This window comes from Vulpes lagopus, chromosome 12 (assembly GCF_018345385.1).
Source record: "Vulpes lagopus strain Blue_001 chromosome 12, ASM1834538v1, whole genome shotgun sequence".
Classification (NCBI taxonomy): Eukaryota; Metazoa; Chordata; class Mammalia; order Carnivora; family Canidae; genus Vulpes; species Vulpes lagopus.
The window spans coordinates 12,823,930-12,954,064 of NC_054835.1; the positions used below are offsets into that span (position 1 = coordinate 12,823,930).

General features: G+C 59.7%; 18 protein-coding genes and 1 pseudogene across 39 annotated transcripts; 12 read left to right on the forward strand and 7 right to left on the reverse strand.

The window, feature by feature from the left end:
• Positions 1-9,614: 9,614 nt before the first annotated feature.
• On the forward strand, positions 9,615-9,998 carry LOC121472770 (annotated as a pseudogene).
• Positions 9,999-13,798: 3,800 nt separating this feature from the next.
• On the forward strand, positions 13,799-38,672 carry GRIN1 (glutamate ionotropic receptor NMDA type subunit 1). 9 transcript variants are annotated; one of them, XM_041725337.1, is made up of 21 exons: positions 13,799-14,431; positions 16,865-16,999; positions 19,604-19,780; positions 21,721-21,783; positions 22,548-22,648; positions 27,361-27,482; positions 27,557-27,731; positions 28,952-29,096; positions 29,194-29,277; positions 31,402-31,543; positions 31,627-31,754; positions 32,092-32,256; positions 32,331-32,449; positions 32,564-32,676; positions 32,751-32,899; positions 33,000-33,157; positions 33,435-33,596; positions 33,763-33,872; positions 33,980-34,125; positions 35,369-35,479; positions 37,399-38,672. In XM_041725337.1, exons 1-21 carry the CDS (start codon positions 14,174-14,176, stop codon positions 37,513-37,515), a joined length of 2,880 nt encoding a protein of 959 aa, XP_041581271.1. In that variant the 5' UTR covers positions 13,799-14,173; the 3' UTR covers positions 37,516-38,672. The 9 variants fall into 9 exon arrangements, with proteins under 9 accessions (XP_041581271.1, XP_041581273.1, XP_041581263.1 ...); XM_041725329.1 differs by having other exon boundaries at positions 14,072-14,431; positions 37,767-38,672; XM_041725339.1 differs by lacking the exon at positions 21,721-21,783.
• Positions 38,644-39,822, reverse strand: LRRC26 (leucine rich repeat containing 26). Its single transcript, XM_041725340.1, has 2 exons — positions 39,136-39,822; positions 38,644-39,049 (listed from the first exon to the last, which is right to left on the reverse strand). Exons 1-2 carry the CDS (start codon positions 39,806-39,808, stop codon positions 38,772-38,774), a joined length of 951 nt encoding a protein of 316 aa, XP_041581274.1. The 5' UTR covers positions 39,809-39,822; the 3' UTR covers positions 38,644-38,771.
• A 952-nt stretch (positions 39,823-40,774) lies between these two features.
• Positions 40,775-41,997, reverse strand: TMEM210 (transmembrane protein 210). Its single transcript, XM_041725341.1, has 4 exons — positions 41,848-41,997; positions 41,568-41,703; positions 41,239-41,268; positions 40,775-40,991 (listed from the first exon to the last, which is right to left on the reverse strand). Exons 1-4 carry the CDS (start codon positions 41,933-41,935, stop codon positions 40,775-40,777), a joined length of 471 nt encoding a protein of 156 aa, XP_041581275.1. The 5' UTR covers positions 41,936-41,997.
• A 2,150-nt stretch (positions 41,998-44,147) lies between these two features.
• Positions 44,148-55,662, reverse strand: ANAPC2 (anaphase promoting complex subunit 2). Of its 2 annotated transcripts, none has more exons than XM_041725328.1 (13): positions 54,942-55,658; positions 54,120-54,742; positions 52,826-52,958; positions 51,510-51,684; positions 50,970-51,089; positions 50,459-50,576; positions 49,206-49,387; positions 48,750-48,891; positions 48,367-48,442; positions 48,070-48,273; positions 44,919-45,048; positions 44,538-44,773; positions 44,148-44,437 (listed from the first exon to the last, which is right to left on the reverse strand). In XM_041725328.1, exons 1-13 carry the CDS (start codon positions 55,533-55,535, stop codon positions 44,225-44,227), a joined length of 2,946 nt encoding a protein of 981 aa, XP_041581262.1. In that variant the 5' UTR covers positions 55,536-55,658; the 3' UTR covers positions 44,148-44,224. The 2 variants fall into 2 exon arrangements, 1 of the variants encoding a protein (XP_041581262.1); XR_005983123.1 differs by having other exon boundaries at positions 44,296-44,437; positions 44,538-44,795; positions 54,942-55,662.
• Positions 55,534-56,327, forward strand: SSNA1 (SS nuclear autoantigen 1). Its single transcript, XM_041725236.1, has 3 exons — positions 55,534-55,542; positions 55,659-55,946; positions 56,220-56,327. Exons 1-3 carry the CDS (start codon positions 55,534-55,536, stop codon positions 56,325-56,327), a joined length of 405 nt encoding a protein of 134 aa, XP_041581170.1.
• A 1,936-nt stretch (positions 56,328-58,263) lies between these two features.
• On the reverse strand, positions 58,264-66,722 carry TPRN (taperin). 2 transcript variants are annotated; one of them, XM_041725080.1, is made up of 4 exons: positions 64,594-66,555; positions 59,070-59,328; positions 58,883-58,989; positions 58,264-58,755 (listed from the first exon to the last, which is right to left on the reverse strand). In XM_041725080.1, exons 1-4 carry the CDS (start codon positions 66,412-66,414, stop codon positions 58,693-58,695), a joined length of 2,250 nt encoding a protein of 749 aa, XP_041581014.1. In that variant the 5' UTR covers positions 66,415-66,555; the 3' UTR covers positions 58,264-58,692. The 2 variants fall into 2 exon arrangements, with proteins under 2 accessions (XP_041581014.1, XP_041581015.1); XM_041725081.1 differs by lacking the exon at positions 58,883-58,989 and having other exon boundaries at positions 64,594-66,722.
• A 2,132-nt stretch (positions 66,723-68,854) lies between these two features.
• On the reverse strand, positions 68,855-70,427 carry TMEM203 (transmembrane protein 203). The gene has a single exon (XM_041725088.1). It carries the CDS (start codon positions 70,180-70,182, stop codon positions 69,772-69,774), a length of 411 nt encoding a protein of 136 aa, XP_041581022.1. The 5' UTR covers positions 70,183-70,427; the 3' UTR covers positions 68,855-69,771.
• Positions 70,428-70,442: 15 nt separating this feature from the next.
• On the forward strand, positions 70,443-79,400 carry NDOR1 (NADPH dependent diflavin oxidoreductase 1). Of its 3 annotated transcripts, none has more exons than XM_041725082.1 (14): positions 70,443-70,689; positions 70,961-71,038; positions 75,137-75,234; positions 76,146-76,244; positions 76,330-76,431; positions 76,509-76,718; positions 76,958-77,079; positions 77,224-77,444; positions 77,547-77,654; positions 77,874-77,988; positions 78,123-78,269; positions 78,349-78,467; positions 78,542-78,636; positions 78,721-79,400. In XM_041725082.1, exons 1-14 carry the CDS (start codon positions 70,555-70,557, stop codon positions 78,863-78,865), a joined length of 1,794 nt encoding a protein of 597 aa, XP_041581016.1. In that variant the 5' UTR covers positions 70,443-70,554; the 3' UTR covers positions 78,866-79,400. The 3 variants fall into 3 exon arrangements, with proteins under 3 accessions (XP_041581016.1, XP_041581017.1, XP_041581018.1); XM_041725083.1 differs by having other exon boundaries at positions 78,823-79,400; XM_041725084.1 differs by having other exon boundaries at positions 70,547-74,055.
• Positions 79,401-79,812: 412 nt separating this feature from the next.
• On the forward strand, positions 79,813-81,956 carry LOC121473095 (RING finger protein 224-like). Its single transcript, XM_041725087.1, has one exon. It carries the CDS (start codon positions 80,275-80,277, stop codon positions 80,881-80,883), a length of 609 nt encoding a protein of 202 aa, XP_041581021.1. The 5' UTR covers positions 79,813-80,274; the 3' UTR covers positions 80,884-81,956.
• A 130-nt stretch (positions 81,957-82,086) lies between these two features.
• Positions 82,087-83,960, reverse strand: RNF208 (ring finger protein 208). 2 transcript variants are annotated; one of them, XM_041725086.1, is made up of 2 exons: positions 83,791-83,960; positions 82,087-83,571 (listed from the first exon to the last, which is right to left on the reverse strand). In XM_041725086.1, exon 2 carries the CDS (start codon positions 83,047-83,049, stop codon positions 82,252-82,254), a length of 798 nt encoding a protein of 265 aa, XP_041581020.1. In that variant the 5' UTR covers positions 83,050-83,571; positions 83,791-83,960; the 3' UTR covers positions 82,087-82,251. The 2 variants fall into 2 exon arrangements, with proteins under 2 accessions (XP_041581020.1, XP_041581019.1); XM_041725085.1 differs by having other exon boundaries at positions 82,087-83,587.
• A 2,126-nt stretch (positions 83,961-86,086) lies between these two features.
• On the forward strand, positions 86,087-87,803 carry CYSRT1 (cysteine rich tail 1). Of its 2 annotated transcripts, XM_041723841.1 has the most exons (3): positions 86,087-86,432; positions 86,521-86,803; positions 87,142-87,803. In XM_041723841.1, exon 3 carries the CDS (start codon positions 87,150-87,152, stop codon positions 87,573-87,575), a length of 426 nt encoding a protein of 141 aa, XP_041579775.1. In that variant the 5' UTR covers positions 86,087-86,432; positions 86,521-86,803; positions 87,142-87,149; the 3' UTR covers positions 87,576-87,803. The 2 variants fall into 2 exon arrangements, with proteins under 2 accessions (XP_041579775.1, XP_041579774.1); XM_041723840.1 differs by having other exon boundaries at positions 86,521-87,803.
• Positions 87,804-87,897: 94 nt separating this feature from the next.
• RNF224 (ring finger protein 224) lies at positions 87,898-90,445 on the forward strand. Its single transcript, XM_041725238.1, has one exon. It carries the CDS (start codon positions 89,981-89,983, stop codon positions 90,443-90,445), a length of 465 nt encoding a protein of 154 aa, XP_041581172.1. The 5' UTR covers positions 87,898-89,980.
• Positions 90,446-91,458: 1,013 nt separating this feature from the next.
• On the forward strand, positions 91,459-97,660 carry SLC34A3 (solute carrier family 34 member 3). Of its 6 annotated transcripts, XM_041723774.1 has the most exons (14): positions 92,197-92,255; positions 92,681-92,767; positions 92,921-93,044; positions 93,318-93,407; positions 93,852-93,980; positions 94,056-94,199; positions 94,278-94,389; positions 94,470-94,665; positions 94,852-94,941; positions 95,032-95,119; positions 95,211-95,378; positions 95,461-95,577; positions 95,657-95,781; positions 97,084-97,660. In XM_041723774.1, the coding sequence occupies exons 3-14, from the start codon at positions 92,960-92,962 to the stop codon at positions 97,546-97,548; spliced, it is 1,809 nt and encodes a 602-aa protein (XP_041579708.1). In that variant the 5' UTR covers positions 92,197-92,255; positions 92,681-92,767; positions 92,921-92,959; the 3' UTR covers positions 97,549-97,660. The 6 variants fall into 6 exon arrangements, with proteins under 6 accessions (XP_041579705.1, XP_041579710.1, XP_041579707.1 ...); XM_041723771.1 differs by lacking the exons at positions 92,197-92,255; positions 92,681-92,767 and adding an exon at positions 91,459-91,576; XM_041723773.1 differs by lacking the exon at positions 92,681-92,767 and having other exon boundaries at positions 92,147-92,255.
• A 3,267-nt stretch (positions 97,661-100,927) lies between these two features.
• TUBB4B (tubulin beta 4B class IVb) lies at positions 100,928-103,416 on the forward strand. 2 transcript variants are annotated; one of them, XM_041726676.1, is made up of 4 exons: positions 100,928-101,084; positions 101,369-101,477; positions 101,559-101,669; positions 102,202-103,416. In XM_041726676.1, the coding sequence occupies exons 1-4, from the start codon at positions 101,028-101,030 to the stop codon at positions 103,260-103,262; spliced, it is 1,338 nt and encodes a 445-aa protein (XP_041582610.1). In that variant the 5' UTR covers positions 100,928-101,027; the 3' UTR covers positions 103,263-103,416. The 2 variants fall into 2 exon arrangements, with proteins under 2 accessions (XP_041582610.1, XP_041582609.1); XM_041726675.1 differs by having other exon boundaries at positions 101,369-101,669.
• FAM166A (family with sequence similarity 166 member A) lies at positions 103,289-105,364 on the reverse strand. Its single transcript, XM_041726677.1, has 6 exons — positions 105,001-105,364; positions 104,681-104,919; positions 104,466-104,592; positions 104,179-104,273; positions 103,759-103,876; positions 103,289-103,497 (listed from the first exon to the last, which is right to left on the reverse strand). The coding sequence occupies exons 1-6, from the start codon at positions 105,281-105,283 to the stop codon at positions 103,409-103,411; spliced, it is 951 nt and encodes a 316-aa protein (XP_041582611.1). The 5' UTR covers positions 105,284-105,364; the 3' UTR covers positions 103,289-103,408.
• Positions 105,365-108,626: 3,262 nt separating this feature from the next.
• On the forward strand, positions 108,627-112,376 carry STPG3 (sperm-tail PG-rich repeat containing 3). 2 transcript variants are annotated; one of them, XM_041725874.1, is made up of 7 exons: positions 108,627-108,803; positions 108,897-109,060; positions 109,136-109,270; positions 109,385-109,484; positions 109,661-109,678; positions 109,892-110,001; positions 110,109-112,376. In XM_041725874.1, the coding sequence occupies exons 1-7, from the start codon at positions 108,697-108,699 to the stop codon at positions 110,240-110,242; spliced, it is 768 nt and encodes a 255-aa protein (XP_041581808.1). In that variant the 5' UTR covers positions 108,627-108,696; the 3' UTR covers positions 110,243-112,376. The 2 variants fall into 2 exon arrangements, with proteins under 2 accessions (XP_041581808.1, XP_041581807.1); XM_041725873.1 differs by lacking the exon at positions 109,661-109,678 and having other exon boundaries at positions 109,385-109,473; positions 109,710-110,001.
• A 365-nt stretch (positions 112,377-112,741) lies between these two features.
• On the forward strand, positions 112,742-123,359 carry NELFB (negative elongation factor complex member B). The gene is made up of 13 exons (XM_041725810.1): positions 112,742-113,051; positions 113,499-113,662; positions 113,836-113,935; positions 114,335-114,565; positions 116,845-117,030; positions 117,480-117,592; positions 118,320-118,422; positions 118,642-118,737; positions 118,939-119,081; positions 119,186-119,292; positions 121,890-122,031; positions 122,147-122,255; positions 122,418-123,359. Exons 1-13 carry the CDS (start codon positions 112,950-112,952, stop codon positions 122,562-122,564), a joined length of 1,743 nt encoding a protein of 580 aa, XP_041581744.1. The 5' UTR covers positions 112,742-112,949; the 3' UTR covers positions 122,565-123,359.
• Positions 123,360-123,489: 130 nt separating this feature from the next.
• On the forward strand, positions 123,490-130,054 carry TOR4A (torsin family 4 member A). Its single transcript, XM_041725811.1, has 2 exons — positions 123,490-125,134; positions 125,819-130,054. Exon 2 carries the CDS (start codon positions 125,856-125,858, stop codon positions 127,128-127,130), a length of 1,275 nt encoding a protein of 424 aa, XP_041581745.1. The 5' UTR covers positions 123,490-125,134; positions 125,819-125,855; the 3' UTR covers positions 127,131-130,054.
• Positions 130,055-130,135: the final 81 nt, after the last annotated feature.

The following is a 130,135-nucleotide window of genomic DNA, read 5'->3' on the forward strand; positions in this document are numbered from 1 at the left end:
GCAGTACAGCCCCCCATTGCCATCTGCAGAGGGAGAAGGACCGCCCTTTCGAGGACTCCAGCTGGGCTTCAGCCATCTAGTCCAGGGCGTGCTGGAGGCAGGGGAGGCCCCTTGGGGCTGGACCTTGTACCTGAGGCAGCTCTGCATCACTATCCAAGTAGCCCTATGGTTGTCTCATGTGACAGATGGGAATCAAGGTCCAGAGTGGGGAGGCCACTGGCCGGGACCACAGAGCCTGGGGACAGTCTAGGGGTGGGGATGGGTGACTCTCCTTCCTTGTGCAGCTGGGGCAAGGGTGGCTCAGCTGCTCTAGCCCCTCACCAGAACCCCAGCCTGGAATGCTGGGGAAAAGGTAGGTCCTCCTGGGGCGCATATGATGGAGCAGCAGTGATGGTAGTAGGCAGAGGGGGTTGCAGAGGAGGGTCCCTGCTCCCAGCAGGGCCTCTGGCTCCCATTTTCCCCTCTGTCCACAGTTGGAAGCAGGAACTCATGGTCCTCCCAGAAGCTCTAAGAATGTGGGAGTTTCCTGACCATACTGCCATGAGTCCTGGGAGGCCATTCCTCTGCCCGGATGCTCCTGTGTGTCCCTGCCAGTCCCCAGTGCTGTTTCTCAAAGGACACTGGCCCTGGTGCTATGCAGCAGCCTTCCTCACTTACAGCCTGCTTGACTCTCCCCCTGGTGCCTCAACCTTCACACTCCTGATGGTTCGTATGCTGTCAGGTCAGCTGGTCTCGCGTCCCACCCAGAGCTGGTAGCCCTGACATCTTGAGTCCATGTGGGTCTGTGTCAGCCTTGCAGCCCATCCAGCCTTTCTGCTCCCCAGGTCCCCATCCTGTCCTTGCTCTCTTCCATGGTGACAGTGGCCTCTGCACCGCACATCTCCTGGAGACTTCCAGCCTGGACCTCAGGGTTCTTGTGACGTTTCGAATCCAGCATCTAGAACAAAACTCCCAAATTCAGGACCTTCCATGTCTAGTAATCTGCTAGCCACTCCTCAGATGCCCCAGGCCTCCACGCCCACAGCCCGGCCCCCACCCCGCTCACATCCACTGGCTGGATCCTGAAGCTCCTCAGGTGGGGTCCCTGGTCCCCCAGGTGCCAACCTGACTGGCTGGTTGCTGCTGGATTCTGCCCAGCAAAGGCCTTGTGAAAGGAGGGTAACCGGTTCCTAAGATGCAGTCTCAGGGGAGGAAACTGAATGTCTGCATCATTCCCCTCAGGGTGGGTGGCACCACGTCTGTAGGTTCAGAAGCTTTAGAAAAGTCCAAGTGTCAGGCTGTAAGTGTGCAGCCCCAGGCTTCCCAACTGGGCCTCCAACCCTTGCTCAGCAGGCCTGCCTTGGCTGCATGTAACTGTCCTTGGGGGCCAGCGGTCCTGAGCATTAGGGGTTTCCCACCACCCCTGAGGGAGTGAGAACTGTGTAAGTGAACGAGGGCCCCACCTGGCCTGATCCTGACCCCACGTGTTCATTATCTTGCTGTCAAACACTTAGCACTCAGTTGGTCCATCCCTGTGCAACTTCAAAGGCTGCACAGATGCCTGGGGCACAGGGCCATCAGCTCCACTGTACCTGTGCCAGCGGTGTGGTCCCCACCCAGGCTCCAAGCCCCATGTTACTTCCCACTTTCTCAGGCCAGTCCAAGGGTCTGCCATCCCAGCTGGAGTTCTCTGGAAGAAGATGATGAAGTAGAGTTTGGGATACAGGAAAGCAGTTGGGGTACCACACTGGACAGGATGGGAGCGAGCAATCAGCTGCAATGGCAGTCTGCCACGCCTTGGTCAGGCTTTTTGTACCTTCACCTGAGTCACTGGGAATTGGGGAGGGTGTGCCGGTGTGTGACAGTTCCTATAGGTGAGGCTGATCCCGAAAGAGCCGATGGCTGGGGTTGTCTGCCGGCCACACTGTACTCAATGGGTAGCAAGCCTTTCCTGGCAGCACACGTCCATGTCCACCACACCCCTTCACCCCAGCACCTAGGGATTGCCCAGCCTCAGGCAGCTCCCACCTGCTGCCCGAAAGCCCCTGCAGCCTTCACAATCAAGGGGGGACAAGCAGACAAGCTGCATGGCAGCCACAGAGGAGCCTGGCCCACTCTTTCTGGACCAGGAGGGTTCAACCAAGGCTGACTCAGAGGTGAAGGAAACCAGTGTCTGGAAGAGACCTACAGAAGCAAGGAGAGTAGTGCCCCTGAAACAGGATCCAGGATCACTAGGGTTAAAATGCTCTGAGAGATTCAAGGAGGTATCACATATATTGAATGGGAATAAATTGCTATAAAAGAAAAGGAACAAGAGAGGCTCTTGGTAATTAAAAATATTGCTGCTGATAAAATTCCACAAAATAGTGGAATACTGGCATATGGAGCGAAAAACAAAAAGGGTGATGGTGGCAAAAACATACCATGAAAGAAAAAACATGGAGGCCTACCCTAGCGCTTCTCAGATCTTTTCATGCAGACAAGCCACCTGCAGATCTTAAAAATGCATATTCTGACCCTGGGATTCTGGGGTGAAGCCTGAGTTTCTCCAGTTCCCACATCTTCCAAGGGAGCTGCTGCTGCCACTACTGGTCCAACAGGCTGTCCTTGGAATCCTTGAGGGTCAATCAGGTGAGAAGGAGAATAGGGAAGTAGAAGGGAGCCTAACAGAAGACATTTGGCAGCTGAAAATCTTCTGGTTTCAGGCCATGGAGGACAGATGAACAAAACCCACTTCTGAATACATCTTGTGACATTTCAGAGTTCCAACGATCAGTGAAGGTCTCAAAATAATTCAGAAAGGAAAAGCAGGTCAGCCACAGCCACCATAACCCTGATACCAGAAAGCAAAGGCACACCTTCCAAATCCTGACAGGCAATGGAACTCTGCTTCCAGTAACAGTTTTGTTTTGTTTTGTTTTAAAGATTTTATTTATTCATAAGAGACAGAAAGAGAGAGAGGCAGAGACACAGACAGAGGGAGAAGCAGGCTCCATGCAGGGAGCCCGACATGGGACTTGATCCCGGGACTCCAGGATCACGCCCTGGGCCAAAGGCAGATGCTCAACCACTGAGCCACCCAGGCATCCCAACACTGTTTTGAAGGAAAGCCAATTTCATCTGATATTAGCATAAACATGCCAGTTCATTCATGCTTGTTGTTCCCATAGCATTTTCCAACGTAACAATAAGACAAATAAGCACCTAAAAACAGACTCTCCAAAATACATGAAGCAAAAACTTCCAGAACTAGGAGCACCTAGATGTCTCAGTAGGCTAAGCATCTGACTCCTGGTTTTGGTCAGGTCGTGATCTCAGGGCTGTGAGATGGACACCCAGGCCAGGCCCTGAGCTGTGTGCAGACTCTGCTTGAGATCCTCCCTTTCCCTCTGGCCCTCCCCCAACCTCACTCATGCTCAGTGCTCTCTCTTTCTCAAATAAATAGATAAATAAATAAAATCTTTTTTAAAAAAAACTTACAGAAATGAAGAAATAGACAATTGACAAATAATATTTAATACCTAACTCTCAATATGGGTAGAACAAGTAAGCAGAGTGTCAGCAAGGGTTAAGAAGACTTGAACGATGCTAGCAGCCAATCTGACCTCACTGGCATCTATACAACACTCTACCCAACCGCAGCAAGTGATACATTTTTCTCACGTGTATATGGGACGTTCTCCAGTGTAGAACATATGCTAGTCCATGAAACAGGTCTATATAAATTTAAAATATATGAAGTCATTCAATATACTTTAATCATAATGGAATAAAACTAGAAATAAAAAAGAAGAAAAGGAACGCCTGGGTGGTTGGGTCAGTTGAGTGTCCGGCTCTCATTTTCCACTGGAGTAAATTGATGTCACGGGTCCTGGGATCAAGCCCTGTTGGGGGTCTGGGATCAAGCCCTGTTGGAGGTCTGAGCTCGGCAGGGAGTTGCATAAGACCCCTCCCCTTACCCCTCCCACCCCTCCCCTCCACACTCTCCCCCTCCCCCTCAAATAAATGAATAAATATTTTTTAAAAAGTACCAAATTAAAAAGAAGAAAGATTTTGGAAATCCATAATTTTTTTTATTTATGATAGTCACACACACACACACACACACACACACATACACAGAGGCAGAAACAGAGGCAGAGGGAGAATCAGGCTCCATGCACCAGGAGCCCCACGTGGGACTCGATCCTGGGTCTCCAGGATCGCGCCCTGGGCCAAAGGCAGGCGCCAAACCGCTGCGCCACCCAGGGATCCCGGAAATCCATAAATTAAAATTAAATTAAATTAATCCATAAATTAAAACAACATACTTTTAGAGGAACCAGGGATCAAGAAAGAAATCACAGAGAAATTAGAAAATACTTTCAATTGAATGAAAACAAACCAACAAAAATGTTGAAATGTATAAAGTGCAGCTAAAAGCAGAGCTTAGAGGGAAATGTTTAAGTATAAATATATCAGAGGAGATGAGAGCTCTCAAAATTTATGACCCAAGTGCCTACCTTAAGAAGCTGGGGGAAAAGAGCCAACTAAACCCAAAGCAAGAAGAAAAGAATAAAGGCTAAAGAGATCAGTGAAACAAATCAGAAAAAAATGACCGAGAAAATGAAACAGAAAGTTATATCTTTGGGATGGCCAACAAAATTAATAAAGGTTTATCTAGACTGATCAAGAAAAAATAAAATCGGGATCCCTGGGTGGCGCAGCGGTTTGGCGCCTGCCTTTGGCCCAGGGCGCGATCCTGGAGACCCGGGATCGAGTCCCACATTGGGCTCCCGGTGCATGGAGCCTGCTTCTCCCTCTACCTGTGTCTCTGCCTCTCTCTCTCTCTCTCTATCATAAAAAAAAAGAAAAGAAAATCAAGAATAGGTGATGGGGGGATCCCTGGGTGGCTCCGCAGTTTAATGCCTGCCTTTGGCCCAGGACGTGATCCTGGAGTCCCGGGATCGAATCCCACATTAGGCTCCCCGCATGGAGACTGCTTCTCCCTCTGCTTGTGCCTCTGCTTCTCTGTGTGTGTGTGTGTGTCTCATGAATAAATAAATAAAATCTTAAAACAAACAAACAAACAAAAAGAATGGGTGATGGAAGGGGTGCCCGGCCTGCTTGGTCGGTGGAGCCCGCAACTCTTGTTCTCAGGGGTATGAGCTCGAGCCCCAAATGGGTGTAGAAATGACTTAAAAAATAAAATCTTTTAAAAAGATTAAAAAATAAAAAAGATTTAAAGATTTAAAGATTTTCTTCTTTAAAATCTTTAAAAAAGAAAGGAAAAAAGGAATAGAAGAGGAGACATCAGTACCAACCTTACAGAAATCCAAAGGATCATAAGGGAATATTTTCAACAACTTTATGTCAATAAATCAAACAGTTTAGGTGAAATGGACAAATTCCTAAAAAAGGTACAAATTCCCAAAACTGATGCAAGAAGAAACAGAAAATATGAATATGCATGTAAGGAAATTAGAATAGTGACTTGAAAACCTTCCTCTGTTCTTCCCCCTAAAAAACCCCAGGCTTTTACTGGTGAATTTCACCAAAATTTCAAAGAAGAATTAACACCAACTCTTCATGAACTCTTCTAGAAAATAGAAAAGGAGGAAACACTCTCCAACTCATTCTACGAGGCCAGCATTATTAACCTGACACCAAAACCAGACAGCAGCATCACAAGAAACTACAGACAAATGTCCCCTACTAATGCAAAAATTCTCTATCAAACAATAGCAAACAATTCAGCAACATATAAAAAGGATTGTATATCCTGACCCAGTAGGATCTATTCCAGGAATGTAAGGTTGGTTTAACATCCATAACATCCATTATGTTGGTTTGGATCCAACATAATCCAAAAATTAATGTTATTGGGGATCCCTGGGTGGCTCAGCTGTTTAGCACCTGCCTTCAGCCCAGGGCATGATCCTGGAGTCCCGGAATTGAGTTCCACATCAGGCTCCCTGCATGGAGCCTGCTTCTCCATCTGCCTGTGTCTCTGCCTCTCTACCTCTCTCTCTCTCAATCTCTCTCTCTCTCTCTCTCTCTCTCTCTCTCTCTCTGTCTCTCATGAATAAATAAATAAAATATTTTAAAATTTTAATGTTATAAACCATATTAATATAATAAAGTACAAAAACTACACAACATTCTCAGTAGAGGGATGCCTGGGTGGCTCAGGGATTGAGTGTCTGCCTTGGGCTCAGGTCGTGTTCCCAGGTCCTAGGGTTGAGTCCCGCATCAGATTCCGCATCAGGTTCCCCTCAGGGACCCTGCTTCTCCCTCTGCCTGTGTCTCTGCTTCTCTGTGTGTGTGTGTCTCTCATAAATAAATAAATAAATAAAATCTTTAAAATAAATAAATAAAATACTTTTTTAAAAAACCAAACATTCTCAATAGATCCAGAGAAAGCATTTTACAAAACCCAACACCCATTCGTAATAAATATCCTCAAATTAGGGATAGAAGAGCACTTCCTCAACCTGGTAAGGGCACTTGCCAAATCCTACAGCTAACACTGTACGACATAATGGTGAAAGACCAAATAATACTTCTCTTGTAAAACTGGGAACAAGGCAAGGAGGTTCCATCTAGTTCACTCAGGAAAAAAAAAGGAAGAAAAGAAGAGAAGAGAAGAGAAAGAAGAGAAGAGAAAGAAGAGAAGAGAAGAGAAAAAAAAAAAAGAAAAGAAAAAAGGCATTTGGACTGGAAAGGAAGAAGGAAAACGATCTGCTGATAAACAGCATGACCCTATAGAAAATGCTAAGGACAACAACAAAACTGGCTGAACAAATAAAAGAGTTTGGAAAGACCCATACTCAAAAGTCAATTTATTTCTACAAATTAGCAATGAATTAGGTCAGAAATAAAAGTAAGAAAACATTGCATCAGAGAGAATAAAAGACTTAGGAATAAATTTAACAAGAGAACAGCAAGATCTGTGCATTACAATCTACAAAGCATTGCTGAGAGTTAGACACATGCACCAAAGGACTCAGCATTGGGAAGCTAGCAGTTTTCCACAAATTGATCTCTAAATTCAGTGTGATCTCTATCAGATCTTACAAGAAATGGACACATTCATCTTAAAATTTTTATATGAATACAAAGGACCCAGAAGGGCCAAAACAACTTTGAGGAGATTGAGGTTGGAAGCCTCACTCTAGTTGATTACAAAATATAGTACAAGGCTTACAAAGCTCACAGTGTGATCCTGGCACAATAATGAACACATGGATCAATGGACCAGAACTGAGGTTCTAGAAGTAATCTTTTCACTTAAGCCAATTGGTTTTCTTTTCTTTTCTTTTTTCTTTTCTTTTCTTTTCTTCCTTTCTTCCTTTCTTCCTTTCTGATTCATTTATTGGGCAGCCCGGGTGGCTCAGCGGTTTAGTGCTGCCTTCAGCCAAGGGTGTGATCCTGGAGGCCTGGGGTCTAGTCCCACGTCGGGCTCCCTGCATGGCGCCTGCTTCTCCCTCTGCCTCTGCCTCTGCCTCTCCCTCTCTCTCTCTCTGTGTCTCTCATGAATAAATCAATTAAATATTTTTAAAAATCTATTTATTTGAAAGAGAGAGCACATGAGTGAGGAAGCAGGGGACAGAGGGAGAGAATCTTGAGCAGACTCCCCACTAAGCATGGAGCTCATTGTGGAGCTCGATCCCATAATCCTGAGATTATGACCTGAGCTGAAACCATGAGCCAGATGTTCAACTGACTGAACCACCCTGGTGCCCCAGGCCAACTGATTTTCTACAAAGGCAGATAGACAATTCAATGGGAAAGTATCTTTTCAATAAATGGTGCTGGGCCAATTGGATATTCACATAAAAATGGATACGTTTAGATTTTGCCTCATACCATACAAAAAAAAATTGTAAGACTCAAGATATATCAGAGACCTAAACGTAAGAGCTAAAATTTTTATAATTGGACTTCATCAAAACTTTTATTTAAGACCTTATTTATTCAGAACGCCTGGGTGACTCAGCAGTTGAGCATCTGCCTTTGACTCAGATCGTGATTCCAGAGTCCTGGGATGGAGTCCAACATCGGGCTCCCTACAGGGAGGCTGCTTCTTCTGCCTGTGTCTCTGCCTTTCTCTCTGTGTCTCTCATGAATAAATAAATAAAATCTTTTTTTTTTTTAAGACCTTATTTATGAGAGAGAGAGAGAGAGAGAGTGAGAGAGAACGAGGAGGCATGCTCATGAGTTAGGGAGAGGAACAGAAGGAGAAGCAGACTCCTTGCTGAGCAGGGCGCCTGATGCAGGCTCCATCCCAGGACCTGAGCCAAAGGCAGATGCTTAATGACTGAGCCACCCAAGTGCCCTTGGAATTCATCGAAACTTTTAAAACTCCTGCACTTTGGAGACAATGCTAAGAAAATGAAAACACAAGAAGCTTGGAGAAAATATTTGTAAAACATGTACCTAATGCAAAAATTTTATCCAGAATGTATGAAGAGCCCCTCCAGCCCAATATTAAGAAGATAATCAACCCAATTCAGATGGGCAACAGACCCAAACCGATGCTTCTCTAAAGAAAATATATGTAAGGGCAGCAAGCATGTGAGAAGACTCAGCATCGTGAGTTAGCAGGGAGATGCCAATCAGAACTGCAGTGAGACACCTTCACATTTATTAGAACTCTTGCCCTGTGACAAAAGAACACACACTGTCCTTTAGTCTGTATAGAACATTCACCAAAAAAACTATATTATGGACAAGAGAACAAGTCTCAATGTATTCAAAATCATCCAATGTGTGTTCTCTGACCATACTGAAACTATAGTAAACATTGATAGCAGAAATATATCTGGAAAAGATCCAAATATCTGAAAATTAAATAATGGACTCCTACATAACCAATAAATCAAGGAAGAAATCACGAGGGAAATTAGAATGGAAAAATATGTCTAGCTGAATGAAAATAAAAACATAGGCTTATCAAAATTTGCAGGATCTTAGTGGAACCTTGATTAAAATGTTAAAATCTTGTTTCCTACTTCAAAAACCCTATGGACCTGTATCATTCACCATTCTCTCAGTTGCTGGGGAGGGGGAGAAACTTAAATTTAATATTTATGGCTCCTCCCCCTCCTCATTCCATGTCTGTCACCTGATGGCTCCCACCTGGCATGTGGCTGATCCCATTTACTTACTAGTTGGTCACTGGTTTGCCATGTAGCAGCCAGGTGGTCTTTTCTAAAAAGTAAATTGGACTGTGTTACTCTCCCTATCTAATCTCTCCAATGGCTTCTCATCTCACTTCAAATAAGGCCGAAGGCTTGCTCACAGCCTACTCAGTCCCACAGGACGTGGCCGATGACCTCTCTGGCTTCCTCTCTAATTGTCCTCCCCCGACTCACTCTGCTCCATGCCACATTTCCACCCCAGGGCTTTTGCATTTGCCTTCGCCTCTTCCAGGAATACTCTTTCCTCAGAAATTTGCCTGGCCTGCTTTCTCCTAGCATTCAGATATTTCTCAGACATCTTTTAGGGGAAGAATACCCTAAAATAGCAACATGTATTGACTAGTCAGTCATCTGTTGCTGAGTAATGAATTACCCCCCAAAACTCAGCATTTAAAACTACAATAGAGTTGCGAGCAAGCAAGCAGAAGGCAGTTCAGCAGCAAGAGTGGAGCAATGCCTAAATCAAAGGACCTTGTTTCTTCAAGCTCTTCTGGCAGTGATTCTGATGGTGAGGTTGACAAAAAGGTTAAAGAGGAAAAAGCAAGTTACTCCAGAAAAACCTGTGAAGAAGCAAAAGACTGGCGAAACTTCAAGAGCCCTGTCATCCTCTAAGCAGAGCAGCAGCAGCAGAGATGTAACATGTTTCAGACTGGAAAAATGAGGTACATCAGTGTTCAGGACTTTAAAGGGAAAGTCTTAATTGATATTAGAGAATATTGGATGGATCCAGAAGGCGAAATTAAACCTGGAAGGAAAGGTACTTCTTTAAATCCTGAGCAATGGACCTAGCTGAAGGGACAGATTTCTGACATAGATGATGCAGTAAGAAAACTGTAAAATCAGAGCCACATAAAACCTGTACTGTTCTAGTTGTTTAAATCTGTCTTTTTACATTGGCTTTTGTTTTTCTATACATTGTTTTCCAAGCTATTGTATATTTGGATTGCGGAACAATCTGTAAGATAAATACTTTTTTCATGTGCATTATTAAAAGTGTTCTGAGTGAAATAATAAAAATAAAAATAAAACTACAATAAACATTCATTGTCCCCTCACAGTTTCTGTGGTTTGGAATCCTTTTTTTTTTTTTTTAAGATTTATTTATTTATTTATGATAGACAGAGAGAGAAAGAAAGAGAGAGAGGCAGAGACACAGGAGGAGGGAGAAGCAGGCTCCATGCTGGGAACCCGGCATGGGACTCGATCCTGGAACTCCAGGATCGCGCCCTGGGCCAAAGGCAAGCGCCAAACTGCTGAGCCACCCAGGGATCCCCATGTGGTTGGGAATCCTTGAGCAGAGTGGTTCAGGCTCAAGGTATCTCATGATGTGACAATCAAGATGGTAGCCAGGACTGCGGTCATCTGCAGGCTTGGCTGGGGCTGGAGGGCCTCTGGAGTTTCCAAGTGGGTGCTGGTTAGTAGGAGGCTCCTGGCATGGGGTTAATCTCCACGCTGGCATCTCCCACCACAAGTGAATGCTCTCAGAGCATGGCAGTCAGATGGCTCCCCAAAGCAGAGCAGATGGCCTGGGATTGACCGATAGTGCCAGAGAGAAGCTGTCCTTTCAGAACCTCACCCCGGATTTCACACACTGTCACTTTTGCCACCTTCCACTCAGCAGAAAAGTGGCCAAGTCCAGTCCATATTCAAGGGGCAAGGCAGCAGGCCCCCCCTTTGAAGAGATGCATGTCAAAGAAATCACGTTAAAACTGCAACACATCGCCATTACTCCCTACCTCCCACTCTAATCTCTCAGAGGTACTTGTTCGTTTGCTGTAGCTTTGAGTCAGGGGTCTGAGTTTCCCCCTGCGGTACCCCTAGCACTCAGAGCAGCACCTAGAGCATGGCAGGGCTCAGCAAATGTCTGTTGAGGGAAGTAAATGCTCAGTCTTGTCCATAGTAGGATCCACTGGGGGACTTTGTGATGCCGGGAAGATGGCTTTTGGGAAAAGTGGGACTTGGCCAGTCAGAGAGGATGGGAACAGGGATAGGAGGATCTCGTGGTGGAGGCAGGCAGTAGAACCATGTGGACAAGATCAGGATGAGAGAGCAAGCCAGCACTGTTGGTGTCTGCAGCAGGACCCTGGGCATCCTTGGGCCTCCCCGGATCAAAGGACAGAGAGCCTGACTCCAACCAGTCCACGTCTACCAGCCCGTTTCCCCCATCCAAATTTGGAGGCAGGCCTTCACAGCAGGTAAGCACTGGAGGCTACCCCACCATCTGCTCACTGGACTGGCCATGGGCAAGGTTTCTGCAAAGCTTCTGCACATTCCTCCCTCCCCATCAGTTTCCTCCTCCCATACTGGTCTCCTCTTGGCTGAATGTGTCCATAAGGGGCTCTCAAGCCCAGGGATTTTCCTCCAGAGAGGATGTAGAAATGGGTTCTTGTCCTAGTTTCTGATCCAGCCAAAATCCCAGGGATGAACCTGGAGTGGGCTGCTAGGATTTTGTAATGACCCCTCGGCCAGTCTCCCAATCCACTGAGCCAAAGAGGGCTGCACCTGTGACTCACAGCCCCTCCTGAAGCATGGGGGAGGGGGAGGAGCTGTGGCCCCCACAGGAGCACCTCCTCAAGGGAGGCCTGGGGCAGACTGGGCCTTCTTCTCCACCCAGGCCCCTGAGTCCTCTCCACATAATTTGACTGAAGAGGATTGAGAGGGGTCCAAGTCCAGGCAGGTTCACCTCTAGTAGCAGGTCAAGCAAGGCCCAGGCCTTCAGTGGCTGCATCACCCCCCACCCCTTTGAAAAAGCAAGAGGCTCACAGAATAAAATGGACAACAGAGCCCAGGAGGGGCTCACCCACGGGAGAGGGCTGAGGTCTGGTGGTCAGTCACAGCCTCCGCTCCATCCCTGAACATTTGGAATCTGTGCCAGAGACTCAAGACAAAAGCATGGGAGACATGGTGGTATGCTGGCAAACTCATTCAAAGGGGAAAAATAAGTGCTGATTTGCAGAGTTTGATGATTTCCCTGATGTAACTGCTTCCACTGTACCCAACTTCAAACTCCCAGCTGTGCAAAACCTAGCTCACAGATTTCTGAATATTTAGAAACTGCCTCTCATGCACCCAACTGGCGGATGGGGGTAGATGGCGGGAGCCAGGCTTTCTGGCTGCAGCCCCTTGCTGAATTCTTTCCTCCCTGAAGGGTCCTTGAGCTGTCTGGGCCATACCAGAGCTGGCTACCCTGCTGGCTGCTCTCATGAACCACAAGCCTCCAAGCTCTGACCACCACAGGACACAGGCCACAGGCCACATAAGTTTGGAGACCTGCCAAAGACCCTGTGGAAGTGGGGCTGACTCTGGCCTCCCAAGAGCCCCCAATATATCCTTCTGTGAGGACCCAGGGATGTAAGTGTGCCTAGGCCTAGTGTTCCCTTTACTGTGGGCCTCAGTCCCGGAACAGAGGGAGATGTGGACCTGCAGCTGGCTGCGGATAAACTAACCCCCCAGCAATGATTCCTTCTCATTGAGAGAGAAGGGGTGAAGAAAGGGAACATGCCAAGAGCTGGGCCCCTACCTCTCAGAGCCAGGGACATCTTTTGGTGTCTGTGTTTGGCTCTAGGGAGTGGGGGTGGGGCGTGGGGTCTGCGTAGTGTTGAGAAGTGCAGGGAGACCCTGAGGGGAGGGGCATGGCTTCTCCCGACTCGACTCCGTTGCTCAGAATGTCACTTAGGTGTGGGGATAGGCCTGCTTTATCCCTACTGGGGGGGGCTTTTGCAGTTGGGTTTGCAGAATCCTCAGTTGCTATTGGAAACAATGATGTCACTGGCAGGGGGTGGAGCTTCAGCCATCCTTTGAGTTAGGGAAGCCAAGCACTTTCCGGGGTGTAGGGACAAAGAATTAGGATCCTGAAGGTGAGAGGGGCAAGGAGGCTCTGGAAAGGGGCAGGAGGAGTGGGGGCTGCAAGTAAATTAGGAAAGGGGAGGGGGAAGAGTGGAAGCAGAAGATATGGGGTGTTGGTCTTGGCACACACCTCACCAGAGCAAGTGCTTTCTGATGTATAACCTTGGTTCCATCTGCTACAAACAGAACTCCCTTTGGCCTTGGCTTCTCCATAACTGATTCGGGTCCAGACCCTGGGACGCTCCTGGAAGATCCAGCTCAACATGGAGGCAGCCACTGTCACCCTTTTTATTCTTCTCTTTCTATTCCCCCCAAGAGGGGGGGATCCAAGTCACATGGCCCGGCAGATGGGGTCTCTCCCCCGTTTTTGAGCCTTTCGGAGAAGGGAACCCCCCTGTTCCTCCCCCAGAGGTATGGCTTAGAGCCTTTCCACACCCCTAGGTCTCCAGCCAGCAGAGTCAGGCCCCGAAATATCGTTCACTAGGGGTGAGGACTCGTGCCCGTGCACACGCGCGCACACACAGACTGCTAGGACACATTCGGTCATATTAAAGACACACAAGGCTGCCGCAGTGATACGACCTCCCAAACCCCTCTCAACCCACCTCCCTGCGGGTCACTATGCCAGCAACCCCTCCAAACACACCCGCGCGCACACGCACACTCGCGCACGGGCTCCCCCCATCGCGGACTCTGATACATGGTCGCACCAACGCAGGCGCACACTCCGGCGCGGGAGGCGCCCCTCCGTGTTGGGAAGCGGGGGCGGCGGGAGGGGCAGGAGACGCCAGCCCCACTCGCGGCTCCGCAGCTGCCGCGGTCGCCGCAGCGTCGCAGCGTCGGGACCAGGACCAGGGAAGGCGGCGCAGAAGCCGCGTCCGCCGCGTCCGGTAGGTACGCGGCGCCTGGAGCAGCGCCGGGACCCGCTTCAGCACCGCGGACAGCGCCAGCCGAGCGAGGGATCCACGCGCGCCCGCCCGCCCGCCGCCTGGGGCTCGGTGCCCTCCTCCCTCCCGCGCAGCGTCCCGCACTACGGCTCCAGGGGAAGACGTGGCGTCCCCAGCCCGCGGGAGCGGGGACGCGCAGGACGGCCGGGACACCCCGCTGGGGATGCACCGAGGGCCTGGCATTCGAGCTGCCCAGAGCTAGGGCTCTGCCTGGAGCCCATGAGCACCATGCGCCTGCTGACACTCGCCCTGCTTTTCTCCTGCTCTTTTGCCCGCGCCGCCTGCGACCCCAAGATTGTCAACATCGGAGCTGTGCTGAGCACGCGGAAGCACGAGCAGATGTTCCGTGAGGCCGTGAACCAGGCCAACAAGCGGCACGGCTCCTGGAAGATCCAACTCAATGCCACGTCCGTCACCCACAAGCCCAACGCCATCCAGATGGCTCTGTCGGTGTGCGAAGACCTCATCTCCAGCCAGGTGCCCACCACACCCCACCAGGGCTCCCACTGTGCAGCAGCTCTTGCCCCTCCCCCTGCTACCTCCCCACCATCCTCCCTCCTCCACCCTCCATCCCTCCTAGTGTCCCAGTTTCATCTCATCCTTTCCTAGCCCTCCTAAGAGAGGACCCCTAAGTGAGCTAGCTCATTCTGGAAAATTCTGGTCTCACTAGCAGCCAAACCCCAGTTCTTGCCACATCTTGCTCCCCACCCCCATCTGCTACCCTGGTCAGTCCTCACAAGGCTCCAGGGCTTCAGGTCCCTACCAATGTGCGCAGATGTGGGGCAAGCATGTCGTGGTTTGTTTCATGTCGTGTTTTGTTTCATATCATGGTGAGAGGTGGGTAGCCAAGGCGTACAGGCAGAGGTACTGTCCCAGCTGCACGCGTGCACTCTGTGCAGGCCTTTAAACAGGATGGGACCTGGGGCCATCTTTGTCTCTGCTTCCCCCCTCCCCTTCCCCCATCCACTGGTTCCTCTGAGATGGGAATGCCTCAGGTGTTGAAGCAGGGTGTTCTGTGGGGTAGGAATGGGGACTGTGCCGTGGGAGGTGTCAGGGCGCAGCGTGGGAGTCACTGAAAGCCAGCGCTGCGGGGGAACACATGACTCCGGGGATTTTGCCTGTCAGAGCTGTCCGCCCCGGGCCGTGCTGCCTGCGGAATTCCAATGAACCCACGGGATCACTGCAATGCAGCCTTTTATGTAAGAATCAGGGCCAACGCTGGGCCAAATGATGCTCATCCTCGCTCACCTGACAGACACTCCATGCCTGAGGACATGCACACTCACAGGGGCATGCATTCACATCTGTGTTTATGCACAGAGAGGCCTGGACTTATATCAGGACACACTCATGCATCACCATTACACAATCAGTTGCACATGCTCACTCACACACACCTGCCTGACACACATGCCTACCCATGGACACACATGTTCATGTGCCACACACTGCTTGGCATACCCAGGTGCACATGCAAACACAGGTGCTGTCACATACAGACTCAATCACACACACACATGCACATGTACATGTGGACATGTCGGGACATACATTCATACCCATGCACATTCCAGCACCCACTTGTGAACACCTGTATGGTCAGACACTCGTGCATACACAGACTGGGCACTTTTGGGTGCAGACTGGAGGGGACGGCGAGTGCAAACAGCTCCAACAGCAGAGGCTGGACCTCTGGGACTCTCGGCCTCACAAGCCACCTCCATGCTCCCAGCCCTGAGCACTATAGACAGGACAACATGGGTCATGTGTCCTATCTGGGATGAGGGAGAGACATAAAAAAGTGGAGTTAGAGAGTCCAGGTAGGGTGCTTTCTGGGGACCCCTGCTCCAACTCACAGTTATGCTGTCCGTGAGCATTGTTCCTTCAGAGAAGAGCCAATGCCAGGAGCAAAGATGACATCAGCAGCTGCCACTCACCGAGCACATCCTATGGGCAAATGTGGTGCTAGCATGGCAGCCGTCATCCCTACAGTGTGGGGCTGGAGCATGCCACCCCTGTGCCATTTCCAGGAGATGGTTGTTCAGAGAATGGAAAGCAGAGTTGGGACAGACGCACGTCCTTCTAACGTGAGGGTGGCAGGGAATTGCCAAGCCATTTGCTCCCTGCCACCACCATTCCCCTGCCTTGGAAGACTGAGCTACTGGCTTCAGACCTGCCCACAGGGGCCGTGGTAGGGCAGGAAGGCTAGGCTGCCCCCTCCCAGCACTTCCCTTCCCGTCCTTGAGGATGTGATTGGAGCTTCTAGTCAGGACTGGGTCTTGTTCAAACTGGGCTGAGCTCAGCCAGCCCCTGGAAGACACGTGCAAAAGGACAGGGCTCCAGGGCTCCCGGCCTGGCTCCTCCTGTAAAGCTCAACCTGTGGGGTTACATGCAGACCTCTCCGAGTGCCTTGCAGTCCCTGGAGCACTGGCCTCCACACCCTGGAGGGATGGTGGGTGGCGTGGGTGTGCTCGTCAGCATGACGCAGGACCCACCACTCCACTAGCCCATGCTAGGGGTGGTGTGTACCTCCTGGGACATCACAAGAACAGTCCTTGGTCCTCCCTTTTGGGGTCTCAGTACACACTCAGGATAGTCCCTCCAGGACCAGGGGGTGAAGGGAGTGCCAAGGCAGGGAAAGTGCGGGGAGGCGTCTGTCATCCCCCATGTGTCCTGTCTGCCTCCTGGAGTCTTGCTCTGCCTCTGACTCACTCTTATATATATTTTTAATACTCTGAGGGTGGTTTTAGGGTCTCGTCCCCTTGACTGGGGGTGTGTAACCCTTGGGCTGCATCCCCACCCCTGGCCTGCTGAGTTCAGTCTCCGCTGCTTCTGGGCAGCCAGCTCCAGTGCAGTGCCCACCCCACCTTCACTCCCCACTTGAGCTGACCCTGTCCCCTGTGTCCACAGGTCTACGCCATCCTAGTTAGCCACCCACCTACCCCCAACGACCACTTCACTCCCACCCCCGTCTCCTACACAGCTGGCTTCTACCGCATCCCCGTCCTGGGGCTCACCACCCGTATGTCCATCTACTCAGACAAGGTAAGCCTGACCACTCAATGGGGGCCCAGCTGGCTCTGTTCCTGTGTTCAGACCCAGCAGCTGAGTCCTACAGCCCAGGGCCACTGGCAGCTGCCCTGGGGAAAGGGAGGAGGGCAGGGGCACAGAGATGCTCAGACCACAGGCTCTGGGCTCAAGGAGCAGCAGGGTAAGACGTGAGCTCACGCATCCATGCATGTTTGCACACTCATACCCACACACAAACTCACTGATATGCATGCCCGTGCACACCAATACAGTCTCCTGGCATGCAAACTCAGACTCACAGACTCACAAGTACCAACTCAAACATTCACACCAAATTCGTGTGCACACGCTCAAACACATTCCCAGGAAAACTCATGTGCTCTTTTATTTATTTTTTTTAGGATGTTATTTATTTATTCATGAGAGACACAGAGAAAGGCAGAGACACAGGCAGAGGGAGAAGCAGGCTGCATGCAGGCAGCCCAATGCGGGGCTCAATCCCAGGACCCCAGGGTCACACCCTGAGCTGAAGGCATATGTTCAACCACTGAGCCACCCAAGCATCCCCACTCATGCACTTTTATGCACACTCACACCAAGCACAGTGTTGCATTCACAGACACAGACATGTTCACCCCCCCACACACACACACACACTCAGTCTGGCAGATGTCCCACTAGCAGGTGACAGGTACCAAAACAAGCCCTTGGAAATAGCAAAGGTCCCCATGGGCCCGGAGAAGAGACAGGCAGGTGGATTTGGAGAGCCGGAGGGGGGCTACCAGGGAAGGAAAAACCTGGAAGGGATGCAGCCGGCAGCCATGAGGTTGTGGCTCCCAGCCCTTCCTACTGCGGGGCACAGGTGAAAGCAACGTGTGCATGCACACAGGGTAACAGAGGCAGCAGCTCGTGGCAGGAGGGACTGGCCTGGGGTCTGCAGGCCCCGGGGCTGTAAGCAGCACCACTCAGCAGCATGTAGAGCCCCTGTGGCCCCTGGGTGGGAAGCAGGGTCCAGCTGAGCCATCCAGTCCTGGAGCAGCAGCTGGATGAGCCAAGAGATCTCCAAGTTGGCATCTCATGAGGTGGGGAACTCACTCTAGGCCACAGCTCTCCCAGGGCGTATGCCCACAATTCTGGGAGGACTCCTCAGCTGGGGATGCAGTGAGCCGCCTAGAGACTGGGAGACTCCCGTGGCCTGCTCCCCACCTTCCTCCAGACCTTGGGCTACCTGCAGACAAATCAGGAGGGGTCAGAGGGGGGCTTCCCAGGCCCCACCTCCTCTCCTGGCCAGGAGCCTACAGGTCCACATAAAGCTGCCTAAGGCACAGAGGTCATCCCAGCCAGGGCCAGGCTGTCTTGGGGAGGTTAGCGGTGGGTCTGTTCAGGGCGAGGGGAAAGTGAGACCAGAGCCAGTTTCTCCAGGAGGCCCCACGGGAGGAAGGCACTTGGAGGCTGGAGCAGCAACCCCTTTCTGTGGCTCTGACGGCCCAGCCTGCAGCTGAAGCACCCAAACTGTTCAGATGCGCTCAGCCCTCAGCGGTTGGGGGGAGGGGGGGCGGGGGCAGGAGCAAGGAGGTTGGGGATCTTTTCCTGAGCCCTCCAACCTCCTTAGCTCTCTGGCACTCAGATGCAAATGGAAGGCGTGGGCGCCAGGCTTGGGTGCCAGGTGTGGGCTATCCAGGGCAGTGCCGGGAGGAGGTGTCCAAACCCCAGCCCACACCCAGGTTGTGGTCCGGCTCCCTGGTCTAACGTGAGGCCAAACCTAATGGCCAAACCTTGTGACTCCACCCTAGCCCCCCTCATGGTCCCAGGCCACTGTCAACCTGTGCCCAACACCGGACCAGGAAGGCCTGGGTCAGAGCCGATCTAAGACCCCAACCACCACCCCCTTGCAGCCCCAGTGGCAGGTGGATGAGGGACAGAGGAGCATTCTTGCCCTTAGCCTCCAAGGCGCCGCCCCTCAGGCCACAAAGAGGGAGCAGGTAAAAACATAACGTGGGCATCCTGGGGGACCGTGACAGCAGCATGGCTGTGCAGGGACACCAACCACCAAAGGGACTAGTGCTCCCCGGTGGACACGGAGAAGCTGGACTGAGGAGCCTGCTCCACGCGTGTTCTGCCATGCCCTTCCCAGGCCCTTCATGCTTACATGTGGGAAGGGAGGCAGGGCCAGCAAGCAACGACCTCTGGACTTGGGGGCTAGGTAGCCCCAAATAAAAACTTCTGACAAACACTACACTTATATAGATTGGGGAAGGAGCCTGCATGAAGCCCGGGTGGGGATCCTTGAGATGCTGCATGTCAAGAGAACCTTCCAGAGCCCAAGCTGTCCAGCAGCAGGGAGTGGCTACGGCAGGGGGTGGTGCAGGGAGCACACCCTAGGACCTGGCGTGGTCAGAGTGCTGCTGGGCAGACCCCCAGCTTCTGTTTCTGAGATCAGAGGACGTGGCCCGCAGTGGGATGGGGTCCCCAGGTCTGGCAAGTGTGCCCCGCAGTGAGAGAGTGCGCCGTCCTCCGCCCTGGGGTCTGCCCTTGTCTCGGGGGTGCCGGCCAACCGGCCAACCGGGGCCGGGCCTCTGTCCAGCGACGCCCCTCAGCCCCGCCGCCGTGTTCCCGCAGAGCATACACCTGAGCTTCCTGCGCACGGTGCCGCCCTACTCCCACCAGTCGAGCGTCTGGTTCGAGATGATGCGCGTGTACAGCTGGAACCACATCATCCTCCTGGTCAGCGACGACCACGAGGGCAGGGCCGCGCAGAAGCGCCTGGAGACGCTGCTGGAGGAGCGGGAATCCAAGGTGAGGCCCGGGCCGCAGGCGGGAGGAGCAGGAGGCGCCGCGCAGCCGAGGAGCCGAGCGGGAGCCGGCGCTGCCGCCGCTGTGTCTGTGGCCCGTGTGTGAACACCCTTTCTTTCCATCGTGCATGGTCAGCACCTCTCCGTCTGGCGAGCGCCCGCCCCGGCCTGTTCTCGGCTCATTTCACTCGCTTTGCCATTAGTCGAAATCTCCTTCGTGTCAGTCCCTGCGGGGCGAGGGCAGGACCACCTGGAGCTCCGCAAACACCCCTCCCCTCCCCTCCCCTCCCCTCTCCCTTCCCCTCCCCTCACAGTCCCGCCCCCAGCCAATCCCCGCGCCCCCTACCCAGGGCCTGCCCCCCTACAGAGAACCCGCACCCTCCCAGCTGGGACCACACCCTCCCCAGGCCAAGCCCCGCCTCGCCTGCCGCCCCTCCCCCCTCTTCCCACCCCCTTCCCACCTTGGCTGCCGGTTGTCGGGTTGTCCTTCCAGGAGCCCACGCCCACCCAGTGGGCCACCCCTCCCACTCCCCCGTGGTGAGCCCCAGTGGCCGCGCCCTCACCCTCTCCCTGGGGCTGGGCTCTGGACTCCCCCAAGAGACCCAGGACTTGCCTGGCTCTAGATACACAGAGCCACGGCCCCAGCGCGGCCCGGTGACGGTCGCAGCAGAGAGAACACAGTGGCAATGTCTGGGGGTCCAGGGGACCCCCATCTCCTTCCTTGTCCACCCCAACTGCCAGCTGGAGGAGGCCCAGGCTCCCATCATCACCCAGCCTGGGGCCCTGGGTGCTCAACACCTGAGCCACCACCCCTGAGTCAGGGTGGAGGCCAAACTGCGCAGACAGTGGGGGAGGCCTAGGCTGGGGCGGCCGGGAGGCCAGACCGGAGGGGTGGCAGGGAGCATGTTCTGTCCGGGAAGTCAGAGCCGGCTTCAACAAACCTAGTGCCACCCCCAGGCCCCTCACAGGCCCCTGAAGGGATAGAGGGCATGGCTGGGGTGGGTGAAGCCAGAGGGCAGACTCAGAGTGTCCTGGGGGGGCCTGCTGTGGGAGATCGGCTGGGTCTGAGAGGGAGGGCTGACCACCAGCGCCGTGGGCCCCACTACTCCCCAGACAGCAGCCCCCAGTGCCTAGCAGGCTGGTTACCCCCTGGTATGCCCACCAGTGGCTGCACACACCTGCTCACACGCTTGCCAGCCATGTCCCTGCACACCCAGCCACGGGCACCCACGTTCACAGTGACATGCAGTCATTCCTAAGACAGTTCCCTCACACATCACATGTCCCGCCACAGACAAAGATCATACCTGGACATGTGGCCCCTGGGCACACTCACCATGTGCACTCACACACACACACACGCAGACGCCCCACAGCTGCATACCACCCCTGTGCACGCACACACATAGTCCTTACACTCGCTCTCCAGTGCACATGTGAGTCGATGGTTGTGCACACACCCGTCAGTGAGAACAGGCACTCAGGCCTCTAAGGGAGGCAAAGGGGAGGATGCCAGGAGGGGAGGGACAGAGGGGACAGGGCTCGAGGGAGGGGCTGCTCACCCTCCCCACGCAGGACTGCCTGGGGTGGGGTGGCCCTTGCTGGGACCACAGAGCAGGTGCATGGCAGGGGTGGGGGAGGCAGATGGGACCCAAAAGGGACACATTTGGCATGGACACAGACAGGGCCACCCTTTGTCCCATGTGTGACCATTTCCAAGAGCACAGCTCCATGGCTGGGAGCCCCGGTGGCCCCCATGCCCCCTCGTCCCCAGCACCGCCCCGGCCCCCAGCCCCGCTCGGGCTTGGTGTTTGCGAGCTCCAGGTATGTGCCCGTCTGCAGACGTGCCGAGGAGGTGGTGTGGTTGCTTTAGCGCCGTCATTTTCAACCGTTTATAATCTTCTTCTGTGTCTGCATATTTTCTCTGTGCACATTATTCATCAGAGTAAAAAAAGGAACTATGAAAACCTCGACCAACTGTCCTATGACCACAAGCGCGGACCCAAGGTATATATGCATGGACGTGCACGCCACCCACCGACTAGGGAGCCCTGGCCTCCGGCGCCTCGGCCACTAGGGCCGCTGTGGCCCAGCCGGGCTGCGCCGCAGGCCTGAGCCTTGAGGAGAGTGAGGTTGTGAGGCAGGCAACCGCAGGCAGGAGAGGGCAGGACGGGCCTCGGGGGTGTCCGCGGCCCGCCCAGCGGCCTCAGCCTCGGCCTGCACCCCAGAAGCAGGCACGGCCGCAGGAGGAGCTGCTCTCCGGGAAGTGCATGCGAACCTCTGGGACCCTCAGGGTTTCCTCGTGGAACCCAGGAGGGAGCCTGCCCGCCCCGGCTGGCCGCCTGCCTTGTCCGACTGCTCCTGCAGGGGCCTGCAGGGTCAGGCTTGAGAGGATCTCCCGTGGTTTTGGAAAGGTCGGCCCCATCTCTGCTCCCGGTTGCATTCCAAAACTCTTCTGTTTCCTGTCCGCTGCACGCATCCTTCTGAGTCTCAGCCCACTTCAGCTTGCATGCTCAGTGCAAAAGTGAGGGCAGGAGAGAGATGGAGCGAGCACAGGAGAGCAAGGAGGCCGAAGAGAGGACAGCGAGTGAGGCCAGGCCAGGCCAGGCAGGAACCAGCCAGGCAGGTGCACAGTGCAGGTGGCAGGTGCAGGCTGAGGCAGCCCTAGCTAAGCTGCCTCTGGGTTCCTAGCAGCTGCAGCCCAACTCTCGCCCCCGAGGCGCTGTGTCCTCTACCCTGGCCCCCTGCTGACACCTCTGCTCACACCGCAGGCTGAGAAGGTGCTGCAGTTTGACCCGGGAACCAAGAATGTGACGGCCCTGCTGATGGAGGCACGAGAGCTGGAGGCCCGGGTCATCATCCTCTCTGCCAGGTGAGGCTGGGCTCGACCCCTCCCCCTACTTCCCCAGGGTTGCACCTGGGCAGGGGCGCCATTAGTCTGAATCAGACTTGAGGCTTCCCAAATGTGCTATTGCCGAGGAGAGCCCCCCGCCCCTCCCATGACAGTACACCTGGCCACTGGCCGATGCAACCCCCTTTACCTGTCTATCCCTCCCCCTTCCAGTCACCTGTTGCTGCTTGCTCTGAGGTGGGAGGTGGAGAGGTCCCTGCCCTAAGGAGGGCAAACATGGCCCGAGGTGATAGATATGACACAGGACTCTGGGAGCCAGGCTCAGAGGAAAAGCCCAGGGAAGTGATGTGTGGGTGTGCAGGTGAGCCCAGTGAGAAGGCCACAGCAGGCAGAGAGCCGGAGTCTGAGGACAGAAGAGGGATTGCAGCAGCTGCAGTGGGCAGCTCGAGAAGGGAGCCAGTTAGGGACCTGTGGACACCAGGCTGCCGCTGGCCAGGGCCTGACCCACCCTGACCTTGGCGATGAGGCCACAGTAACAGCCTCCCTACCTGAGGTCCCCCAGGAAGGGAAAGTGCAGGCCTCCTGGGCTCTAGGGAAAGGAAGAGCCCTGTCCCATGGAGTAGCCCGGAGGGCCCACGTGGACACAGCCCCTTTCTGCCCTTCCCTGGAAGCACTGTGGGCCCCAGCAGAGTGGACAGAGGCACGAGCGGTCGTCCTGCCCACAGGAGGCTTCCCCAAAGGCTGCTGTCCAGCGGGCCACACAGAGGAAGCCATACTCTGAGTCACAGGGCAGGCATCTGTTTTTTCAGTCAGCAAACCTCAGATACAGAGCCAGATGCCCCCTGTCTTGGGGCTGGGGAGGGCAGGGCCCAGCAAGGCTCCTTGGACTGGGAGGCAGGGAGCCCTGCTCTCCCCACAGAGGGTGGGTGCTGCAGGGAGGAACTAGAAGGAGGAGGCCCAGGGTCCAGCCTATTTTACAGCAGGTGACCTGGCTCAGGGTCTCCGGTCACTGGCCCAGGCCAACCAGCCAGCCCTAGGCACTTTGGGGAGGCGACCAGGAGAAAGGGCTAAGGCCCGGGTGAGGTCAAGGGGCCGCCTGGTCCCTCCCAGAGCAAGCCTCCTCCAGAGAGTCCCACCAGACCCTCCTGTCTGATTTCCCAACTGGCTTACCTGCCCCTCATTCGTCATAGGGCTTGAAGAGGCTCAGGGGATGTGATGGTATTAAAGGATGGGTGGGTGGCTGGACCAACAGACAGATGGGCAAATGGACAGTCAGCTAGCAAGCAGAAGGTCCCTTCAACCAGGACAGAAGAGGTCAAGGAACTCCTTATGCTGAAGCATAGATGTCCAACGGCAGGCACTGTTTCCAGTAGGGCCTGAGGTCATGGCAAACCAGTCCTGCTCAGCCTGTGTGTGGCCATCATGGTGGCCCCAGGACACAGGCCAAGAAGTGAAGCACAGATAGATCAGGTCCACGGAGCCCCAACACACCCAGCACACCCAGCACACCCAGCACAGCCCGGGCCCACAGACAGGGCTACTCTCTGGCCACCAAGGTCCCAGGCACGGGCTGGGTGCAGCTCAGTATCCAGGACAAGAGGGGCACACATGGCTCCATGGAAGAGGTGAGCTCAGGGCAGGGCATGTGCATCCAACAGCTGCACACACGCCGTGTCACAGCACATGTATGCACACATGTGCACACCACACACACGCATGCACACACACCTAAACCTGTGCACACATGCCCACAGGCGCACAGCATGCTCACACCACTCATACACACCACGTGTTCACACAAACACATACAAACACTGTGTACACACCATGCACAACATATGCCAAGGGTGCACACACCACCACGTGTACACACACATGAACATGCATTGCACACCTGTTATATAGACATGCACATGTGTTCATGCACAGCCATATGCATACACCCACATGCATGTGTGCACACCATATACATGCCACACAGCACATTCATGCACATGTTGTACCACACATGCATGCACACGAAACATTCACACATACATGGTACATGCACATAGAGGCACGATACAGCATATACCACACATACTTATATATACGAACATCTGCATGGCATACACACCACACATAATGTCCTCCACACCAGCATGCACAGGGCATGTGTATACCCACATATATGTACACACACCATAGCATGGCACACACTATATGCATGCATCTACCCCCACCCGTGTTTATACACACTGCCAGGAAGGTCTAGCACTCACAGGGCCACACAGCCATCAGGTCCACATAAGGCCCCTCCCTGGACTGTAAGACTGGGGACCCCCTCCCCTCACATGCAGGGCTTGGAGCAGAGACGCCAGAGTCCTGCCACAGAGGCCACCGGCTGCCCCTCACGCCCAAGTCCCAGGGACCTGTATACATGACCAACAAGGGACCAGTATACATGTTGTCCAGACCCTGCTACTTCCACCCAACACCCTGGCTCCTCCTTCACGAGGGCTGTTAAGAACATTTTTTTTAATGATTTTATTTATTTAGGGACACCTGGGAGGCTCAGTGGTTGAGCGTCTGCCTTTGGCCCAGGGCGTGATCGCGGGGTCCTGGATTGAGTCCCACATTGGGCTCCCCGCATGGAGCCTGCTTCTCTCTCTGCCTGTGTCTCTGCCTCTGTGTCTCTCATGAATAAATAAATAAAATATTTTTTTATTTTTATTTTTTTTTAAATTTTTATTTGAGAGACTGCACATGAGTGGACAGAGGCAGAGGGAAAAGTAGACTCCCCCACTGAGCAGGTGGCCTGATGTGAGGCTCAATCCCAGGACCCCGAGATCATGACCTGAGCTGAATGCAGATGCTCAACTGACTGAGCCCCCCCAGGTGTCCCTGTTGAGAGCATTTTGTGGAGAGACCTCATTAAGCCAGTCTTAATTTTTGAGCAATTTTCTACAGAGTGCAGAGAGGTTATTTCTCAAATGTCTTTTTTTTTTTTTAAGATTTTATTTATTTATTCATGAGAGAGAGAGAGAAGCAGGGGCAGAGGCAGAAGCAGGTTCCATGCAGGGAGCCCGATGTGGGACTCGATCCCGGGACTCCAGGATCACGCCCTGGGCTGAAAGCAGGTGCCAAACCCCTGAACCACCCAGGGAACCCCTCAAATGTCATTCTTATTTTCTGGAGATGGTCTTTTCTAGAACCGCTTACTTTCCTAAAACAGTTTGATGGATCGATCAGGGTTTTGCCCCCAACTTTTTACTAGTGATTCTGATTTACATAGAGACAAGCACAGTGTGTACCTCCCACTTAGCCAAACGTCACAGACCTGAACTAGGTCACGCAGACAGGCTTCTCCACCAGGTTCAGTGGGGACCTTGGTCCCCTAGAGACACAGTGCTGGCTCTGCTGGCGGTCCTGGATGGACCCTTTCTTTTGGTCAAGGGTGTGGTGCTGCCCGGATCACCTCTCTGTGTATTGCTTACACCTGACAGTAGCATGTGATGTAGAGCAAACACTGAAGGTTTGCATTTCCTCATTGGCTAATCCTTGAGAAAACTGGGGGCAGACCACTTAGGGACCTAGAGCCACCTCAGTTTCCAGAGTCAGTCATTGTGAAAATAACACTCAGACAATGTGTCCAACCCCTCTATACCATGCTGCCCATGCGTTAGAGAAGCAAAATGCCAGCTATGGTCTAGGCCTACCTGGGGCCAGGTCAGGCTGGCAGAGAAGGGAATGTGGGAGCAGGGGGAGGCTCCCCAGTGGCGTCCATAGCCCCACAGGCCCAGGGTCCTTGTCTCAATGAGAAGCCCTAGAGGACCAGGTACGCAGGGGCTCACTGGTAAGGACACCCCAAGAGCTCTGGATCATATGCCCCTCCAAGGCAAAGCCTACACTGTGCCCTGTCGTGGCCCCAGCCCTGGGTGGCAAGATGCTCACAGCTGCTGGGAAGACTCCAGAGTGGGAGCAGCAACCCTCGTCTCTCTCCAGTGGTCTTGGCTGTGATGCTGAGGGCAGTTCCCAGGTGCGGGGTCCCACCAACATCTGACCAACCAGGACAGTCCCTGGACCTTTGTCTTGCATGTGTGGGTATGGAGAACCAGAGCATGTGAGGGTTACCAGGAGGTCACGGGAGCACAGGCTCTGGGGTACTGTCCAGACACAGACCCAACTCTGCAGATTACCATCCCCTCTGTGTTCTGGCTTTCCTCCTGCCACAGGGATGGTACCGATATGGGCTGCGTAGGGATACTGTTATAGTTAAATGAGAGAGTCCGTGGGAAGTACTCAGAGCAGTTCTGAGCACCTGTGAGCAAGCCAGCAATCAACAGTGATCTGTCACCATCTGGGGCACCTTGACCCTGCTCACCAAGGCAGGGGGCCAGCAAGAGAGGCCTGAAAGCTCTGGGGATCTGGGCCCCTTTACCCCATACCCTCCAGCCCCTCACCTCTGTTGGGGGAAGGGGTGTCTCCTGGCCCAGGTGGGGGGCTCACGATGCCAGCTGGTACCCATCCCTCTGCACCATCACTGGACCTAGGAAGGGCTGAAGGTAGCAGTGGTGCTGGACCTGTCACCTCTGCAGTGTCCCTAGGCCTCTTTCCAGCCGAGGGAGGGGCTGGGGGAGAGGCCAGGGGAGGGCAGGCCCACACGCCAGAGGAGAATCTGTGAACTGGGAGCAGCCGTAGGTCCGGTGGGGCAAGGCTAGAGTCCTGGCCTGTCACCCCCCTCTGCCCTACAGCGAGGACGATGCTGCCACCGTGTACCGTGCAGCTGCGATGCTGAATATGACGGGCTCTGGGTACGTTTGGCTGGTGGGGGAGCGAGAGATCTCCGGGAACGCTCTGCGCTACGCCCCGGATGGTGAGTGCTGGGCCTCTTCAGGTCCCTTGGGCAGAGGGTCCCTGCAGACTCTAAGCCCACCACACTTGCCCCAGGCATCATCGGACTACAGCTCATCAATGGCAAGAACGAATCAGCCCACATCAGCGACGCCGTGGGCGTGGTGGCCCAGGCCGTGCATGAACTCCTGGAGAAGGAGAACATCACCGACCCGCCCCGGGGCTGCGTGGGCAACACCAACATCTGGAAGACAGGGCCACTCTTCAAGAGGTGGGCAGGTCTCTTCTAGAGGTGGGCGGGGCTCTCTTCTAGAGATGGGCGGGGCTCTTCTAGGGTGGGCGGGCTCTCTTCTAGGGAGAGCAGGGCGGTCTTCTAGGATGGGCAGGTCTCTCTTCTGGAGCTAGGTGGGTCTCTTCTAGAGGCGGGCAGGCTCTCTTGCAGAGGTAGGCGGGGCCTCTCAGGAGATGGGCATACTCCTCTTGAGCAGGTGGTCCAGGACAGCCTGCGGCCTATGCCCTACAGATGCAGTCATCTGCCTGACTTCCTTCCTCTTCCCCCATCTCTCTTCTGCTATCACTTCCACCCCCCTGTGCTAATCACCCACTTCCAACACTGACATTAACGCCTTAAATGTCAGTGAAGCTGTGGCTGCTTCCACTGCTCCTGAGCTCACCTTTTAACACTATGGCCAATGCTGAGACCCACCCGCCCCCCCCCCCGGTAGCTGACCACCCTTTGGAGGAGACTCTTGCTGCAGATGGGGACGGGGGCATCCAGGCATCCAGCAGATCAGACAAAGAAGCCCTCAAGGATGGAACCCAAGCCTGTAAAGAGCCAGGGTTGGCCAGATGCCCATGTGGATAGCCACAGTGGCACTAACTTACAGCACTCTGGACACTCTGCCACTCAGCACATCACCAAGACCCCCCTCCGCCCCTGAGTAGCATGTGCAGAACACAGTTATGGTGCCCACAACAAGAGTACACACGCAATTATAGATCTATGCAGAGTATGTGCTCAGACTCAGACAAGCATGTACCACACACATGTGCCACAAGTACGTGCAAGGAGGTACAGCCACACAAAGATCACATGTACTTACACATATAGCCCCATGGACACACTACATGTGCACACACACAAGATAGGACTTAACTCTCCTTCCACCTCTTACTGGTGAAGAGGCAACTGTACCCCACCTGGGCTTATTCCTCCTCATTTGTAAAGCAAGGATGGCTACTGGGAGGTTATACTGTCTCAACCCACAGAGAGCCCCCAATAGGGTCTGGTGCTCAGGAGTTTCTGAGCTACCATAGCTGTGCTCTCCATCTGGCGCTGGCAGGCAGTCACACCGTCCATCAGATTCCCAGCATGAGGGTGTGATGTCTGCTAATCTTTCCTTTCTGCGACTGAGGCAGAAGAAGGCGCTTGGGCTCAGAACCAGGGAGAGGGAGCATCTCTGATAAGTCTGCCCACACTGCCCTCTCCAGAGTGCTGATGTCTTCCAAGTATGCAGACGGGGTGACAGGCCGCGTGGAGTTCAACGAGGATGGGGACCGGAAGTTTGCTAACTACAGCATCATGAACCTGCAGAACCGCAAGCTGGTGCAAGTGGGCATCTACAATGGCACCCATGTAGGTGGGGGTCATGAGGGGGTGGGGGCTGGGGCCTTAGGGTCCTGGGGCCAAGACCCCTGCGTGGCCACCCTCCATCTCATACTCCCACCCCCAGGTGATCCCTAACGACAGGAAGATCATCTGGCCGGGTGGAGAGACAGAGAAGCCCCGAGGGTACCAGATGTCCACCAGGCTGAAGGTGGGGAGCCTACCCCCTGGGCCAGCACTGACACCCCAGACACTCCATCCAGCTCTTCAGACCCAGAGGAGGGGACAGTGAGGCCAATGAGAGTGACCAAAGGAAGTGGGGAATGGACCAGCACCTGGGTGCTGTAGCCCACACCTGGCACCACAGAGGAAGCAGGGAGAGCAGGTGGAGAGATGAGAGGAAGCTGCCGGCCCTCCATCCCATGGGCTCTCTCTAGTGCCTCTTCTGACCCAACTCCACTGAGACCTAGGGATGGGACTCACCTAGGGATGAGCTGATAGGGGACAGAGGGACTGCTAGGTGGCTATTCTATGGACTTTAGCCTCAGCACTCTCTGCCTTGAGTCCTGGTTCTTGAGATGCCACATCCACACTCATCATCACTCCTCTGGGTGGTCCTAGCCACCCCCATCCCGTCTTCACAGCCTCCTGCTGTGTCCTGTCTCCTACTGCCTGGGCATTCCCCATTGCAGGCTGTTCCCTGCTCAGGTCTCTCCCTAGGCCCCTGGGAGCCCCTCCTTTGCTGGCTATTCCCCTCACAACTTCCCTTCCTGCTCCTTTGTGCTCATCCCTGTCCCCTCCCAGGCTCCTCTCGTGAGAGTCCCTCCATATGCTGACCCATACTAGCACTGGGCTAGGATCTTAGATCACCAAAGGCAAGGACCCTAAATGCAATGTGCCCAACAAACCTTCTCCCAGCATTTCCAGGTTCTTACATGTCTCTTGAGCCTGTTTGCTTTCTGAGGCCACCTCCATGGCCTCTCACCCCAACTCCTGTGTTAGCAACAGCCCATGAGTCATCATCCTTCACGACAGGCAGAGTGGGCTTTCCCAAAGCAGTTTGATACCTCGTGTTAAAAATGTCTGAAAGTAAAAGCCCTAACAGCGATGGCTAGATGGTCCCATTAGGGTTGCCAGATGCTGATGGCTTTGTACACTCATTTTGTTGTTTTGTTTTTTGTCTTAGCAATTCTTTAAATACAGGAACATAGATTTCTTGTATAATAGAAAAGCATTTTTTTTTATTTTTTAATTTATTTATTTATGATAGTCACAGAGAGAGAGAGAGAGAGAGAGAGAGGCAGAGACACAGGCAGAGGGAGAAGCAGGCTCCATGCACCGGGAGCCCGATGTGGGATTCGATCCCGGGTCTCCAGGATCGCGCCCTGGGCCAAAGGCAGGCGCTAAACCGCTGCGCCACCCAGGGATCCCCGAAAAGCATTTTTAAAAAGAAAAACATGATGAAAGTTTGAAAAGCAATAATCTCCTGCCAATGCTCCACTGCTCCAGGGAGAAGAGGTCAAAATGCTGTCCTTGCAGAGGAGACTGGCCAGCCAGCCCCTGCAGAGTCACCCTCTCCCTGCAGAGCCACCCACCCTGGTGGGCCAGCAGACAGTACCTCTCAAACTGACCCCTGGCCTACTCCGCAGCCCCAACTCCACCACCACCTCCTCTGGGGCCCCTGGTCGGTACTTTGCGTTTGGTTCAGCCCCCCCCCCCCCCCCGCCGGTCCCATATCTGTCCTCCTCATCCCCAGGCTCTGGGCTCCTGAAGGACAGGGAGAGGAGAGAACCGCAGCATAAGCCTGGGTTGAGAGGCTCACTTTGGGAGAGAACAGCGCCCGTGGAGGAGAGAGGAAGGGAGCACAGCTAGGCAGTCCAGTGCCCACTACCAAGGAAACTGCGGGCCAGGAGATGAGACCAGGGTGATCCCTTTGGTCCCAGGTCCTGTGCAGACTTGGAGTGGATGTCACACATGCCGCTGTCCTCATGGTGGGCAGCGGGGGGTGGAGGGGAAGGAGGGGAGGCAAGGTGTGCTCTGCGCAGGACAGGGGGTTTTTCATCCCTGAGCAATCAGAGAAGATGCTGGGCAGACTGGACATTCCAGCCGGCTCCTACGAAGCAAGTGATGCCTAAGCCAAGTCCCCAAAGACACGTGGCCAAGAGGAGCACCGCCCAGTGTTTCAGGAGGCCACAGCTTCCGAGCAGTCTGGGGACCCTCCTGAGGACGGTGGCCAGGGAGTACGTGGAGCTGAGCAGAGGGACAGCAGCTGGATTTGGAGGGCATCCAGGGGGTCTGGGCGCTGAGGCTGGGTCTTCTCCCCGGCGCCCCCCAGATTGTGACCATCCACCAAGAGCCTTTTGTGTACGTCAAGCCCACGCTGAGCGATGGTACGTGCAAGGAGGAGTTCACCGTCAATGGGGACCCGGTCAAGAAAGTGATCTGCACCGGGCCCAACGACACGTCTCCGGGCAGCCGTGAGTGTGGGTCGCGGGCGGGAGTGGGTGCGGCGGGGCCCAGCAGCCAGAGCTCGGTGGTCAGGGCCCATCTGCCTCCCTAGCACGCCACACAGTGCCACAGTGCTGCTACGGCTTCTGCATCGACCTGCTCATCAAGCTGGCGCGGACCATGAACTTCACCTACGAGGTGCACCTGGTGGCTGACGGCAAGTTTGGCACTCAGGAACGGGTACGCGTGGATGGCGGCGAGCCGCGAGGAACGGTCCCGTGGGCGGGGCCGCGGGCTGGGGGGTGAGGGGTAGGGCCACGGTGGGCGGTTTCTGTGGGTGGGGCCTGGGTGGGCGGGTCCGCGGGCTGGGGTGGGACCAGGGTGGGCGGGTCTGCGGACTGGGGCGGCATCTGATGTGGACAGGTCAGTGGGCTGCGGCAAGGCCTGATGTGGGTGGGGCCCGCGGGCCTGGACAGGGTCTGGGTGGGCGGGAACCCAAGAGCGGAGCTAGGGTAGGAGCCTAACGCGGGCGCGGTGCTGACGGTGTTGGCGCCCCTCCGGCTGTCTCACTCCACAGGTGAACAACAGCAATAAGAAGGAGTGGAATGGGATGATGGGCGAGCTGCTCAGCGGGCAGGCGGACATGATCGTGGCGCCGCTGACCATCAACAATGAGCGGGCACAGTACATCGAGTTCTCCAAGCCTTTCAAGTACCAGGGCCTGACCATTCTGGTCAAGAAGGTGGGCAGGGCCTGGCGGGGGTGGAGCGGGTCCTAGGTGAACTCGAGAGGCACTGACCGCCTGTCCCTCTCCAGGAGATCCCCCGTAGCACACTGGACTCGTTCATGCAGCCTTTCCAGAGCACGCTGTGGCTGCTGGTGGGGCTGTCAGTGCACGTGGTGGCTGTGATGCTGTACCTGCTGGACCGTTTCAGGTGAGCGTGGCCCCGGGGGCCTGACACCTCCACCCGCAGGCTGGGCAGAGCAGGTAACAGGCGAGGCAGGGCTGCCCCTGCCGCCCTCTCCCGCCAGTCCTCTGCTCTCCGCAGCCCCTTTGGCCGATTCAAGGTGAACAGTGAAGAAGAGGAGGAAGATGCGCTGACCCTGTCTTCAGCCATGTGGTTCTCCTGGGGCGTCTTGCTCAACTCAGGCATTGGGGAAGGTGAGGCCACACCCAGGCCACAGCTCACTCAGCTCCTTCCTGCCTGCCAGGAGCTGACCGTCCTCTGCCCGCAGGCGCCCCCCGAAGCTTCTCAGCGCGCATCCTGGGCATGGTGTGGGCCGGGTTTGCCATGATCATTGTGGCCTCCTACACTGCCAACCTGGCGGCCTTCCTGGTGCTGGACCGGCCTGAGGAGCGCATCACAGGCATCAACGACCCACGGGTGAGGCCTGGCTGGCTGGAGGCAGGGAGCATGAGGTCAGCGGAGCTCTGCCTTGGGTGGGCCTGGGAGCAGCTGTGAGCCCTGCCCTCTGACCCTGCAGCTGAGGAATCCCTCCGACAAGTTCATCTATGCAACTGTGAAGCAGAGCTCAGTGGACATCTACTTCCGGCGGCAGGTGGAGCTGAGCACCATGTACCGACACATGGAGAAGCATAACTATGAGAGTGCAGCCGAAGCTATCCAAGCCGTGCGGGACAAGTGAGGGGGACAGGTCACGCTGGACAGGTTGGGGGGGCACACCCCAGAGAGGCTGAAGCCATCCAAGCCATGCGGGATGAGGGAGGGAGGACTGCGGTAGGGTGGGGGAAGGAGCATGCACCCCTACCAGAAAAGTGAGAGTGTTCAGGCTGGATGGGAATCAGGGGATGGAGACAGAGGTGAGATTTCCAGGTGGGCAGGACAAAGGTGTGCAAGGTGCAGAGGCAAGGGCTGCCTGATTGTGCTGGGCGCCTATAACCCCTGCTCCTGCCCGCAGCAAGCTTCATGCCTTCATTTGGGACTCGGCGGTGCTGGAGTTTGAGGCCTCACAGAAGTGTGATCTAGTGACCACCGGCGAGCTGTTCTTCCGCTCAGGCTTTGGCATTGGCATGCGCAAGGACAGCCCCTGGAAACAGAACGTCTCCCTGTCCATCCTCAAGTGAGTGCCTCACCCACGGCCTACTGCCCTTCACTTTTCCCCGAGAGGCTCCCACCAAGCCAGACCCTTCCCCAGAGCTAGACCCTACCACCTAGGCACACAGCTGTTGCCCCTGAGGGCCAGGCCCCCCACCCCGGCCCCCACCCACCCTACCACTCCCTCCTAGGTCTCACGAGAATGGCTTCATGGAAGACCTGGACAAGACATGGGTGCGGTACCAGGAGTGCGACTCTCGCAGCAACGCCCCTGCCACCCTCACCTTTGAGAACATGGCAGGTCGGTCTCCCCATTTCCCTCAATGACCCTGCTGACACTGGGGGGACTCCCCAAGGGTCCTGCAGACCGGCCAGCTGCTAGCTGAGGTGCTGACTGCTGGCCCACAGGGGTCTTCATGCTGGTGGCCGGGGGTATTGTGGCTGGGATCTTCCTCATCTTCATCGAGATCGCCTACAAGCGGCACAAGGACGCTCGCCGGAAGCAGATGCAGCTAGCCTTTGCAGCAGTGAACGTGTGGAGAAAGAATCTGCAGGTAGGACAGGCCACCCTCCGAGGCCTGGTGCCCATGGCCCGGCCTGGCCCCGGCCCTCCTCCATCCCGCAGGCCGAAGCACTGGCTCCGGCTCCCAGGAGCCCATGTGGGCAGGACTGGAGCTAGGAGCCACGGCCAGGGGCAGCATTGCTGGGGGCCCACCTGCAGGTGGCTGCCTCCTGCAAAGCCTGGCTCCAAGCCTCTGCCTGGCCCCTCTGTCTCCAGAGTCGCCCGCCGGCGCCCATTCCATAGGAAGGCAAACTGAGGCAGGGTAAGACAGGGACCCATCTGGGTGTAGCACGTGAGTCCAAGACATACTCTGCCCTCGCCGCCCCCTGCCTCTCCTCGGCACCCTCCAGGGCCCCCCTCCTGCTGCCCTACTGTGTCCTGTGCTCCCTAACTCCAGCCTGAATTGGGCCAGCTGGCCCTGCTTGGCACCCCAGGTCGTGTCTGTGGGAACGTGCTGCCAGCAGGAGATAGGCTGCACGTCGGGTAGCCACAGCCCACCCGGGATAGGCAGGCAGTGGGGCCTGTGCGGGCCTGTGGGCTCACGCCCCGTGGTCCAGTTCTGGCTTCCGTCTTCTCTTCTCTTTCTCTGGGCACCTCCCCAGAGTCTGTGTCCGGGGATGAGGCTGATGTTCAGAGAGGGAGGGCCACAGGGGGATGGGTTACTGGAGTGCCCACACCTCTCATCTGCCTACTCTTGCTCTTGGGACCTGGTCACTGCTCTCACTGGCTGGCACAGGGCCATCCTGGCCATCAGACCCCAGGCCAGGGTCTGGAAGCCACCTCCATCTATCTATCTCTCCAGTTCATCTTGCCACCTGCCTTTGGCCCCTCAGCCCCTTCCTGAATCTTGGTGCGTCCCCTCCGGGGACAGAATGGCTGGCCGGACCCGAGGGGCGACTCCTCCAGTGCTCGGGGGACCCTCCTCCTTGGGACCCCTGTAATCCAGGGTCACCCAGGAGCCAGGGAGCCAGGCCGACCCCCCAGGAAGTGAGCCAGATGGGACCCTCGCCCCCACAAGCCCAGCCCCAGCAAAGCAAGGTCAGGCCCAAGACCAGGCAGGCATAGAGGCCGCCTGCACATGTTCGGCTGCTGGTCTGTCTGTCCAGCACAGGGAAGCAGGCAGGAGCGAGGGCCTGAGTGGCCGGCCAGGCTGGGCAGCAGCCCCTGAGGAGCAGGCGAGGGCAGGTGTGGCCGCCACCCTTAGCTGTCTAATCACTTATACATATTCATTTTAGGATAGAAAGAGTGGTAGAGCAGAGCCCGACCCTAAAAAGAAAGCCACATTTAGGGCTATCACCTCCACCTTGGCTTCCAGCTTCAAGAGACGTAGGTCCTCCAAAGACACGGTAAGGGGAAGAACGCCCAGTCCCACGTCTCCGACTCTTATCTCGCCCCGCCCCCGTGTCTGTGTCCCGTGCATCAGGCGTGCCCTCCCTCTCTCCCTCACCATCCCATCCACCCCACCTCTGACCGCTGTGGTCCTTCTGCCTTCATCTCTATTTGCCCAGCACATGAGGTCTTCACTCTCTCTCTAGACCTTTCTTGGTCCTTTCTCCCACTGGCTCTCACTGGGTCCTCTTTCCCCATGTGTCTCTGCGTTGGTCTGCCCCCCATGCCATGACGCCATGCGCCATCTTGAAGCTGTGTCATGTTGTTGGTCAGCCAGTCAGCCTCTGAGCCCAGGGCCGCTGGGAGCCCAGACCAATCTGTCCTGGACTCCTCACCTGTCAGGAGGCCACACCACCTCTCTGTTACATCCGTTTCTCCAGCCTCTCCCAGAGGAGCCCACTGCTCTCTCTCCCCCCTTGCGACATCCATGGAGGGGTGGCTGTGATGTCCCATCCGCCCATCTGTCTGGCCGCCAGCCCCGCCACCCAGACACCTGTCTCACGTGTCTCACCAGAGCCATGCCTGTTGCATCCCTTCCATGTGGTCTCTGTGTGGGCCGGGGCTGGGGGCCGGGCCTGGCTCCATCTGGGTGGACGGCTGGGGCCTGAAACTGGGACAGGCCCCCAGCCACAGGGGACTGTCAGGCGGGGACTGGGTGGCAGCAGAAGGGGTGGAGCCCACCCCAGGCCGAGCTATGGCCTGCAGAGCTGGAGTCACTGAGGCTCCCACACAGAGGCCCAGGAAGGAGAGGCGTCCAGGGAGGGGACCAACGCCTCAGGTCCTGACCCTCCAGCCCCTCCCTACAGGACGTCAGAACAGGTCTCCTGCCTTGGGCAGCTTGTCACCGCACCAGATATGCACACTCGGACTAAAAGCCCTTAAGATGGACCCAGCCTTACTAGGGGCACCTGGTCCAAGGTGGGGAGGGGGCCACCCAGCATTAGCACTGCCCTTGGCCTCCCTGCAGCCCAAAGGCCAGCTTGGCTTCCATCCTACAAGAGCTTATGCTCCAAGTTGGAAATGGGATTTGCACCCCCTCCCTACCCACACACACTACTCAGTACACTGGGGGGGGGGGGCGGATCTCCTGGACACAGACAGGGTGTGGCACAGGACAACCCAAGTCCAGAGTGAAGCCATCCTTGTGCCCCAAGGAGGGCCTGTGCGGCCTGGCCGCTTCCCAGGAGGGGCGTGGCCCTGGGGGTGGGTGAAGAGCGAGGGCCTGGGAGCGGGGAGCATGGCCTGGGGCCTCACAGGCCAGAGACAGTGGGCAGGGGACCCTCCCAGGGGTTCTAGGGGAGATCTAAGACCAGAGAGGAGGGGTGGTGCAGCAGGCCTGGGGAGAGGGGACCCTCAGAGATTTAGAGAGGAGGCCAGAAGTTCCACAAGTGATAAATTGCTCTGTGAGGGCCTCCTGATCCCCCCACAATCCACCCACCCAGAGAAAACCCTCATGCCCCTTAGCTGGTCCAGGGGCAACTCAGAGACCTTTGAGGTGCCTTTCTGGGGACACATTCCCAAAAGACTCTTTGCCCGAGCCTCTGTGGGCACCAGGGACCATCTCCCAGGCCAGCCCTGACACCGTGTGGCATCTGGGGCTGTCCCTGCCCTGTAGGGGTGACTGGGGGTACTGCCAGCTGGAGGGGCTGGGTGGGGGAGGGCAGCCCAGTTCCCATCCTGTTCCGGGCTGGGCGCCTGCTTGGAGGGAGGCCTGGGAGGGGGGCTCTGTTGGGAGGGGTGGGTTCGATCTGGCTGCTAAGATCCTCTGCCCCTGTCCTGTGGCCGGTCTGGGCCAGGGCAGCACTGGGCGCTCAGGGCTGGGGTCCCTGGCGGCCAGCGGGGCCAGCGGGTATTGATTGTTGGTTCTTATTTATAGAGCACCGGGGGTGGACGCGGCGCTTTGCAAAACCAAAAAGACACAGTGCTGCCGCGACGCGCTATTGAGAGGGAGGAGGGCCAGCTGCAGATGTGTGCCCGTCATAGGGAGAGCTGAGACGCCCTGCCCGCCCTCCTCTGCCCCCCTCCCCCGCAGACAGACAGACAGATGGACGGGACAGCGGCCCGGCCCACGCAGAGTCCCGGAGCACGACGGGGTCAGGGGGAGGAGTGCCCCCCAGCCTCCCCCAGGCCGTGCCCGCCCGCCCGCCGGTCGGCCGGCTGGCCGGTCCACCCGTCCCGGCCCTGCGCGTGCCCCCGAGCATGGGGGCTAACGGGCTGCCTTGTCTGTGTATTTCTATTTTGCAGCAGTACCATCCCACTGATATCACGGGCACGCTCAACCTCTCAGATCCCTCGGTCAGCACCGTGGTGTGAGGCCCCCGGAGGCGCCCACCTGCCCAGTTAGCCCGGCCAAGGACACTGATGGGTCCTGCTGCTCGGGAAGGCCTGAGGGAAGCCCGCCCACCCAAGACTGCCCACCCTGGGCCTCCTGTCTGTCTGTCCGCCCTGCTGCCTGGCAGGCAGCCCCTGCTGGACCGAGGCTCGGACCAGAGCAGCTGAGGACAGGCCAGAGCTGAGCTGGCTGGGCAGGGCCACAGGGCACTCCGGCAGAGGCAGGGCCCTGGGGTCTCTAAGCAGTGGGGGAGGGGGCTGACCTGGCCCCAGGGCGGAGGGGCTTGGAGCAGAGTGAAGCCCCATCCTTCCCCAGCCACCAGTTGCGCCCCAGTGGGGGTGCAAGGCCCCAACTGGCGGGGTCAGCCCTTCTCCAGTGCCTGCTTCTGGCAGCCTCGGCTCCATCCCTCTCCTTTTCTTACCCTCCACGTCCCTTCTCCGCTTGACCTCATCCGTCCAGCCAGCCCTGCACCTCCAGGAGGGCAGCCTCGGACCCTCAGCCGGCAGCTGCCGCCCAGGAGCCCGCCGGGGCCCCTCCCCCCTCCGCCCCCAACCTTCTCCTGCGATCTCCACGAGGGCTGAGCCAGCTGTTCGTCTTCTCCAGCCTGCAGCCCATGATAGGCCTCCCCACACGCTGGCTCAGGACTGTCCTCAGCCCTGCCCGCCAATTTGTACAGGCCCAGCCCTTCCCGTGTCGAGCGCGTGCCTTCCCCATGCGGCCCGTGCGCAGCTGCGCACTGCCCCTCCGCCGGGGGCCGGCGCGCACTGCCCCCTGACCCGGTGTGTGCAGTGGTGATGTCTAAAGGAATGTCGCGAAAATTTCTGTGTCGTTGTTGACGCCTGCAGGGGCTGTGAAGAAGGGCGGGGGACAGAGGAGGGGAGGCCTGGACAGCAGCCCAGGGCCGCTCAGGGCTGAGCCTAGGCGTTGGGGCTCCCAGGGCCGGGTTCCCGCGGGCCCTTCAGCCAGCCCAGGGCAGTAGCGCAGTGGCGCCGCGTGCGGCAGGCGGTGAGCATGGAGCCCAGCGCCAGGCAGGCGGCCAGGCTGGCGAGGAAGGAGACGGGCCCGAGCGCGTAGACCACGGCCAGGTCCCGCGGAGAGAGCGGCTGCGCGCAGTGGCTGAAGGCGGCGTCCGGGAAGGCAGTCAAGGGGCTGAGCGTCAGGCGCCCTGGCAACACGCAGAGCAGCGTCTCGGCCTCTGTGGGACACGGTTGCAGGGTCAGGTGGCGGCCGCGGGGCGGCGGTGGTGGGGCCCAGCCCGCCCACCCTGCCCGGAGGGCTCACCTGGCGCCGGCCTCGGGTGCCTGCGCAGCCAGGAGCAGAGCGGGCGCAACGCGCAGCCGCAGGCCCAGGGGTTGCCGCGCAGGTGCAGCGCGTGCAGGGCGGGCAGGCCGGCCAGGAGGCCTGGTGCCAGCGCCGCCAGCTCGTTGTCCCGCAGGTCAAGCGCGTTCAGCAGGGGGAGCACGCCCAGCGCCCCTGACTCTAGGCGCGCCAGCCGATTGCCGGCCAGCGAGAGGGAGCGCAGTGCGCTCAGGGGCGAGAAGGTGCCGGGCGCCAGTGCTTCCAGCTGGTTGGCGCTGAGGTCGAGCTGCTGCAAGGCGCCCAAGCTCCAGAAGGCCCGCGCGTGCACCCAGCGCAGCCCATTCTCGCGCAGGTCCAGGCGCAGCAGCGTGTCAGCGCCCGCGAAGGCGCCGGGCGGCAGCGCGCGCACACGGTTATGGTCTAACAACAGCGCGCGCAAGCCCCGGCTCAGGCCCGCGGGCACGGCAGGCAGAGCGCGCCCCGAGCAGTTGGCCTGGCCGCCAGGCGCGCACGCGCACGCCTCGGGGCAGTGCGGGACGCCCGGGGTTCCCGAGGAGGTGGCTGTGGCGGATGACTGGGACCAGACTGGCCACGGCGACAGCAGCAGGAGCAGCATTGGTGGCGGCCACCGCGAGACAAAGCAGGGGCTCCGCATGGGGCAGCGATAGGGGCCCACTGCCCGTGCGTCCGTGGAGCCTGTGCGTCCCTGCCGCGCCTGCAAATATTAAATCTCCGGCCCAAGTGCCAGCAGTTCCTGTTCCACCGCCAGTCCCGCGCCTAGGGCGGGGGCTAGGCAAACAGCCAGCGCCCTGCACTGCCAGCCACCAGTCCCAGAGCTGGGCTTCTCTGACTCGGTGCCAAAGGCAGTGCTGACAAGACGGCCTGTGCCTCCTCCCCTGCGGCACCCACCACCCTGGCCCCCTGAGGCCTGAGCAACTAGACAGCGCTCACCCCCACCTAACCCATCGATGGCACGCATGCAACTGGACTCCGTGAGCCCTGCGGCTTTCCCGTCTCCTGCCCGGCAAAGAGACCTGAGCACACACACAGTGGCTCCCCCATGTAGGATGGTCTCATCAGTACAGTAGCTAATTGGGGGGTCAGGAGCACATGACCAGGGCCTGAGCCCAGGGGGGAGGCTGGGAGGTGGAGGGGTACCGCACACCTGAGGCAGGAGACTCAGTCCTGCCTGCCCTACCTGGCCCTCCAAGGACTGTCCTTGAACCTCAAGGAGACAGCGTGGGTAGGGCACAGGCACCAACCCAAGTCTCCTGTCAAATGCTGCTCCCTCTGGAGTCATCAGAGTTGCACATCCTGTCCTGGGGTTTTCCAGGGTGGGGGCAGGGTGGACAGGAGCCCCAAAACCATGCCAACTTTATGGGACAAGGCAGCAGGAGAATGCAGGGAGGAGGTAGGCTGAGGCCACAGCAGGAAGAGGTGGAAATACCAGGGCTGTGGTTCCTGGCAGTGGGTGCTGTGTGCAGGTACTGGGCATCCTCCCCCTACAAGATAAAGGGGATGACCTAGGTGTACATGAACCCCTTCCCACCCTGTGATGCAGCTGCAGAGCGACTCAGGGAGGAGCCCACAGGGAGGACAGGGCAGAAGCACTAAATACTGTTTAATTCCCCTCCCCCAGACTGCCTGTGGCCCTGCTCAGGGACGGGTCCTCTATAGTCACGGATTGGGCCATCGAGTCCGCAGGAATGCTCATGAGGCCTTGATCCTCCAGGGGCGTCATCATGGAGACCTCCAGCTCAGGGTCCATGAGTTGGGACTCCACCTGCACTGAGTGCAGGTCCATGTGATCTTCCTGGACCCCAAAGTGCCCCACCAACCTGCATGACACGGGCGGGGTCAGGCAGGCTGCAGGGAGGCCTGACCAGCCCCCAGTACAGGTCTCACGAGGCGCTGAACCCCCTCCCAGGGCAGGCCTGGCCCTAAAGTTAGACCTGCACCTCCTGGGGGGTCAGGACCTTGGGGGCAGGGAGGGGGCAGGACCACCCGGGGGGTCAGGACCTCCCAGGGGCCAAGACCTCCCCAGGACACGGCTCACCCCTGAGGTCCTCTCATGAGGTCACTTACCTGCTGTCCCTGTGTCTGGGGCATGGCTCACTGGGATGGGGGGCGGGGAGAACAACAAAAGGAGGTGTGAATCCTGGAACAATCCTTTCCCACAGGGTGGGAAGGGGTTCATGTACACCTAGGTCATCCCCTTTATCTTGTAGGGGGAGGATGCCCAGTACCTGCAATGTCAGCTCAGCTGACCTCCAGAAGCCCACAAGTGCCCCCCAGCCCAACCTGGGAAATGGTGTCCCTCAGCTACCCATGATACCCCACCCAGGGGCAGAGGCCCCTCCCCCAGCACAGTCCCGTGGCCCTCAGCCACCCTCCCCACCCTGGGGCTCACATACCTCTTGGCTCGCATGACACCGACTGCCACGATGACAAGGGCACAGAAGCAGCTGGCACTGATGCCCGCCAGCACCACGAGCAGGGCGATGAGGGCCTCGCGGCTGAGGCCAAGGCTGCACTCGCAGTACGTCCCAGCTGCAGAGACAGGGCCCGTGCGGCCGAGGGGCCCTCGTCACCCGCCAGTGGAGGACCCCTAGGGCCGCCCCTCACCCGGGCGGCCACCAGAAGGACACGGGAGGGGCCCTGGCAGGGGCGGGGTTCAGGGACAGGAGGAGGCACCTGCAGTAGGGATAAGCAAAAGGGACAAACATATCAGGCCAAGGGGGCTGCCAACCAGGCAGGAGTCAGGCTGGGGACAGGGGGCCATGTCCAGCCCCCAGCCCCACCACACACCTCTGGACGGAACCCATCGGAAGGTGCTGACCTCACAGTAGGGCTCTGGAGTGGAGCAGGTGGGGGCAGGGCTTCAGCTGGAGCTTCACTGGCGCTCAGGGGCTGGGGCGGAGGAGCCCTGGGCAGGTGGCCCTGGGCTGGGGCAGGTAGAGGGACAGGCGCCTGGCAGCCCCTTCTGAGTGCGCTGTTGGACCCAAGGCAAAGGCAAGGATGGGGCTGCCCTGGCCTCGGGGGATGGTGCTTCATGGGGAAGGGGATGGAGCCCATGCTGAGGCCCCTGGGACAGTGGGAACAGTGGCCTGAAAACCCTGGGGGGCCCACAGCAAGGCTACTGTTTCTCGGCTGGGACGGCGGGGGCTGCAACAGCTCAGCTGACCAATGTCATTGCCCTTCCCCCAGAGGCTGGGACAAGCAGGGGCCAAGGAGGGGTGAGCCCTGGACCTGTGCTCACCAGCCCCCCACACTGGCCATCCTGGGGAGGGTCCCACCGGCACCCCAGCTGTGCCCAGGTCCATCAACCTCCCCAGGATAGGTGGGGAGCACTGCCCACAGGTCATCCCAGAACCATATCCTCAGTGCAGCTGCCTCAGAAGTGGCCACAGGCAGCACCTAAGGCTCCAGTTACATGTGCCATCCCAACTTAGAGCCCTCCTGTCCCTCTGAGGACTTCATCCCTGTGCACCTGCCTGCCACCCAGATAAGCGCTGCCTGAGGGACTCACCTGCAGGCTGGTACCTTCAGAGTTAACCTCGGAGTGCCTCCTGCACTGCCTCTCCACCCTGAGGTCTCCACCCTCCTCCCCTAACACCCTAGCCAAGTAAACCACCCAGGCAGCAAGAGATGCCCCACCCACGGTGGACCCCACGGGGCACCAGGGGCAAGGGTGCGGAGGGCCCCCCACCCCCCGCACCAGAGCCCTCAGGGATTGGCCAACAGTTTCAGGCACAGCTCTGTGCTTGTCAATGAATGCCATGACCCAAGACACAGCTTTTTTACCAGGTTCGTCCCCAAAACAAGTCCAAAGGGACATGAAGCAGGTGTGCCTGTGGCCAGAAGCAGAAGCCGCCACCCTGCTGGGCCAGTCTGGCAGGTTTGCATCCTGGTAGGATGACAAAGGTACACTCAGCCCAGTGCCAGGTGCCCTTCTACCTAGAGGGAATGGAGGGTGTCAGAGCCTCCTGGGCCTCCACCAGAACGCAGAGGAAGGCGGGAAGCCCTCTTCCAGTGACTGCCAGCACAGTAGCCCTGGTGCTGGGCACAGCTCACAGGAGGGAGACACTGGCTGATAAGACTACATGCCTAGTTTCCACTTCGTCCTCCAAACCTGTAGTGAACCGCATACTCTGGGTAGGAAGGGGGAAGTCCCAGGAGAAGGCTAATGTCAGGGCCCTCCGCAGCAAAGTGGATGGGGGGAACCCAAAGGCGTGGGGGCTCCAGGCCTGGAAAGACACCCCGGGCAGGTGGGAGCAGACCGGTGGAGGTTCATTCCAGAGCCCCTGCTGCCTGGGGGAACATCACCACCCAGCACTGGAGACTGTAGCCCTGGTGTGCAGGTCTGAAGGCCTCCAGCCTGGGTGGAGCCAACATCCCTGCCCCCCACCCACTTCCTGGGACCTCAGGGGCTGAGGCAGTGCCAGGCCCCCCAACCCTGTAGACAGGACCCTTTGTGCTACATTGGGAAAGCCTGGCTCCCAGGATTCTGCACCTGAGCTCCTGACCATGTCTGAGAGCATGGAACCACCTTCTCTGTGAGCCACAGAGTCAGCCCCTCCATCCAGCAGGGGATGTTCAGCTGCCCACACATCTCATGCATTCCAATGATGTTGGTCCCAGCAACAGCCCCGGACCCTCAGGTCAGGAAGAGGGCAAGTGACCCATAGGCTCCTTCCCAAGGGCAGAGTGAGGCCTGGAGCAGGAGGGCCCTGGTGTCCTCCTGCCTGAGCTGCAATCTCCCAGGTGGGCCTTCACCAGCTGCTGTAGCCTAGCAACACCCTTGTGCCAGGACTCCAGGGTTAGAGCCCAAGCACAGGTATGTAAGCCAGGACCAGACCTGGCCACTTGGGTTTCCCCTCACCTGCTCCCAGGAAGCAGGTCTGGCTAAGTTGGGGTAAGGAGTCAGGTCTGGAGGGAGAACCCGGACCACAGGCCCATGATGAGCCCACAAAGCCACCAGGACAGGGAACGGATAGAGAACCATTTGCTTTACTCTGCACTCTGGGGGTTGGGCAGGGGCACCCACCCACCCATCTTCCTGGTGGGCACATCAGCTGCAGCTCTTGGGCAGGCGGTAGACGCCGGCTGAGTAGACGAGCTGCTGGTCTCGCACCTTCTTCTGCAGGAAGCCCTGAAGCTCCTGCAGATCGATCTCAGCCAGTGCAGGGCCGGTCACCACGAACATGCGCAGCATGCTGTAGATGCGCTCCAGCGACAGGCTCTCCAGATTAGTCAGCATGGCCTGGATGTATGTCCAAAAAAGCTGGGGAGACAGAGGCCAGGCCAGCTGTTAGGCCAGCACCCGCAGGGATGCCACCTGGCCAGGGGCCAACCCAGGCCACCATCCCCCACCGCAGCCACACCAGCAGCTCCTCCTCCTTCTGGTCGGCCTGGGAAGCCATGCCGGAGTCACTCTCCTCGTCGCTGTCGATGAGCACCATGCTGTCTCGGTCCTGGGGCCGCTCCTCTTCAACGACAGAGAAGGTCCCAGAAGGCTCCTCCCTCAGCACGCCCTGCTGCAACCACACAGACATCCGCCGCCGCAGCAGTGCCACAGGCATCTTCACCACCTTGCTCAGCTCCTCCAAGGTCCAGGTAGCTGTGTAGAGCAGCCAGGAGCACTGGACACACAGGGCAAGGCCAAGCTTCCCCCTGCCCCGTCAACACCCTCCCCCACAGCCTCCCGGCATCAGCCTGCTGGGAGGCATGGCTGGGACAGGCCAACTAAGGGTCAGCAGGCTCACCTTGGTCCTGGAAGTATAGCAAGACCACCGCCTGCACGGGAGTCACCGCTACAGACAGGGTGCGGTCAGCCAGCTCCACATCCATGGTCACCAAGCCCAGAGTATGCTTCCAACTGAGGGTCCGCATCGCCTGGGGAGGGCTGGCGTCAGCACAGGCGGCCCTGCAGGTCTGACTGAGTCCAGCTCAACAGAGCCCCTTGACTTGCCCCTACCAGGCAGGTGGCAGCAGTGGGCAGAGTGGAGGACGGGGCTCCTGCCCTCTCAACCACCCCGGTCTAACAATGAGCACTGACCACCCAGGGAGGGCTACTGATAGAATCATGTGGTCTCCACAAAAGACATCCACATCTGAACCCCCAGGACCCCAAAGCATGACCTGAGCTGGAGATGGGGTTGTTGCAGATGGGCCCAGTTAAGACGGGGTCAGCTGGAGTGCAATGGGCCCTGATGGAACATGGTCAGTGTGCTCACAGGGCAGAGGGAGACAGAGTGAGGACAGACGCAGAGACTGCAGGGATGTAGCCACAAGTCAAGAGACACCAAGCAAGGCCTGCAATCCCCTCCCCTCCTTGCTGGGGGGACAGGAAGGACCGTCCCACAGCCCTACTGACACCCTGGTCTCTGCACTAGCCTGCAGAATGGAGGACAAGCTTGTTTTAAGGACTCCTGTTGTAGCACTGTGATAGCCCACACTTTGATCCTGGGAAGGGGGTGCTGTAGCAAATACCCAGGATGTGGGAGACTATGGAGTGGGGCGACGGGCAGAGACTGGAAGAGCAGCAAGCACATGCTCACTGAAGAGACTGTTGGCAGGATCGCAGCCAGGAACATGGTGAGGTGTCCACGTGAGGAGGTGGCTGCAGCAATGGAGGAATCGTGACCCTGCCAGCTGGTGGCAGAGCCCTATGTGAGCATGACGGATGGAGGAAAGTGTAGGAGCAGCCTCCCAGCAGCACACAAGAGGCTGGACTGTGCAAGGGAGCTAGCAGGCGGGCCCAGACGCTGCCCCTACTCTGTGCGCGCTGGAGACGGAGCCCAGAGTGCACCAGAGACCTGGACTCTGACGCTAGAGCTGACTAGTGGCTCCAGAAGAGCCAGGACAGAGACAGGCTGTCCAGAGAGGGGGTGTGTGAGGGCCCGTGGCCTGGAGGCCGTCTGTTTTAAGAGGCCCGGTGGGCAGGCTGAGGCAAGAAGAATCCTCCCCTGGAGCCTCCAGAGACTGCAGCCTTACAATCCTGGGATTGGGACTCGATATGGGACTCGATTTTGCCAGAACTAAGACAATAAATCTGCACTGTGTTTAAGCCCCTCGTGGTACCTCGTTCTGGCAGCCCCAGGACCCTGACACAGTCAAGTGCTAAGAGTCTGTCTGCAACCCCTGAGCTCTAAAGGTGGAGAAAATAGTGAACCCAACTTTGCAGAGAGAAAATGGGAGCAGAGCACAGCTTGCCCAGGTCACAACCCACAGAGCCATGGACAGGCTCTCTGGTTCCAAGGCCACCACTCCAGCCTGCAGCGGGGAAAACAGGAGGCTCAGCAACAGAAAGCATAGCAGTAAGCACAGGTGAAGACACTCTGGCTGCACGGCCACCCACACATGTCCAGCATGACCATCAGGCCAAGATTCAGCTGGTGGGAGGCAGAGGTATGTGGTCACAGCCCTGACACAGCCATGTGGCCTGCCTCTGCCCCACCAGCATCCAGTTGGAGTTAAGACAAAGCACGCGGCAACATGGCCATCACATTAGGCCCATCAGGCCTAAGCAGAAAGACGTGGCTGAGCCACTCCTGGGACTCATGGCAAGGCCCCAGTGGGAGGTCTCAGGGCCTCTCCTGGCAGTGGCTACAAGCCATCAAGGCAGCCAGAAGGCAGGGAGCACAAAGATGCCCTACCCAGGGAGGAGTGGGTGTAGTGCCAGGAGGCTCCAGAGCGAGCACCCACCGTGGTCAGGCGCAGAAGCCACAGGGTGGTCCAGTGGCCCAGCAGAAGCCAACAGAAGCTGCACAGACCCTTGCAGTCTTGTGCAGTGCTACCCTAATTATGGTCCCCGCTCTAGCCTCCTCCCTGCAGAGTGCCTAGCCTTACCCCTGCCCTTGCCTGTCTCTGAAAGGAAGCCCTCCTCCCTCCACAACTAGTTCCCCTGGCCTAGAACAACAGATTTGGAGAACCCATTGTCCCTCCCATGATCTGGCTCTGCTGCTCCCCAACCTCTCCCCACCCCAGCCCACTGTCTCCCTCCCAGGGCTCTGTCCTGAGGGCTCCTCATGCCCTAGCTGCTGGCCCATCTCTGGAGGTGTTCCAGATGCTCCCAGGGCTCAGGCTCTGCTGCCCAGACACCTTCCACACGCATCCTCTGCTGTGGAACCCAGTGGCCCCTCAGGCCCCACAATCCCAGAACCTGCTTCACCAGTCCCCAGAAACCCAGGATGGGCACCCGAGCTCCCCACTCTCCCCAGACATGTCCCCACTGAGCCACCCCTACAAAGAAGGGCTCTTTGTGCCGTCACTCTCTGCCCACACTAGGCTCCACCTGCATACACCTGCCACCTGCACTCCCAACCCAGGACTGCTGGGCCCAGCCCCATCCTTGACCACCCCACACATCTTGCAGTGTCCTCCTCCTGTGCTGAGACCCATGCCCTCAGGGCCCCAACAGCAGACAGCACAGCCCTGGTCCTCTAGCGTCCTGGGACCTGGGGAAGCAGCTTCTAGGGAAGCAAGCTGGGCAGTGGCAGAGACAGAGCAGGGTCACAGAAGTCAAATAGCTCATGGGCAATGTGAAGACCTCCTGGAGGCAGACACAGCTCCCTAACTCTCCCCAGGACAAGCCGAGCATGCCAGCTCCTGGTTCTGAGATGGCAGAGGGTAGGCAGTAGAAGAGGAAGCCCAGAAGGGGGGCGGGGAGAGCGTGAGCAATGTGGCCCTTTGGCTAGCATGGTACAGGGAAGCACATACGCACACGTGGACAAGCTCCTGAGAGACAAGGGGAGCAGAATGTGGGCCCACCCTCTCGCCTACCCCCGACACAGAGGCACATGAGGTGTCCGGAAACGACTGCAGGGATGGGTCACACCCTGCTTCTGCTGCACAGCATGGTTGGCAGGGTCCACCTGCCCCAGGGTTCCCACCACAGGGAGATGTGGACAGTACCTTCAGCTTCTCATACTTCTTGCAGTAGACCTCGAGGGCCTCCCTGATGTCCTCAGGGACTTCCAGCTTCTCATCCTTGAAGGGGGGCCAAAACTCACTGGATAGGATGACAGCATAGACCCCAAAAGGTGGCTGCTCCTCTGCGGGCCGCTTCTCATCCTCTTCACGAATGTTGGCATTGATGCGACGGGAATCTGCCATGTCCTGGAGAAGAGAAAGGAGGTAGGTGTCCCAAAGGCCCAGGATGGGGCTGGGGGTGAGGCTGGGCCACATGGGCGGGGAGCCCTGGGGGCCCACCTTCAGCATGACCTCGCAGAAGTGCATCGGAGCCTCGCCAAAGCGCAGCTTCAGCAGTTCCACGTTGCGGATCTCCCTAGAAAGACGTATCTCTGAGGGGATGTGGCGTACAAGCAGCAGCCACGGCAGAGTGCCAAATGCCTCCCAGAGAGGCTGCATGGGCGCCCTCCCCACCAGGGCAGGGCCACTCCCAGGCCAGGAGGAGGGGTAGGAAGTGCAGCTCCAGCCATGGAGACCTGGGGCCTGCTCTATCCCAGCCGAGCGCCACCCCCTCACCGCCCCTGGCCTCCCCAAACCCCTGGCTGAGCGCAGGCCGGTCCTTGCTTGGCATCCCTGATGCCCCTCCCTCAGAAGCAGGGCAGGCAGCAGCCTGCAGGCCTCACCGCTCAGGACTGAAGCTGAACTGGTGCAGGAGGCGGTCAGCCAGCAGTGAGCGGTACTCGTTGATAAAGAGATCCTTGCTGCCGTAGATGCTGACCAAGAGACTGATGATGTCCGAGGAGCGCCGCTTGGAGCTGGACTTCCCTGCACAGCAGAAAGGGAGTGCCATCTGTGTTCAAGCAGGGCCCACCCTGCCCAGCCTGTGAGGCCCAGGCTCAGATCCCAGCTTGGGGGCAGGTTGGGCAGTGTATAGGCTGCCTGGGAACCCGCTCTTCCAGCAACCGGGCTGGAGACAGGCCACCGTGGGCCCACTCAAGCTGGCTGAAGCATTCGGGGGAACAGGCAGGGTAGGATGAGGCCAGATGACCCCCCGCAAGCCTCAGGGCATGGTGAAAACCAACTAGAGGCCTGAACCCTCCCCCACAGTCCAGGGCCTGGCAGGGCTGGTGGGCACTGACCTGGATCGGCATCCACGGGGTCAGGGACCCAGTCCTCAGGCTCGCCAGAGTCATCCTCGCTGTCCTGACCAGTCTCCAGGCTCGCCGGATCTGTCTTGGACAGCTCAACAGCCAAGTCCCCTGTCCCGTCCGAGTCCCCTGTCAGCCCAGCCACAATCTGCCGCACAGTATCCTCCCGTGTCCTGCCAAATATGAGCATTGCTGGCCCTCACGGCACCTCTCCCTGCTCTCCACACTAGCCCACACCACCCTATCTCCCCGCCCAGCAACCAGTGCCTGTTGGCCACGTGCTTAAGCTGAGTTTACCAAATTTTGTCTCAAAGGATAATAACGATAGTGAAAATAATTAAAAACCCACCATCTTCCAGGAGCACCAAGAATTGAAATAAGACACAACCAGGGTGCGTGGGGGGCTCAGGAGGTGAAGCACCTGCCTTCAGCTCAGATCGTGATCCCGAGGTCCTGGGATCAAGTCCTACATCAGGCTCCCTGCTCAGCAGGGAGTCGGTTTCTCCCTCTGCCCTCCCCTGCTGCTGTGCGTGCGTTCTCTCTCACTCAAAGTAAATAAAATCTTTTATTTACTAATGAGAGACAGAGACAGAGACACAGGGAGAGGCACAAGCAGGCTCGATATGGGACTTGATTCCAGGACCCTGGGGTCACACCCTGAGCTAAGGACCCTGGGGTCACACCCTGAGCTAAAGGCAGACCCTCAACCACTGAGCCATACAGATGCTCCCATAGAAATAAAATCTTAAAAAAAAAAAGGAAAAGTAAGAAAACCAGGCCCTTCACAACCAAGAGATGGTAAACGTGAGTCAGGGCAGCTCCGGATGCCTCCCAGCCCTAGCCCTGAGCTTCCACTGCCCCAGGCGTTTCTGGGCAGCTGTACCACAGTACCTACTCAACACAATCTTTGACAGACCACCCAACAGTCTCTGCTCCTTGTCAACCTGGGGGCCTGTCCAGCAAGGCAAAGCTGAGCGGGGGCCTCTCTGTGCTGGGAGAAGGGGAAGAGGATGGAGAGCAGGGATGCAAGGGGGGCCCCCCCAGTGTATGCACACAGGTGGTGGCACTGGGCAATAGGTACAGGAGGGAGCCCTGGCCAGGCCATGTGGCCCTACAGGAAGGACAGAGTGTCCCTGGTGTTTCAAGGCCACAGGGACCCAGGAGGAGAATGGCTGCACAAATGGGTCCAGGAGACAAATGCTCCAGGTTGGAGCAGCTCCCTGGGGCTCACCTGCGGTACTCACCTCAGGTAGCGGCGAATGGGCTCACAAGCCACCTCCAGGATGACCATGGAAGGGTCCAGCACACGCAGGGCCTTGATGGCAGATATGTAGAGGGTGATGATGTCACATGTGTTGACACCTGCAGCCAGGACGGAGGACGGCAGTCACCACAGTACCCAGGACTTGTGGTTCCACGAGCAAGCAGCTGCGCCCTGGCTGGGCAGGCTTCAGGTTGTCTGTGTGACCTCCCTCCTCAGGACACCAGTGTGACACACAGCAAGTAGCCTCCTCCCCGCCAACTCTCAGGTGCTCTCCCCAGAATTTTCCGAGATCCAAGCCCCCCCTCACTGGTGGTCTGTTCTGAAGAGATCACATACCCCACCTGCCCTGAGGTCACACCCATCATTTCCTGTGACTCCCTCCAAGGGAAGAAAAACTGGAGTGCCCTGACCCTCCTAAGGGCTGCGTAAACCTGCTCCCTACACAGGCCCTGGGCTGGGGAGGCTGGACTCTCAGCCAGCAGCTTCAGCACCTGGATGGAGAAGCCGTGTCTCCAGGGCAGCCTTAAGGGACAGGAGCAGCTGCTGCCTCTGATCGGTCCTCTCCAGGCAGTATTTAAGGTCCTCAATGGCTGGCCGGGAGTCTGGGAAGTCTGTAGGAAGAGCACCAGCCTTTGTACATGCATGCAAATACCCAAACACACAGATGCCAGCACCCACATGCTGTGTACACAAGACACAAGGTCAGCAGAGCCCAGAGGATAAGCAGCTGAACCTCCACTCTGGAACACCGAGAGACATCTGTTCGGTGCTTCAGGTCATCCTTGTGCCTATGCGTGCCCATCGTCCACCCCCACCCCCAACCCCGTGGTGCAGAAGGACAGAGCAGACATGAGGCTGAGAGGATGAGAGTGGACATTTCTGATGTCCCACCACACCACCCTGACCCAGACACTGAGCTGAGGCAGCCCATGCTGGTGGACGCCACAGTCCCCAGTGCCCCTCACTGCCTGCAAGATCTGAAGGGCAAAGGCCCAGGAAAGGTGGGCTACTGCAGTGGGCAGGGGGCCAACCTCGGATGATGCTGAAGAGCTCCTCGATGCGTAGGCTGGCATAGATACGGTAGAAGAACCTTTGCACGTGGCAGCGCCAGCGACGGAGTGTGTTGCCAGCCTCAGGGGATGCAGGCCTGGCTGGGCCATCCTGCAGGAATACCTTGCCCAGCCAGCCGACCACCCTCTCGATCCACTGTTGGAAGGTATGGGGAGGTAAGGAGCTGAGCCCCAGCCTGACGTGGACCAGAGGCCAGGAGAAGCCACACAGCGGCCCACCCTGCGGCCAGCCCTGGGGAGCCCCCAAGCCTCCTGCTCTGGAGTAGGATAGTAAGCCCAAAGGAGGCCTCCCAGGCCTCCCCTCAATGTGCCCCCACACCCTAAGCCCTCAATGCCCAGGCTTATCTCTGGCAACGGTGGGACTGATGCAGGGCACGGAGAGAGTGCTCACCTCTGACTCGGTAGACAGACTCCCGGGGGCCACACATCTGACTGGCCCCATCGTGTGCAGACAACGTGAGGACCATTCTGAACGCATGTGCATTTATAGGCAACATGGTCACGTGGACCCCAGGATGCGTACATTAGCCCATAAACTATACAGCCACAGAAAAATGTCTGGGTGCTCTGTTACATGGGAGCAACACAGGTACCCCAGCCAGGCCTCTGGGCTCACACCCACGTGAGACCACTGCCACAGAAGTACTTGCTTTGAATCCCCATCACAGCTAGGCAGCATTCTCAGAAGAAAACAGGCAAGAAATAAGAGCAGGCTGGACAGTCCCCTGTGGTTGGGCCTATCACCTCCACAACCTGGGGAGTCCAGAACAGAGCCCCAGACCATGCCCCAACCACATGGGTGCCAAGACCCTCACTGGGACACCCCAAACCTTGGCACAGCCTCCAGCAAAGTGACTCTGCACAGACTGTGCTGAGCATGGCACGGGGTGTCTCTTGCTGTCAGTAGGGCCAGCCTCCACTCAGCACTAAGACAGCTTCCACCACCCGCCAGGTCTTGGTTCACCCATCTCCATACACTCTCGCCGCTTCTAAAACCAGGGGGTGAGACACCTGGGTGGCTCGGTGGTTGAGTGTCTGCCTTCAGCCCAGGGCATGATCCTGCAGTCCCGGGATCGAGTCCCACATCAGGGTCCCTGCATGGAGCCTGCTTCTCCCTCTGCCCATGTCTCTGCCTATCTCTCTGTGTCTCTCATGAATAAATGAATAAAATCTTAAAAAAAAAAAAGTAAAAAATAAAAAAATAAAACCAGGGATCAGGTTTGCTAGAAACCTATTCTACAGTCCGCAGGGGATAGGGCCTAAGAGGCTGTCCTTACCTTGTGGAACTCACGCAGGAAGGAGCGCTCATACTCGCCCCGGCAGCGGTCCTCCATCCTCTCCCTGGTCACCTGGTGCAGGGTGGTGGTCACAGCCTCGGCACTGACCCGCTCCAACAGACTGAGCCTGTGTCTGGAGGAGAGCCCTGCCCGTGGAGCACACAAAACATAATCCTTTCCCCCACCTCCCATGCCCTCTATAACAAAGGCTTCAAATAAGCTGCTGGGAGGACACAGCCCTGCCCTCCCCAGCTGACATCCCTGACGGGGCTGACACCCTGGCCTTCCCTGTGGGTGTGGCTCTCAGGGCCAAAGCCTCATCTCCCAAATGTGACTCTGAAACAACAGCTAAACACATCCCTGTCCTGGTCATGTGTATAGAAGTCCTCAGTTATGCCTTTTGGTGCAAACCCTGGTCAGCAATGGCAAAGGGAGTCAAGAGACGAGGAGAAAGCATGTTTCTGTGTCTGAGATGAACCCAGTGAAAGCCATTCAGGGCTCCCTGACCCCTGCCAGCAACAGGACCACTCTCTAACAGCTGCACTGCTGTTGCTTCACTCAATGGGACAAAATTGTTATAAGCAACCACAAAGGACAAAAGGTCAACAGGTCAGAACCTGGCTTTAATAACAACAAAACCCTTTCCTCTTTAAAAGACTGGAAAGGGCAGCCCTGGTGGCTCAGTGGTTTAGTGCCGCCCTCACCCCAGGGCCTGATCCTGGAGACCTGGGATCGAGTCCCACGTCAGGGTCCCTGCATGGAGCCTGCTTCTCCCTCTGCTGCTCTCTCTCTATCTCTCATGAACTAATAAAATATTAAAAAAAAAAAAAAAAAAAAAAAAAGACTGGAAAGACAATCTGCTTGCCCAGCATGAAGGCCTAATCCCCAGCTCGTCCTGGAAAGAAAAAAAAAATCTCATTTTTTTTTTTTTTATTTTTGCAATTATAGGAGAGGATAACTATCTTCCCTTCCCTGGAGAGCCTACAGAAGGCACAGCACACTTGTATGTGACCGGAAATCTGGAATCACATAGGGTCTTGGTGTGCATGCAGTGTGAAACCTGAGATTAGCGTGAGTGGCAGAGATACTTGTTCTTTTTATCCAGGACAGAGAGTATACATTCACAGCACAGAGACCCTGGAGACTGTCCCTTTGTAATGTCCAGGACTGTCAGGGCAGAGATGCCCCTCTCCCCAGAGCCAGCTCACCAGCTCTCTGAAGAGGCCGGCTGGACCCAGGAAAGTAATCTAGAGTCAAGAAGAACAGGGAAATGGCCACAGCCACAAGTACTCACAGGACCTGGCTGAGCTGGTGAAACTGCTCCAGGGCCTGGCGGCACCAGCATTGCTGTTTGTCACTGCCACACCCCGCACACAGGGGGCTCTGCAGAAGTCTGTAGTACCGCCGGCGGGCGTACCTGCTGTCCAACTCCCCCTCTAGTTCCGGGTCTGTGCCCCCTTCCCCCTTCCTCTTACTCTGCATGTAGACTCTCAAAAACCGCCCGTAGAGGCGCTGAATCATCTCCTGAAACATTCTGGGAGTGGAAAAGAACAGGACGCCCCGCAAGGTGGTATGGACTTTCTCCCGAAGCCCCTGAGCGCCTGCGCCCATCAGCAAGCCCAGGCGAGTCCACTTCTCCAGCAGCTCCAGGCTACGCAGGTAGGGGTCCAGGCGACTCTCCAGCAGGCCGAAGGCGTCAAGGAGCAGCAGAAGGCACTGGGGCTCATCCGCACAGTTCTCACGCTGGGAGATGGTATTCCAGAACTCGAGCGAGATGTGGGCCTGCAGGTCGTTCTGCAGCACCTCCACAAACCACTCCTCCAGCACCGAGTGCAAGCCGTGGCCCCTCAACACCTCCACCGCCGCCCGGAGCTCCTCCTCCTTCGGCGGCACTGCACCGCTGGTCCGGGAGGACGCCTGCGGTGCAGAAAACCGTGAGAAGGGAACGCGGAGGGACGCGGAAAGCGCGGGGACGGACGGGGAGAAGTGGGGAAGGGACGCAGCAGAGGGGAGGCTGCGGCCGACGCCAGGTAGGGTCTGTCCGGGAGCACAACGCCCACCCGGCGGACGTCCCAGGGACCCCGCGTGGGCCCGCTGCCCTCTCCCGGGGCCTCACCAGTCCGAGCGCGGCCGGCGGCACTAGCCCGGTGCTCACGGTGTTCCAGGCCAGCAACAGCTCCTGTGCGGGTCCGGGGTCGCCGTCGCGCCCCGCCGCCGCCATCTGTGTGGCCCCCTCCAGGTCCCCCGAGCTCCGGGTGCGGCGCGCGGCGATGACGCACACGAGCGGCGCGCGGCGGTGACGTTTCGGAGGGCGCGCCGTCGGACGCACCGCGCAGGCGGGAGCGGCGATGCAGTAGCGGCGGTTGGGGTGGTCGCGGCCTGGGCGGTCACCATGACCCAGCAGGGCGCAGCGCTGCAGAATTATAACAACGAACTGGTCAAGTGTGAGCGGCCTCGCGGCGGGGTCCGCCTGGTGGGCTGGGAGGGCGCGGGGCTCGCCGGCCTGCGGGTCCAGGCGGTGGCGGGCCCGCCGTGCGTGGCCCAACGGGCTGCACCGTCCGTGCGTGGGGCCTCGGCCCGGACGGCGCCGGGGGCCTTGCGGGCGAGCCAGGTGGACAGCCGCTGTGCCGCACGCCCCGGGCGCCGGGTATCTGCGCAGTGAGGGGCAGAGCGGAAGGGGAGAGCGTGCACCGCCTCCCGCCCCCCGCATGGTCCAGGTTGGGAGGGGTGCGCACCGCGGGGAGGTGGGACCCTAGGCTGCTCGCCGTCCCGTGCACCGGGCACGCTCCAGTGTGGGAGGGGTGCTGTGCTCCCTCCTGCCCTGGGTCCACAGCGTGTGCCCTCCCGCTCGCCCATCCCAGGCATCGAGGAGTTGTGCCAGAAGCGGGAGGAGTTGTGCCGGCAGATCCAGCAGGAGGAAGATGAGAAGCAGCGGCTGCAGAATGAAGTGAGGCAGCTGACGGAGAAACTGGCCCGCGTCAACGAGAACCTGGCCCGAAAGATTGCCTCTCGAAACGAGTTTGACCGGACCATCGCGGAGACAGAAGCCGCCTACCTCAAGGTGGGGCTGGGGCCCCCGGGGAATCTAGGGCCGTCCAAACGCAGGGGCGACAAGATCCCGGTTAGGTGTCAGTGAGGCTGTCGGGGGCCTGGCAGGTCAGGAGTCCTGTTTTCTGCACCATTGTTCTCCCAGACCATGAGCAAAGAGCAGCCCCGGGCTAAGCTAACCTAGACTGGCTTCCCTGGAGTGCGAGGAAGGGGCTTTGGGCTAGACTTAGGGGGAACGGGCCCTGCTGACCCTGTCTGACCTGCCCTTCAGGGGCTTCATTGCACTGCTGCCCCACAGCTCGGCGCTGGCGAGGAGTGGTGGTGACCATCCTACGTCTGTTTCCAGATCCTGGAGAGCTCGCAGACTCTGCTTAGTGTCCTGAAGAGGGAAGCTGGGAACTTGACCAAGGCCACAGCCTCAGAGCAGAAGAGCAGCGGGGCTAAGGACAGCTGATGGGGCCGTTCTGGGGAGGGGCCTGCCTCTACCGAGCCCGGCAGCGGCTGGGCCTCCGACTATCATCAGCGTCTTTACTCTTCTTGGCACCAGCTGGCCCCCTTTCAGTGTCTCAGGTACCAAGAGGCTGTTGCCAAGCTCCACCTGCCCCAGGTGACAAGGAAACCCCTGAGCACAGCCCAGCAGGTGGGGGTCCCAGCCTTGTACTCATGCAGGACTTGGGGAGTGCAGGCTCTGGGTCAGTTCTGTTCAGGGCCTGAGGTCGCCACTGCCCCCCATCCCGGTGCTGCCAGAAAGGCCCTGTTCCCTTGTCTCAGCACCATGGGAGTGGCCTCACCTTGCTGTCCCAGCCAGGGAAGTGGACAAAGGGCAGGGGCCCTGCACCTCAGAGCTTGTCCTGGTGGCCTGTGACTGTCAATAAAGCTTGGGTTTGTAAAGATGCCCTGTGGCCTGTGCCTGGAGTGCAGAACTGCTGGACACCTCCGGAATGAATGAATATGAGCCCCTGCCCAGCTGGGTATGGCTCATCCTTGGATGAGGGAAGCCTGGACTGGCTTTCCCTGTGGTTTTGAAAAGAGTTGAGGGTATCCTTGAGCATCTCCCGAGACCTTGTCTCCCACCCTTTCTTTCCACCAGGGCTGCTGGCCTCTGGCCCCCAACTGCACTTAACCTACTGCCCTGGAGGTATTCTGCCCATAGCTCCCAGTCCGTGCTGTGCCCTATTACCCAGCACGAGGTCTGGACCAGAAGGATGCCCTCTTTTCACCCATCCTCCAGGCAGGCCTATGCCCCAGCTTCAAGGTTCTTTTTTTTTTTTTTTTTTTTTTAAGATTTTATTTATTCATGAGAGACAGAAAAGCAGAGATATAGGTAGAGGAAGAAGCAGGTTCAGTGCAGGGAGCCCGATGTGGGACTCAATCCTGGAACTCCAGGATCCTGCCCTAAGCCGAAGGCAGATGCTCAACCGCTGAGCCACCCAGGCGTCCCCCCAGCTCCAGGATTCTAAACTGCTCGGCCCAGTGGCACCACTGCCTCCCACCGTCCCTGGTCACACCAAGCATGCCCACCACCGCCTTCCATGCAGCCTGGGCCCAGCCCTGCATCCCGTGTCCCCTCTGGGACTGTCTCTGGTATCCTACTAGGCCCTATGGGGGGTCCCTGCGGCTACTGCTGGGAGGGGCTAGGCAGGTTTAAGAAGTATGTATTGTTTGAGAGAGTCTGGAAAAACCTGGGCCCACTCCACCCAGGAAAACACCCTAAAGACCATCTCATCCTTTCCAAGCTTGGCCAAGCAGCATCTCTTGTGGGCTTGACTCTTCAGGAGGGAGTCGCTTGTGTTTGGTGCCTCAACTGTAAGCAGCCCCAGCTCCCAGCTCCAGGCTGCTCCTGAGCAGGGGCTCTGCATCTCCTGTCACTGCTCAGGATCTGCTGGGTCCTGTCAGCCGCTAGCACCAACCCCAGGGAAGTGGTCTGCCTGCCACAGTCTTGCTGCACGCTCCTGTGGGTCAGGTAGCTTGCCAAGCCACGTAGGAGGCTCTGCCCAACCCCTGCCTGCTCCTTGCCCCCTCCCAGTGCCTGGCCTTCAGATAACACCACTCCTGTCCTGTCACAGCACCAGACCCCAGAGAACAAACCTGAGTGCCCCTCCCACCACAGCTCCCACGATGTCAACCCTGGATGGGACAGGGCAGCCCCAAAGACCAGAAGTGCTACGGGAAGGTCCCTCTCCCTGACAAGAGGGTGCTGGGATGGGAAGCAGGGCGAGTAGGGCTGCGAGACTGAACACCTGGACCACCAGGACTGCAATGTGGAGGGGCAGACGTCCTAGGCAGCCTCCTGTCCCCTCCTCCCTGCTGCCAGGGCCTTAATGGAGCCCCATAGACCCCACCCCTACTCCCTGCTGCTCAGGCCAAGGACCACACGGAAGGCAGAGGCGCCTTGTCCAGTGCTATTTATTGAGTCCATCATCAAAGGCAAGAAAAGACTTGCCATTCATCACAAAGGGGGTGGGCTGAGGTTGGCTGTTGGGGGTGTGGGATGGAAGGACTGGAGTTCCCAGAGGACAGGCAGCCAAGCTAGCCCCTCACAGATACCGGACACTACTGGGCGTGGTATCCAGCAGGACCCTGTCCACCCTCCACAGGCAGTGCCCCCAAATCAGGGCCACCCCCAAGAGCATCAGGAGTGCCCCCGTGCCCTAGGCTCAGGCTGAGCACTAGCACAGTTGTGAGGCCCCAAAAAAGGAGGGTGGGATATGGCAGGGCAGAGCCTGGCAGGGCAGAAGGGCGTTGCAGCACAAGGGCAGGGCTCCTGGGCACTGCCCGGTTCCCAGGGCTCAGCCTTGGCCATCCTGGCAGGGCCGGGGTCAGAAGTAGAGAGCTGGCTCACTACGGAAGTCTGAGAGATCATTGTGACTGGCCGGGGTGAGCTGGGAGAGAAGAACACAGAGAACGCCCATGGGGCTCACCCAGGCGTTAGAGAACCCCCCCTGCCCCATCCCTCGGGAACTTGCCCTTCCATCCCACTCCACCCCACCCCACCCCACCCCTGCTCACCATGACCTCCTTTGGTGTGGGCTCTACCTCACGTGGAGCCTGCTCCAGCATCTGCTCCTGCCATTTATTAAAGGCCACGGAATGCTTTGGAGTGTAGCTGGACAGGCCTGCGAGCCAAGAGGCACGTGTGTGGATGTGCGGCCCAGGCTACCCACTGGGCCACCTGTTCCCACAGATGGGTACTCACCTGAGCTGCCGTCCGGCAGGCGAGGGCTCTCAGGCCCCACACTGTTCACAAAAGTGGCCCGGGGCAGGAAGACCGCAAAGGGCTTTTCCACTGCCGCCCCATCTGAGCTGGACAACTCTTCTTCTTCCTCTTCCTCTTCCTCCTCCTCCTCCTCCTCCGCCTCGTCCTGGGCCTCAGACTCCTCCTCCTGCACCAGGGAGTTCTCAGGAGGGTACTCAAACGTGGTCTGCAGTCGCTTGTCATTGAAGGAGATCTTCATCTGCGGGCAGGAGGCACATCAGCGGGGTCCTGCTGCTGGGCCACCAGCAGCACTTGAGCCGGGCTGAGCCAGGCAGGGACCCCAAAGAACACAGGAGAGAACTCAAGGCCCTGGCACATAGCAGAACGTGCCACCAACCCTGCGGGAGCCAGCCCTCAACAGACAGTGCCCTTACCTGGACCCTGCAGGCACATGGCCAGAGGGACACCAGAAGATTGGGTCTGGATGCCCATGGCAACCCAGTGTGTCCAGACACCTGCATCCCAGGCCCCATCCAGGCCCAGGGTCAAGTCACCCACAGTTACCTACCTCTCTCAGGGACCAGACTGCAGCCAGCAGCAGGAGCCCAAAGTCTCAGGGTCTCCAGAAACTTCTATGGCACCACCCATAGAAGGACTGCCTTCACAGGAGAGCACCAGCCACATCTCCTCCCACCTGGTCACCCTCCAGCAGGAGCAGGGTCCAGGGGAAACTACTGTGGGGGCACCCACATACTTGGAGACCCTGCCTTCCCTGCTGCCAGCAGTTCCTGTTACTGGCTGGGGCCTCCCTCCAGGTCTTGGTTCACACCTTGGCTTGCTAGCCACCTGAATGATGCCGCCCCCACAGTACGACCTCGCTACTAGGCAAGGACCAGCACACCCAAGGCCGGGCCCCTGGGGCTTGCAGGAGGTGACAAAGCAGGGGGACTGGCATATCCAAGCCCCCTATTTCACAGACTAGTTGGAATCAGAGCAAAGCTGCACCCAGAGGGGCTTGTGCTGAGCCTGCCCTGCCACCTGAACCACCCATCTGGCCCTTGTCCATGCTGCCCCCTCCGCAGGCTGCAGAATTTCATGCCTGAGCAGATCCTCTCCTGTCCCAACAGCCTCAGGGCCCAGACCAAGCTGCTGGGTTTGAGAGGAAGGGAGGGTCACTGAAGCTGGACCCTCACCCTCCCTGACCTAGGACTCCACTCCCTGCAAGAGTTCCAGGCCCACCAGGCTTGCCCGGCAGGACTCAGCCAGGCCCGGCAGGTTGGTAATGAATATGAGAGCCACCAGCCTGCAGCAGATGGGAGCAGCCCTACGGGAGCTCGAAACATTAAACTCCTGAGCACAGGACACCAGTGGCCAGCTCAGGTTCCCTCTCCTCCCCTGGAAGGAGCTGGAGTCGGGAGCTGGGCCCCCTGGCAAAGAACCATGGGGCCCAGGGACAGCAGAGGGACCCCCAGCACGGGCTTCAGGGGGCAATGCCAGGCTGAGCCAGTGTCCAGAAGCAAGAGCACATGCTCAGGTCACCCTATCACACTTCTCCCACAGCCACAGGGCCCCGCAAGTGCACACATGGCCAAGGGCATCCCCACCCAGCTACCTAGCTCCTGGCTTCCCCATCTCAGTGTGGCTCACACACAGACTCTGCTGGGCAACTCAGGCCCAGGCCTCATCCCAACCGCTGGGCACAGTGGTCACGGACAGGAGCACACAGGTGCAGACCACCTGAGTAAGGCAAAAGCAAGAGCAGAGTACCTGTCCCTGCCACAGGAAGGGCAAAGGCACAGGTCCCTCCACCTGCCCTGCCCCCACAGCACGCCCCCCCCCTCGCCCCTGCCCCCAGGCCCTACACTGAACAGGGCTTTCCATCAGCCCTGGGTACTGGCTTGTCCTCAACGACCCTGAGCCCTCCAGGCCCATCCCCCAGCACTGAAGACAGGAAGGGCCAGCTGCCAGGGCCCAGCCGGATTAGCATGCCCTCATTAGTCCACATGACCAGCTCCTAGCGGGGAGAACGAGGGGGCTGGGCACACACCGGACGGACACTGAGCCTGGCACGGCCTGCCCAGGCAGGGGTGGGGTGGTGCTCACAGGCCACTGTCTGCACCCAGCTGGGGTCCCGGGCTGGGGCCACATCCCACCTCTTCAGTCTCCACACTGTACAGCCTGAGGGTGGGGGCACAGGTTTCTGGAGCTGTAGGTTTCTGGGTCACAGGACACCCTGTGACAAATGGAGTGGCCGCCTCTAAACCCGGGGGTAGATGAGCCGGGCATGGTTGGGGGGCCGACACTTGCACACACCTGGCTCCAGGGGACTTTGCCCGCTGCGCCAAGTGTAGTGGCAGGTGGTTCCTGGCTTGGCACACCTCCCAGCTCCCACAGGCCCTTTGCCCCCCTCACCCTGCCCTACCCGCGCACACCCAGCTTGGGTTACTGGAGGGCGTCCACTCTGGACTCTACTCTGGGAGCTGGGTTCAACCCACCCCCGCTGGCCCGTGAGTGCCCGCCCTGCTCTCACTCCTGGCTCACACCTGCCTCCTCCCATCCCCCACTCAGTCTGCACTCTGGGGTACAATAAGTCCACTCCACACAGCTGTTGCCAAAGCTCCAGATCAAGAGCAGCAGCAGCCCAGGGCAGCCCCTCTGCCAGTGGGGAAGCAAGCGGGGCAGGATCCAGGCCTGCTCCAGTGGCATCTGGCTTTAGAAAGTCCACTTTCGGGAGGGAGGCACCTCAGGAGGAGCTGGGGCAGTGGGGAGGGAGGGTGAGAGGGGAGGGCAGAGGACCCCTGGGAGGCAGGAGTGTGCAGGGCTCCATGGCCAAGGTCAGAAGGCCAGATGTGGAAGCAGAGGCTCCTGAGGGCAGCTGTACCACAGATCTGAGAACCGCAGTGAGGTTGAGGGCTGAGCCCGGCAGCACAACTGGGGTGTTGGGGTGGCACTTATACCAAGGTGAAGGCAGACGGCCTAGGGTGTCACAGGTGGAGCTCTGGGGACACTGACACACTCAGGCTGGGCAGAGGACCATCAGGGGAGGAGGGCAAAAGGGAGGGGCGGGAGTCACCAGACGAGCCGGAGCCTGGCCAGGTGGCACCTCACAAAGGGGAGAGGCCCATGACACCAGCCCAGCAACCCTGTGGGAGGCAGGTGAGGAGGGCACGGGACAGTGCCCCCAGCCACTGCAGCATTGTCAGGGATGGACAGAGAGGACACCTGCGATTCTGCCAAGACACAACCACGTGGGGCACCCCCCCTCCCCAGTCTGGCTGGGTGCCCCTACACCCGGACAGGGTTATCGCCCCCCAAGGTCCAGCAAGGGCTCGACAGCCTACACTGACCTGCCAGTTCAGGATCAGGCTGCCCTGAATCCCACTGCCTGGGAGAGCCATCCCTCACCTGCCCCTGGGGAAAGGCCCCACCACCTCCCACCACTACCCTGGCTGGCCAGCGTGCGGGAGTCAAGGTGAGCGGCAGCCCCAAGGTCCTGCTGAATTGACAGTCTACTGAGTCCCCGTCAGGAGGGGGCTGAGCGGGAGTCTGGCTGCAGTGGTCTGGGTGAGGGTGAGGACTGGCAGGAGGGATGCCCAGGGAACAAAGCACAGGGCACAGCCCAAGCCAGCAGATTGCTCTGAAGGGCAGGCCTCATCCCGCACAACATGCGTTCTGGCTTTTCGTGAGCAGGGCAGCTGGTACAGGGGGTGGGGCAGCACTCACCAGCCAGGAGACACCTCCAATAGGTGGCACCGCTCACGCAGGGCCCTAGCTATGCCACCAGGCCTTGCCAGGAAATCCATCTGGACCCCCAGCTCCCTCAGGCTGGCACAGAGACCAGGGCCAGGTTGGTCTGAGCTGCACCCCTCCCCCGCTCCCCAGGAAGGGCCTGCCTCTTCCCATCACTTTCTCCTGCCCTTCTCACCCCAGGCTAGCACAGAGACCAGGGCCAGGTTGGTCTGAGCTGCACCCCTCGCCCCCTCCCCAGCTGCCCTTCTCACCCCAACCCTGCCACAATGATCCCCACGGCTCTCCCCAGCTGGGGGAGGGAGGAGCACAGGCTCCCCCGAACAGAAAGTAGCAGTCGATTCTCAGAGCCCCAAGCTCATGAGGTCCTGCAGGTTCCTCATCTACAAAGTGGAGGGCTGTTATCACTTCCACTTCTCGGGGCCAGCATGGAAAGACACTGCTTCCCAGTTCAGAACCAACAGTCAGGGAGCGGGGAGGTGGGGCTGATGATCATAGCAGGAGCAAGGGTGGGAGGGTGGTGGCCCATAGCACTAAAGAGAGGGTGAGCCAAGGTCAGGCAGGCTAGTTAGGCCCACCGGAAATACCAAGGCAGTTGGGCGTGGACGCCTGTCTGAGCAGATGGAGCTGGCAGGAGGGGGGGCGATGACACTCGGGGAAAGGGCAAAGCAAGGCCAACCCACGCAAAGAGAGGAAGGAGGGGGCTCACATGATTAGACAACTAACAGGCCCAGTGAAGGGGGCTTCAGCCACACAAAGCACATCACCACCCCAACCGCCCCAACGAAACTGAGGGTAGTGGCAAAAGTAGCTTCCAGGGTGAGCCAACGGAGAAGCCTATTACGTGCCATCTCAGTTGCAAGGGAAGGCACCTGATGCCCGCTGGTGGGGGTCATTGGGGCTGGCCTTGGAATTTGCCCCTGGGCCGGACACTGGTGCTGCGATGACCAGGAAGAATATGAGGAACATTTTCTTGTACCCAGAGGGTTCTAGGCCACTGGGCAGCTGGGGATTAAGGCTCCAGCAGGGCTCCTGGTCCTGCACCTGGGTCTCTCACTGTTTCCAGCATCACACCCCATGCCTGACACAACACACTTGGAGTTCAATAATACTTGCATGAAACCAGTCATGGCTGACTGAGCTCTAGGCCAGAATGCCTTGGGAAGTTGAGAGGCCCCCACTAAGTGGTTCCCAGTATTGCACCCCTAGGCCGACAGTGGGGTAGGGATCTGACCACCCCAAATCAGGAGGCATCCTGCGCCTTCCCACTTCTGTCCTCGCACCTGCCACCCTTGTGGGCCAGGACTCCAGGGGACCAGGCCAGGCTACACTCTCAGAGCCAGGGCCAGGGTGGAACCAACAGGCCCGGAACTATTTCTCCCAGCTAGACCCACGAGGAGACAGTTCTGCCCCACCAATTCCAGATGGAGCTGCAAGAACAAAAAGGCAGCTGTGGTGCTAGCTGGACTGACCCTCTCCCCCAGCCTTCTGAAGTACATCTTAAGCAAGCTGTCCCTTGTGGTTCATTAGGGCTGTATGGGAGCCTAGACCAGCCCCCTCACCCCACTGCTGCAGCTCAGCCCCTCTTGGAGCTTGCTTGTCCACCCAGTCCAGAGACTTCTCTGGTCCACATAGAAGCCATCCCCTAAGCCATCCTCCAGCCAAGCGTCCTAGGAACCAGGCACATGCTAGACCCACAGCCCTGTGACAGCCCTGTGACCGGTCATTCTTCTCTCCCTCCCAGCCAGTGGATCTCTCCCCTGCTCCCCTCACCAACCTTCTTTCTCGAGGAGCCAGCCTTGGTGAGGCAGGACTTCTCTAGAGCCAGGTAGCCACCAATCACCTCAATCTCATGCACGGTGGGATAGCGCTTCTTCAGGGCAGTCCCGGGGGTGGCTGGGGAGTCTGCTGGATGGCCTGCCTCCTCCTCCACAGCTTCCTGTGGCCCGGACTCCCCATTAGCTTGCAGGGGCCCTGGCTTCCTCTTGGGCACCACGGTGAAGGTGTTCCCACTTCTCGGTTGGAGCCCTGATGGGTGTCCAGCCCCAGTGGAGTGCCCGTGGTACCAAGGAGGCCCTCCAGCTCCTGAGCAGGGCAGTTTGGCTTCTTGGGGGACCTCGTCGTCCGAGTCCACCTCATCAATGAAGGTAACAGGCAACCCTGGCCTCCCAGGCTCCCTGCTGTTCTTGGCCAAGCTGGGAACCCCAAGGCCCTGGGCAGGCTTAGCTTCGGCAGCAGCTGACGGACACAGGGATGGTGAGGACAGCCTCTGCCGCCTAACAGCCTGGTCTATGAGGGCAGTAGCTGGCCTGGGGCAGGCCCCCTCCTCGACCCCCAAGGGGCTCCTCCCTCCCGCAGGCACATTATCCCTTTCAGGCACCAGCTGGGCTTCGAGCTCCAGGCTTTGGGAGGCCCAGTCAACCTCTCTCTCTGGCATCCCCCGGGCCTGCCTCCCTTCAAGAGAGGGTTGTGCAGAGGCCTTGCGCTTAGGGATGAACACAAAGGAGTTTCGAGAGTTCATGCGGAGGCTGGCCAGGGCCCGGGCCTGGAGGTCCCCAGCAGGGATCCTATCCATGTCTGGCTTGCAGGCTGGCCTTATCTCAAAGGAGTCATTGGTGCTGGTGGCTGCGGCGACCCACTGGCGCTGGCTGGGAGTGGCACTAGCAGGGTTGGACGTGGGCAAGGCCAGGGACGCGGCTGGAGTGGCACTGGGGGTCCCAGGGCTGGGGGACGGATGGACCGGGGGTTCCCCCGACTCCACCTTTGGCTTCCATTCGCCCGGCCCAGGTGCGGAGCCCGCGAGGCCGTTGGCAGCGCCCGCTCGGGCCTTGGGGGCAGCAGGCTCGTTGCCGGGTGGGTGAGGGCCAGCGCTGTGGTGCAGGCCCCGAGGGTGGACGGTGAAGGAGTTGCTGCCGGTCTTCTGCAGGAAGTCGCCGCGCCGCGCCCTGGGCCCTGGACCGCGGCGCTCGAAGCAGGCGGCGCGCTCGCCCACGCGCGGGGTGGCTGGGCGGGGAGCGGGCGGCGCTGGAGGCGGCTGAGGCGGGGGCGAGGGGCGGCCGCCCTCTGGGCTCCCCCGGCGAGGCGGCGCGGCCGGGGCGTCGAACTTCTGGAGCAGGCGGCTGACGCGCCCGGGCGGCGGCGGTGCCTCGTACACCAGCACCTCGGCGGCGCGGATGCGGGCGGCTGGGCCGGGGCCCGCACCTGGGCTGGCGGGCGGGAAGCCGGGAGCCGACTCGATGATGAGGATGTTGTCGGCGTGGAAGGTGCGCACGCCGGGCACACGGCGGTACAGTTCGAGCAGCTGCGGCACCGGCCGCGCCCCCGCCGGCCCCGCACCCCCTCCGCGCCGCGCCCCGCGCCGCCGCTCCGACTCCAGACGCATGAATGGGTTCTCGCGCAGCGGGCCCAGGCTCTCGGCCAGCACCAGCCGCTCGGCCGCCGGCCCCGAGGGCTCCGCCACGCCCGCCTCGGCCCCGGTCTCCGGCGCCGCGCCGCCGGCTAAGGCGGCCAGCTTGGCGCGCTTCCGCTCCAAGATCTCCCGCTTCCAGGCGGGCAGCGCAGCGCGGGGCCCCGGGCCCGGCCGCCCGAGGCCAGCCATGCTGCGGAGCGGGCGCCAGAGGCAACGCGCGCCGGGAACTGCAGTCGCCCCCTGCCTCCGGCCTTCGCGCCGCGGCCACGCCCCCCGAGCGCCGTCCCTGGGGGCGGGGCCGGCTCGGACCCGCCCCGCACCCGGGGCTCCACCTACTGCAGCCGGGGCCTCGCCTGAGACCGCCGGTCACGAGAACCGGTTCCCATTGGGGAAGGCCCTCCGGGGCACGCCCCCGGCCCCCGCGCGGCTCATTGGTGGCCACACTTCCGCTTCTGCGCCATTGGCCTGCGGTGGCCGGAGGGCAGAGCCTCGTGGGGGGGGGGGTTCCAGACCGTCCTTCCCCGCCGGACACCACCCCCCCACCCCCCCACCCCCGGGCCTAGCTTGGTGGGTGACTTTAGCTGGGTTCGGTCCCTGCTCGTCATGCCAGTAGCCAGTCCGTCTGCTCCTTACGCTCAGAACTCAGTGAGAGACGGGCCTGCCCAGGGCGGGAAAGTTGTCCGCGCTGGTTCAGGGACTATCCACCTGTGCTTCTAGGTCCCCTACAAGACTTGGCCAATGCTGGCGCCACACCCTGTGTGAGGAATTGGTTTCTCCGGCACCCCTAGCTTTTGCCAGCCGCAGACCTCACTCCGTGGCGCCCGCAAGTGGGAGAAGCCCCAGCCCACACTTTGCCCCAGCCTACACTCCAGGGCCCACGGAGCAGGGACAGGAGTACAGGAGCTGTGAGGAGGTACAGGGAAAGGTCCTCGCACACAGCTCTCCAACGCAGGCTGGGCATTACACCCTGTTGCCTCCCCACACTACTTCCCCCATCCAAAGGCTAGTAGGGGTGCCAGGGACCTTAAGGGTTCGGCTTCCTGGCCCACATGCCATGAAAAAGCTCACTCCCAGTTGAGGGCTGCACAGCATCCACAACACTCTTTGAGGCACAGCAGAGCCAAGGGAGAAATCGGGGGGGGGGGGGGGGAGGACACTGCTTTTCCCTCACCTGCCCTGCACTCAGCACTTGCTCAGTCATGGCACTCGCTCCAAGGACACCAGGGCTCTGTGTAGATGAGGACAGGTTTCAACCTGGGGTGCCCTTCTCAGCTTCTGGGTCCCAAGGTGGTCAGCACTACCACCGCTTTCATACTGACCTACTCCTTTCCACTCTGTTAAGCTGAGAAAACGAACTGCATTCAGCCTCTCAAAGGGACACTAAGCTTGCTTATGCTCATCACTTCTATAGCAACAGTATCACTCAATTGCGAACTACAGAATAAAACAGTACACAACAAAGCATGAAAGTAACATTAGGGGCGGGCGTGCCTGGGTGACTTAGTGGTTGGGCGTCTCCCTTCGGCTCAGGGCATGATCCCTGGGGGGTCCAGGGATTGAGTCCCACATTAGGCTCCCTGCGAGAAGCCTGCTTCTGCCTGTATCTTTGCCTCTTTCCCTCTCTTTCTCATGAATAAATAAAATCCTTAAAAATAAAAGTAACATTAGAAGAAAACCCACTCTCGGGGCACCTAACTGGCTCAGAAAAGCATGGGACTCTTGACCTCAGAGTCCTGAGTTTGAGCCCTGACATGGCTGTAAGGATTACATAAATAAATTTTTTAAAAGAGAAAAGAAAAGAAAACCCACTTACAATATTGAGCTTCTATCAGACTTTGACACAAATTATGCCAATCCTGGGCAGAAAACATCACTGTGGCTATGGGACAAACCAGTCTCCAACTCAAGCATCCCAGGCATGCAGTATCCATTTGAGGCAGAGGGTCACAAAGCTGCTTCACTAAAATAAAGGTCTGCAAATCTGTTCTGTAAAAGGCCAGACAGTAAACATTTTATCTTAGCAAGTCTCACCAGGGACAGTTTCATTCCCCAGACTTACTAATGTATGGAGACACTTCTGGTTGTCACAAGCGAGGGGTGCTACTGGCATCTAGTGAGTACAGGCCAGAGACACTATTAAACGTTTATACTATGCTCAGAACAGCACTCCCCTCCCCGCCCATCAAAAAATGATCTGACCCAAAAGGCCAACTTTGAATGACCCTGCACACTGCAGACCATATTCACATTGTCACACGCTCTTCATTTTTATAACCCCCTGAAAATGTAAAAATCACTCTCAGCAAATGGGCAGTACAAAAACATGCCTCAGGCCATAGTTTGTGACCCCTGCTCTACAGCACGGCCTATAAAGACCATGCACTGGCAGGAAGACAAGGTTCTGAAGTCACACAAACTATTCAACAGGTCCTCAACCCTACGCTGCTTCATCTCAGCTCCCCAGGAAGGAAGACAAGCTTCTCTGAGGGAACGCCCCCACCCACCAGTGAAGTTCTAGTGCATTCCAGTCTCCTACAATCAACTCTGGAACCAGCTACGTGATGCATGGGGGGAACATTCAGCATTCATCGGATTTCACCCTCAAGAGGCCAGGCAACCACTACACATCTCAGCAAAACATTCTTATTTTATTTTTATCTCAGCAGACATTCTCATTTGGCACCTAACTAGCATTAAAGACCCTAGGGGGGGAAAAAAAGCCTCCAGGCCCACAAACGTGGGCCAAGACCATTTGCGGGTCCCAGCCTAGGAGTATCAGAGCTGTTCCTCTAGTCCCTTTTTTAGGGAGGCCTAAATCTGTCTCAGGTGTGCTAACAGTGCTGGCCACAAGGTGGTGGAAAGGTTGTGGACAATGCAATCGGCTGGGATAGAAGCCAAGCAGTGCTTTATAAGCAAAGTTCCTTCAGGCAACAGATCTCCAAATAGGGTCCCAATCACGCTTATTCAACATACTCCTGTCTGCCTGGGCTGGAATGAAGAAGGGGCCATCCTCCCCAGTGGCTCAGGGGAGGAGACACAAGCCTGTTTACATTTTTTAGAGCTCAGGCATCTAGGTAAGTCTTGTCTGGATAGATGGGGCAGTGAGCTCTTGGGTTAGTGCTGCTGGGCAGAGGAAATCCCCAAGTCCAGCTTTGCAGCTTTTGCATATGGAGTACTTCCCCAAGATCCAGGAAAATACTCTGAGCCCATCAGGACATTTTAAGTATATGTAGCTTCCAACTGTCAAAGGAATTCTGTAATGTCTGGTGTGGGGTCCTTCTCAGGATCTCAACTCGCGAATACCTATTCAAAACATGAAATAACCAGAAATACATTTTAAGGATCAAGGCTGCTCTTTTTAGCTTTGCTGAGGGAACAATTTTAGACGATTGGTATAGAGAAAATTGAGCACTCGCCAGAGCAGCAGCTGGCTTTGCTTTCAGACCCAGACTTCTCCTTTGGTATGGTGGAAGGCCCCTTTAGGGCCTCAGCTCGGGGTCCAGCATCCAAGCTACCCAGAGTTCTTTCTCCCGCCTTTCTGCGAGGTTAGTTGACCCTACAGGCACGGATCATGAGCAGCTGCAGAAGAATGAAGACCGGAGACGTGATCAAGCCAAACCAGAGCTCCCGAGTCTGTTCTACCAGCTTCTGGCACAACAACATCTCGAAGACAAACTTGAGGCTAAGAACCGTGAGGACCCAGAAGAGGCGGAGCACAGCCAACCGCTTCTCTCCGTCCTGGAAGAGGCGTACAGACACGATGGTGGTGAAGTAGGTGCTGAGCCCATCAGCCGCGAAGAAGGGCACGAACACGTTCCACCACGAGAGGCCAGGGGCCAGGCCGTCCACCCGCAGCGCCAGCAGCACAGAGAACACCAACAGGGCAAGCAGGTGCACGAAGATCTCGAAGGTGGCGAAGCCCAGCCACTGCACCAGCTCCCGGAGGGAGAAGAGCATCGCGCCGGTTTAGCGCGGGCCGCGGCCCGGCCGAGCGTCTCACCCACGAGACTGCTCCTCCTCTCCCCGCGGGGCTCGCCGGCACCTGCCGCCGTCGCTGCTGCGGCGAGCAGGACACAGCGAGTGGTTCTGCCTGTCTCCGCCTTCGGCCCTGGCGTGGCGCCAACACGCCGGCCCCGGTCCGGGACCCAGTACCGGCCGCTAACGGACGCCTGCCTTTCTCGGACGCCATGCCCAGCGGGGCGCGTCCTGAGTGCGTCACTTCCGGACGCCACCAGAAGTCGGAAGTCCCCGCGGATCCCGGCTGCCCGGGCTGGCGGGACCTGCTCGCCGTTTGAGTTCCCGGGTGCAGGGCTCTCCGGGCGCGCCCAGATGCCGAGCCCGGGGCTTCTGGTGCTCTTCGGCAGCCAGACCGGCACGGCTCAGGATGTGGCTGAGAGGGTGGGCCGCGACGCTCGGCGCCGGCGGCTCGACTGCCGCGTGCAGGCCCTGGACTCGTACTCGGTGGTGAGGGCCCCCCGCGGCCCCGGCGTGCAGACCCAGCTGGCCTGGACCGTCAGGGCGCCGCATCCTAGCCGACAGCGGGCCCTGCCTTCGTGGTGGACTTAGGGCGCGGGAAGCCGGGGTCGGCGACGAGTGGGCGGGGGGGGGGGGGGGCGGTGTGTGAGGGTGGACCCTGACCGAGCAGGTTTAGGCCTCTTGCTCCAGCAGCCTGAGTGGCGGCGAGGGGGCCTGGTCCTTACAGCCTGAGGCCTTACACGTGTGTCTTTTCATTGAGGTGAATCTGATTAATGAGCCCCTGGTGGTATTTGTTTGTGCAACTGCAGGCCAAGGAGAACCCCCCGACAACATGAAGGTAAGGCTGGCTTCTTCGTGGAGCTCAGATTGCTGCCCTGGACCCTCACTGTCCTTTCGTTGCCCGAGTGTCCCATAAGCACAATAAACAGTTGCCCTCCCATAGGTGCTGTCAGCTTTGAATGTGGAAGGGTGTCCTGGGGTGGAGCTGGAGGCTTTAGCTGTCCTCTCTAATAAACTCTTCACGGGCACCAAGTAGCCTTCTTCTGCATTTTAACCTTTAATATTTTCTCCAGGGCTGTGTATGGATCAGGTGGTCTATGTGTGTATTTCAAAACCAGAACTTTACCAGAACATTCTTCAGTTCCTTCAACATTCTTGAGCATACACTGTATTCCAAGCATGATCTAGGGCTGGGCATCCAGCCATGAACCTATTTCTGTCCTCGTGGAGCTCACAATAGAGCAAAAGCAACAACTTTCACAGGCAGTTATGATACTAGGAGATATATGCTGCCAGGGAAAGTGCCAGATGCCATGGGGCATTAATACAAACTTTCTAGCCCAACCTGGGGCCTTAGGGAGAGCTTTCTGGAAGGAAGGCTTGTAGGGCTAAGTCTTGAGGGGGAAGTGGGGCTGGCCTGTGCAGAGGAGAAAGACTATGTCTGGGAAGACCAGGAAGCGCATTTCAGTGTGACAGTGCCAAGGAGAGCACGACGGTGGGAGGAGAGAAGGGACGCAGGAGGCCAGGCCGGCCCCAAGCAGCCCAGCAGCCACAGTAAGGTGGACGACTCAAGGTGAGGAGCCATGCAATCCACTGGGTGATTCAGGCACATTTGTATTCCAGCAAAACTGCCACTTGCTAATGGGGAGGGCAGGGTACAGGAGAGCAAGAACCCCAGAGGATGCACCCTGCGGGCAGTAGGCTGGTGGCCTGAACCAGGATGATGTCAGGCAGTGGAAAAATAGACGTGTTCCTGAGATGTTAGGTAGAACCCAGAGAGCATGGAATCAGGTTCAGGCTGGAGGACCAGAATGGATGGCAGTTCTGTGCACAGAGGGACCAGGAAGGCCAAGTGCTAGAAGTTGTCCAGGTGGAGATGCAGGGTTCGTGTGGAGATCTAGCGAGGATCTTGGGTGAGGCGTGAGCCAGGACACACCTTCTCCTCGGACAAGGTGCCCTGAGCACCAAGGCCGTGAGAGGTGGAGGAGGACAGGGCAGGAAAGCGGCCCCCACACAGTCAAGAGGGTCAGGGGCACAGAAGTGACTTGTGAGAAGAAGGTTTGCAGCACCCAAATCTGCACAGAAATGAAGTGAGAGAAGGCATGAGCGGCACTAGTCGGGTTTATCAACAAAGGAACTGTGATCGTGACTGTGGGGAAAACAGTTTCAGCAACTCACAGGGAGTGAAGAGGGTCGCAGGCTCAACCAGTGAGTGAGTGTAGAAAATCTGCATTGAACGAACTGGTGCCTGGCGGACTCAGTCCATTAGGCGTCCAACTTGATCTCAGCTGAGGTCACAGCCTTGGGGTCTTGAATTCAAGCTCCATGCCCAGTGTGGAACTTACCAAAAAAAAAAAAAAAAAAAAGATTCTGGCTGTGAATGGGGCTAAGGGGTTGGAAAGAAAGTATTACTAAGATAAGAGAGAGCTGTTATATACTGGGAGGGGAGGTGCAGAGCACGGGGGCAGCCAGAGGCTTAAGATTAAAGAGCAAGGTCACTGTAGGGACAGAGTAGGACACCTGGGGCTGAGACCCTAGCACAGTCAGGAGGGGTCTCCCTAGACAGGAAGAGGCACAGGAGAGGAGGCAAATGTGAGGGGATCAGACGCAGAAGGGTGGGTGCTCAGGACACAGGGCCTGGGAGGGGAAAGGAGACAGAGTTTGCTGAGGTGAGCTGGGCTGGGATACAGGCTGGATGTCAGCAGGAGGGGGCGAAGATCATCCCCGGATGACTGCAGGCATAGACACCACCATGGGAGTGGTCAGCAGGGGGCCCTCCCCAACCAGAGCAGGGCCTGGAGGCTCCTTGGAGAAGCTGCAGACTGAGGTCCCAGGGACATGGAGGAGGGGGCATGACGCCTGCTAAAGACCCGGTTTAGTGACCAGCTGCACAGAGGGGACCCCTGTGTAGGGAAAGGAAGTCACCAGAGTGGAAGACCCGGCAGGATCCTGGCTGGAAGACCTATGTGGGTGACAGGCCTGAGCTCATGGTTTCCCGTCAGCTTCTTAACTACAAATAGGCCACAAAGAACCACCACGGCCTCAGAAAGACACCACTGCAAGAAACCCAGATATAACCTGGGGGAACAGGGACGGAGCAGGCCCCCCAGAACTTGGCACCCATGGGACAAGAACACAAAACAGCATGAAGCCAGAAGCAGAGGAAATGCTTGGGAAAATTTGAAAAGATGAGAGTGACGTTGAAACATCCTGGCAAGTCTGATAAAAAAAAATGTTCTAGGAAACAAATCAAATCAAAACCCCGAGATCATTTTCAGAACTGTAACCTTCACATGTGGGCCATGGAGTGGGGAGAGATCGTCCTGGGGCGGGAGGGGCCCACCTACAGGGGAAGGCTCCAGCCAAGGCACAATGTGCTGGCTTGCAGCTCTTGGGGACAGAGCAGGACACAAGGACACTGGCACCAGTGGCCTGGCTGGACCGGCTTGGGGCAAGGCCTCAAGCTCCTTGGGAAGGCAGCTCCCTGTGGAAGCAACCTGCCAGTCACTGTGAAGGGTGGACCCGGGCATTTGCGGCCGAAGAGTGGTGGGAAGTACCATCACTGGGCCTCTGCAGGGGGAGTGCGCAGGGGTCCCTGGAGGGGGGGGCAAGTGTCCCCAGCGGTGGCTGAAGCAGCACAGTCCTAGGGTGGCGAGGGGGCAAAGCAGCACCCCGACAGGGCCCCTGCCTATAGAGATCTAAAGCAGAGAGGAGGCGGTGTACAGCTAATGTCCTGGATGGCACTCAGGTTGTCACGGGCTGAAGGTGATGGAGAACCGTGTTGGAAAAGTGCTTCTGGAGGCTGGGGCCCAGCGCCGCCTAGGACGTGCTCCGTGAGGGCCCCTGGGTGGAAAGGTCAGGCACCGGGCTGTGACTTTGGGGGACTGGGGATAAGGCCTCAAGGATGGCCAGATGTGTGGGGGTGACAGTGCCCTGGGGAAGGGCACAGCTAGAGGTCTTCAGCCAGCACGGTGACTTGGGAAAGCAGCGAGTGCAACACTGCCTGGTGGAGGCTCAGGGCCAGGAGAGAAACCACCTCCCACCTATGGGGTGAGACTAGGGCCCCAGAGGAGCTGCTGGCCTTCAGGACACAGGACTCAGTGTGAAGGTGGAGGCCATCCCTTTGGGGAGACCCAAGCAGGAGCTGGTACTTCCCCCACCCCAGGGAGGGGAAAGCTGTGGGACAGGTGTCAGTGGTGGCCTCCCTGCATCAACTCCGCGGCCTTCTCTCCCAGCCTACTGCCCAGGGAGGGGTGGAGCACCACGTTCTCTAGGACAGCTTGCTTGCTTGCTTTCTTAAGATTTATTTATTTGAGAGAGAGAGAGACTTAAGCAGACTCAAGCTCAGCATGGTGTGGGGCTCGATTCCATGACCCTGAGATCACAAGCTGAGCTGAAACCATCAGACACTCAACTGACTGAGCCATCCAGGCGCCCCTGGGGCAACTTTCTTTCTTTTTTTTTTTCTTTTTTAATAAAGATTTATTTATTCATTCAGAGAGAGCGAGAGAGAGGCAGAGACACAGGCAGAGGGAGAAGCAGCCTCCATGCAGGAAGCTCGATGTGGGACTCTATCCCGGGTCTCCAGGATCACCCCCCAGGTTGCAGGCGGCACTAAACCGCTGCGCCACCAGGGCTGCCTGCAACTTTCTTTTTTTTTTTTTTTTTAATTTAATTTTATTTATTTATGATAGGCACACAGTGAGAGAGAGAGAGGCAGAGACATAGGCAGAGGGAGAAGCAGGCTCCATGCACCGGGAGCCTGACGTGGGATTCGATCCCGAGTCTCCAGGATCACGCCCTGGGCCAAAGGCAGGCGCCAAACCGCTGCGCCACCCAGGGATCCCTGCCCGCAACTTTCTTATTTACAATTTTCTACCCCAACCTGGGACCCCAGTGGTGCCACCGCCTCTAACTTGGTTTCTTCTGGCTGTAGAACTTCTGGAGGTTCATATTCCGGAAGAACCTGCCATCAACCTCCCTCTGTCAGATGGACTTCGCTGTCTTGGGCCTCGGGGACTCCTCTTATGCCAAGTGAGTAGGGGTGGGAGAGCTTCTGGCCTGCAAGGCCTGGCCTTGGGCTTGAGCACAAAGCGTTCTGGTAGAGGGACAGGTGACTCAGCCCGGGGGCTTCTGCTAGACCTTGGGCCATGGCCGGGCTGTGCGTCCTGCTTCTGAGGGGACCACCAGGGAGCATTGGGGTTTGCAGGGTAGGCAGAGCATAGACAGATGGCTGGCAGGCTGGCAAAGTGCGGCCCAAACTCAGGAGTGGACCCAAGGTGCCTTCCAGAGCAGGAGGTGATGTGTGGAGCTGGGTGTCTGGGGTCTCATGCAGCGTCAGAGGACATGTGACCTGGGGCAGCAAAGGCCGACTGGCTCTTTGCCCACGTTTACGTTCATGTAGCCAGGAGATACTTGGGCTTACCAAGGGCACAGAGAGCATGCAGTGGGAACCAGCCAGGAGCACAAAAGGACCCCCAGTCCCCCACCACCGCTACATCCCCGGGTGTGGTTGTGTGGCCACCTCGGCTTTGTTTTCTCTCCAATTTTCAGGACAAATCTACGTTCTAAGCAAAGAGTAGTTTTGCTTTGTGTGATTTCTTAAGAAAGCCACGGGGGTATGTGTGTCATCAGGTCTGGCGCAGGGGCCACCTACAAAGCCAGGCCAGTGGGAGGAGGACAGGGAATGGGTGGCAGTGTGACACCTCTCCTGGGGAGTTTTGTTCTGTGCCCCACAGAGACACATGCTTGATACGCACACATGCTTGGTATGCACACAGGCCCGAGGGTGGGTGGGAGCCCTCTTGCTGACCACGGTCCCTGGGAGGAGCTGTCTTGCAAGGCCCAGGATCTGGCATGGGCTGCCTCCCCTTCACTGTCCTCCAGCCCAGGGATACAGTCTGCCCAAGCCTTTCTCTCCACCGCTCCCAACCCCCCACCCCAAGGTTCAACTTTGTGGCCAAGAAGCTGTACCGTCGGCTGCTGCAGCTTGGGGGCAGTGCCCTCCTGCCTCTGTGCCTGGGCGATGACCAGCACGAGCTGGGGTGAGTGGGATAAAGGGGTGCCCTCCTGTGGGGTCCAGCCACAAACAGGGCCCCATGGGCTAGCGCACACGTGCTTTTTCCCCAGGCCTGATGCAGCTGTGGACCCCTGGCTGCACGATCTGTGGGAGAAGGTGCTGTGGCTGTACCCCGTGCCCCCTGACCTTGGCGTGATCCCCACCGGAGTCCCGTGAGTGTGGGCCACACGCGCAGCAGAGCGGCCCGGCTGCAGAGCTGGCGGCCTGACCCAGTGTGCCCTCTCCACAGTTTGCCCTCCACGTTCACCCTGCACTTCCTTCTGGAGGCCCCCAGGACATGCTCTGAGGAGCAGCATGGGGCTAGCACAGATCCTCAAGGCCCCCCTTCAGAGCGGCAGCCCTTCCTGGCACCCATGGTCACCAACCAGAGGGTCACTGGCCCCTCACACTTCCAAGATGTTCGACTGATCGAGTTTGACATCACGGGGTCCAGGCTCAGGTGAGGGGCCTGAGATGCCAGGGGGCCGGGGGGCTGGAGGCCATGGCCAGGGGCTTGGCCGGTCCTCCCCCAAAGCTGGAGAGAGTGTGGCCAGCAGGGTGGAGGGGTGCGGGCCAGGCAGCGGGGAGACTCTGCATCCAGGGACCCCCAGCCCCGCCATCCTTCCCTATGCAGCCACCCCAGGAACTCCGTGCCCTGCCCGCTCCTCTCTTACTCTTCCCAGTGGCTTTCCTACACAGCTTTGCAGCAGGTGATGTGGTGCTAATCCAGCCCGAGAACCGGGCCAGCGACCTCTGGCGGTTCTGCCAGGCACTGGGCCTGGACCCCGACCAGTACTTCACCCTGCAGCCCCGGGAGCCAGGTGAGCCCTGGGGAGGAGTGGGGGAAGGGATGGAGGGGGCCCGAGGGCTTGGGGGGGGCCCCAGGGCCAGGGGAGTTCGAGGGTCGGGGCCCAGTGGCCTGCGGGCATGCCCAGCCCTGCCCATGTCCCTGCCACCTCCTACAGGTGTGCCCTGCCCTGCGCAACTCCCCCAGCCCTGCTCGGTGAGGCACCTGGTGGCCCACTACCTGGACATTGCCAGCGTGCCCCGCCGCTCCTTCTTTGAGCTCCTGGCCTGTCTGTCTCCCCATGAGCTGGAGCGGGAGAAGCTGCTGCAGCTCAGTTCCCCCCAAGGTCAGGAGGAGCTGTACTCGTACTGCAACCGGCCTCGAAGGACCATCCTGGAGGTGTGAGCAAGTGTGGGCAGGTGCGGGCAGGCCCAGGGCCCTGAGTCTCAGCCTTGTGTTGGCCATGCTGGCCACAGCCCACTTAAGGCTATCTCTGCCCAGGTGTTGTGTGACTTCCCGCACACGGCAGGAGCCATCCCCGCAGACTACCTCCTGGACCTCATCCCCCTGATCCGCCCACGGGCCTTCTCCATTGCCTCTTCTCTGCTGGTGAGGGCCTGTGGGGATAGCACCCAGGGCCAGCCTCAGGGGTGTGGGGCCTGGGACTGCTGGGCTAGGCTGCTGGGCATGGTGTATAGGTCAGGGGGTCGCCCTCAACATCTACTCCTCATCTGGGACCACCCCAGAGTGAAGTGGGTGGAACCTGGAGCTTGGGTGGCTGGCAGGGATGGCCCAGTGGAGCAGGGCACCCACCATCCCCTCCCCCAGGCTCACCCCTTGAGGCTGCAGATCCTCGTGGCTGTGGTACAGTACCAGACCCGCCTCAAGGAGCCTCGCCGGGGCCTCTGCTCCTCCTGGCTGGCATCTCTGGATCCTGGGCAAGGTGACCCCTGCTTTCAGGAGGGAGGGGATGGAGGACTGGGTCCCGGGCCTCTGCTCTCCCCTGTGTACCATGGCCAGTCCTGGGCTGGTGCCTGGTCCTTGGAGCCTCTTCATGCCTCCCATCTCCTGCCGCAGGACCTGTCTATGTGCCCCTGTGGGTGCGGCCGGGGGGCCTGACCTTCCCAGAGACAGCAGACACACCTGTCATTATGGTGGGCCCTGGCACTGGCGTGGCCCCTTTCCGAGCAGCCATTCAGGAACGAGTGGCCCGGGATCAGACTGGTGAGTGTGCAGGACCCAGGGCAGGATGGCAGCTGGGGCTGACTCGGCCAAGCCTTGAGGCCACCTCGTGTTCCCCTAGGAAACTTTTTGTTCTTCGGCTGCCGCTGGCGGGACCAGGACTTCTACTGGGAGGCGGAGTGGCTGCAGCTGGAGAGGAAGGGCTACCTGATGCTCTTCACAGCCTTCTCCCGGGAGCAGGTGAGTATGCTGGGAGGGCAGGGGCCAGGATGCAGTGTCACCTCCACCTCCAATGCCCTGCCACCTCCCCATAGGAGCGGAAGATATATGTGCAGCACCGGCTCCGCGAGCTCGGGCCATTGGTGTGGGACCTGCTGGACCGCCAGGGTGCCTACTTCTATCTGGCAGGGTGAGCCTGGGCTGCTGGGTGGGGTGGGAGCCAGCCCTAAGGGGGGTCCCAGCCACACTGAGCCCATCTGGCCTGTCCCTCCAGCAATGCCAAGTGCATGCCAGCAGATGTGTTGGAAGCCCTAGTGTCCGTCTTCCAGGAGGAGGGGGGGCTCTCTGGCCCTGATGCCGCTAACTACCTTGCCAGACTCCAGCGGACACTGCGCTTCCAGAGTGAGACGTGGGCCTGAAGAGTTTTCCTGCTGACCTCAGCCACTCTAGCCACTGCTCTCTGCCGGTGGGGGGGGGGGGGGGGACACCATCACCTCCCAACTTGTCCCCTGTGCAGCCTCGCGCTCCAGTCAACCTGGGGTCCTCTACTCAGCCCTGACACACCACTGCCCATTCACCACCCGACCCTGCCCCTGTCCGGGGTTCCAGCCTACCTCTCGCCTTTCCCACTGGCCCCAACTTGGGTCCTGGTCAGGGTAGTCCCTGGGTTCCCCCCCTGCACAGGACAGCGGCTGAGAAAGGACCCGGGAGCCTGGGGAGCCTTAGGAGGTGGGACGGGGTCTTGAGGAGTGCCACACGCCACTGCTCTTTGCCTTAGACCACAGGTTCCCAGTCATCCTGTGCCACATCTGTGTGTCCTGCCACAAAGTGCATGGCTTGGGCTCAGGCTGGAGGTCAGCAAGGACCAGAGCCCCAGGGGGAGGAGGCCCCCCGCCAGCACAGGCTCTCCCTGCCTCCATCTTGGAAAACCTCAGTAATAAATTGTGGGCTCTGCGTGGCTGTTTCTGACCTCTTCCTTGTGAGTGCCTTGGTGCCTCGGGGTGCGTGGGCCCACAGCACACCCAGATGGGCACAGCCAGCCATGCTTGGCCATCTCTGCTCCCATCAGTACTCAGGGGTGTGATTCTACGGTGAGGCCAGCTGTTTGCCCACATCGTATACACGCCGTGCCCCAGCTCTGTGGAGCAGGGGGTGGCCATAAGTGGGCCCGGGGAGGAGGGCCAGTCCTGACCAGGCCTTCACTCCTCACCCAGTAGCTGCCCCAATGGTGAGGGAAGGCGGCAGCAGGCCACAGTCATCCCACCCCTGGGAGGGGCCTTCATTGTCCTCAGGGGAATTCCTGTAGGAGGAGTCAGGCAGGCTGGTTTACCCACAAGGCAGCTCCCAGGAGTCCATCCGTCTGTGAGGAACATAGGTGGGCGGGGGCAGATTCAGTGGAGACGGCATCCGTGGGCACCCGTGGGCACAGGAGCTGCCCAGAACTCCCACCAGCGCTGGGGTCCAAGTGACGTGGACTTTCCCAGGTGAGGCAGGAGCTGGGATCTGGGACCAGGCTGCGGCTGCCTCCAGGTCAGTGCCAGACTCTGCTCGTGCCCAGAGGGCCACACTGACCTTCACAGCTCCAACCACCCTGGTCGCCACCCTGGGGACCCCACCCACGAATCTGGATTCCTGCCCCAGGGCCCCCGCTTATGGCCCCCATGACCTCAGCTCTGGCCTCACCAGCCCTGCTGCAGCCCCTCTGGGCCCTGGATGCCTGGCCTCCCTGTGCCAAGTGCTGGCAGACAAAGAGTTGGACAGCAGGGTCCTTGGGAACAACCAGGGCGCTGGGGCTCTAGACAGTGAGCCCCTGCTGGGGGCCACAGCCATGGCCACTGCCTGCCCCTGGGCTGGGCAAGTAGGGGAAGAGGAGGATGGGGAGCAGGCAGGGGAGTGGGGGGAGGAGGAATGCCCCATCTGCACAGAGCCCTATGGGCCTGGTGAGCACCACCTGGCTCTGCTCAACTGTGGCCATGGCCTGTGTGTGGGCTGCCTGCACCAGCTGCTAGGCACAGCCTCCAGTGCCCACCAGGGCCAGGTGTGCTGCCCACTGTGTCGCCAGAAGACGCCCATGCCTGAGTGGGAAATCTGCCAGCTGCAGGAGGAACTGCTGTGGGCAGATGGGCCTCAGGGCCCACGGCCCCCTACACCCCCTGCTCCTCCCCACCGGGGCCCTGGGCCCTGGGCCTCCCTAGAGCACCGCTACCGGCTACGCTTCCTGGCAGGGCCTGTGGGCGGCCAGGGCTGCCTTCCCTTCCTACCCTGCCCGCCCTGGCTGGGTGCCCGGCTCTGGGCCTTGCGGGAACGAGGGCCCTGTACCCGCCGCCTAGTACTGCTGGGCCTGCTAGCCCTGGAGCTCCTGGGCCTGTTGCTCATCTTCACGCCACTCATGCTGCTGGGGCTGCTCTTTATGCTGCTGGACCGCTCTGGCCACTGAACAGGGCCCGTCACACCTGCTGCCAACAGACCAGGAGACCCACGCTAGCCCTGAGGACTGATGACCAAACTATAAAGCCCACGGTGGGGCCGGGCACTAGCCTTCAATCCAGACCCAGGCCTGGGGCCAGAAGCCTGTGTTCAGCCTCTGATGGAGCCAGAGACTTCAAACCACCCTGCCGCCCAGACACTACTGGTGCCCACGGGCAGTGCTGGAGGAAGCCTGCAACTGGGCCCTATGCACCCCTCGACACACAAGCTTCATGCTCTCCTCCCGTCCCCTTGCCCCATGTGTCCTGTTTGCAAGAGGGACACAATGGACACGAAAGTGAATGCTGTCACGTTCCAGATAAGGGCCAGTGTGTTCCCTGAAGGTCAGGGCTGCAGGGGCGGGGCCGCTGCTATGCAAGCTCGGGCCACAGCTTCCTCACAGACTGGGTCAGACTGAAGGCGATGGCCCCTGGCTGTCGGGCGTCCAGCCCATGCCCCTGAACTACTAGGACAAGGGTCCAGCTAGGCCTCAGAGTTGGACAGCATAGAACTGAGTACCCTGTAACCTCATGGCATTGAGCCCAGGGCCTTTATCGAAAGGACATCTGTACAACCTTTGGTGCTTGTTGGCAACGTGCAGAGTGCTGTACCTAGAACGAGGGATGGCTCTCAATAGACACCTGCTACGGAGACATCCCTCCATGCTCTTGTCATGTCTACGCACCTCCTCGATGCCCTGCGGCTCTCCCCCACCCTTCCCTCCCCCACTCCGCCATGGGGTCCTCCCACCCCACTACGATCTCAGCCAGCCTATCTCAACCCTGGCTCAGTCTGGCCCAAAGGCCATTCCCATTCAACTTCAGAGAGTCTGGGGGAACCAGGGGCCTGGTGTCCCCCATCCAGCTGCCCCCAGATACAGCGGCCAGTGCAGAGGACATGTCCACCCTTTGCCCATTCTGCACATCTGCCCCAGCAGCCCACACAGGAGGCTGGCTGGCTCCACACAGGTGTGGGAGGCATTCGCATGCATACACACAGCTAGGCCCAGCCCTCCTGAGTGGCTGCCCTGGCCCAGCCTGGCACCAGTCAGCACAGTGGGCTGACCCCCAGCAACACTGAGCCTGCCTCCAGTGGCTCCAGGCTGGACCCTGTCTGGGCTGCAGCCCCTGGCTCAGGCCACAAGCTCAGGCTTCAGTCCAGGGAACAAGGTGCAAACTTTGGCAAAGAGTTTTAATGGCGGAGTTGGCTGCAGCGACAATGCCACATGGGAAGGGGCCAGAAGCTGTGGTGGGTGAGGGGTCAACAGGTGACAGGGCAGGGCCGGATCCCTGAAGAAGCGGCGAGCAAGGACTGGCAGGCAGTGGTGAGCCGGTGGGTGCTACATGATGGAGCAGGCAGACAGCGGGTTCCGCACATGGCAGGTGCACGCGGCCCCACAGTACTGCCGGAAGGTCTGGTAGCAGCTGCCCTCCGGCTCACCCCCCCACTGGCCACCGGACGGGGCAGTCAGTGCCTCAGGTGGCAGGCGGCTCAAGATAGACGTGTTGACAGCTAGTGCAGCCAGGCCATAGTCCGTGAAGAGCACAGTCTCGCGGCGGCAGGTGGGACAGGAGATGAACTTGTACTTAGGGCAGGACTCATAGAGAATTTGCAGGCACTGCTCACACACAGAGTGCAGGCAGGACAGCACTCGGGGCCGCCGCTGGGTGACGTTGTACGTGTGCCCGCAGGTGGGGCACTCCAGGGGCTCACCTGAGGCTGGTGCCGCCGTGGCAGGGGCCCCTGAGGTGGCAGGACCAGGCCGCACCACGTACTGGTTCACGATGACCTCGTCTGCTGGTGCCACTCGGGGGAAGCCCAACTCCACACTGCCCTTTCGTGGCCGTCGCGGCAAGGGAGGAGTGCGGGGTGCCCCATCCAAGGCAGGCATGTCCCCTCCACATGCCTGGTTGACGATGATCTCTGTGTCTGAGGGCCAGGCGCGTTTGGGTGCCAGGGCAGGGGTGGGCCGCGGTGCCGGTGGGAAGCAAGGGGCAGCCGCCTGCAGCTCAGGGAACTTCTCAGGGTGAACAATCTTCATGGCCTCCATCTTGAGGATGACATGGGGGCCCTTCAGGCAGGACATGAGGAAGCCCGGCCAGCCACTGCCCACCTCGGGCCCGGGGTCAGCCGGCATCCGGTTGTCCCCAGTCAGACTGGGTGTTCGGGTGGGTGGGGGTGTTGGGTGAGGCCGGGGAGGAGGAGAGGGGGCAGCATCCTGGTCCTGCCAGGCCTGGTAGGGACCCCGGCCGCCCCGAGGACTCCTGGGGGCGGCCGGCAAGAGCTGGGGGGGCAGGGCCCCCCCCAGTGGCCACAGTGGCTTCTCTGGTCCAGTCCTAGGAGGAGGAGGGAGGGGTGGGGGGGGTGGAGGGAGGCAGGGGCAGGGGGGTAGGGGAGGCTGCCCTGGGCTGCAGGTCTGGCCCAGGGGCTCACCCAGGGTCTCCGGCTGCTGAGGCTGGCGAGGGGGTGTGGGGGGGACTCCCCCTGCAACTGAGGTCAGCAGCCCCCGAGCAGGGACATCCGGGCAGGCGGGGGCTAGGTGGGCCCCATGGCTCCAGGACAGGGCGCCCAGGGAAGGCAGCTAGCCTGAGCCTTGGCTGCGGGAGGCCCCAGGCCGCGGGCTCAGCGGCGGCGGCTGCAGCGGGAGCAGAAGAGAGGCCTGGACCAGGCCCGGGCTGCAGGTGAGAGACGGCGTGAGGGCAGCACCCGGGGCCCACCCTCACCCTACACAAAAGACGGGGCGCCCGACCTCTGACCCTGATCCTCATCAGACTCCGGACCCAGCCTCCTCCCCCAAGGCCCAACCCCGGCCAGGGTGGGAAGGGGCTGCGAGTGGCGACCCTCCGCGGCCGTCCCGCCCCGCCCCGCCCGAGTTTACCTGCCCCAGCCTGGCGTCCCCGGGCCGTGCCGCCGCCGCAGAGGTTGTCTCAAAGGCAGGCCCGGATGCGACGCCCGCGCCTCGGCCCGGCGGCTCCGGCGGCTCCCGCGGCTCCGGCGGCTCCAGCGGCTCCGGCGGCTCCGGCGGCGACCTCGGGCGATGGCGCGGCGCGGCGGGGCTCCCAGGGGCGCGGGGCGCGGGGCTCTGGGCAGCGCGGCGCGGCGGCAGGTGCGTGCGGAGCGTGGCGCGCTCTGCGGCGGAGGCGCGGGGACCGCAGTGCGCGCGGCGCCCGCCCGCGCCCGCAGCGCCACCCCCCGTCTGGGGACCCGCGCGGGGTCCGCGGGGCGGGGCCAGTGTCTCAGCCGCCCCTCCATCGCCGCGGGTCTGCCGCCCGCTCCCGGGGTTGCCCTCCCCTGCGAGCCGCTTGTGGATCAGGACCCCCGCCGCCCCCCCCTCCCGCGACGCCCTTTTCCGGTACCCGCGACCCTCAGTCCTTCCTGGCTGACCTGGGTCCACGTCAAGTCCCCCCACCCCCAATTCTAGAAGGGAAATCGTGCTTTTCGAAGCCCGAGGCCTCAATGCCAGCAGAAGGAAGGCAAGGGGGACCCAGAGATGGTCTCAGGACAGCTGGTTCCCAGGGCCCTTCCTGGGGACTGCCACATGTCCCCCAGAGAGTCAGGGTCTCTGCTCCTCCTTCCACTCTGTCCCCAGTGGGATTGCCTCCAGCTCACAGGTGCACCCAGGTTGTGTTCAAAGAGGACATGAGGGTGAGCAGGTGTGGACAAGCAAGATATCAGAGATGTAGACGGAGAAGAGGAACAGTGCTTGGGAGAAGGCTCCAAGGACAGGAATGCTGGACAGATGGGTGGGGTGAGGGGTACGCAGATGGTCAGACAACTGGACAGGCCAGTGGGGCAGTCCACTGATGACAACAGGCACCTGCCCAGGGTGGGGTGACCCTTTCCGGCATCCCATCAGGTCAGCACGTGCCCTGCTGTCACACATTTGGTGCTAATCTGACCCCACCCAGCAGAGAGGCCCCATTCCTTTCTGTTTCCTCCTCAAGCCGGGCTTCCCTGACCCCCCCCTCCCAGGAACATACCCTCTGCCTGTGGGGGAGCCTCAGGTGAGAGAGGAGGCAGAGAACATGTTGGCAACTATTTGGGCAGGGACCTCAGCCGCAGGGGCCGGGCAAGTGCCACCCCCTGTGCTGCTCCAGTGCATGCTAGCACTCCCATGACCAAGCACTGGGCCCTACGCCTGACCGTGTGTCCAAGAGTCTGGCCACAGCCCATCTCTGTCCAGGCCCACCTGCACCTGGTCCTTCCGGGCAGCAGAGCCCAGAGAGGTCACTATTCCTGGTGAGGAAGAACACATGGGCAAAACAGACCGGAGGAGTGAACTGAGGCAGAGGGCCTAACTTTGCAGCTCTGTGACCTCAGGCTGGTGTGCCGGGGGTCTCAGTTTCCAAAGCCATTTAGAGACAGCGGGTGTGGGGTGTGCAGGTGAGTGGGTGCCTGGCAGGATGGGCAGCGAGGGCCTTATGGGGTCTGGCGTGAAGGTAGAGCAACCGAGAGAGCCCCAGCCAGAGGAGGGCTAGGGGCCTGGCCCCGGCCTCAGGTTCTGCTCAACTTCCCACCGACCCGCGGGCCGCGCACCGCAGAAGGAACCAGCCATCAGGCCCCGCCCCTGGCCCTGAGGCCCCCGCCCCTAGCCCTGAGGCCCCGCCCCTAGCCCTGAGGTCCTGCCCCGCGAGGGCCCACCTCCCCGAGCCCGCCCGAGCCCGCGCCGCCGGGGCCGGAGCCCCGCGGGTCATTGCTGCGCTGTCCAGGCTGAGTTTTGGACCGTCCAAGGCCAGCAGACCCCAAACCGGGTCTTTGGAGAAACCTTCGAGCGCGGGGGCTTCTGGGGAATAAAGTTCTCACCGGCTGCCCCCCAGGCGTGTTGCGCGCATGCGCCAGCCTCCGCCTCGCAGCAAGGGGCGGAGTCTGCCGGGGCAGTGGGCGGGGCTTTTTGAGCCTGCGCAATGAGCATCTGTCATATACCTGCGAAGTCCCGGGTCCCGGGCCCCCTCCACACCCGGTGCCACATCGGTAGAATTCGTGTCCGGACCGGTCTGACTGGCCTCGTGCGGGCCACCCCGGTCACCATGGCCTCTGGGGTGATTTGATCCCGCCCTTCCTGGGGGTTCCCTGGGGTGACAAATCCTGGGGGTGCAGGTCCCAGCCCCACTCTACTGCCTAGATGGCTCTGGGGGAAGATCACCAGTGCCAGGCCCAGACCCGAGCGCTCAGCATGCGTTGTCACCCAGCACATGGCCACCCTGTGTGGCAGGTGCTAGATGAAGGTGAGAATAGGTGCGCATTCCAAAGAAAAAGAGTCTGGTGGGGTGGGGAGTTTGTCTCCCAGCCCACCGGAGATGGAAACTGCTGTTTCAGAAATGAACCAGTGAAGCCCCTGTCGTTGCCAATTGTAAGATGAGTTGTAACAAAAGGTGTGTGAATCAAACGTTTTTTATCAGTTAAGAAACTGCAAACCTCCAGGCAGCCTGTGCTCCCACACCACCACCATCTGTGTCTGCTGGCTGGAGGCTGTTGCTTCAAGTGAGGCCCTCTGCCCTCTGCCCCAGCAGGGGCTCCGAGGTGTGTGAGTGATGGCTAGGGTTCTCCAGACCCCCTGCAGGCCTCCCCTCTGAGGCTGAGGTCAGGCTTGCCTATTCCCTCCTGCCAGCTGCAGGTCTGTGGAGGGCTGACGTCGGGCTCCACATGCTTAGAGGCTGAGTCACCCAGGATGTCAGGGCCCCTTGGAGCCCCCGCTGGGGCCACCACCCACTTGTGCTGGAAGAGCCAGGGCCTCCTGGGATCCCCGGAACCCCATCTTGGAGCTCCGCCCCAGGGCCCCGCCCCTCCCCAGGAGGGAAAAAGGCAGCTGCCAGTTGCTTGCCTCATAGGCACTGGGACCCGGCCCACAGGACACAGGACGAGAGGGTAGACTGCTGCCATCACCACTCCAGGTGGGTCTGGGGCTGAGGACCTTCCCTACACTGGGGCTCAGCCGTGGGCAAGCCCAGCTGCATCTCCCGGCCTCCCACCCCCTTCCCAGTACCATCACAGGGTCCTGCCATGCAGGAAGGGCATCTGGGAGACATTGGCCCTCATACTCAGCTCCCCTGCCCCATGCCCGTGTGTGTGCACTCGCGCGCGCATGCACACACACACACACACATTGACACACAGGCCCGGGATACTCTGGTATCTCCGCAGCCTGGCTTTTTGCGGGGTGGACACTGTCTTTGGCTAAGGCTGACCCCTCCACTGAACAAATATTGTCTCCTCTGCCTGCCCCTGCCAGGCTGGGCCATGGACCCACATGAGATGGTCGTCAAGAACCCGTATGCCCAGGTCAGCATCCCCCGGGCTCACCTGCGGCCAGACCTGGGGCAGCAGCTGGAGGCGGCTCCCTCTTCCTGGGAGTCACAGCCTCTACCTGCAGGGTCCTGCCCCTCAGAGCCCACCCGGCTCCTGCAGCCCACTGAGGAGGCCCCAGGGAGCAAGGATGCCAAGGGTGCCAAGGGGGCAACCCAGACCCAGGGCCAACAGGCCTGGCTGCAGCCCGGCAACCCTTATGGTAGTGGGCAGCACCCAGCAGGACTGACCTATGCTGGCCGGCCCCCCATGGGGCGCAGGGATGACATCGCCCACCACTGCTGCTGCTGTCCTTGCTGCTCTTGCTGTCATTGCCCTCGCTTCTGCCGCTGCCACAGCTGCTGCTGCATCATCTCCTAACCCAGCAGCCACACCAGTGCCCACGTACTTGGGGCAGCCACTGGACCATTGCCATGGGTGTTGGACACTTCCCACCCCGGACAGGAGCAGCTACCTGGCAAGAAGGCCAACAACCCGGCTCCGGCACCTTGCCAGAGAGGCGGGACACCTGCTGTGGTGGCAGCCCTGGGGATACCCCCCTTTGCCTCCCTGGAGGCCCACGGCCCAGGCAATAAAGCAGTGAGCTATGTTCTGGTTATTCTTCTTTACACTGCCGCCTTGAAGAGGGTCCTGGGCTGGACCATATCACAGGCCTCGGCCTCTGTGGGACATTCGGGGTGGGGAAGGCACTCCTTGGGACATTCTGTGTTGCAGCTCTCAGATCCACTCAGAGGCTGGATGGGAGGGTGGGAGCGTGTCCCCTGCCCTGACCCAGCCAGGCCTGGGTTCAAGCTCTTGCATTCCCTAGGACTCAGGCCAGGGTGGGGAGACAGGTCAGGCCTTGGGTCAGACAGTAGGAGGATGCTAAGCATAGAACCGGGGTGTGGGGAGTGGAGCCCCAAGAGGGCCACCAGGAGGACCATCACGTTGGCAGGACCAGGCGGGTGGGACTGGCTCTGGCAAGTTTCTGTGAGTAGGATCCCAGGCAGCCAGGACCAGGCCCTGCCCATCCGTGAGTCACCGCCCTACCCCAGCCGGGGTGTTTTTCTGGTTCCTCATGAAATGCCCAATTCCTAAACATCTGCGGTGTGGCCCCCATGCCATGCTGCTCATCTGCTGTCCTGCCTCCAGGGCCTGGACCTCCTGAATGAGGTGAGCAGAAAAGGAGCTGGCCAGTGCTGCCCCTTGGAGGACAGATCTCCCGTTTATCTGAGCAGTGTAACATGCTTGCCTTGGTGGGATGTGTGGGGAGCTAAGCTGCGTGAGGCTGGCATTGCCTCACTGCTAGGGTGAGGCTGGAATGCCAGGGCAAGGAGTGACCAGTAAGGCCTGCGCTGGGCACTCTGACGTTTCCAGGGCCAGGCAGAGACAGCCAGACAAGGAAACTGAGCTGCCCCTGCAAGATGGATGGGTCCTGGTGCCAGCCCTCCCCTGACCCAGGGTGACTGTCCTGTCTCTGGCCGTGGGTGGATACGTCATTGGCCTGACTGTGCAGGGACTCAGGAGTGCCATGCTCCTGGCCCCTGCCCCATGGCCTGCCTCCACCAGAGGATGACCCCACCCAGGCCAGCCACAAAAAGCTTGTTCAACTGGTCAGGGAGGCTGCTGACAGCACGGTAGTAGGACTAAGGAGGAGCCCCTCTGGTTCTGGGCTCCCTCCCCGCCAATCCCATCTGTCCTGACCATTCTTGATACACCCCATTCTGCTGTGCCCACAGTCACAGTCACCTTGCCAGCTCAGGGACCACAGCCAGGCAGATGCTAGGGGGAGGCGGCCTCTAGTGGGGGCCACCAGGGATAGCCACAGTGTGCCCCTGGGAGCTTCTGGGTGATCCTTGTGTGTGCATGGAGGTTCCCATACCTGTGCTTGAGCACCTCCTTGGGGCCCTGTGGAGCAGGCCGCTGCCCTGTAACGGGGGCCTGACAGACCCAGACCAGGCAATAGGAAGGTGCTGTGGACACACACATGCACTGTGAGGGAGCTTTGGAAGAGCAGGACCCCCGCCCCAGGGCTCTGAGCCTGTGAGGGTCCTGGCAGATTACCTGGAGGGGGCTACACTTGAGCTGAGAGCTGAAGAAGCATCTCCTGGTTCAAAGCCAGAGGCTTTCCTAGTGCAAAGTGGAGGGATTATCAGAGTCGGAGGTGGGTCTGGCTGGCTCCCGAGGCCAGGAGAGGGACCAAGGTGAGCTGTGAAGCCAGGCCTGGAGGGGGACTGCTGAAGCTGGCCTGGGGAAGGGGGGTGGGGTGGGGGGCGCCTTATCTCCTACTGGGTTGATGGTGCTAGTGGATCCAGTTGCAAGTGCTTTGTGGCTGAAAGGGGAACCCACACCTGCCTGCAGCCACCACCTGCCTCCCTGTCGACTAGTAATGCGAGCCCCAGGGTGGGAGCCGCAGGGCGCCCTGGGTCCCCCTCCACCCAGGACATCCTCTGGCTGGGCAGAGCTGCCCGGCAGAGCGAATGCAGGTAAGAGCGGCCTGGGGCTTAGGCAGGCTAGGGTATGGGAGGGCGAGGAGTGGAGCAGGAGGGCCATAGAGAGGGACCAAATGGCAGGACAGGCTGCTGGCCAGCCAGCAGCCATGGAACCCTGGGCTGTGCCCAGACCCTGGTGTCTGGGGCCCCGCCGGCCACCCCCTCACCCCCGGTTCTGCCGAGGCCCAGGACCCCATGCTCTGGGGCAGACTCCCGGTGTCACAGCCCAACCACGCGAGGTAGATCTCGAGGCAGGTGAGGTGGGCCGCAACTCCCCTGCACACCTTCCCCAGGATGCTGCAGCCAGAGAGTCCCCAGGTCTCTGAGGAAGGGACTGCTGCCAGCTCCCGGCGGGGTGACTGCATCATCTGCTACTCAGCCTACGACCTCACCGGGCACCTGCCACGCAGACTCTACTGTGGCCACACCTTCTGCCAGGCGTGCGTGAGGCAGCTTGACGCTCCAGCCCAGGAGCAGCGCTGGATCCCCTGCCCCCAGTGCCGCCAGAGCACCCCCACACCCCGTGGAGGGGTGGCCATGCTGGACCTCGACCTGGCCGCCTTCCTGGCTGTGAAGGCTGAGTGGGAGCCGTCCCGTGAGGAGCCCCGGGTGCCCCCCAAAGGCAACACTGCCGTCACTCAGCAGCCAACCAGGCTCTGTCCCTCCCTGGGCACCCAGCCCCACTTCCCCTCATCCTGGGGCTGCTGCAGTGGCTGCAGGAGCCTCTGCTGGGGTGCCCCTGGCAGTCCTGAGGTCTGAGTCCTGCCCATACGACTGCGGCCCACAGTGTGCCTGCCTGGGAACCTCGGACTGTGGCACCACCAGCCCCACAAAGCCCGGGGACCGAGCATCCTGCGGGCTGCCCTACACGGATCCCCCAGACTGCAGTCTAAGTGAGGGGCTGTGCCCACAGCACTGTGAGGCTCTGGGAGAAGAGGGTGGCCTCCTGCTTATCTTGGCCAGGATTCTAGGGCCTCAAGCTAGCCTGAGCACATGCAGGGTGAGGGTGCTGCTGTCAGAGCCACCTGCAAGCCCAGCCCAGGCCAGAACTCAGCCCAGAGGATGCCTCCACAGGTCAGGGCCTGGCCAAGTCTGTGCCTGGTCATGCTGGAACCCATCTCCTCTTCCTTATAGAAGGTCCCAGAGGTGTGAGCCAGAGCAGAGACAGAACCATTTCCTCCATCCTTGGCTGGCAAAGAGTACCTGCAAAGTTCATCTGTTCAACAGAGCCCGCTGAGTGCCAACTATGTGTTGGGCACTGTTCCGGGAGGGTCTTCTGCAGGCACAAAGTCCCTGCTATGACAGGTGCCCAAGGAGAGGGCCCTGTCTGGGGCTAGCTCTAGGCCCAGAGAAGGTGGGGACCCACCATGGTCACTCAGTAGAGCTGCTCCCACATTCAGCCTTTTCCTGGCCATCACCTTCCTTCTGCCTCGTGGTGACCCCCACACAGACCCTTCAGAAGGGCCATAGCAGGTGCTGGAGGCTATGGACACAGACACTCCCCCAACTCAGGTGGCAACATCCCCATCCCCATCCAGGGAAGAGCTGTCACATGGCCACTCAGGAGCCTCTGGGAGGGACTGCTGGGCCTGCCCTGGGCAGTGGGAGCAGGATGGGGAGGGACAAGAAAATTTGCTGAGAGGACACTCAGAAACCTCCTCCTTCTCTGGGGCAAAGTCCCCCAGGCATACAGCGATTGGTGGGCAGCATCTGGCCCAGGGTGCTATGGCCAGCAGGCCCCCTGGGGAGACCAGGCCCAAGGGGGAGGGGAAGGAGCATGTGCAGCAGAGCAGCAGGAAGGGACTGACCCTGAGGCACCCATGAACCATGGGCCGGTCGGGATCATTCTCCTGTGGGAGTGGACAAGACGGGCTAGGTCTGCCAATCCAGGTAGGGTGGGCAGTGGGCCAGGCAGCACTGTGACCTGGGGATGGTTCCTGACACCCTGCCCCCACCCCATCTGCCCAACTTGCAGATGGAAGTGCAACACCCTCCACTGTTACTACCCAGCACTGAGGCTGAAGCTGCTGGGAGCTCTGCCGGGCCCAGCCCTGCACTGAACCCGGATCTGAACTGGATGACCCCGAGCTGGGGCCCTTCCCACCCACCTGGTGCAAAGGGCTTCCCTCCCACTATCTGATGAGGTAGGGACCACCACAGTGAGGTCTGCAGAACTCGGGGTCAACTTCCCGAGAGGCCTCCAGGCCAAGCTGCCAGGGCCCCAGCATCCTGCCCCACCTCGCCCCAGGTAGGCAGTGTGCAGTGTCTGCTGGTGGAAGTCGTGCACGCAGAGCCTGAGCCCAGCCCTGCAACACACCTGGCCTGGCTCAGGGCCCATCCAAGGAGAAACCCCACTGTAAGAGGGCTGGGCTGGGGCCCTGGAGCCCTGGCCCCAGGCAATAGCAGCACCTAGGGCTGTACAGGTACCCCTCTGGGGCCTCCGCTCCTGGGTAAACATTAATGGGGCCCAGAGCACAGCAGGTCATGTGTGTGCCCAGCAGATCTTTGACCGGCACTTGCTTCCGCCCTGTGTCTCCTCCCCGCAGGCGCCCCCTTACTCCCCTCACAGGTAGGAGCTTCTAGAACCAGGTGGGGGCCCGGGGACACCAGGACCAGGGCTGGGTGACCTCCTGGCGCAGGGCGCAGGCCCCACCCTGAGCCTCCCCAAGCTGAGAATGAAAATCAGGAGGGAGGGGTGACCTGGGCCCTGGACCCTGGGGACTGAGAGGGAACTGGGGGAGAAGACTAGACCCAGAGGGTTGAAGAGAGCTGGGGTGGGGGCACCCAAGCCCCTTGCCCTGCCCCCATCACTGGGGGTGTGGCCCTTATCAAGGGGAAACGTCACCGTTTGGTATCAAATGCCAAAGTCTAAACTGGGACCATCTGCAGTGTCCCTGATGACACCTGATAGGAAGCTCCCTGGGTTCCCAGCACCTAACCACTTCCGGCACCCAGCACCCTGTGCCCTGGGCCACCCACCAAGTCTTCTTCCAGCCAGGACCAGCGAGGGAGCCAGGGAGCCAGGGCCCCCTCGATTCTGCTCCCCGAAATTGGACTGGGCTCGCCTGACAACTGCCTGAGGTTACTGTGACCATCCCCCTGTACATGGAGGAGGCAGGAAGTCACCAAGGCCAGCAGGGAGTGGGGAGGAAAGACAGATCTCAGGTTAGAGGACCCCAGGACCTGGCGGGGCAGCAGGAGGACACACGTCTGACCTGACTTTCCCCCCACCAGATCCAGGCTTGGGTCTGGGTCTGTCCCTGCCAGAAATCCATGCCGAATTCCCTCACGGGTGGCCAGGTCCCCTCCCATACTCTGGACACAGTTGGCCTGGTGGACCGGAGTCTGGGAAATGCAGGTACCAGGAGCCCCAGGGCAGCAGGCCTCAGCCTGCCCCTCTGCCTACCTATCCAGCCCCTGATCCATTGACCCATTTAAGTGGGGAGGGGTTCCTGCAGAGCCCAGGGCGGCTTGTGATGATTCTGGTCAGGGCCAGACAAGCTGGAGGCCCCCTTCTTCTCTGTTCCCTGTTTCTGCCTCTTGCCCCAAGCCCCTATACCATAGGCCCCTCCACCCCCTTTGGCCCCCACCTGGGAGTATCCTTGGCCCTACTTCACCTTGGCTTGTGCAGGGACCTCCGGTTCTGCCCCAGTCTTGGAAGAGGGGGAAATGGACCCCTGGGGCCTCCCTCAGCCAAAGGACACTGGCCAATCCTGGAAAGGTAGGTTTGGAGGTGCTGGGTAACTGAGTGAACAGGGCTCCAACTCCCCACGGTCTGAGTGTGGAGATGGTCCTTGGGGAGGGACAGAAGGGAAGAGGTTTGCCTCCACAGGCTACATAGAAACCTACTCCACAGGCCACCCCCTCAGGGGCCCTGGTCCTTCAGCTCAGCTGCCTGCCCTGTCTGGAGATGAGAGCCACCCCACCCACTCTGCTCCTCCTCCTCCCTCCTAATGATCATTAGGTTTCTGGGAGGTCCTAGGGGCGGTCTGCTGGGCCATTTTCTACAAAGGAACAGAGGAGGGACCCAGAGCCCGCCATGGGGGACAAGGAGGCTGACCCAGACCCTGCCCTGGAGGGAGACAGGAACAGGACTTCGAGGGGTACCAGGCAGGGCAGGGCTGGGTGAGGGCTGGCTAAGCACAGCCCTGCCCTGTGTTCTCAGAGCTCAGCGTGGCCGGCAGGGTACTCCGGGTGGTCATTGGCTTCCTCAAGGCCTGTGGGCTCCTAGGCAACCTCTATCTTTTCATCTGCTCCCTGGACATCCTCAGCTCCGCCTTCCAGCTGCTGAGCAGTGAGTGCCCAAGGGTCTGGGGGTGGGGCGGGCAGCCAGCCCTGCACAGCCTCAGTGAACCTCCTGTGGACACAGGCAAAATGGCTGGAGACATCTTTAAGGACAACGTGGTGCTGTCCAACCCTGTGGCTGGACTGGTCATTGGTGTGCTGGTCACAGTTCTCGTGCAGAGCTCTAGCACATCCTCCTCCATCGTGGTCAGCATGGTGGCCTCCAAGTGTGAGTGCCCTCCCTCCCATCCCGGGCTGGTGGTGGTGGGTGGGCAGAACACAAGAGGCTGATGCAGCACCCCTACAGTGCTTACTGTCCAGGCCTGTGTGCCCATCATAATGGGCGTCAACGTGGGCACTTCCATCACCAGCACCCTCGTCTCGATGGCACAGTCAGGGGACCGGGATGAGTTTCGGAGGTGAGTGGGGGGAGGGGAGGGCCAGGGGCTGCAAGTGAGGCCACAGCTGGGGCCACTAACCACTCTGCTCCACGCGGCAGGGCCTTTGGTGGCTCGGCCGTACACAGCATCTTCAACTGGCTCACCGTGCTGATCCTGCTGCCCCTAGAGAGCGCCACAGCCCTGCTGGAGAGGCTCAGCGCTCTGGCTCTGGGTGCCACCAGCCTGGAGCCCGGGGGTCAGGCACCCGACATCCTCAAGGTGCTGACAAAGCCTCTCACACACCTCATCGTGCAGGTGAGGAAGGCTGCTGCCCTCCAGAGGCCCTTTGCACTCCGAGCACGGTGGGAGTGGGGCGGAGGTAGTACCCCAGGTTCTACCCTGAGCCCAGGGCGGAGGGCATAGTGGGCTGGGCTGTGGGCATCAGAGTCCCAACCGAGCCCTGAGGGTCCAGTACATGGTCACGATCTCTCTGTCCCCCAGCTGGACACTGATATGATTGCAAGCAGTGCCTCAGGCAACGCCACCAACGGCAGTCTCATTAAGCGATGGTGCGGCACCCGGGAGGTGATGGTGAGGTGCCTCTGACCCCCGATCTCTGACCTGCGGAATTACTCGTGCCGCCGGCTCTGAGCCCATCCTGAGCCTGCCCTGCCTCCCCAGACTTCGGGGAACAGCAGCGACTGTGGAGCGACCATCTCCGGCCCTTGCCCCGAGAGCAACAGCTCTACGGTGGTGGAGCAGCTGCCCTGTGAGGCCCCGCCCCTCCCTCAGCCACGCCCTGGGCTCACCCCTCCCACCCCCGCTCCGCCCCCGGCTCACTGGCCCCGCCCCGCCCCCAGGCCACCACCTGTTTGTGGGGACTGAGCTCACAGACCTGGCTGTGGGCTTCATCTTGCTGGCCGCCTCCCTGCTCCTGCTCTGCACCTGCCTCGTCCTTATCGTCAAGCTGCTCAACTCTGTGCTGCGCGGCCGCGTCGCCCAGGCTGTGAGGAAGGTCATCAACGCTGGTGCGGCCAGACTGGGGACCTGGGGGTGAAGGCGGGGAGGGGGAGCGGGCAGAGGGTGATCCAACCCTCCCCCGCCCTGCAGACTTCCCCTTCCCGTTCAGCTGGCTCAGCGGCTACCTGGCCATCCTCGTGGGTGCCGGCCTGACGTTCGTGCTCCAGAGCAGCAGCGTCTTCACCGCTGCGATCGTGCCACTCATGGGTGAGTGCAGAGGGGGCCCCCAGGGCCCTGGGGCGGGGGATGAGGACTTGGCCCTGGTGGAGACCCCCGGCTCCTGCAGGGGTTGGTGTGATCAGCTTGGAGCGGGCCTACCCCCTCTTCCTGGGCTCCAACATTGGCACCACCACCACAGCCCTGCTGGCTGCCCTGGCCAGTCCTGCGGACATGCTGCTCAGTGCGCTCCAGGTACCACCCTCCCTCACCTCTCCCTGCCCTCCGGCCTTCCCGCTCCACCCCAGGCCTGTGGCTTCTCCCTGGGCTCAGCCCCCTCCTGTCCAGCTCTGCAGCCTGGTTGGCACTCGCTGTCCTGGGACCCACATCTGGCTGCCAGGTCAGACCTGCAGCCCCACCTCCTGGAACCCTGGGGATCCTGTGGACATCTTTTGGACCCCCAGCCCTGCTCTTCCTCCCCTGGGACCAGGTCATTTCAAAGATACTATGGCCTCGGGGTGCCTGCTCTTCCTTCCTGAAAGCCCCTGCCCAACCTCCCTTGAGGAATCCCTGTCCTCAGCCCCACCCCGTGCTGCTGTGTTCCTTCAAGGGATCTCAAGCCCCCCTATCCCACCACCTCTTGGATGCACCCCCCCACCCGCACCTAAACCCAACAGGTCCCTGGACAGCATGCCATCTTCCTGCCAAAGCCCTACCACACCTGTGCTGGGTGCTCCCAGCTGCCCTTGCCCAGGATGCCTCCCTCTGGTCCCCTAGCTCTGTGGCCCACACTCAGTCCCATTTAGCCCTGCTAAGTCTCTCTCTAAGTCACCCTTGCTGCAGTCCACTGTCCTGGCTCTGCTTTTGCTTTCCCTCCTCCACTGCCTCTGCCAAGATGCCCAGACAGGTGCAGCTCCTGAAAGCCCAGATCTTGCTGAGCTTCTGCCCACAAGCCCTCCCTACGACCCACCTGGATTTTTGCCTCTTCTCTGTCTACTCAGACCCTCTTAGTGCAGGGCCCTGGTCCACCCCCTCCAGGAAGCCCTCCGACTGCACCTTCCACACCGACTTCTCAAGGCCAGCAGCCCCCAGAGGGGGCTATGTTCCCTGCATGTGTGGCCATGCACCTCCTCCCCACAGGAGCCAAGCCAGAGCCCAGGGCTGGGTGGCCAGACCACTTGTGGATATGCAGGAGTGAGGTCACTAAGCATGAGGTGTGGGCAAGCTAAGCCAGCACAGGAGAGCAGGTCCAGGAGGCCACTGGTGATGTAGCTAGCACACTGGGATGCTAGACTGGGATCCCACCCGTAAGTGTGTGGAGGGGGGAGTGGGGCACTACTAGAGGAGCATACCCATCCCCTGCTGGAATCTGCCCTTCTAAGGGGATCCCTTGAGAACACAGGGACCTCAAACAGGCTTCCGACTTAGTATCCTTTTTGCCGGGGTAGGGGGTGGCTATGGGTCGGAGGAGGAAGAGCAGGTGTCCTGAGTAGCCAAAGGGGACCTGTGTGCCCTAGGACCCGGGCTCCTAACCCTGCCTGCCCTCTGGACTTCTAGGTTGCCCTCATCCACTTCTTTTTCAATCTGGCTGGCATCCTGCTGTGGTATGTGGTGCCTGTCCTGCGGTTGCCCATTCCGCTGGCCAAGCGCTTCGGGGATCTGACTGCCAACTACCGCTGGGTGGCCATTGCCTATTTGCTGCTCAGCTTCCTGCTGCTGCCCCTGGCTGCCTTCGGGCTCTCCCTGGCAGGGAGCACGGTGCTGGCTGCAGTCGGGGGACCCCTGGTGGGGCTTCTGCTCCTCATCGTCCTGGTCAATGTCCTGCAGCGGCACCGGCCAGCCTGGCTGCCCCGCCACCTCAGGTCCTGGGCCTGGCTCCCCATCTGGCTCCGTTCTCTGGAGCCCTGGGACCGCCTGGTGAGCGGCTGCTGCCCTTGCAAGGTCTGCAGCCCCCCTCAGGCCGCTGCCAAGGAGGCCCACTGCTATGAGAACCCTGAGGTCCTGGCCTCCCACCAGTTGTGAAGGGCGGGCACTCCCACTTCACCGACTCCTGGGTACCCCAGGGGATCCAGTAGCAGAAGACTTGAGTCACCTGGTTTGCCTACTTTGCAAATAAACAAGGCTATGACTCAGGTGTGAGTGGTCTGCACTCCCCTTACTACAGAGGGCCCCTGATCGTGCTCCAGGGTGAACTGGAGGTGAACCAGCTCCGGCTGTCCCCCAGGTGACACTTGGGACCCTCTACAGCCCGTGTGGGTGTGGGCACACACCTAATCCCAGAGTCCCAGGCTGTAACTCTGTTTCCCTCCTGAGCCTCTGGGGACCAAGTGGCGGCCAGTCTGGAGGATACAGACATTCCTCAGAAAGAATCTGTGGCTGGACATAGCTGGGACTGTTGGGTGAAGGATGGAGGAGTGGCTGGCTCCCACGCCCCACCACCCCCTGAGTGTGCGCCCTGGGAGCCAGGTGCCGGCAGCTCCTCCGAGAGCCAGCCTCATGGTTCCTGCAGGTGCCCAGGGCCTGAGGAGAGGATGAGCAAGGACCAGGAGGCCCCAGACCCCCACTCCCATACTGCCCCCCACGATGGGCAGGGCACAGGGCAGTGTCTGAGTAAGCAAAGGCTCAGGGATGCCGTGGCCCAGGGGACCAGGTGCCCAGTGCCCCTTCCTCCCCCTTCGCCTGCTCCCTACATGACCCACCTCCTGGTGGGTCCTGCCCGCACCTGGAGCCCCTGCCAGCATGCCACCCAAACCCCTTGGCTGTGAGGATTGTGAAGGTCAGCGGGTGGAGGGAGAGGCCGAGCACTGTCCCTCCACCTGGGGCTGGGGGTGCACCCCCCAGGGGGCTCCTGCCCCCCCCGCCCCTCCCCTGAGGGGCACATGCCCACAGAGTAGAGGTGGAGGTAACATGGGTAGGAGTCTGGCCTGCTCCAGCTCTTCCAGTGCCGCTATAGGCAGTCACCTCCTCCTTGTCTGGCACCGCCTCCCGGGGCCCTCCAGGTTTGCCCACACAGCCCCAGTGTGGGGAGAGTGAATGCTCAGCAAGAACAGACCTGGGGAGCCTCAGGGCCAACGCATAAACAGTCCTGTCTTTCCACTCCCCTCAGAACTCCCAGCCCTCATTCCCCTCTGCCCACCCCCCCCAAGCTTCCAGGCCTCTGAAGCCTGGGGTTCGCTGCTCACCAATGGAGGTAGCTTCCTGTTCTGGGGCTCTTGGGAGCAAGACTGGGGGCAGGCTCATACGTTCCAGCTTGTCCTCCACCCCCAAACCGCCTTCTGTGACCTCAGGACACTCCCAGGGGTGGACATCAGCTTTCTGGGCCCTCTGAGCTGGGCTGGACCTGGCTAGTGCCCTAGGGAGACATGCAGGAGCTCTCCCTCCCCGTGGTGGGGACATGGAGGGGGGGGGGGAAGCACCGCAGGCACCCCTCCTTCCGGGGCGGGTGAGGCTGCCCACAAAGGCTGACTGCGGGTCCTTTGAGGCCATGGACGAGTGTCTGCCTGCCGCCCCTGGCTGGCAGTAACGCACCCTCCCGCTGGGACCATGGCCACCGGTAAACAGAGCCTCCATTTGTGGATGCCTCCAACAGCTGCAGGCTGGGGCGGGGTGTGGGGGGGCAGGCGCCCAGCCCTCCCACAGCCCTGCCCAGGCCTCCGCATCCCTCCTGGCCACAGACCCGCCCTGCGCCCAAGCCCTCCTGCCCCACACAGCCCCACTTCTCCACATGGAGGCAGGGACAGCCTGGGCTCAGGGTGGGGGGGTCTGCAGGGCCTCCCCCACAAGCCTGTATAGCAGCTACCACCATGGTCCTTGGGCTCATGCCTGAGGGCCACAGGGAGACTTCCGTGGTCTTGCACTCAGTGTCTACCTCCTGGGGTCATGGTGGACAACCTGGTGTCTCTGAGCTCTAGGGCTCACACCTGGGCAGAAACACAGCCTCTGCTTTGTTGTTTACAAAGTAGGGGTGGCACACTGAAACGTGGGCACAGGCGCAGGAAGCGGGGCCGGGGATCTCAGGCCCCACAGCTTGGGGCAAGGGGGTGCGGGGGGGGGGGCGCGGGGGGGCCAGAGAAGCCTTTGACGAACTCCAAGAGCAGCCCTCCTGGACTCACTGGGGAACCTCTGAGCTGCTCCCTCCGCGGATCTCTGGATTCATGACTGCGGCAGAGCCGGGCCCAGCCCACGGCTGCCTGGGCAACTGAGCGAGTCTACGGGGCCCTGTGAGGGAACCCTGTGCACCTCGCCCGGCAGCCGAGTCCACCTTCCCGCACAGGCCGTGCTGACTCACCCTCCGGCCACTGCAGTCCTGGAGGAGCACAGCTGCAGACCACTGTGGGCCCGAGAACCCTGGGCTCTAGCCAGCACGCCGCCTGCTCCTACTTTCCCGCACACGTTCGCGGTCGCGGTTGCCGCATACCGCAGTTCCGAGCACCTGGGAGACAAGCCAGGGATGGGGGGGCGGCTCGCGGGCAAAACCAGAGTCTAGGGAGGCGCGGGCGGCCACGGCTGACGCAGGGCTGCCCTTCGGGAGTTAAGAGGGTCTAAGAACAGACTGCGAGTGCCCTTTTGAAAGAAGGACCGAAAGTGCGACCACATGTTATATAACTGTGTTTCCTTGTAGATTTCCGTCAGAGCACTGGGGAAACGCAAAAGCACTTGTCAGTGCAGGCGTGGCTGGGGCAGCGGGGCCCAGGGATCGGGGTCAGGGGCCCGCCCGCGTCTCCACGCCGCTCTGCGTGCTCCCGGGGCCGAGGCTCCCGGCAACCGGCGCGGCGCGGCGCCGTCTCCACAACAAGAGCGCGGCGACAGGGAGGGCCCCCGGGACGGCGGCCCCACGTGCTCCCTCACCTGACCGCGACCGGGCGGGCGAGCACGCGGACCGAGGACGGCAGCGGGGCAGCTACCCCCCTGTGCCCCCGGCCCGCGTCAGGCCACCCCCCCATCCCCTGGCCCCCGCGGCACCCCCGCTCCCGCGCCGGCCCGTCGTTGGGTTCCTTAAGGCCACCGGGGCTGCAGAGCCGCCCCGCCCCGCCCCGCCCCGCCCTCCCCACCAGCCCGCGGGCCCTCCCCCGGAGGCCCCACCCCCCACGCCCGCGCGCGTCCCCGCGGCACTGCGGCGGTTACCAGGACGCCGGCCCTCGGTCGGCGTGCTCTGCGGGGCCAGCCAATGAGGGGGCAAATCAATCATTTGAAATACCCAATGGGCAGAGCACTGCAGCTCGAGGGCGGGGGTTCTGATAGGGAGAGCGGAGGCCGAGGCGGACCAATAAAGAGCGAGCGGCGTTGGGAAGGTGGGCGTTAGGCGGACGGATCGACGGGGAGCACAGCCAATCAAGCCGGGACGCCTGCCAGCCTCGTTCTGGCGGCCCAATAGGAGACTGGCGGGGGCGGGCGCGGCGGCTATATAAGCGTTGGCGGAGCGTCGGTTGTAGCAGTCTGCGCGCCCGTTCCTCGGCTTTTGCGTTCGTCCTTCCATCCGCGCCGTCGCCGCCGCCGCCGCCATGAGGGAGATCGTGCACCTGCAGGCCGGCCAGTGCGGCAACCAGATCGGCGCCAAGGTGGGCAGGGGGGCTCCTGGGGCCCGGCGCGGGTCTCCCGGGCGGATAGGCGGGCGGCCGAGAAGATGGCGGCCGTAGGCGAGCGGGTGGGCGGGCGGCCCCCCGCATTGCGGGCCCGCGCTGGGTCGGGGCCGGGGTGGCGGCGTGGGCCCCCGGGGACGGACCTGGGCAGGCGCCGGCGGCGGCAGCGGCGTGGGGGGAGGGGAGGGCCGCGCCCATCCGGGGCGGGGCCGGCTCTGCCGGCGTGACTCAGCCCGGGCCCGGCCCGCCTGCGTCCCTCACAGTTCTGGGAGGTGATCAGCGACGAGCATGGCATCGATCCTACCGGCACTTACCATGGCGACAGCGATCTGCAGCTGGAGCGGATCAACGTGTACTACAACGAGGCCACCGGTGAGACACCACGCCCCTTTCTCAACTACTACTGCGTCCCCGCGGCTCTCCGCTCGCTCACGTCCCCCTCTCTCCTCCTAGGTGGCAAGTATGTGCCCCGCGCTGTGCTCGTGGACCTAGAGCCCGGCACCATGGACTCCGTGCGCTCGGGACCCTTCGGGCAAATATTCAGGCCAGACAACTTCGTTTTCGGTGAGCTGCGGGGTGGGGGCTGGGCAGCGGCATGATAGCCAGGAGGGCTCAAAGGTCAAGGGGTGCCCAAGGTCGCAGCCGGCAGCACCGCAGAGCTGAGGTCGTGATCCGTTCTGCCGCTGGAGTGGAAGCTAGATACCCTCCTTCCCTGTGTGGAGTCTCTGAATCTCCTTCTAAAGCGGCTTTGGGAGGAAGGCCCAGCTGTCCACCCGCAGGGAAGGAGCCAGCAGATGTAATCTCCCTGCTGTAACGTTGAGTTGGGAGGCAGGGGAGGATGTGTTTGCAGTGCCTCTGTTCTTGAGAATTGGCGGGGGTGGACGGTGGGGAGGAGAGGATTTAAAGATAAGGTGTGTTGACCCTAACTTAAGTTTTAAAGGGGCCGGTCGTTGCTTTATCAGTTTTGGGGTCTGTTTGCTGTACATGCAGATCAAGCCGTGTGTGTCCCGTCACACCGTGTCATTTGAGCTTTTTGGCATGGGTGACCAGTGGTGACCACATGCCCGGCAGAGAGTGACTGGCTGCCCTCTTACAGGTCAGAGTGGTGCTGGGAACAACTGGGCCAAGGGGCACTACACAGAAGGCGCAGAGCTGGTCGACTCGGTGCTGGATGTCGTGAGGAAGGAGGCTGAAAGCTGTGACTGCCTGCAGGGCTTCCAGCTGACCCACTCCCTGGGTGGGGGGACTGGGTCTGGGATGGGGACCCTCCTCATCAGCAAGATCCGGGAGGAGTACCCAGACAGGATCATGAACACATTCAGTGTGGTACCCTCGCCCAAGGTATCGGACACAGTGGTGGAGCCCTATAACGCCACCCTCTCGGTCCACCAGCTGGTAGAAAACACAGACGAAACCTATTGCATTGATAACGAGGCTCTCTATGATATCTGCTTCAGAACCCTAAAACTGACCACACCTACCTATGGGGACCTCAACCACCTGGTGTCTGCCACCATGAGTGGGGTCACCACCTGCCTGCGCTTTCCTGGCCAGCTCAATGCTGACCTGCGCAAGCTGGCTGTCAATATGGTCCCCTTCCCCCGCCTGCACTTCTTCATGCCCGGCTTCGCCCCACTGACCAGCCGAGGTAGCCAGCAGTACCGGGCCCTGACGGTGCCCGAGCTCACCCAGCAGATGTTTGATGCTAAGAACATGATGGCTGCCTGTGACCCCCGCCATGGCCGCTACCTGACTGTGGCCGCAGTATTCAGGGGCCGCATGTCCATGAAGGAGGTGGACGAGCAGATGCTTAACGTCCAAAACAAGAACAGCAGCTATTTCGTCGAGTGGATCCCCAACAACGTGAAAACAGCTGTCTGTGACATCCCACCCCGGGGGCTAAAGATGTCTGCCACCTTCATCGGCAACAGCACAGCCATCCAGGAGCTGTTCAAGCGCATCTCAGAGCAGTTCACGGCCATGTTCCGGCGCAAGGCCTTCCTACACTGGTACACGGGTGAGGGCATGGACGAGATGGAGTTCACAGAGGCCGAGAGCAACATGAATGACCTGGTGTCTGAGTACCAGCAGTACCAGGATGCCACGGCCGAGGAAGAGGGGGAGTTCGAGGAGGAGGCGGAGGAGGAGGTGGCCTAGAGCTGATACCTGGTAAAGCGCGTGGAAGCTGTGTGAACTCTTTATTCGCTCACAACCTGTTCTCTGATAGCCGTGTCTCTGTGTGCACTCGCTCTTTTTCCTGTCTGGACGTCACATGCTGTACAGATGCCACCATTAAAGCATTTTCATAGTGTCTGGTGTTGCCTCTCCATTTCCTTCTGATAGGCCCTGCGGGTACTGTTGCCAAATGTCATTGCGTAGTTGTCTTGCATGGCTACAAGGGACAGTGTGCAGCTGAGCCCCTGGCCTTGCCACATGCCCAGAGTAGGGGTTAGCACAGGCTTCACAGGAGCTGGGGTTGCCCTGGGCACCTGCTTCCTGCCCAGCTTGACTATGAAGTTCTGGAGGGCCACTATGGTCTGGGGGTACAGCATGCGCAGAGGGGATCCCAGGCACCCAACTCTTCCCCAGAGTGGCCTGGTCACTGTGACTTTATCTAGGAGGTGGATGAGGGAGTGATCCACTGTGTACTCACATGGTATGAACCCCATGTAGAAAGGGATCAGGCCCTGGCTGCTATAGATGGTGTTGCTGGGCCAGTGTGTTCTGGGAAGCCTCTCACCCAGGGCACAGATGGGGTTTCTGAAGAGGAACTGTGGAAACAGGTGCTGACACAAGCTGCCTTCCCCAGCTCATAAAGGTAGGTCGTGGTGAGGACTGGGCAGCTGTTCTGATCTGTGGTTAAGGCTTGGGGTGGGGGTGGGGGGGGTCTTACCCACTCCCCACAGTGTTCCAGAGCAGGGAACTTTGGCCCCGACTAGAGAACCGAGGTGGGTGCAGAGGAGCAGGGAAGCCAGCTGAGCCTTAGCTGTGCTCCTACCTGCCCTGTGGCAGATGCCACTGTGCAGACCATGCTGGGCATTTGGGAACAGGCCCTGGTGTGGTGGTGTCCTACCTGGTTCTTGTCAAATTCATCCATAGCCTGTGTGACACCCTTGCGGTAATTGACCCCCATCACCCAGGCAAACTGAGGGACGAAGCCAGCGTAGCCTAGGGGAGGGAAGTGGTCAGGGTCCTACCCCAGGTCCCCTCCCATCTCCGCTAGGTGTACCCACACTCTAGGAAACTGGGCAGGGCCGGGGCAAGCCCTCCTCACTTGTTCTCCCTCATCCTCCTGGGCCCCTGGAGCCTTGCTGGACTGTTTGGGGGTGGTGAGTTCACACTCAGACTCAGGGCTCCCACCTGAAATGGCCTTGCGTTGGATCAGGTTGGGGTGGTCCAGCTGGGGCAGCCTGTGGAACCTGCCCACATCCAGGGTCTCCTGCTGGTGAGCTGGGGGTGGGTGGTACTCCTTCCTGCAATGGTACAGCTGCGGTGGGAAGGGTCAAGTCACTGCCTCAGCGGCCCCACTGGGCCCAGCTGGGGTGAGGCTTAGTCCCAGCACCTCTCCCAGTTACCTGGTCCTGCCCAGGGGTCTCGTGGACAGGGGAGGTGCTCCGCAGGCCTGGGTGTCCAAAGTTTCTGAAGTCCCCCTTCCTGCCTGGTGGGCACGGGGGATAGGGGGGGTAGGGCATGAAGCCCGCAGGCAGGAGGACCTGCCTGGATATATTCTCTACTCCTGGTGGCCCCTTCTGAGCGTCTACCTCCTGGGGTGGGAACCGGCCTAGGATCTCAAACTTCTTGTAGGGCTTCATACCTGTACGGACAGGGTGGGTATGAGTGACAAAAGGCAGGAGGGTGAACTGGGGCAGGCAAGGCTGGTGGGCGGGCGGCTTACCGGTGTAGTGGGGGATGTAGGGCTCAGTCAGGTCACGGCAGGGGATTGAAGGTGGCTTGGGCTTGCTGAAGTCCTCAATGAATTTGGGCTCGGATATTGGGGACAGCACAGAGCAGGAGCTCTTCTGCACACCAGGGTCTGTGAGCAGCTGAGCAGTGGTGCGCCCATAGGTGTTCCCCACCTGGTAGCGCAGTTGCGGATAGAAGCCAGCATAGCTGTGGAGGGAAGAGGTAGAGTAGGTGGAGCCCCTGTGAGCAGGGTGTGGACGTGGCCTGCTGGCCATAGGCAAAGTACCTAACCTCACCTACAGAATGGTGGTCCTGGGACACCTGCCTTCTGAGGTGCACAGGGCTTGAATGGGAGGCACGAGGCACTGAGAACAGGCCTGGCCCAGAACAGATGCACGGTTGTCCTTACCACCAGATTGCCTTCTACTTTCTTCCCAGCTGGCCTCAGGCAAGGAGGCTGAGAATGAGGGGACAGGGATCTCTGCCCCCTGAAGTGCTTACGGGGATGGTGACTGGGTCCAGGCCTGGACCGTGGCACAGCCCAACCTACAAAGGTGGTCCCTCTGGGCATTGCAGGAACTTGGCCGGGACTTTTGCCACCCACGAGGCCAGGAACCAACTGTATGGGACCAGGATTTGAGAGGCAGGTGGGAGGGCTGCTGGTAGGAGGCAATGGCTGAGGTGTCATTTATTTTTTTTTAAAGATTTTATTTGGGCAGCCCGGTGGCTCAGCAGTTTAGCGCCGCCTTTGGCCCAGGGCCTGATCCTGGAGTCTCTGGATCGAGTCCCATGTTGGGCTCCCTTCATGGAGCCTGCTTCTCCCTCTGCCTGTGTCTCTCTCTCTCTCTCTCCCTCTCTCCCTCTTTCTCTCTCTCTCTCTCTCTGTTTCTCATGAATAAATAAAATATTTTAAAAAATAAAGATTTTATTTATTCATGAGAGACAGGAAGAGAGAGAAGGAGGTGGAGACATAGGCAGAGGGAGAAGCAGGCTCCATGCAGGAAGCCCGATGTGGGACTCCATCCCAGGACTCTGGGATCACACCCTGAGCCAAAGGCAGACACTGAACCACTGAGCCACCCAGGCATCCCATCATTTAGAGACAGAAGGGGAGGTAGTGGTGGGGCCTGCATGATCGCCCAGGCAGTGCAAATTGTTTTCTTTCGAAAAACCTGCCAAAGCAAATGTGGAATTACTACTTTGAGAGATAAGCAGGGCTGGAGCGCAAAGGGCAGGGGTCGTCTTCTGTGTCACCTGGCCTTGCGTTTCCCCTAGAACTACTGTGAAGAGCTAGGTTAGCCTCCCTTCCAGCCCTTGGGTGTGTGTGTGTGTGTGTGTGTGTGCACGTAGGTGTGCTCATACACTTCCCATGGGGCTCGTTTTAGTTCAGCCTCTACGTTAGGGGTACCCAACCTGGCAGACCTGGTGCCCCCACCATCCACCTGCTCCAGTGGCTTATGTCTTGAAGACATGTGGCAACCCTCTGGGGCATCTGGGGTTTATCCCGTTGCTGGGCCATCCCCTGGTTTCTGCTCATCATAGGCCTGTTGGCCATCGGGTGGGGCTCTTGGTGCAGTGCTGGCAGGGAGGGCACCCTGCCCTAGCATCCAGACCTGGCCCCGCTCCCCCAGCCTCACCCAGGGATGTAATGAGGTTCTGGCGTGAAGAGACCGTGTTTCTGAGTAGCTGTCATCTTGTCTCAACAGCACCTTTGATGGCTCCAGCCCCTTTCAGCGTCTGACTCCCTTCCCTGAGAGGAGTCCCCGTTGCCTGGAAACCATTGTGAAGGGGCCTGCCATTGTTGGGGCCTTCCTGGTCCAGGACCGTTCCTTAACCCTGTGAGTGCTCCCATTTTACAGGTGGAACACCCAGGCCCAGACAGGCAGCACTCTGCGGGCCTCAGAGCTCAGAGCAGGGGACAGCCATGTTGGCCTTGCCAGGAAGGCAAGGTGGCATTGAGCCTGGACTCTTGCTACCCCCAGGAGGCCAGTAGCCAACTGAGCCCCTTCCTCAGACCAGAGGCCCTGGAAGCTTCTCAGGCATCATGGGAGGCCTCATTGGGGAGGTGTCTAAGCTCTGTTGGGACTCTGTCCTGGAGAGTCTTTCTGCTGGAACTGAGGTCTATTTTCCATCTTAACACCTGATTTAATTATTATTTTTTTGTATGGGAATGACTTTCTAACGATAAAAACAAACGTACTGAAGGAAAAAAATGAGCAGATTCTATTACACGTCAAAAAAAAATGACAGATACTCAAAGGCAGACTACAAGCTGGGAAAAAAGATTGCAACACGTGTTAGGGAGAGATACACTATCAGTGTCAAAACTTCACAGAAACAAGACCAATTAACACCATGGTAGAGAAATCCACATCATGTGAGCGTCTTAAGAACCCACGGGCAGGAAGCACAGGGACACAAGGTTGACACACGCCAATGATGGAGGTGTTGGATGCCCCCCGAAAACAGCTGGTGAGTATGTGTCCAGTCCTCAGTGGATGTCACGTACTTGGACAGGGCTCTTCGCTCATAAGCACCTACCAGAAGGAAATGATGGACATCGACCTGAGGACACCTGTGCCATTTCAGCCATCAGAGTAAGACTTATTACAGGGAGAGATCAGGGCTACAGAGAGTGACAAGGACTTGGCTACCAAAGCTGCACCTGCAGCCACATCAGTGATGCCCTTGGAGAACACTGTGTGGCAAGGGAGGGGGCCCAGAGCACAGGCCGCAAGCCCCTCACCCTAATGAAACGTGTGTCACAAAGCAAGTTTCCCTCTGTCTCTCCATCCACCCATCTGGAGCTCCTCCGGAGGCCAGAGTCAGTGCTGGATGGGAGGGATCTGGAGAGAAAGAGACTTGGTTGGGGTGGGGTGGGTCTGGAGGATGGGACGTTTTTGAATGGGCCCTGCCTGTGTGGATTAGGTCAGGACCAGGGCTAGGACTGGCAGGCTGGTGAGTGGCAGAGGGCATAGCAAGGGCTCTGGTGCCCAGTGGGCTCTGTCATTTGGGCTTATGATTCCTTCACGTTTCCACCTGGGCAGCCCCTTCATCTGTGACACCTTACAGCCTCTGGGATCCTCCTAAGTGGAAAACAGGCCTCCATACCTCAGCCCTGCCTGGTCCCCCACGACCAGCTCCAGTCCCAAGACCCTCTGGTCAGCATGGTCCACCCAGAACCACCTTCCAATGATTTGCTTTTCTAAAGGGTGGGTTTCCAGCAGGAGCTCCGCCCCCTCCAGGGAGTTTCCTTGGACCCATCCCTACCTCCGCCCCACTCTCCTCATTCTGGATGGCCCTGCACAGCTGGGCACCCCATAGCAGCCACTCTTCTCATTCCTGTGCAGAGGCCTCAGTCCTCCCAAAACCCTGCTCAAGTGGACCCTGGCCCTCCAGAAGACACCAGATTCTAAGAGAGGAGGGGGGTTGGGATAAACAAGGGGAGAAGAGGCCAAGCCAGAAGTCACTGGGGGATGTGAGGGGTCCTCTTGGCCAAGGCTGACACCACAGCAACCCATCCCACAGGCCAGGGGTGGGTGGCCCCTTGTAACAGCTCCTCCCAGGGCTGGACAATGCACCTTTCCCAGGGAGTCCCCGGCAACCGAGGCAGGGGGTGCCCATGACTGGCTAGTGAGGTCACAGAGCTCTGAGGTGTCCCTTGGGAAAGGAGCCAGATACTTTGACAATGAATTTTGACCAGAAAGCTGTGAAATTCCTGGCAAATTTTTACATCAATGGAGGCCAACACTGGACCCATGGCCCCCTGAGGCAGAGGCCACTTGTGCCAGCCCAGTAACTTCCCAGGGGGCTGGGTGCACTGGAGGGGCAGCTCAGATGGGGTGGCCACTGGGCTGGCCGTACAGTGCTGCTCTGTCTCCCTGGCAGGCCCAAGGCCACTGTACTGTTGTGGGCTCCCCAGCCAGAGGCCGCCTGGGAGGCCATGTGGCCCATAGGGGTGCAGGAGCTCCAGGCCCACTGCAGGGTGCCGGTGGGGACCGTCCACATCCACGAGTGCCCTCCTATCTGCACCCAGGACCTGAGGGAGCTGTGTGAGTCAGGGTCCTGCTAGCAGGGGTGGGGAGGCGCCTGCTGAGTCCCCAGGCCCAGAGCTTGCTTCCTGCCAGGGCTGGAGCGACGTCCACCCATCGTGACCGACCTGCAGGTCCCCGGTCCCACCAAGTACCGGGTGCCCAACGCTTCCGTCCGCGAGTGCTCCCCACACCCCTGCTTCAGCATCGGCCGCCGGCACCCCGGCCGCGGTGCGTGCCCCTCTCTGAGCCCCCCGCCGCCCGCCCCCTGTCCCGGGAGTGGCCCCCCCCCCGCCCCGGCCGCCAGCCTGCGCTACCTCCCCAACCACGCCGCTGCTCCAGCAGAGGGTGGTGGTCGCAGGGCGTGGCAGACCCTGTGGTTCCAAAGCGAAAGCCCCTTCACACAGAAGGCTGATTTCAACCAGGAGCAAAAGGTGGAGGGTCAGCCCCGCAAGTCCCTGGAGGGGCTCGGGGCGGGGCCCGGAGGGCTGGAGGAGGCGGTGCGGCCTGGGGGCGGGGCTGAAGGAGGGGCTCGGGGGCGGGGCAGAAGAGGGACTCGGGGGCGGGGCCGGGGCGGGGTCTGCAGGGGGTTGGAGGAGGGGGCCCGGGACTGGCGGAAAGGCAGCCTGGTAGGGGCTGGCGGGGCCTGCAGCAGCCTCTCTCCCAGTAGTGGCCATCGCCCGCGGATTACCGGCTGCTCAGCCAGCCTGCCTGCCCGGCCTTCAGCTTTGGGGGTCCCCGCCCCGCCTCCAAGGCCCTTGAGGCCCCCTCCGGCCGGGGGTTGCTGCGGACTGAGGGTGCGGGCATCCGTGCCCAGCCGCCGCTTGCCCCGGAGGCCAGGAAGCTCCCCAGCCCTAGCCCCAACACCTACAACATCATTCCTGGGTGCCATCTGCGGAGTCCCCGCCCCCCCGCCTTCTCCATGAGCCGCTCACCTGCGTTCACCGCCTGGGTCATCTCCCGTAAGGAGGCCTCTGAGGGAGGAGGCCAGGCCAGGGGCGGGGGTGCGGGCTCCGCCCGTTGGCAGCTGGGAACTGTTTGGCAGCTGGCTCCCACCCTGTCTCTGCAGCCCGCTCTCCGGGTCCGGCTGCCTACCACGTGGAGGATTGCTATGACTCGCGCTTCCCCTCAGCGCCTGGAGTGGTGATCCAGGGTGTCCGAAGATCCAAGCGCCACGACACAGGACCCTTCTGCACGTTGTAGCACCTGCTGGGCACAGCCCTGGGCTCCCTGGGGGCCTTCCCAGGCATCCCTGTGGAACTCTGGGCCTCCAACCTGGCCTTCTGACTCCTTGGGCACCTCTGATCCACCCTTCTGGCTGGCTAATCCTTCTGTGAGCCATGGACATCGAGAGGGTCCCAGCTGGAAGCCCCCACCTGCCCACTCCCTTGCCATACAGAGATGCTGTTGGTTCTTCCCAACTCTGTTGTGCGCCTGACTGGTGAGCTGTCCCACAGGTGTAGGCTGCTGCCAACCTGCCATGTTTGGCTTTCCTTGGCCAGGGGTCTCCCTCTGGTTCCCCCTTGGTGCTCTCCTTTCTAGGGTGAGTAGAGGGGCAGCCTGGGACTTCCTGGCTGGGGACAGAATGGGAGGGGGCCCTGTGGGCAATATAGGACACCCCCACCTAGCTGTGCTACCCTGGGGACTGGTCCAGCTGCCATCTTGAGGTGAGGTCAGCCTGCCCAGTCACTGGGAAGAGCCCAGAGGACCAGCTTGTCAGGGCCTGGCTGCACTTCTTCAGCTCCTGCCCAAGGACCTATGAACTTGCCCAGGGCCATGTAGGTCATGCCACAGCCAACAGACTTCCTGGGCCTTCACTTGCTAGGGCCCTGTCCCTACCCACAGCAACACCCTGCCTTTCTACCCAGGGGTTGTCACCAAGATTGTCTCCCTCCGGGGGCTGCACATGTGGTTTGGTGGTGGCTCCTATCACTGCACCAGTTTCTCCAGAGGTCCTCCCTGGGCCACCCATATCCTGGGCCAGAGCTTGACCCCTTCAAAAAGGCAGTGAGTGCCACAACACCTGCTGTGATGTGGACATCATCCCATTCTGCAGGGAGGCCAAGGCCCAGGGAGTCTGAGTGTAATGTACTGTGACCTCTTCTAGGGCTGAACCATTGGGGGGGTCGAGCTCCAGCACCCCTGGGAACCAGAGCAGTGGCATGGCAGATGGCCGTCCTTAGGTCTTGGGCTGATCAGCTCAGCCAGCAGGCAACAGAGACAAAGCTGTAGAAGCCTTGTCCTTGGGGGCTTGGCTCATGGGGAAAGGGGGTGGGGAGCAGGAGCTCTGCTCACAGTGGCCCCGCTAGCAACTCCTAGGGCTCCAAGTCAGGAGTGGGACCAGCAGGAAGGATGGAGCAAACCCCTCCAGCTGGGCTGACAAGGGAGGACTTCCTGGAGGAGTCAGTGGCAGAAGTGACTTTTAAAGATGATCAAGGGCAGCCCTGGTGGCCCAGCAGTTTAGCACTGCCTTTAGCCCAGGGCGTGATCCTGGAGACCCAGGATCGAGTCCCATGTCGGGCTCCCTGCATGGAACTTGCTTCTCCCTCTGCCTGTGTCTTTGCTTCTCTCTCTCCTTCTCTCTCTGTGTGTCTCTCATGAATAAATAAATAAAAATCTTTTAAAAAAATAAAAAATAAAGATGACGAAGAGTTTGCCAGCTGGTAGGAAGGGAATTTCTGGCAGGATAAACCTCAGAAGCCAAGGCACACAATAAGGGTGTGATGTTTGGTGTGGCAAAACTTGGGAGGATACAGGGCTGTTTATGGAAGGAGGTGAGCTGGTGAGGTGAGAGGCTGCAGAGGGCTGAATGCTGGGTCCAGGGGCTTGCACTCTCAGCAATGAGGAGCCCGTGGATGGTGCAGACCAGGCAGTGCCCACTGACCGTGTAGGAGCTTCTTGCACGGCAAGGGATAGGGGGCACCATGAAACCTCAGATTTGAGTTCGTGGTGTGCCAGGATGCATAGGTCAACCTGAGGGCCTACCACCTTGGATTAGCTTGGGGTTTGGTGCTCACGGGGGTGAAAGAGGGTGCCTGTCCTAGGTCACGATTCCACTTTGTCCCAAGGTCTCTGCTAGGCGCTTCAGGAAGCACACTTAAGAGTAGTTTTCACAACACCCCTGTGCTGTGAGCTTCATTCTGTCCCCGTCCCTGTCCCAGTTCAGGGGGAGAGAGGATTGAGCATCTGGTGAGGCCCCAGGGCAGGGAGCCTCATTTTCTTGAAGCAAAAAAATACTCTCAGTGTCAGAGGCTGCTGTGAGGTAAGCCACAGGATTTTTCGTGATCCTGGAGACCTGGGATCGAGTCCCACATCAGGCTCCCTGCATGGAGTCTGCTTCTCCCTTTGCCTGTGTCTCTGCCTCTCTGTGTGTCTCTCATGAATAAATAAATAAAATCTTAAAAAAAAAATGTAAAGTATACTTGGTCAAAATGATTAGTTTTGAAATTCATAAAGGAGGCCTAGCCCGCGGGCAGCACCCCTTCCGCGGTTCACCCATCCCCAGGTGCTCTGCAGCACCCCGCTATGCCCCCTCAGAAGAACCTTATCTAGAGGGTAAGCTCACAGGCCGCGCAAGCCGCAGGGCAGGCTGGAGCCACCGGGGGGTCTGGGGGCGGGGCCCTCGTCCACAGCCCGCTCTCCGGAACCTCTGCGCGGCGGCGGCGGCGTTTCCGGGGGACCGGTAGGAGCGCGGACGGGCTGCGCCAGACGGAAGTGGGCGGCTGCGGTGCCGGCGGAGCAGCGCCGCGGGCGGGACCTGGCCGAGCTGGAGGGTGCCGGGGAGCGGGGCTCGGGTGGCCCCCGAGGCCCGAGCGAGCGGACTCCTGGGGGGTCTGCGGCGGCCGCGGCGGCACCGGGAGAGCGCGGCGGGGATGGGGCGCCGAGCCGGGCGGGGGCCGCGGCCTCGGCCATGTTCGCGGGGCTGCAGGACCTGGGCGTGGCCAACGGCGAGGACCTGAAGGAGACGCTGACCAACTGCACCGAGCCGCTCAAGGCCATCGAGCAGTTCCAGGTGGGGCCCCTTCGTTGCTGCTCCCCGATGGAGGAGCCGGGGGTTCTGCGCCCTGCGGACGGATTCTGTCCGGGTCACAGCCTGGGCTGCCGGCCACGTCCTCGCCCCTGCCTCTCCGGCTGCTGGTCGGGCGCGGCTGCTCCTGTGGTGCCTGTGGCCGCCCCCCGCCACAGAGGCCGCCCCCCGACCCCGCCCCCCGCCCCGACCGCATCAGCCCCTGAGCCCCCCGGCTCAGCCTCCCGCCCCCGCCAGGCCGCCCCCCATACCCCCAGGCTGCCCCCCGACCCCCCAGGCCGTCCCCCGCAGCCCCCCCGCCCCGTCGACACCAGCCCCTGACCCCCCCAGCCCAGCCTCCCGATCCCCAGGCTGCCCCCCGACCCCCACCCAGGCCGCCTCTCGCATTCCCCCAGCCACGTCCCCGAGCACAAAGGCCCTCTGTCTCCTCAGACCGAGAATGGCGTGCTGCTGCCCTCCCTGCAGTCCGCCCTGCCCTTCTTGGACCTGCATGGGACTCCGCGGCTGGAGTTCCACCAGTCTGTGTTCGACGAGCTCCGGGACAAGCTGCTGGAGCGCGTGTCGGCCATTGCATCCGAGGGGAAGGCAGAGGAGAGGTGGGTGGGTGACTCCACCCTGCAAAGTGAGCGTCCCTCTGGTCACCCCAGCTGTAAGAGGGGGGTCCTGCCTGTGGAGCCCCATCTGCTCAGCTGTCAGCTGTCCAGGGACAAGTGGGCAGCTGTTTCCCCATGGAACCTGTGATGCTGCCTCAGAAAGTGGGTCTTTCCAGGTACAAGAAACTGGAAGACCTTCTGGAAAAGAGCTTTTCTCTGGTGAAGATGCCATCCCTGCAGCCAGTGGTGATGTGCGTCATGAAACATCTACCCAAGGTAAGAACCATGGGCGACATGTCCAGGGCACGCTCTGCCTGGCGCCCTTGCTTGGGGGTGGAGCATGCCCTGGATCCGGGGTAGGTGGGCATCTTAGTGCTGGGGAGGGCTCCCGAGCTGCCTGCCCCACGAATGACTCTGGGGCACATCCTCTGAGTCACACAGATGGAAGATTGGCAGGTCATTTGGGTTGTGGGACCCATGGTGACTTGGCAAGAACTGTTTGCATTCAGCTTCCTGCCTGCATCTGTGGGTCACGTCTCAGGTGCCCTGCTGGTGGTCTCTACTGGGCAGCCAAGGCCTGCTGCCCTAGCTTAAGGGAAGCTCACGGATGGTCTGGAGCTCACGGTGCAGCTCTGGGCCGGGTGCAGCTCACGAATGGTCTGTGTGGTCGGGTAGGTTCCTGAGAAAAAGCTGAAGCTGGTGATGGCAGACAAGGAGCTGTACCGCGCCTGCGCGGTGGAGGTGAAGCGGCAGATCTGGCAGGACAACCAGGCGCTATTTGGGGACGAAGTGTCCCCGCTGCTGAAGCAGTACATCTTGGAGAAGGAGAGCGCGCTCTTCAGCACTGAGCTCTCCGTCCTGCACAACTTCTTCAGTCCCTCCCCAAAGGCGAGGCGCCAGGGCGAGGTGAGGCGGGGGCACCCTGACCACCCCTCCTCACCCCTCTGCCTATTTCACAGGGTTCTGCTCCTGAGATGGGTGGGCTTGGCTGCAGGGCTGGCCCGGGAGCTGTGGGATGTAAGCCTCTGGTGGTGGGTCTCTGGTTGGTGTACGTGGTGCTAGGTGACTCGGCAGGCCTTTCTGGTTTTCTGGTTTTCATCGTGTCTTCTTTTCATCTGGGAAATTTTTTTTAAGATTTTTTTTTTTTTTTAAGATTTTATTTATTCATGAGAATGACACAGAGAGAGAGAGAGAGAGAGGCAGAGACAGGCAGAGGGAGAAACAGGTTCCATGTGGGGAGGCTGATGTGGGACTCAATCCTGGGACTCCAAGAGCATGCCCTGGGCTGAAGGCAAGTACTAAACCGCTGAGCCACCCAGGTGTCCCAAGTTTTTTTTTTTTTTTTTTTTTTTAAGATTTTATCCATTTATTCATGAGAGGCACAGAGAGGCAGAGGCACAGGCAGAGGGAGAAGGAGGTTCCCTGTGGGGAGTGCAACGTGGGACTGATCACACCCTGAGCTGAAGGCAGACGCTTAACCACTGAACCACTCAGGCGTCCCTTTTTTTATGATCTTATTTTTAAGTCATCCTTACGCCCAGCATGGGGCTTGAATTCACAATCTCAAGATCAAGAGATGGATGTTCTACTGACTGAGCGGGCCAGGCACCCTCTCCTCCCCGCCCCTCCCCTCCCTTCCCTTCCCTTCCCTTCCTCAACTTGAGTGACCCCAGAGGTTGGGGTATTTGCCTGGGGCACCCACAGTTTGTAGGGAGCAAACACTACAGAGTGAATGTCACGTGCTGGTGACCAGAGCTCAAGAGGTGGACAAGGGCTGCGGAGACCTGAGATCACAGAGCAAGGTGAGGCAGGGCTGGGAATGAAGAGGAGCCAGGCCGGGGTGTGAGCCCGGGCTCAGCAGAGGAGCAGGCTGATGGTCTGGGAGAGGCTTCTGTGGTTGGAGCGAGAGCAGATGGGCAAGTAGGTGGGGGATGAGCTCAGGAGGGCTGGAGGCCACTGTGCTTTTCCCAGTGAGTTGGGGGTCCCTGAAGTCCCCTGACTTGCTCCAGCATGACAGCTTAACGGAGGATGACGGTGATGGTGGCAAGCCAACCGCATCCTGGTTGAGTGTCACTGGGTGTTTTGTTGGTTCTTGGCTTTCTCACCTGGGGTCTTGTGCTTGGTTTTTGATGTGGAATCTGACCTAATGTTTTCTCCCAGGACCTGGCCAGTGATTGTAGTACTAGTTCCTGCCTGTGGTCTCTTGCCTCCTAAGCCAGGGTCCCCCTTTGGGGCCTGAGTCCTTCCTGCTGTGTGACCTGCACCACTGCAGGAGGAGAGTGCTATGGCAGGTTCACGTGTCACTCATGGTCCTCAGGGTGTGGCTCAGGCCCGGGGGCCATGGCTCTGTGCCCAGCTGGGCTGTGGTCAGGGCAGGCACGTGGCAGCTCTCGTCCACACTGGAGGTACCCACTGGGTGGGTGCTGAGATGCAGGCTGGGCTCCAGGTCCGCTCTGTACATCAGGTCCCTGAGGCCTGCTAAAGAGGCCTTGCCCAGAGCCCTTGAGGTGGCCTGTCCCATGCTCACTATTTCTGCCATCCCTGCTCGTCTTTGCACTCAATGTCCAGCCTGGTGCTGTTGGGGTGCTATGGGGTCCACTGCCCTAGGTTGTCCTGTGCATTCTTTGCACCATTAGAGCAAGAGGTCCCGCTCTTGTGCACAGCCAACGTGCAGTGAGCAGCATTCCCTCATGCTGGCTGTGGCGCTGCGGCAGGAACTTTCTGCGTGGGGTGTGGGTTGCAGAGGTGGGTGGTCCCTGCCGAGGAATGAGGGCAGGGTGTGAGGTTGCCACAGGGCTTCAAGCTTTGGGAAAATCCAGGGAGTGAGGTGGCCCAGGCTGGGCTTTAGATAGTAGTGAGGTCTTGAATTGTGTAGCCGGTGTCCGTCATGTGGGCCTGAGTATCCTTGTTCCACCTGAGTATCCACGGGTCAGGCAGGTGGCAGACCTCCTGGGCGGCTCTGAGGAGTCAGGGTCCCAGGCCCGGGGCCTTTGAAAGAAGCTGGGGGATCTGATGTGGGCTTGCTTTCCTTCAGAACCAGAAATGCCACCACCTGACACAGAGAAGGCGTCTTGTGAGAGAGGATGCTCTTAATGCCAAACAAGTAGAAGGGCTGAGTGTGGGGATAGGGCAGTGCTGCCCCTGGGGCTGTTGGTGACACTGTGGCGTGGGGTCCTACCCCCCAGGTGGTTCAGAAGCTGACACAAATGGTGGGGAAGAACGTGAAGCTGTACGACATGGTGCTGCAGTTCCTGCGGACCCTCTTCCTGCGGACACGGAATGTGCACTACTGTACCCTGCGGGCTGAGCTACTCATGTCCCTGCACGAGCTGGACGTTGGCGACATCTGCTCTGTGGACCCCTGCCACAAGGTGGCAGCCTCATGTACCCCCCTCCCCCGCACCCAGCCCCTGCCCCTGCCCCACCTCTGCCCACCAGGCTCAGGGTGGGGCTCCTGAGTCAGAGCCACCTGTACCTCCCTTACTTGCCTGCCCTATTTCTTCCCCTGCTCCAGAGTCCTTGGGTGCTGTGCTCCAGGGATGGTGCATTCCGCACCGCCCTTGTCCCCTGCGTGGGTGTAGTGCGGCCTGTGACATCTGTGGTGTCAGGGTGAGACTGGTCCCTGCCCCGATGACAGGTCCCCAGAGAGGCACAAACATCTCCGTGGACCACCTGGCCCGTTGGGCATGTGACCATGCGAGGCATTGGGTCCTGTTGCTCATATGAGGCTTGGGCACGGGTCTTGCCTGAGCAGTGACTACAAGTGCCGCCTAGAGGCCATGGCCTCTGGTTACGTCATGACTGTGCTTCCTCTCCGCAGTTTACCTGGTGCCTGGACGCCTGCATTCGTGAGCGGTTTGTGGATAGCAAGAGGGCCCGGGAGCTGCAGGGATTTCTGGATGGAGTGAAGAAGGGGCAGGAGCAGGTCCTGGGGTAAGCACTTGCATTTTGCAGGAGCCCCCAGGGTTCTGTCCACAGCTGTCTGGACAAGCAGGCCGTGTCCATAGTTTAATATGCTTTAGAACTGCCTGGCACTTGTGCGCACGGCAGAGAGACCTGGCTGCTGGGGCTGAGGCTGTCAGAGTTTGGGGTGATCTGGGGCCTGGGCTGGGGCTCTGCTGTGTGCAGTAATTGGGGCCTGTCCCAGGGGCCATGGTGCTGGTGGGATCTAGCTCCCAGCATTGCCTTCTCTCTGTGACTATCTCTGTGGGATCCTGGATGAGCTTACAGAATCAGGGTCGGGTTTTCAGAACCAAAACAGGAGCTTAATTTATTTGTAATTTTTATTTTTCTTTATTTAAAAACATTTTAAAACTTACTCATTTGAGAGAGCACAAGTAGGAGGGGCAGAGGGAAAGGGAGAAGCAGACTCCTCGCTGAGTAGGGAGTCTGACATGGGACTCGATTCCAGGACCCTGGATCATGATCTGAGCTGAAGGCAGATGCCCAACTGACAGCTACCCAGGAGCCCTGAGAGCTTAATTTTTTAAAAAACCTTTTTGGCTTTTCACTGTTTTGAGTAAGTTAAAGATAAGTTATGAACAGCAAAGTTGTTTTTGGAAGATATCCAGAGTGGGTGGGCAGGCCTGCTGTGTGTGGAGGGGCCATTCTCCCCAGCCTGTGGCTGTGCCAGGTTAGTGCAACATGCTCATCCTCACAGGGATCTGTCCATGATCCTGTGTGACCCCTTTGCCATCAACACCCTGTCGCTGAGTACCGTCAGGCACCTGCAGGAGCTGGTCGGCCAGGAGACACTGCCCAGGGTAAGCGCCCTGCGTGGATGTGTGAGTGTGGGCAGCCGGTGGCCAGGTCTGTGCTACCCCAGTGAGTGGATGTGCTCCTGGTGGATGGTGGGCATGTGGAGCCTGGGAGCAAAGCTGATGCTTCTGGCTGCAGCACAAGGACCCTGCTGGGCTACAAGTGATTTTGGTGGGGGAGGGAGGCCCAGGTGAGCACGTGCTGAGGCCCTGGCCTTTCCATAGGACAGCCCTGACCTCCTCCTGCTGCTCAGGTTGCTGGCCCTGGGCCAGGGGGCGTGGGACATGATCGACAGCCAGGTCTTCAAGGAGCCCAAGATGGTAACAGGACTCGGGTGGGACTGTTTCTGCAGCTTTCTTGAGAGGGTCTGTGGGGCCAAGGAAGATCAGCAAGGTGGGGTGTTGGGAGATGGGAAGGAGGGACAGGCCTTTAGGCTGATGTCCAGGAAAGACAGATGTGAGGTGGGCGGGCGAGGGGTGGGGTACGCTGCAGGACCACTTGTGGGTTTTCTCTTGGCTTAGGAGGTGGAGCTCATCACCAGGTTCCTGCCCATGCTCATGTCCTTTGTGGTGGACGACCACACCTTCAACGTGGATCAGAAGCTCCCAGCTGAGGAGAAGGCCCCAGTCACGTACCCCAACACGCTTCCAGAGAGTTTCACTAAGTATGGGCTCCAGGAGCAAGGGTGGGGGTGCCCTGCTGCCCTCTGGAGCCCCTCCTGGCTTCATAGAGCATGCAGCTCAGGGTGGCCCATCCATGCTGGCCCAGATTTCTGCAGGAGCAGCGCATGGCCTGTGAGGTGGGGCTGTACTACGTGCTGCATATCACCAAGCAGAGGAACAAAAATGCGCTCCTCCGCCTGCTGCCAGGGCTCGGTGAGTGTGCAGGCAGCTGCCCACATGGTGCCCCGACACCCCAGCCTCATCCCACCTCCTAGGGGTAGGCTGGCCTCGCGTGTGGGTCTCAGTCTTCTGGAACTTGTTTGGGTGCAAGAGCGAGTGGAGCCCAGCTTGGTAGATCAGACCTCCTGTCACCCCATCACAGATCCACGGTCACCATCTGTGGAAGGATCGTTTCCGCTGTGGAAGGATCGTTTCCGCTGTGGTGCCACAGCTGCCTTTTATTCTCCCTGCCAAGGGAGGTGGTGCCCCTCCAGTGCGGAGCCTGAGTCTGTGGCTACCTGAGGTGGGGGCGGCATGCTTCGGGCAGGAAGACGAGGGAGGGGCCTGAATGGACCCCTTCAGGTGGAAGCTGCAGGCCCAGCCAGGGAGCAGGGTGTTGGGGCCTCTGGCCCGAGTTCGTCTGTGGTGTTGAGGTCGCTTCAGAGGGACATGGGGGCCCTTATTAAGTGTGTTTCTGGGTCACTGATAGGCCTGAGGATGGTGCACGTGTCGTGCTCCCAGTGTTCTGTTTGGGGAGGAAGCTGTTTGTGGCTCTTAACTTACTTCCCAGCCTCCGTCTAAGTGAATAGCACGAACTGATTTTTCTTCCGCTCTGGAGACCAGAAGGATGAAGCAAGTGTCCTGGGGCCACGGCTGAGGTGTGGGCAGGCCCAGCTGCTGGGGGCTGCAGGGAGAATCTGTCTCCCTGTGTCCAGCTCCCGGGGGCTGCCCAGCCCTGGCTCAGTTGCTGTCACCCCTGCATCTCACCAACACCGCCCCCTACCTCCTTCTTAGGGGACACAGGGCTGACCTGGGTCACTCAGGATCATCTCCCATCTGGGGGCTTCTTAACCTTGCGAGGTAGCATGCTCGCCAGCCCCTGGATCAGGACGTGGACCTGTCCCAGGGTCGTCCTCCTCTTGGTCACGGATGCTGGAGCTTTTTTGTGTTTCTGGAGATTTCCAAGAGTGCAGTTACAAATAGCTTGCATTTGTCATTTTTGTTCATTTCAGTAGTTTCTTTCTCTTGTCTGATGGTATTGACTAGACGCAGCGGTGTCCTGCATGCATTGGGAGCATCAGCATGTCCTTGCCACCAGTGGGCATAAGCTTAGCAAGAGTACACTTATTCTTTGATGTCATCAGTGGGTGCTAGGAAGATGCAGATTTTAAAAATTGCTTTCTGTTTATTTTTTAGCTTTTTATTATGGGGATTTTTGATGAAATCACAAGAGCATGGTGAAGTCCTGTGCTTACTAGCTCCCTATGTGGGGGCCCTGGGTGATGGTCTAGACCTAAATCCATGCTGCCAGCACAGCAGCTGTGAGGGATTCAGCAGGTGTCTCTACAAGACAATGTGTAGCACAGCTGCAGCATGTAGTCACATCTGGGGCCAGGTCCTGGCAGTGGCCACGATTCCCTAATTGTCTGTGATATTCTTATATGGATGGTTTGTTCCCGTCAGGATTCAAACAAGAAGTGTGTCCCTTCCCACTTCCCTGTTTCCACCTCCAAAGGGTGGCAGGCTTTCAGGTTTCTCATTGTCTGTAGGGTTCTGTGGGACTTGTGGGAACCAGGACACGTGTTTTCCATTTGGGACTTTGCTGGTGGCGTCCCCTGTTGTAGTGACTGCCCCTGGCAGAGTGTCCTCTCCAGTCAGATGTGTGGCAGGAGTGCGCTCCAGCTGTGTCCAGTGGTGCCCCGGTCTCCTTACATTCTGGGTTCTGCTGACATCCGCTGGGTCCATGGTCACAGAGTCCCCTGGCAGCATTTCTCAAAGCCTCTGCTACAGCACTTGTGTCCATATATGTGTCCCCGTGTGGCCTGTTGCCGTCCAGCTGGGTCTCTGGCCCTATTGGCTGCATGCAAAGGTGTTCCTGTCTCTGCTCATCATTGAGGTTCCTTGGTAGTCACTTTTGCTGTTTCTTTTTTTGAAGATGTTATTTATTTATACATGAGAGACACACAGAGAGAGAGGCAGAGACACAGACAGAGGGAGAAACAGGCTCCATGCCCGATGTAGGACTCACTTGCAGGACCCTGGGATCATGCCCTGGGCCAAAGGCAGACACTCAACCACTGAGCCACCCAGGCGCCCCATGCTTTTGCTGTTTTTTTTTACATTTTGGAGTCTGTGGCTTCAAAACATGAAATCATTTTCTTTTGTGGTCTATTTTCCAGAACCAGTGCTTGCTTCGGCAGCACATAAACTAAAATATATTTTCCAGAACTGTGCAGATAGCAGTCTGGTAGGACTCAATGGGTGGTATGTGGCACTTGCCTGGGTTTCTTTTCTAGTTTCTGGTCTGTTTAGAGTTTTTCTCTCCTGGAGTCTACTTCATCCAGAGTCCCTTGGCCGTTGGTCACGGTGACAGGCTCTTCTGCCGTCTCCAGCCCCGTCCTCGCACCATAGCCCTGCTTCACTGCCTAGATCTGGCTGCCCCCCTGCCCTGCCCCAATTCCAGCTTGCAGGAAAACCGGGCACCCCATCCTCAGGTGACCTTGCCGCTTTGCAGCCTCTCCACTGTCCACCTGTGCAAGGGTCAGGGTGGCAGGCCTAGGGAAGCTGACCGACCCCTGCTGTGTTTGCAGTGGAGACCTTTGGTGACCTGGCGTTTGGTGACATCTTCCTGCACCTGCTCATGGGCAATCTGGCGCTGCTGGCTGACGAGTTTGCCCTGGAAGACTTCTGTAGGAGCCTCTTTGATGGCTTCCTCCTCACAGCCTCCCCCAGGTGCCCACCTTCTGCCTATATCTGTGCTGCTGGGGCCAAGTCGGGGAGGCGTGTGGACACCTGGGTAGGGAGGGCAGCTCTGGGTCCCCTGCAGTGTTGCCGTGGCCTCTTCCAGGAAGGAGAATGTACAGCGACATGTGCTGCGGCTCCTCATCCACCTGCACCACCGGGTGGCCCCATCGAAGCTGGAAGCCCTGCGGAAGGCACTGGAGCCCACTGGCCAGGTGAGTGCCCCAACCCTCAGCCCATACCCTGGGGGCCACACTGCCTGTGGTGGCCTCATCTTCCTCGTTGGCACAGCCCCTGTATGGACCTGACCCAAGTGACCATGGGGTCTGCTCCGAGCAGCCCTGGGCCTGCCCCAAAGCCACACACTTTCCCCCCAGAGTGGAGAGGCAGTGAAGGAACTTTACTCCCAGCTCGGCGAGAAGCTGGAGCAGCTGGAGCACCGGAAGCCCAGCCCAGCCCAGGCTGCAGAGACTCCAGCGCTGGAGCTGCCCCTCCCCACCGTGTCCACACCGGCTGGGCTCTGAGGCTTCACCAGGCTGCTCAGAACTCGACAGGCCTCCTGGTGGTTCTGTGGCCTTGGCCTGAAGGAGCTCCCCTAGAGCTGGGAGTGTCAGGACCCCACCTCTCCTGGTGGCAGATTGGCTGCCCCCGGGGCCAGGCTGGGCACCCCCCGCCCTCGGACATCCTGCATGGGGGGCACCCTTCTCCTGGGCCTCAGCCCACCCTGACCTTGATCTTGGGGCCGGTTCTTGCTCCTCATGGGCTCCTGTGTGCATCTTTGGAGGACAGCACTGGTCCTGTTGTGCCCAGCCTGGCCCCTTGGACACACTCCCAGGCTGTGGAAACCTCTGGCTCACTCCTGCCAGAGGAGTGAGGAGTTTCCATTTTTGTAGGGGAGACAGGTTGGCAGTAGTTGGAATTAGGAAAAAGCCACCATGGGGAGTGGGCAGGGTGCCGAGGCCTGAGGCAAAGGGGAAGGGGCAGCCCAGCCCTATTGGCCTGGATTGGCAGAGTCATGTGGTTTGCTGGGTCCAGTCATCTGCAGATTGAACCCAGCTGCTTCTGAGGAGCTTTCGTTTCACAGTGGACAGTCTGGTTGACCCATGGCCCTTCAGGCAGGGAATTGTTTCTCCCCTGGCCAGCAGCGCCCTGTGTAGTGGGCTTGGCTAAGGAAAGCACAGGCGACCCACTGGCTGCTTCAGTTTACCCTTGGAGTGGTGTGCTCCCTGTTGCTCAGCTGCACCGTCTTGCCCACGTGGGGGACAGCCGTTGCACACAGTGAGACTTTCACTTATGTAAATAAAAAGTGTTTGGGTAAATCCAGTGGATGAGCTGTTGATGGGCACCCCTGCGGGTTGGATGGAGCGCAGGTGAGCAGGTGCCTTCTTAAAGGCATTTTTGCCCTTGTGGGCCACAGTCTGGATGCTTGGCCCTGCCCCTGGAAGCGGGGACATTCTTAGGGAGGAGACATCTGTGGTGCAGGTGCTGGGGGGTGGCCCCCTTCAAGCTGCTTTCATTTTCCCCAGGAAGCAGAGAGCCAGGCAGGACCTCATCCCTGCCCCCCATGCCTCCAAGCTGGGATCTCAGGGCATGGGCAGGATCTGGACAATGTGGCCCCCTTCTCCCTCCCCCCCCAGTCCCAGGAAGGCTGAGAGCACAGCCGGCCCATGTTGTGGGGTGGTGCCCAAGGCCCCAAGCCCCTGCCCCTGTGCAGAGGAAGGTCCTGGGGAGTCAGGCCCCACAGCTGGAGAGCATGCAAATAAGTGGGGCTTTCTCAGTGCAATGACCCTGCCGGAGGGCATTGCAAGGACAGCAACTCCGATGCATCACCAGGACTGTGAGTCCCATACTGGATGGAATGAGGACTCCCAAGCCCGTGACCAACATTCCCCAGGTGGAGGTCACGCCTGCTGGTCAGAGAAGTGGAGGAAGCTACAGAGGCAGTACTGGGTGGGGGGGCCTGTGTGGGCAAAGGGGGGAGGGCTGAAGAGGCACAGGGAGGCTCAGAGCATGAGGTTGGGAGGACCATAGGACAGCCAAGGGACTGGACTGCCTCTGCCAGAGGGACACAGGGCCAGACTAGTTTGGGCGCAGTACTGATTGGTGAGCCCTCTTAGGGCCGCAGACTGGCCTGGGCCGGAGCCTGGGACTTTGGTTGGTCAGAATGGGAAGAGCAGAGGGTCACTCGGGCCGTCTGTGCAGAGATGGGAATAGGGCTGGGGGCAGGGACACATGAGTCCCCACCTGCCACATCTTGGCCTAAGTTCTCTAAATTTGCTCCCTGACCAGAATGCTGAGCTATGCGTGGGGGGTGGTTAACCCCAGCTCTAGAATTTATGCCGTTGTTCGGTCCTGTCCTTGGGGTGGGAGGGCTCTAGGTTGAGGGACAGGGGAAGAGGGAAGGAGACAAGGAGAGAATGGAAGAGGAGGATGAGGAGAAGGAAAGGCGCTCTACTCCGGGAGCCCCCAAGGTTGGGGTCAGGGGAGGGGAATAAGAGGGTGGGGGAGGGGAACAGGGATCACGGAGCTGCGCAGATGGCCCCCTGCATGCCCCATGTGCTCTTTCCCTGCACCCCTCCCTGTGGGAGGTCAGATGCAGGAGAGGTCCCGGGGTAGGTAGGGGTTCCGTGGGGAACAGGCTGAGATGCAGCGGCTGTGGCATCCCGGGGTTGGGGGGGTGCCCCCTAGCCTTACCAGAGGGCAAGGATGGGGCCAAGAGGGCTGCAGGGTTGAGGAGGGTAGGTGACCCCAGGCCTGGGGACCTGCGAAGCAGCCAGACCTCCCCCTCTGGCGCCTCCGTCCAGCCTAAGTCCCGCCTGCTTGCCACACCCCTGACTCACTTCCTTTGCATGGAAGCGGAAACCTCCCCAGAGCTTCCTCCCCTCCTCCCGGGCCCCAGGGACCCACAGGTGCTACTCACTCTCCTCCCCGTCCCCGCCTGAGCTGGCCCAGCTGGGCCCTGACCCCACCGTGACCGTCCCCAGGAAGCCGGCATTTTCTGTGTCCTGAATTGCAGCCCCAGCCTCTGGCCTGGGGAGGGGGCTGCCCTTGGTGGGCCAGGGGCCAGCCAGAGCTTAACCTGACACAGCTGCAGGTATGGGGCAGGCTGGGGGCGTGTGTGTGTGTGTGTGTGTGTGTGTGTGTGTGTGTCCGTGTGTCCTGCATCTCTTCAGCTCGGTCTCCTCCTCTGGCTCTTTTTGTGCACTTTTCCACCCCACCCCGCTGGTCTCTGGGGGCTCCCTGCTTGCTACTGTATGTGGCCACTGGAAGGATGTTGGGAGGATCTTGGGGGTGCGAGGCCTGCGTCTGTCCAGACAGCAGAAATTCGGGCTAGTCCCCCGGCAAGTGTTCTTAGTGTGCAGGGGAGGTCTCTGGAATCTAGGGGTGCTCGGGCCCTCTGCTGCCCCTGTTGGCGCTCGGGGGGAGTCCGGAGGGCCTCCGGAGCCGGGCAGTGGGAGCTGGGGCCAGGGTCGGGCAGCAAGGTCGGGCCTTGACCCTTCTTCACCCCTAATTGGCGCCTAGTTGGCACCGACTTGGTCTCCAGGAAGCCGGGTGGCTTCCCGATAAGCTGCGCCCTCCCCCTCCGCCACTTCCTCAAGCCCGGCGGCTGTTTATGGGAGGACCCGAGAGATTTGCTTTAGGGCCCCGAGGGGTGCCGCTTCCTGGTCCGCCGGTCGAGGGGAGCCCGGGACCCCCTCCCCCGCGCTCTGGGGGCCTGGGGGGGGGGAGCAACTTGGGGGGGCGGAAGTTTGGAGATCCTCCTGCCTTTCCGTTGCAGGGAGGGCGACCTGCATGCAGAACGCCGCCCCTGCGCCATGGACGGCGGCCAGCCCGGTCTGGAGCCCGCGGCCCCGGGGCCCAGCATCCCCGGCTCGAGCGTGATCGCGCCCCTGCGCGCCGTGGTCCGCCTGCGCCGCCGCGTGTGCCTCCTGCGCAAGCGGCGCCTCCTGCCGCCGGGCGCCGGGCCTGCCTTGGGGCCCGGGGCGCCCAGACCCGGCTGCAGCTCAGGGGCGCCGCCCGCCGACCCGGACCGGCCACAGTTCTTCACCTTTGACGGCCCGGCCGAGCTGCCGTCCCGGATGCCGCGCAAGAGGCGTCGGCGCAGCCGCGTGGTGCTCTATCCCGAGACCTCGCGCAAGTGCCGGCCCCACGCCGAGCGCCGCAGCCGCGCGCAGCGCTGCCTGCTGCTGCTTGTGGCCATCGTGGGCTTCCAGGTGCTCAACGCCATCGAGAACCTGGACGACAACGCGCAGCGCTACGACCTGGATGGGCTGGAGAAGGCGCTGCAGCGCGCCGTGTTCGGTCAGCCTGAGGCCGTGGCTCGCATAGTGGCGCTGCTGCGGGACTACCTGGCCACGCACGTGCACAGCCGCCCGCTGCTCCTGGCGCTGCACGGGCCCAGCGGCGTGGGCAAGAGCCACGTGGGCCGCCTGCTGGCGCGCCACTTCCGCTCGGTGCTGGAGGACGGCGCACTTGTGCTGCAGTACCACGCACGGCACCACTGCCCCGAGGCACGGGCGGTGCAAGCCTGCCGGGAGGAGCTGGCCGCGCTGGTGGCCGACGTGGTGGCGCGGGCCGAGGTGGAGGAGAAGACCCCGCTCGTGGTACTGGACGAGGCGGAGCTCATGACCCCCGCGCTGCTGGACGAGTTGCACGGCTTCCTGCAGCCGCAGCGCGCCCACCCCTTCCACAACGCCATCTATGTGCTCCTCAGCGGCGTGGGCGGCGCAGAGATCACGCGCTTCGTGCTGCAGAACGCAGCCAGCGAGGGGCCCCAGCGCCCTGATGCCCACCTTGAGCCGGCTCTGGCGGCCGCTGTGCAGACCGACGAGGAGCTGCGCGCGCGTCTGAGGGTGCTCCTGGTCCGCGAGCACCCGCTGTGGCAGGCCGCGGCCATCGTGCCCTTCCTGCTGCTGGACAAGCAGGACGTGGTCAGCTGCTTCCGGGATGAGATGGCCGGGGAGGGCTTCTTCCCCGAGCAGGCCCGTGCTGAGCTCCTGGCGGCGCAGCTCAGCTACTACCGGGTGGCCGGCCGGGAGTTCTCTGTCACTGGCTGCAAGCAGGTGGTGGCCCGCGTGAACCTCTTGTAGCGTAGGCACGACTGGACACGGTGGCTATGAGTGGACACAATCCGAGGTTTGGGTTGGTGGTGGCAGAAGGAGGGACGGGGCCTGTGCATTGGCCTGAGGCCCCTAATAAATCTGTCTCTGGCCCCTCCCCAACCTGTGGTTTGCCCAGGGACCTGGGGGAGCTAATGGGCAGGGTCAGTTCACCCCCATCAGAGCCCCCAGTCTGCCTGTGTAGGGTCCCTAATCCAGTCGCTGTGCCTGAGCACGCCCTGCAGGTGGTGGGGGAGGTGCACCATCCAGGGTCCAGGCTACAAGGATGCATGATGGCCTCAGAGAAGGGCAGTCCCCTGCAGCTGGCTCTGACCTCTGCTGTGTGGGGTGCCCACCGCAGCCCTCAGACACACTCATGCATGCTCTGTTCAGCCCTCGCACACTTGCCAGCCCTGCAGGCCACAAGCCCCGGGGCTTCTCCAGCTGGGGGAATGGGGGGTTCCCCGGGTTCCCCCTGAACTCCTGGAAGACCACAGGCTGGGTGGGTCTCCACACAGCAAGGCGATCCAGGGGACTCCCTTGAATGCTTTGGAAGGTGAGGGGACTCTCCCAGAGAGATAGGGGCGCTGACCTCTTGGCCCCCCGCCCTGGTCAGCAGCTTGCTTCAGGACGCTGAACTGGGGAGGCCTCAAGGTACAGACCCCTGAGACTCAGCTGCAGAGCTCTGCAGGTTTTCAGGCGCCATAGGCACCCTTTGCATGTGGCTCCCAGAGGGCGGTGGTTGTGTCCACGTGGCCCCCACCAGCTCTAGTGGCCCCCGCTGCCCATGAGCCCTGCGGTGGCCTCCGTGCTCCCACCTGGTGGTCTCGGGGGTGTGTTCCCGGTGCAGGCCTGGCCCACCCTGGGGGAGGGACATGTCTCCACCCCCCACCCCTCCCCATGGTCCGCAGACCCCCCCCTCCCCGTGCTGTCCACCCCACCTGCCCTGGCAGTCGTCGGGCCCAGGTAGCAAAAGCAGGAGGCGCCCGGCAGCCCAGAGAAGCTCTGTGAACCCTGGGGTGATGGGGTTTGGTGCAGGGCAGGGAGGTGCCCCAGATACTGGGGAACTGTGTTCCCCAAGGGGCTCTGGGGGGGATGGCCAGTGCATCCACCGACCCCACATGCTGAGTAGCTGGGGAAAGAAGCCCTGGAGTCTAAGGCTGAATGGGCGCCAGGGGAGCCCGTGTCCAGCCCGGAGGTCCTAGGCCCTGACCCCCGGGCCCCCAGGGCATGCTGCTCACTTAGCCTTCTCTTTGTCACTTTGTTCTGTGCCTTTTAGTTGTCCTGCCTTTTTATATCTTGCTTTATTTTTATTTTAGTTTTCTGGTGCCCCCGCAACCCCCACCACAGCACACAGCGTCCTGTCTGTAATGGGTTGGCACTTATACCCTGAGCCACTTGCTGTGACGAGCTGAGGGCCAGTCCACCCTCTGCACCCTCAGGCCAGTCTCACCAAGTAGGGCAACACTGTCCTCTTATCCAACCCCACATATGGGACATTATTTTTATATTTAATGTTTACTGATGTTTAAATTTTATTTTACTGATATATTTATGAATGAGTTTCCTCTGTTTTGGAGGCTCTGTAATTCCCATTGTGCTGTAAACTAGGTTCTGTACGTGCCTGTGGGACTGTTCTCATGCTGGGGCACCACGCTGCCCCCATGACTGCGGCTTCTTAGTCTGTAGAAGTCAGGACAGCTGGCAGGACGTCCTTCATGAAGAGTTACTTGGCTCTTGGGCTTTTTTCGCTTAGAACTTGGTTTTGTCAAAAAAAATTTTTTTTTTTTTTTTAAGCAGGCTCCATGCCCAGTGTGGAGCCCAAAGCTGGGCTTGAATCACAGCCCTGAGATCAAGGGTCTGACGCTGAACTGAGCCACCAGGCGCCCCTGACTTTGTCAGATTCTTTGGAAAACCTTTCAGGATTTGAATTGGGCCTTCACGGATCCACAGGCCAGTGAGTTTGGGAAGTGTGCTTCCATCACACAGCCATGCAGTCACCAGGCTTGATCGCACATACGCATTTGACTGGACTGTGTCATGTTCTGCCAGGTCTTGCTCACATTTCTGAGATTTATTCCTTAAAACCATAAAGCATTTGGTTGATGTCACAAAAGGTTAGCGTTGTATAATCTAACATACACCTGGGAAAGTATATAAAGCAAAATCTGCATTTGAAGCTTTATCACAAAGCTACATCCCCCATACTGGTGGGGATGTGGGATGGGCCAGGCACCTGGATGCTCTCAGGGCGGCCCCACTCCCTGGTGCCCCCTGCCCAGCCCAGCAATGACCTGACCTGCCAACTCCTCAAATCACCACCTTCTGCTCTTCCCACTTGAACCACCCAACTTCACAGCTCCAACCAGTCTGTTTTACTTTGTTCTTCACGTTGCAACTTTCCTGTTTAAACAAAAGCAAAAACAGCTCAATCGACATATCATTTATACACCACGAAAGTCACTCCTTTTAAGGGGATGATTTAATGATTTTTAGTAACTTTGGAGACTTGTGCCACAATGCAGGTGTGGGATCTTTCCACGACCCCAGAATGATCCATCCTGCTGCTTTTCTGTGAATCCGTTTCCACCCCTTCCTCAGGTAACCACTAATTCTGTCTCCCAAGGTTTAACCTTTTCTAAAATTTGGCGTTGCAGGTATGTGGGCTTTTTAGCTTTTTGTGTCTGACTTCTTTCACTTACTGCTTTTGAGGTTCACCCAAATGGGTAGGGCTTGCCTTTGTGGGCGCCTTTCTCTGCGTTACATGGGCCAGAAGCATCCCATGCACATTGGGGTTGTTTGCACTTATTGGCTATCATGAATAAATTGTGCAAGGGACATTTGCCCCAAATTTCTTTGTGTGGACATACGTTTTCCTTTATCTTGAACAAATACCAAAGAGTAGAATGATTGAATCATGTGAAAAAAGTTTTGTGTTTTTTTTTTTTATTTAAACTACCAAACTGCTCTCCAAAGTGGCCAGTACCGTTTTACAC

Excerpts from the sequence above, each read along its gene's own strand:
- SLC34A3 (XM_041723771.1), top strand. The coding sequence starts at position 91,514 with ATGGGCCGGTCGGGATCATTCTCCTGTGGGAGTGGACAAGACGGGCTA. Across the intron at positions 93,045-93,317 it reads CCGGAGTCTGGGAAATGCAG|GGACCTCCGGTTCTGCCCCA; the intron begins GTACCAGGAGCC and ends TGGCTTGTGCAG. Across the intron at positions 95,120-95,210 it reads GGTGGTGGAGCAGCTGCCCT|GCCACCACCTGTTTGTGGGG; the intron begins GTGAGGCCCCGC and ends CCCCGCCCCCAG.
- CYSRT1 (XM_041723840.1), top strand. The coding sequence starts at position 86,913 with ATGCAGGAAGGGCATCTGGGAGACATTGGCCCTCATACTCAGCTCCCC.
- TPRN (XM_041725080.1), bottom strand. The coding sequence starts at position 66,414 with ATGGCTGGCCTCGGGCGGCCGGGCCCGGGGCCCCGCGCTGCGCTGCCC. Across the intron at positions 59,329-64,593 it reads CTGGCTCCTCGAGAAAGAAG|ATGAAGATCTCCTTCAATGA; the intron begins GTTGGTGAGGGG and ends TCCTGCCCGCAG. Across the intron at positions 58,756-58,882 it reads CCACACCAAAGGAGGTCATG|CTCACCCCGGCCAGTCACAA; the intron begins GTGAGCAGGGGT and ends CTTCTCTCCCAG.
- TMEM203 (XM_041725088.1), bottom strand. The coding sequence starts at position 70,182 with ATGCTCTTCTCCCTCCGGGAGCTGGTGCAGTGGCTGGGCTTCGCCACC.
- NELFB (XM_041725810.1), top strand. The coding sequence starts at position 112,950 with ATGTTCGCGGGGCTGCAGGACCTGGGCGTGGCCAACGGCGAGGACCTG. Across the intron at positions 113,052-113,498 it reads AGGCCATCGAGCAGTTCCAG|ACCGAGAATGGCGTGCTGCT; the intron begins GTGGGGCCCCTT and ends CTGTCTCCTCAG. Across the intron at positions 122,032-122,146 it reads CTCCTCACAGCCTCCCCCAG|GAAGGAGAATGTACAGCGAC; the intron begins GTGCCCACCTTC and ends GGCCTCTTCCAG.
- RNF208 (XM_041725086.1), bottom strand. The coding sequence starts at position 83,049 with ATGCCGGCTGACCCCGGGCCCGAGGTGGGCAGTGGCTGGCCGGGCTTC.
- FAM166A (XM_041726677.1), bottom strand. The coding sequence starts at position 105,283 with ATGGCCAGCAGGCCACGTCCACACCCTGCTCACAGGGGCTCCACCTAC. Across the intron at positions 104,274-104,465 it reads CCAACGCAAGGCCATTTCAG|GCTACGCTGGCTTCGTCCCT; the intron begins GTGGGAGCCCTG and ends TCCCTCCCCTAG. Across the intron at positions 103,877-104,178 it reads ATGAATTTGACAAGAACCAG|TTCCTCTTCAGAAACCCCAT; the intron begins GTAGGACACCAC and ends CTGTTTCCACAG.
- LRRC26 (XM_041725340.1), bottom strand. The coding sequence starts at position 39,808 with ATGCGGAGCCCCTGCTTTGTCTCGCGGTGGCCGCCACCAATGCTGCTC. Across the intron at positions 39,050-39,135 it reads GCACCCGAGGCCGGCGCCAG|AGGCCGAGACGCTGCTCTGC; the intron begins GTGAGCCCTCCG and ends CGTGTCCCACAG.
- RNF224 (XM_041725238.1), top strand. The coding sequence starts at position 89,981 with ATGCTGCAGCCAGAGAGTCCCCAGGTCTCTGAGGAAGGGACTGCTGCC.
- GRIN1 (XM_041725337.1), top strand. The coding sequence starts at position 14,174 with ATGAGCACCATGCGCCTGCTGACACTCGCCCTGCTTTTCTCCTGCTCT. Across the intron at positions 34,126-35,368 it reads TGTGGAGAAAGAATCTGCAG|GATAGAAAGAGTGGTAGAGC; the intron begins GTAGGACAGGCC and ends TATTCATTTTAG. Across the intron at positions 35,480-37,398 it reads GTAGGTCCTCCAAAGACACG|AGCACCGGGGGTGGACGCGG; the intron begins GTAAGGGGAAGA and ends TCTTATTTATAG.
- SSNA1 (XM_041725236.1), top strand. Across the intron at positions 55,947-56,219 it reads GCAGGGGCGACAAGATCCCG|ATCCTGGAGAGCTCGCAGAC; the intron begins GTTAGGTGTCAG and ends GTCTGTTTCCAG.
- ANAPC2 (XM_041725328.1), bottom strand. The coding sequence starts at position 55,535 with ATGCGGGGGGCGGGAGGCGGTGCACGCTCTCCCCTTCCGCTCTGCCCC. Across the intron at positions 54,743-54,941 it reads CGCCGGCCGCGCTCGGACTG|GCGTCCTCCCGGACCAGCGG; the intron begins GTGAGGCCCCGG and ends TCTGCACCGCAG. Across the intron at positions 49,388-50,458 it reads CCCATTCGCCGCTACCTGAG|GACACGGGAGGATACTGTGC; the intron begins GTGAGTACCGCA and ends CATATTTGGCAG.
- NDOR1 (XM_041725082.1), top strand. The coding sequence starts at position 70,555 with ATGCCGAGCCCGGGGCTTCTGGTGCTCTTCGGCAGCCAGACCGGCACG. Across the intron at positions 77,989-78,122 it reads ATCTCTGGATCCTGGGCAAG|GACCTGTCTATGTGCCCCTG; the intron begins GTGACCCCTGCT and ends CTCCTGCCGCAG. Across the intron at positions 78,270-78,348 it reads AGTGGCCCGGGATCAGACTG|GAAACTTTTTGTTCTTCGGC; the intron begins GTGAGTGTGCAG and ends GTGTTCCCCTAG.
- TMEM210 (XM_041725341.1), bottom strand. The coding sequence starts at position 41,935 with ATGGCCCCCTGTCCCCAGCCTGACTCCTGCCTGGTTGGCAGCCCCCTT. Across the intron at positions 41,704-41,847 it reads TTTGCTTATCCCTACTGCAG|CTGGGACGTACTGCGAGTGC; the intron begins GTGCCTCCTCCT and ends CTGTCTCTGCAG. Across the intron at positions 40,992-41,238 it reads CCCAGACACAGGGACAGCAG|GTTGGTGGGGCACTTTGGGG; the intron begins GTAAGTGACCTC and ends CGTGTCATGCAG.
- TUBB4B (XM_041726675.1), top strand. The coding sequence starts at position 101,028 with ATGAGGGAGATCGTGCACCTGCAGGCCGGCCAGTGCGGCAACCAGATC. Across the intron at positions 101,085-101,368 it reads GCAACCAGATCGGCGCCAAG|TTCTGGGAGGTGATCAGCGA; the intron begins GTGGGCAGGGGG and ends CGTCCCTCACAG. Across the intron at positions 101,670-102,201 it reads GCCAGACAACTTCGTTTTCG|GTCAGAGTGGTGCTGGGAAC; the intron begins GTGAGCTGCGGG and ends GCCCTCTTACAG.
- STPG3 (XM_041725873.1), top strand. The coding sequence starts at position 108,697 with ATGAATTTTGACCAGAAAGCTGTGAAATTCCTGGCAAATTTTTACATC. Across the intron at positions 109,271-109,384 it reads CCGCCGGCACCCCGGCCGCG|AGGGTGGTGGTCGCAGGGCG; the intron begins GTGCGTGCCCCT and ends CTGCTCCAGCAG. Across the intron at positions 110,002-110,108 it reads CACCGCCTGGGTCATCTCCC|CCCGCTCTCCGGGTCCGGCT; the intron begins GTAAGGAGGCCT and ends CTGTCTCTGCAG.
- LOC121473095 (XM_041725087.1), top strand. The coding sequence starts at position 80,275 with ATGGCCACTGCCTGCCCCTGGGCTGGGCAAGTAGGGGAAGAGGAGGAT.
- TOR4A (XM_041725811.1), top strand. The coding sequence starts at position 125,856 with ATGGACGGCGGCCAGCCCGGTCTGGAGCCCGCGGCCCCGGGGCCCAGC.